Raw genomic sequence first — 121,896 nt, 5'->3', positions numbered from 1 at the left:
CCTGGGGATCACACAGGGTCACATAACCACTGGGGGACCCAGGCCAAGAGACCCCGAGTGGCAGGCAGCACCTACAATTCACCGGGGCCCTAAAGTTCACTGGAGACACTGTCATTCCAATAAATGATTTTAGCCCCAGGCTTAAAGCAGGTGCTTAGTGACATATGAATCATTTATGAAGAATGTTAGGACAGCTCCTCTTCCAACCACCTGACCAGGGTCACACCTGACGAGAGAAAAACCAGGATTCCCAGACCCTCGGAGAAGTTGAGGGACACGGGGGCAGCGCAGGACTCAGCAAAGACAACTCAGTGTTTAGTGTTCTGTGGGCCCGTTTATTTCCTTCCAAGACCATTTGCGTTCCAGCCACATCTTCCCGGAATGAACCCAACCACACAAGGTCAGTACGAGACCGCAGTCTGTTTTTAAAGTGCTACCCAGGAATACAATCACGGTCGGGTTAAATTCATCACCACGCTTGATCATCAAGCCAAACCTCTCCGCATACCTGGAAACCCTTTTGTTTTCTTCTTAAAAAAAAAAAAAAAAAAATTGTAGCTTTGATATAACACTGGGGAGGGGGGAACTATAAGCCTAAATTATAAATGGCACATTACTGGTCGTTTGGAAGCTGGGGGAATGGGGCTGTGCTGTGCTCAGTCATGTTCAACCCCTTGCAACCCCATGGACTGTAGCCTGCTAGGCTCCTCTGTCCATGGGATTTCCCAGGTGAGAACACTGGAGTGGGCTGCCATTTCCTCCTCCAGGGTGAATGCGGCAGTTGGTTGCATTTTGACTGCTTCCTCATCTGGAAGGAAGGAATGCCAAAAAAAAAAGAAGGAAGCAGAGAGGGGTGACCTGAGTTTGCTTTGTAGGACTAGCAGTGTTGATGTCCCTGGGCCGCCTGCTTTGGTCATCACGCCTTCACAGGCTTGGGGTGGTGGTGGCAGGACCTGGCAACAAGGTCTAGGCTGGTGCTGAGACCTGTTTTTCATCTGATGGAGTTAAATGTTCTGGCTTCCAACAGTCACCAATCTATATTTCAAGTTTCAAGACTGAGGGCCATGAGAACATTACTCAGAAAACATTTGAATTGAGTGGCAGCAGTGTAAATTAACCTTTCCCTTTCTGTTCAAGAAGAAAAGGTATAGCATTCTTCTATACATGTGACCAGTAAGACCAATCAAACATCTGGACAGGCACCCAGCTTGTCACTGGCTGGCAGCGGCAGGCCAGGTAGTTATCTCTAGAAATCCAGGGATGCTTGTGGACTTAAACTTGAGACCTGGTTGAAATAAAGTGCTTGGTCTAAACCTTCTTCCTCACAGCAGGTTTTCAGCCAGAATGATGAGGTGGGTACTTCTGTTGATGCTACATGAAAACAGACACACACCTGAAGGTCCATTTCATTCCTCAGGAAATAACACAGGCTCATCCTTAAACAAATCCAATAGAAGTACTGGCAACTTATTAAAACCGACATGAGCAGCTGGTTCCAGACGTACAGATACACATTACCATTAGTGTTCATGAGAAATTGCTTTCAAAGCACCACTCTGCAAGAAATTTCATCAAAACAATATCAAAAGCCCCCAAACCACTCTCACGTGTGGAAAAGGTAAAGGGAATGAAGTGATTTACAATAAGTAGGTTTTGCATTTGGTGTATAATCTTAATTGATGTTTGGTGTCAATGACATTTAACATAAATATCCTACACTATTAAAAAATACACCTGGATAAACAGCTTGGAAATGAAACATTCACAGTATCAATACAGCCCACGTTCTCACGGCACTACCCTGACCCTACCTTTCATTTTTCCTGTCTTATTCCTATGTCAGTGTCCTCTGTCACTTCAGAAAAATGCATTTTCGGGAGACTAATGTATGCGCATCTGGAGGGTAGGCTCCTGGAGTGACTTAAATGTTCAGGGTTCTTGAAGTGCATCTAGCAGACACCAGCAGACATGCATCTCGCCAGCACACACTCCCTCTTGTGTTAATCCATGTGCTTCTCCCTCACAGGTTGGACGGAAAGCCCCTGACACTTCCCCAGGACCCTGAAAAGGAGTCAGGTCTTGAGAAAGTTGAGAAGCAGAGCCCTGGATGAAGGTATGGAGCAGTGAGCAGGATGCTTGTGGGGTTGTTCAGGAATGGGAATGGCTACGACTTCTTTTAGAGTGAGAAAGTTGAAAGTAAGACTCTGACACCTTCACACTCAAGTAAGTCGAGTTCAAATCAAATAAAAAATTGCACTGACAACTTCTGATCAGTGTCTGACATTCTGACACACACAATACCCTCTTAGAATTAATTCTGAAATGTCACAGGTTCTGCCGAGCACATGAGAAAGGACAAGAATCCCTCAAGTGAAACAGAACATTAATGAGACCATTGGTTCCAAAAGACTAGTAGTGATTTCTAGTCTGTGGTGACTAACTTGGTATGAACATACTAGATTTTGGAATGTCAGGTGCTAATTTACAGTGATAACAATTGGAGTATAATCTTTAAAAGCAATGTATGCTAAAAAAGTCATTTTACAGTCAGTTGATAATTATTGGGACACCTAAGGATTTTGAATAGTGCGTTTTAAAACAAAATTCCTGGTTTTTAAGTTTTTTTGATGTGGACCATTTTTAAAGCCTTTATTGAACCCGTTTCAATATTGGTTCTGTTGTTTATACTCTAGATTTTGGCCACGAGGCATGTGGGATCTTAGCTCTCTGGCCAGGGATTGAACCCATACCCCCTATACTGGGAGGTGAAGCCTTAACCACTGGACCACGAGGGAAGTCCCTATAATAAAATTCTTAATGTTATTTTCTAATCTCATCCCAAAATGAAAAAGAGTAGGAAAGGAAAGAAGTCTATAAACTTGATTTTTATAAAGGTTTCTGCTCATCCCTGGCTCTCTTCCATGAAGTATATGTTGAAGGAGTCACAAAGGCACCTCTAGAAAGGGGCTCACCCAATTTCCTATCTGTGACAGAAGCCGAGTTTTCATAATTGCCTTTGAGTCTTACGAAGAAAAATGGATCTTATGCAAAACCTGTCATCAGGATGACAGGTGCTCCTTAATAAGCATTTCTCCTAAAAGTGCCTCATCCAGAGGAGTGAAAACCTGTGACTGGACCCCAGGGGAAGGGCTCATGGATGAGGAACATGGTTTCCCCCTGGGAAAAGGCGAATTGATGAGGAAGGTGGTTTGGAAGATCCATAGGATACTAACATCGTGTGCCAAGCTCACTGTTTTTCCCACTGGAAATTAAAACAAGGGCCTCCCAAGAGTGGCTGAGCAGCGTTCACAGTAGCATTCTGAAGAGCTCATAAAAGAAATCTGATGTGTGTTTGGCTCATTTGTTATTAAACTTCCATTCCTAAGACTCACACCTGAGACATAAAATGATTTCCTCCTTTGCCCTGATAGTACTTTGTTTCAGCTGTTGGCAATATTTGGCAAAACCTTGAACTAAAGAAAAACCACGTATGTATGGTGAACACAGCCTTGTGTTTGTGGCTTATTGCTCCTGACTTCATCTGACGGGCTGGCTGCTCTCCTGTGAGCCCGGACGGCAGACGGCAGGGAAAACATTCCGTGTGTTGACTGCTCTGTTGGTATTATTATAGCTTCTGACGCTATTCAGAAAAATGTAAAACCACCTAAGGATTTACATATCTCCTACTTGCAAATAGGCTCAAAGTAAACTTAGAAAAGTGTTCAGCATAATATGCATAGGATATATTTAGTATTTGCATAATTTTTCAAATTATATGGCTAATATCAAAGGCAAGTGTCTTCCTATATTTGTCAGTGTTTCCATTACTGCAGTGATTGCTCTGTTTGCCCGCGTCCCTCCTCTCAGTCTGCAGGGGCAGCCGCACTTTTTATTCTGAGTAGCCAATCAGGAGAGGTGACCCATCCATTCCATTCACAGTGACAGCACGGAGGAACCGTCCCCTTTGCTATGTGGTCCAGGCACCAACCAAGGTTAGAGCATGGAGGACCGAGCTCGTTTCCCCAGCTGCCCGTCCACAGCCCCTTACAGTGAGTTCCACAGCTCGCACGGGAAGTATCCTCCCATCTAACTTCAGTCCTCAGCTGTGAGCACAGACAAACGGTGGAGTCTTCGGGTCCCCTGGCTTCTGGTGGCAAATTGGGCTTTGCAGATTCTCTTCAGGGAAGCCTCCTGGATGGAGACTGTTTTTTTTTTTTTTTCCCTTTAAAAGACAAAATGGTTGGAAAAACCCCAGCTAGACGGTGGACAGGGCAGCCGTCCAGCAGCTCGCTGGCCCTCTGGCTGTATCCCGGCAGGTGGCGATGGTGGGTCCGCACCTGCAGCTTCCCTGGGGAGGGGGCACCGGCCTACGGGCAGGGGTCCGAGGGGGCGCCATTCAGGGTGCTCTGGCCCCGGTGCCTGGAGAGCAGCTTCTTGTTCAGGATCCGAGAGAGCGTCACCCCCTTCCTCCGTGACCCATCAGGCTGCTGCAGGAACACGAGGTCATTGTGTGACTGGCTCAGGCCGGGGTCTTTCTGCTGGTGCCGCCGGCGGAAGAAGAGCTTGGCACCCTTCCTTAAAATTCCTCCTGAAAGAGCAAGGCATAGGGTCAGAGGGCTGCAGCGAGAGGCTGGGACGTGTCCGGGAGGGAAGGAGAGAAGGCAGCTCCAGTGACTAACACAGGCAGCCTGTGACTGCAAGCGCAGAAAGGCAGCTGGGTCAGGCCTGTGCGCAACACAAGAGCTCCCAAGGCGTAGTGAGCAGAGCAGCTTAAAAAAGGAGAGTAGGGGCAGTGGGCTGGACTGTCCCTTGGAATCCATTCCCAGGGAAGGCACTCAGATCCCTGACTTTTAGGGGTCCCCTAGCCCTACCCACTCCTTGTCATGAGGAACAGTATAAGTAGCAGAGCAGGGCTCTAATGACCCAGAAAGGATGCTCCGATATCAAAACCAAATTAAGGACTCTGACAGAAACGATTTTCACCTTCTTAGGAAAGTTGTTGTTTAGTTCGAGTCGTGTCCGACTCTTTGTGACCCTGTCAACTGTAGACCGACAGGCTCCTCTGTCCATGGGATTTCCCAGGCAAGAATACTGGAGTGGGTTGCCATTTCCTTCTCCAGGGGAGCTTCCCGACCCAGGAATCAAACCCACAACTCCTGCACTGGCAGGTAGATTCTTTACCACTGAGCCACCTGGGAAGCCCCTTAGGAAAGTTAAATGACACTTATTCTTTTGGGGAGGAAGAGCTTTTATAACTCCAGATCCAGCATGTGTCTATTAAGCTAAGTCACATGACATGTCTGTTACTTGATCACTTTTGATCTACAAAACCTCAATTTTGCTTGTTCGGATCTATGCAAATTCGATGTAAAATGATGGAACATGAACTAGAAAAATATAGCAGCAGCAGTGATTTCAACAGCGATGGTTCCTTAAAGGTTAAAGGCCAGTTACCATAGCAACGGGACAGAGCCCACTAACCTGCTTTCACTTCCACAAACTAGTTTAACATCCTGTGAATAAGGCCCCACCAGGGTCCTTTCCAGTCAGGCTGTGAAACCCATGACCATTTTGCATGCAGGAGTTAAGGACTTTGAAAGAAGAATGGCTTGACCTTCCCAATAAGGAGCTTTATAGCTAACCTGGCAATTCATTCTTTTCATGACAGATCCAGCAAGTACTTCAAAAGCTGTGACATATGCAAAACCATCCGGCTTAATCCAAACAGGAGGCCTGAGGGCAACGCTTTGCTCTTCTAGCTGAGACAGATAATTGTGGAATCTGACCGAGCCCTGTCCACAGACCTTTGCAGGATCAGCACTGACTGTGGCGAAGGCAGCAATCCCGTGAATTTCAGAGGCCACACCCTAGACCTGAACTTAAGGATGCCCGTCCTACTTGCTCTGCCCAGAATGGATGGGTCTCCTCTCCTGATTGGCTGCTCAAATAAAACCCCTGAGGACTGAGAGGTGGGACAGAGAAACAGAGAAACCACCACAGGAACAAAAACACTATGACAAGTGTAGGAAGACATCTGCCTTTGATATTAGCCATATACCTTGAAAACTTAGAAGCTTCTGTGCGGAAGCTCAAGAGAAACGGGCTGAGTTTCATTGGGTCAAAGCTGCCCCCAAAGAATTGTTTTGGTTCTCTCTTTGGATACAATCACCTTTCAAGAAGGCTGAATAGGATATACATATATACATCAGTCAGTTCAGTTCAGTCGCTCACTCGTATCTCTTTGCGACCCCATGGATTGTAGCACGCCAGGCCTCCCTGTCCATCACCAACTCCTGGAGTTCACTCAAACTCATGTCCATTGAGTTGGTGATGCCATCCAACCATCTCATCTTGTGTGTGTGTGTGTATATATATATATATATTTACAATTATATATATTTATAGTTATATATATGTATATGTCGGAGAAGGCACTGGCAACCCACTCCAGTACTCTTCTTGCCTGGAGAATCCCATGGCTGGAAAGGCCTGGTAGGCTGCAGTACATGGGGTCGCTACGAGTTGGACACGACTGAGCGACTTCATTTTCACTTTTCACTTTCATGCATTGGAGAAGGAAATGGCAACCCACTCTAGTGTTCTTGCCTGGAGAATCCCAGGGACGGGGGAGCCTGGCGGGCTACAGTCCATGGGTCACAAGAGTCAGACACGACTTAGTGACTAAACCACCACCACCACCAGAGTTGGGAGGTGGTGTGCAGGGGCTTGAGGAAGGCTGGAAGAGGGACAAAGCAGAAAGGTGAATGTAAGTCTCCGTGGCTTTACTTCAAGTCAACGGGCCTGACTGGCTGCTCCCTGGACCTCAGAGGTCCATTCCTGGATCCATTCTAATCCCGGGAAGATGCAGCGTATCTCAAAAAAAACAGCAGGCAGGGTGCATGATGGCAGGGGTCACCACAACCCATGGGGCCTGACTCTGGAGTCTGGCCAGTGGGGTGGATACAGTGATGCCTGATGGTTAATGACCTAGGGACTCAAATGTCCCGGAGGCTCCCAACCTGGCCAGGTTCCCTTAGGTTCGGGTAGGTGGGGGATGGGAGGTGCTTAGGAGGTGTTTCTGGTCTACAGGTAGCTGCTCTGGGTTAAGCTCACAGTCACTCAGTCATGTCTGACTCTTTGCGACCCCATGGACCGCAGCACACAGGCTTCAGCCCCTCAAATAGCATGTAAATGTGGGGCTGTCACATCAGAACAGAGGAGAGGGAGGGAGGTCCGAGGGACCCATCTGGTTAACCTAGACTCTAATCCCACTTCCCATTCCCATCTCCCTGGGGTGGGGGACAGGGAATGGAAGTGTGGGGAGGGGAGCAGACCGGTCTGTTCCCCAGGCCAGCTGCAGACCTAGGGATGTGGAAGCCAGCAGTAAGAGAACCTCCCCTTGAACACTCCATCCACAAAGCCCATTTCACACGTGTCCCTGTGCTGAAATCCCATCCGGGGTTTGGAGCCAAGATCTAAGGTGTGAGTGGGGGCGGTGTCACAGTTTGAATCTTGTCCATCCAGAATTCTTATGTTGGGGTCCTAACCCCAGGTCCTCAGAATGTGACCTTACTTAGAGATATGGTCATGACATTGGCGATTCAGTTATAGCAAGGTCATTAGGACAGGTGCTAATCAAGTATGACTGGGGTCCTTATAAAAAGGGGAAGTTTGAACAGAGGCGCACTGGGAAACGCCATGTGAAGATGAAGGCAGAGCTCAAGGTGATGCACCTACAAGCCAAGAGGCAACGTGCTATGTTGTTAGCAATCCCCCCCCAAACCCCAAAGCTGGGGGAGCGGCTGGGACAGACCCTCCCTCCCAGCCTCAGGAGCAGCCAGCCCTGCCCACATCTTGATCTTGGACTTCCAGCCTCTGGAACTCAGAGACGAAATCTCTGTTGTTTAAAGTACCTCACCTATGGAGCTCTGTTTCAGCCACCCCCAGGGTCTAACACAGACGAGACAGGGAAGGGGAAGATCTGACTTAGGATGAGGATCCTGGAACGGCAGCCGTGTCCTCCTGTATCCCTGAACCCTGGATACCGTGTGGAAGATTGCGCTGCCCTCCCTGCCAGGCACACGCGTGGTTTCTGTCCTTCGTCCTCCACCCTCTGGAGCAGGGGTGCTGTGTTGTTAACTGCCTGCTCAGCATCAGTCCAGAACCAGATGCTGCCACATGTGCTCTGGTTCAGATTGACCCCTAACTTGCCACGACTTGCCACACTCTGGGGACGTCGGATTTTTGGACAGAGGATGGTCACGTGAGGGGCGAGACTGAGGTTTGCACCTCTACAAGCTGCAGCCCAGGTTACGTTTCCCAGCCTTCTCCAAGGGTGCTCTCATCTCTTGCTTACAAATAAGGAAGAAGAGACTCAGAGAGGGACATGCTCTGTCCTTCAAAGCTTGGCTCCTCTGTGCTGCTGAGGATGCATCTGAACTGGAGGTAGCTGGCGGGCATCTGGAGGGCCGGTCTGCCAAGTTGCTGCTGGGGAGTTCTCCGGAGGGTGGGACTGAGCAGTTCTCAGAGGGAGCTCAGAGCAGAGCCCTGCTGTTTGGCAGGGACTGGGATAGGCTTCCGGGCATGATGAAAGGCATGCCGGTGGCCTGGGGAGGACAGAATATTCCAGCGCTGTGAGCCCTTCTCCAGGCTCTGCAGTTTAACTCATCACACATGAAGAAGGACCAGTACAAGCCGAGGTTATTCCATTTTCATCACTAAATAAAAATGTGATCGTCTGTTTAAACTTGGTCACTCAAGCACAGTGACCTTCGGGGTAAATGACTGGGGATGGACACAGCACAGCTGCGCTTGGTGGACACCGATACAGCCGCAGCATGGCAGGTCGTAGCTCAGACGGGCAAGTGCACTCTTCTTTGCAGGGAGGCAGGGCCATTCAGAGCCACATGACCAGGACGCCGCACCCAGTGTTCTGTGCCAGCTTGCCCAGTGTGCCCAGCGACTCCATCCGGCACTGAGCTGAGTGTTGCTGGGAAGGCCCTGTCCGTGTGGTCCAGGTCTCCCACCTGTGCCTGAGCCCTAGGAGATACCCCAGGTGACGTGCATGGCCTTCATCCAATCAACTGAGAACAAAAAGGAAGGATCCCCGGGCAGAGATTCTGCCTCAAGACTGTGGCATCAGCTCCTGTCTGCCCTGTAGGTTTCAGACTCACCCACACAACCCAGATCCTTGAAATCTAGAACCAATCAATTCTGTTTCCCTGGAGAACCCTGATGACACAAGAACTCTAGTTTCGAAGGTCACACTTTCCCCGGGCCCCAGAATCTGTCACTCCTTGCTGACAGGGGAACTCACAACAATGGGGCAATGGAGAGAGGCTGTTCAGATTTAACAAGCCCACTTCATTCACCTGCCGGGCAAGAAGCAAGGCTCAGACCTCACTCCCGATCTTAAAGATGCCTGAAGGTCAAATGTGAAAATGGGTTACGTGAAACTTAAGGCAAATAACCAAAATCTTACACGGTACCAGGAAGAGAAAAAAAAAATCTTTCTCTGGTTCCAGCAAGGTTGCTGCTGCTAAGTTGCTTCAGTTGTGTCCGACTCTGTGCGACCCCACAGACGGCAGCCCACCAGGCTCCCCCGTCCCTGGGATTCTCCAGGCAAGAACACTGGAGTGGGTTGCCATTTCCTTCTCCAATGCATGAAAGTGAAAAGTGCAAGTGAGGTCGCTCAGTCGTGTCTGACTCTTAGCGACCCCATGGACTGCAGCCCACCAGGCTCCTCCATCCATGGGATTTTCCAGGCAGGAGTACTGGAGTGGGGTGCCATTGCCTTCTCCGCCAGCAAGGTTAATAAAATATATATATGTGTGTGTATATATATATAAGGCTCAAGGATAAACACATTGTTTAGTTGCTCCGTTGTGTCCAACTCTTTTGCGACCCTATGGACTGTAGCCTGCCAGGCTCCTCTGTGCATGGGATTTCCCATGCAAGAATACTGGAGTGGGTTGCCATTCCCTTCTCCAAGGGATCTTCCCAACCCAGGGATTGAACCTGTGTCTCCTACATTGGCAGGTGTATTGACAGGTGTATTCTTTACCACTGCACCGCCCCCGAGAAACCCCATAAACTCATATACGAAGGAATTAAAAATAATTATTCTATTTGATGTTGCAAATACTCCCCACTTTATTCCTGCTTGTTTCCACAGTTTAACAGACATAAATTGCTCAAGGAAAAATGTGTCCCAACATCTTACTGACAGGAGAACGGTGACCAAAAGCAAACTTGTAAGTTGCAGTTTGCTACCCAAAGGACAGCTTTAGACTTCAAGGGGAACCATGGACAGCCCATTTATAGAAATGACTACCTTTTAGAACCAAGGACAGTTATGGAGGCCGGTCCGTCTGTATTTCTTGGTGAGGTGGTGGTGCACGTGGGCTACCACCGTCCTGTCTTTCCCTGAGATGCCGGTCTCCTACCACCTGACCAGGGCACTTTGCAGGAGGGATGTGGGAAAAGTAGCATCCTGGCAAGGTCCAACTGGGAAGGGACGGGAGGGATGGGGACGTGGGGAGCTTATCTAGCTTCCAGCTCAGTTAGGGTATCTGCTTTCCTCATAGCAAGACTATTCTTAATTTAAAAAAATATATAAAACAAAAATAACTTACTGTGTAGGCAATTAACTCTGGTTGGCATAGCGATCCTCTTAAGTTAAAGGGGATGAGCAGGAGATGGAGAAAAGGAAGAAGTGAAAAGAAAAGTTTGCAACAGCAAAATCAGAATGCGAGACGGTAAGAGTTTGAAGCATTTACATCACACAACGTAGGATGCTACTGTGCAGGATGTTGGTTTGTTTCTCTTTGTCTTACTTTTGAGTGTTTCTCAAAGTCTCCACCGATGCTTTTGTTCTGACTTGTGGTAAAACAGACATAAATGTACCATCTTAGCCACTTCTACGTTTGGTTTGTCTTAAGTGCATTCGCAGTGTGGTATAAGCATACCAGGGCTTTGTTAAGCTAAAAATAAAACTAGTTTGAGAAATGCATTTCCTGTCTTGGCTGCATCATCACAATAAGTAGATTTCCAATCAGCAGAATTCCAGGGGAATTCTGACAGGCAGGCAGGTCTCAGAAAGCTAACTTCCTCCTGTGACAGGAGACACAGGTGGTTCTTAATCTGAAAACTGTTTTTAGTTTACAAAGGAGAGCTGCCTCCTTATCACCAGTTTTGGTGGGAAACAGCAACTATCTGCACAACGCAGAACCATCTAAGGTTCTGACAACAAATCTCTCAGATAACACTGAGAGATTAACACTGAGAATATAAAGCCCTTTTTTTAAGTGCTACCAAATGCGTCCCTTTAAAAAATCCTGCGTCTGTGAAGCCCTAGGAGTGAGGTGCGTCCTGGGAGCCCAGCGCCATCCTCCGGGGCTCAGGGTGGAGGACCAGCACATCTGTGGGCACCAGGTCCCCAAGAGTGAGGGTGTCACCCATCCCACCGGCCACGGGAGAGAAGCAGGGTGGCCAGGACACAGCAAGGACACACACCGCAGGGAAAGAGCTCCCTGGGAGGACCGGCAGAGGGAGCGAGGGAGGAGGGAACAGCGGTCTCCGAATGCACCTGGGTTGGCGAGGCTCAGCCTTTCAGAATGGGCTGAGGGCGGGAGGCAGGGCCAGCTTCTGTGAGAAGAGGAGACGGACGGCTGCTGGTCTGTTGGGCACAGAAGGGGCACATCCACCTGTTCCCCGTGTGTCCACCCTGCCCAGTGCCCACCTGCCTGCCTTAGGCCCAGGTGAGCCTCCTTGGGCAGCTCTGGCCCCAAGACACCGGGGGCGGAGGTCGGGGGCTGGTGCATGCCAGGCTGTGGACCAACAGCCAGGCCACCTTTTCCACAACAGAAGCCAGGAAGCCACCACAGAGCCAGTGCTCAGGTCACCACTCCCCACGCCACTCCTGGTCACCTGATGGGGCCCTGGGGATAAGGTCTCAACACTGGGCAGGGGGCAGATGGAGTCTCTTCATCTCAGGGTCTGGAACCACACCTAGGAATCCTCTCCTCTCTCTCTCCTCCTCTTCTAACTTCTGCCTCCTCCCAGATCTGTCCCCGATCTGCGGGGGTGGGTCAAGGGGGACAGACAGGAATCGAATGCGGAGGGCTCTCCAGCTCCATCCCAAGGATACCAGGGCTGTCCTGTGCCCTGAGGTGTGATGACAGGCAACCCTGGCCTCGACCTGGCTGAAGCCAGCAGCACCCCCTACTCCCAGCTATGACAATTGAAATTCTCCAGCCACGTCCGGCATCCCCTGGGGAGGGGACATGATTGCCCCAAGCAGGAACCACTGCACTGGTCCGCGGCACCAAGAACAAAGGAGCAGAAGGCAGAGCCGCTGACCACGGTTCCCGACTAGTGAGATTCCTAATGTCTACCCTCGCCGAGGAACCAGGACAGAGCTGTACCCAGGACTCCTGGATTGGCCCCAGCCCCTGCCTCGGCTCTCCTATCCCATGCTCTGCACTGGGACCTCCTATAACCGCTCGGCCGGTGGGGTTCTCGGGGAGGCGGGCACCCGCAGTAGGTATATCCCCGAACATGGAGGAGGGAGCTGAGACTCAGTGAGTCTTGAAGCCTCACATCTAGAGCTGGCCAAACCTCTGGGCTAAATTCTCTTGGCAAGTATCTTCAGGTCACCATCGTGCCAAAGCACTGTCTGGGTTAAACTGCACACTGAAGAAATGTACAGATTTAAAGCCCTGTTTTAGTGCTAATGCAAAACAGTCGCTTATTCTAATTCAATGATTACCTCACCTCCACACATGTGTTAAGTTAATTGGCTAATTTTCTAGCGAGCTCTCTCTCTGTGCGTCCTGTTAGGGCTGAGTGGGGAGGTCTGGTTTGGTTTCAGTTGGAGGGAAGAGTCTGAGAGGCATGCAAGTGCAGGGGAGCCCATCTGTGCAGCTGAGGGAACCCCAGTCTCTGCCCAGCTGGTCTCCTTGGCTCCATTGTGGTATGTGGCTCCTGGTGGCCCCTCTCCATGCTCTGGATGGTTCTACTCCCAGGAGGAGGGTGCACAGACAGAGAACAGGGTGCCTCTAGCCATGAACACCAAGTGGCCCCGAGAACACAGAGAAATGACCCGGCCACTCACACGCAGAAGGGTTCTGAACGTGTCCCCAGCCCTGCCCATGGGCTCGAAATGGGCTCAAACATTGAGTGCAGGTGTTTTTGTAGGTGTGGGGGTGCAAGGGTAGGGTGCCCTTGTAGAGGAGAAGGGAAAGAGAGCAGAGGCTGAGAACTGAATTTCAGTCTGGAAACTAGCAGGAGACCAAAGCCACAGACTGGCAGAGGGGAGCGATGGGGAGCAGGGCCGGGTGGGGAGGGGCTGGTACCTTTATGCTTCTTGGCAGCGGCTGGCTCCAACTCCGACACACTCAGGGAGCTCTCAGACAACTCGTCCCCCTCGGGGTCCTGCAGGGCCTGGCCACCCCACGCCCCAGCGGGTGGCTCTTTCTCCAAGTCCCAGGAGTCCAGCTCTATCTCCTGGGGCTCCAGGGCTGGTAGGGTCCCCACTGGGGCCTCCTCCGGTGGGGCAGAGGTCACAGCCGCCTCCGGCTGGTCCTGGGGGGCATCCTCTTGGTGGGCACCATCCATGGAGGCTGCGTAGTCCAGCATCAGGGCCGCATCACTGTCCTGAGATAGCGAGGTCTGTCCAGGGGCGAGAGACAAAGTCAGGGTGAGGAAGGTGCCAGGATACTCGGGAGGAGCAGTGAGCTGGAGAAGCCTTGGCAGCCCCACACACACAGCCGTGGGGGTGGTTTTGGCGTCCGAAGGTGCCCGGCCCTCCAAGGAGACAGCTAAGGAAGCTGAGAATCAGTGGACGCAGGTCTCCCAAGGCAGAAGGTCGGCCTGAGGTGCCAGGCTGGGGGAATCTGGGAAAAAGCACCCTCTCTGGGTGTGGAGGTGGCACATAGTCTGCTTAGTGACCACTGACAACTGCCTTTTCTGACCCAAGTCAGAAATGCCCACTGATTCAATCTGGGACAATTTGACCTTCAGTAAAAATGAGGCTTTCTTGGCGGCTCAGCAGTAAAGAATTCCCCTGCCAGTGCTGGAGATGTGAGTTCAATCCCTGAGTTGCAAACATCATCTAGAGGAAAAAACCGCAATCCACTCCAGTATTCTTGCCTGGAGAATCCCATGGACAGAGGAGCCTGGTGGGCTACAGTCCAGGGTTCGCAAAGAGTTGGACATGACTTAGCGACTAAACAACCACAACAAAAATGGTAAGTCAGCTGGACTAAATGATCTAGAATAAAACCTTAGAGAAAGAGGAGATGGAGACAGTCACAAGTCTTGTCCTTATTTGTTCTTTTTTTTTTTTAAGCCTCTGGTGCCTCAGACAGTAAAGAATCTGCCTGCAAATGCAGGAGACCTGCGTTCTCTCCGTGGGTCGGGAAGATCCCCTAGAGAAGGGAATGGCTACCCATTCCAGTGTTCTTGCCTGGAGAATCCATGCATAGAGGACCCTGGTGGGCTACAGTCCATGGGGTCACAGAGGGTCAGACACGACTGAGTGACTAACAGTTCTACTCTCATTCTTATTTTTGGTTTTTAGTTTGGTATAGTTTTGTTTTTGGTCACACTGCTTGGCATGTGGGATCTTAGTTCCCTGACCAGGGGATGGAACCCCCTGCCCCCTGCAGTGGAAACTTGAAGTCCTAACCACTGGGCCACCAGGGAAGTACATTCACTCATTTATTAATCCTAAAGAAAACCCAACTACTGAACTGAGCCGGGTGCTTCCAGAGATGCTATCGCCCCCTCCTGGCTGCTTCTGGAAGTGCATGCAGGAAACCCAGAGGCATCACCTGGCTCTTGGAAGATGGTTTCCAAGGCCACCCACACCCTGGGTACAATTGCAACATTGGTGACTCGCCCCTAGCACTTCCCACGATCTATTATGGCCCCTTTCCCAAGAGCCAGGGGCTCAGGTCTCAGCATGCCCTCCTATCCACCCTCTTATGCCCTCAAGAAATCAAGCTACCCGCCGTGTCCAAAAATTCATCTTTCTCCTTGTCCCCTCCCAACTACTAAATTTCCCACCTGCCCCTCCATCACTCACATTTTCTTTGCTCATTCTGAAAGGTTAAAAAGAGTTAGGGACTGTCACCTAGGCCCTTTCCCTGAAGGGCTAGCCTCTCCAGTAGCCTGGCCTGCCCATTGTCCACACGGGATGCCTCGAGCCTGCCATCTGCCCTGGACTAAGGTCACAAAGCAGCACAAGGAAGGCACAGGGACAGGGATGTGTTTTAAAACAAGTTTCATTTCTCTGACTGCAGGAGGCATAAAGTTTCACTGCAAAAGGAAGGGTTTGGAAATGAGTCATGTGTAAAGTGAAAGTTCCCCAAGACGGCTTGGTGATGGGGGTGGAGGTCCTGTCCTGAAGGGGAGCTGACCTCATCTCGGTCTTTCTCTTTCAGTAATTTTTCTTCAAATGATTCACCAACCTCTCAACACCCAAAGCATCCCAGGTCAGAAACCATCAAGTTCCTTCCTCAACAGGATAAGCTGCGTAAACAAAAATGCCACAAGTAATCCCTTGTTGCTGTTGCTGCTGCTGCTAAGTCACTTCAGTCGTGTCCGACTCTGTACAACCCCATAGAGGGCAGCCCACCAGGCTCCTCCGTCCATGGGATTTTCAGGGCAAGAGTACTGGAGTGGGGTGCCAAGGGATTCTCTGAATCCCTTGTTGGGGGAACACAATCTGACATTCCCCAGGTGGCGCTAGTGGTAAAGAACCTGCCTGCAATGCAGGAGACCTGAGAGATGCAGGTTTGATCCCTGGGTCAGGAAGATTGCCTGGAGGAGGACATGCAACCCACTCCAGTATTCTTCCCTGGAGAATCCCAAGGAGAGAGGAGCCTGGTGGGCTACAGTTCATGGGGTTGCAAGGAGTTGGACACGACTGAAGCCACCTAGCAAGCACGCAGGCAACCTGACATTCCAGGGGTGGAACTTTTCGGAGTTAAGTTGAGAGCCAGGGCAGGGCAAGGCGGGCGTGGGAGGAGGAGAGGCTCACCTTGGAGACCCCGGATATGATGATTGTGCTCTTCTTCCTCGGGGACTTGAGCTTCAGCTTCGAGGACTCGCTGAGCTGTCGGATGGCGACTTCAGCCACCGGGTCGGCCCCGTTCAGCACCAGCAGCTCTGCCGGGGGAAGAGCAGGGTCGGACACATTAGCAAAACCTGGAACTTCGACAGGAACTTCAAAGACTGGGCAACAGATCTGGTCGTTAAGGAGGGGTTGGCAAACATTTTCTGTAAAGGGCCAGAGAGTGACTAGCTTGGGCTTTGTGGGCAGCTGGCCTGTCACAAGTACTCCACGCTGTCTCAGAAGTGGGTAAGCAGAGACCAGATGTAAGAGTGCACACCGGGGACTTCTCCCCCGGATGTGGTCCAGTGGATAAGAAGCTGCCTGTCAATGCAGGGGACATCAGTTTGATCCTTGGTCCGGGAAGATTCCACATGCCTCGGGCCAACTGAGCTTGTGTGGCACAACTATTGAGCCCAGATTCTAGAGCCCATGCTCTGCAACAAGAGAAGTCACAGCAATAAGAAGCCTGTGCAATGCAAATACAGAACGCCCGTGCGTGGCAACGAAGACCCAGTGCAGTCAATAAAATAGAAGTAAATAATACAATAATTTAAAAAATTATGCTTTTTTTTTTACAGTGGGCATGGCAGGTTCTGGGGAAACTTCATGAGCAGGACAGGCAATGTTACTGGTCTACAGCTGATGCTCTGTGCTTACACACACTCACCAAGGTGTACGCTTCACATCGTGCACTTAAAAAATAGTAATAATTTTGTTTATTTATTTTTGGCTCTGCTACTGCTCGGGCTTCTCTCCAGGTGCGGCAAGTGGGGGCTAGTCTCCAGCACAGGCTCTAGAGCACAGCTCAGGAGCTGCAGTGCACAGGCTTAGTTGCTCTGCAGCGTGTGGCATCTTCCCAGATCAGGGATCGAATCAGCACTTCTGATTGGCAGGGGGATTCTTCACCACTGAGCCACCAGGGAGGCCCTCACATCGTGCATTTTAATGTATGGAAGTGATGCCTCAGTGGAGGTGATAACTAAGGCATGTAAGGAAACAGAAACCTCTGAGCTTTGGGGAGACGTGAATTCTGAAGGGCAGTGCAGCTACCCCCTGGCCCTCCCAAGAGGTTCGCACACACAAGCTATTGTTCAGGGTGTCAAGGGACCGTTCACGGAAGCTGCTCCCCCCCAGGATTAGCCCACACCCCGGCCAACATCCAGGGAATGCTTAACTCGGACCCAAGCCCTGCAAAGAACTCAGTGTGTGTTATTTCAGGTAAATACTCCCAAGGTCTCCGGGGGGGGGATTTTTTCAGTCTCCATTTGAGGAATGGGGAAGACAGGAGGCAGCCAGGTGGGCGGCAGGGCTGGGACCTCCCCCACTCCCCTCCCCCACCCCCCATCAACCTGGCCAGGTCTCTCCCACTCAGAGATGCTGCTGGATCTCACAGGTAATCGCTGCTGTAGGGCAATTAAAAGGACATGGGTGAAGGAGCAGGATGTCAACAGGAACTTTTTCTCACTTTGGCCTTAGTCTGTGGACCACAGATGCTCCACTTCCACGGCAGTCGTGAAGGACCAAGTGGTGGAGACCTATGTGGCCAATGACCACCCCCCACCCCCGACCCCAGGGGAAGAGCAGAGCATGGTGAGGGCTCCTGGGAGATGGCAGCGCTGCCAGTCCCAGGTCTCAGGACAGGGATGGCGGCACCGAGCCCAGAGCTTCCGTCCATCCTCAGAGATCCCAGCTGGGTGTCAGCTATGCTTGAGAAAGCTTCCAGGGTCCTTGGCTGCACAGAGCGGGCTGGGGATCCACAGCGGGGACACCCTGCTCAGGGTGAAGGTGCCCCCATGCTACAAGGCAGAGCTGAGTAAGGACTCTGGGGAGCAGCCAAAGGAGGGGTATTGCTTCCGCCGAGGATTCTGCAGTTGTTGTCGGTGGAGGGGCGGGTACCCTGCAGCTCCCATAGAACCAGGGAAACTCCCATGGGGAAGAGGCAATTTTCCACTCCTGCCAGGCTCTGAGAACACACAGCCATCCCAAGACAGCACCCATCAAAGGAGCGCTGCCTGCCCCGTGCCCACCTCTCCCATCCCATCCACAACCTTAACAAGGAAAGAAAAACAGGACTCGGTGGACGGGGGCTGGTGGGCGAGCTGGAGAGAAGCTGCCTGCTCCATCCTTCTCAAAGTGCAGGTCACATGTGATGATCAAAGGGAAGAAATTTAACCCCACATTTAGATTGTGTTTTGACTCCAACGGCAGGGACACAAGCAACCAGGAAGTGAGAACCTGCATCCAGAGCTCTGGGGACACTAACCCAGTTACAGGGGCTTCCCAGGTGGCGTTAGTGATAAAGAACCCACCTGCCAACGCAGGAGATGTAAGAGACCCAGGTTCCATCCCTGGCCGGGAAGATCCCCTGGAGGAGGGCATGGCAACCCACTCCAGTATTCTTGCCTGGAGAATCCCCATGGACAGAGGAGCATGGTGGGCTACAGTCCAAGAGGTTGCAAAGAGTTGGACACGACTGAGTGACTTAGCATGCCACCTTATTACAGAGGTTTCCAGAGACAAAAAATAGAGAAGTCTTTACAATTATATCCCTGAATCCTGCTTATTTTATGATATCCAGGTAATTGGCACACCGAACAAAAGGAAAAATCACAGCCATAAATTTTTCGCAGTGAGGCATGAGCTGGGTTTTCTGCTTCTTTTGTCCAAGTTCCCTGGAACTTAGGGCAGGGATGCCAAGGCCACTCTCAGTCCTTCACTGACTTCCACTTCCCTCGTGTTCTTTTAGCTCCTCACTTATCCTTGAAAAAAACAACTCTTCCCCAAACTCTAACAAGGAAATGCGTCTTCTCACCAGATGAGAGCTCGCAAGCAGAGCCGGAAGGAGCCGACTGGGGACCATCTCGAGTGGCCTCACGTTACCTGTGTCTGAGGAAGAGAATGTTTTGCTGACGGGGGCACCGTGGCAGGAGATGGCCTCGACCGAGATGTCCTTCTCGATGACCTTCACCTTGACAGGTGTCCTCAGGGGAGACTCTGCCGGGAGAAATCCTGGTTATAGCGGCCCTTCGAAAGCTGTCTGACTCTGCAGTCACCGGAAAGTGAAACCATGTCTCATTTCAGCTCTACTTCAAGCAGCCTGGGGGGCTTCCCTGGTGGTCCAGCGGCGAAGGCTCTACACTCCCAAAGCAGGAGGCCCGGGATCAAGCCTTGGTTAGGGAACTAGATGCCACAGACCGCAACAAAAGAGTCCCTGTGCCACAGCTAAGACCCAAGGCAGCCAAATACGTAAATATAACTAACTGTAACAACCTAGAGGGGTGGGATGGGGAGGCAGGGTCAAGAGCCAGGGGACATGTGTATATCTATGGCTGATTCGTGTTGATGTTTGGCAGAAACCAACACAATCCTGTAAAGCAATTACCCTTCAATTAAAAAATAAATAAACTTTAAAAATGTATTCCTAATTAAATATTCATGCAGCTGGAAAAGGTAAGAGGAAAACCTTAAGATATCTTTAACACACTCTTTTATTCTTTTTCGGGGGGAGGAGAGGAATGCCCCCAAAGGGGCATTGGAAACCTAGGTTTAAATAAAATTTCAGAAACCTTTGAATGAAGCCAGAATTTCACTTTCTGATTTTCATTCAAGAACTGAGCCAAGTGATTTTTTCTGGCATGATAATACTTCTGTATAGGCAGGAACACAGTACAGATTAAAAAGTAATAATATATCATACACTTCTACAGAAGTTGTCTCCAAGGCAGTGGATATGGGGACAGGTACAGAATTTGACAGATCTGAAACCACTATGCGTCCAGCCTCCGAATGAATGATTTTTAACATGAGAAAATATACTGGCTGCTCACATCTAATGTTTTAAGATAAAGTGCTGCCCCGTGTAAATGTCATGGCGTACTTAATTTAATGAGATATTTCATCTAGTATCTTGACTTTGGTATCAGAATACACTGCAGGGTTGAACCTTGATTTGTCTTGTCCTGCGTCTGACAAGATAGAAAGATAACTGTCTTGAAAAAAAAAAAAAAGCTATGCAAAAGCCTTGCCAATTACCATTCTTCCTGTGCCAGGAGATTTTTCTTAGGAATAATCATGCAGCCTACAGTGCTCTGCAGTTTATAGATGCAAGACATTTCCCAGGGAAGCGTGATTTCAGATTTTCTACGGGGAGGAGCCTCACCAGAGCCCAGCGGGGATGCCCTCCCTGCGTCGAAGCGAGGCTTGGTTCTCACGGCAGTGACAGCAGTGACCACGGTCCCGCATGGCATCACAGTGCGGTCTTTTTCTATCTTTGCGGCAGGAACAGGCGGAGGCATTTGCCAGGGTTTTACCTCACCGGGTTCTATGTAAGAAAACTGCAGAGAAGGCTGGTTACCTGCTTTGTGGTCCATGCCGACGGACACCTCGCCATGGCACACTGCCTGCCTTTGCAATAACCTCTGATATCTTTAACTGTCACTTAGTATCATAATTAATGGGTAAGAATTCTGATTTTCCCAGAATTGACATAGAAGGATGAGACTCAGGCTCAGACCCAGCCACTCAGCTTGTAAAGATAGGAACACAGGCTGGAGAACCAAACAAAATAAGATAGGCCTGTCTGAGTTAGGCCTGAGTGAAAGGACGTCACGGGCGATTATGTTGGGCAGACGATGCTGCGTAACCCCGGGCAGGAAGCATCCCACTCATGTCTAGAAACGTGTGGGAGGAACAGCAGCTCTTCTTGGATAAGGGTCTTGCTTCAAGGTGAATGAGAGCAGGAGTCTGACAGACATAAATTGTGGTGCCCTACAGCAAGGTCACAGTTGTGGAGCCCTATACCCAGGTCACAGGTGTGGCGTCCTACACCAAGCTCACAGGTGTGGAGCCCCACACCTTGGTCACAGGCGTGGAGCCCTACACCGAGGTCACAGGTATGGAGCCCTACACTGAGGTCACAGGTGTGTGCCGTACACCGAGGTTACAGGCGTAGAGCCCTACACTTTGTTCACAGGTGTGTGCCCTACACTGAGGTCACAGGCGTGGAGCCCTACATTGTGGTCACAGTTGTGGTATCCTACACCGAGGTCACAGGTGCAGAGCCCTACACCAAGGTCACAGGTGTGTGTCCTACACCGAGGTCACAGGTGTGTGCCCTACACCAAGGTCACAGGCACGGAGCCCTACACGGAGGTCACAGGTGCAGAGCCCTACACCAAGGTCACAGGTGTGTGCCCTACACCGAGGTCACAGGCACGGAGCCCTACACCGAGGTCACAGGTGCAGGGCCCTACACCGAGGTCACAGGCGTGTGCCCTACACCGAGGTCACAGGCGTGGAGCCCTACATTATGGTCACAGTTGTGGTATCCTACACCAAGGTCACAGGCATGGAGCCCTACACCAAGGTCACAGGTGTGTGCCCTACACCAAGGTCACAGGTGTGTGCCCTACACCGAGGTCACAGGTGCAGGGCCCTGCACTGAGGTCACAGGTATGTGCCCTACACCAAGGTCACAGGTGTGGAGCCCTACATTGTGGTCATATTTGTGGCGTCCTACATCGAGGCCACAGGATAAAAATTTCCAGAATTAACCAAGCCCCACAGCAACTGTTTACCGTGAACTTCTGGATCTAAACCTGCCAGTTCCCTGACATATTATGTAAAATACCCACCCTTCTACCCACTCTATAGCATCCTAACCAATCACTTAATACCACCATTCTAGCATGAATTTCCTTTGTCTTGAGGCCAATAGTTCTCGGAAGGGGTTGGCTCTCCCTTGAGCCTGTCCGCTGTTCTAAGAGTGTCTCCCACTCTAATAAATTCTATTCTCTCATTCTGCCTCATGTCTGGAAATTCTTTTTCACCTTGTGCTCAGACCATGACATCAACAAAGACGTCCCTTTGCTCAAGTGGGTGGGGCAGGACGTTGGCCTCATAGAGGACCTCATACCTCTGCCGTTACTGAACCCAACGCCGAGCTGCCCGAGGAGGCCCCGCTGGTTAGCGTAAAGCTCTGAGGCCCGGAAGGCTGCTTCTTGAACAAATCCAAGGGGACAGTCGTCATCGCCAACAGAGCTAAAGAGATAGGGGATGAGTGGGGAGAACCATGGGTGTCTGCACGGGAGCAGGATGGCCCAGAGCAGCTCCGCCAAGAAGCAACCCTGGACGCACCCCCCACCTCTCACCCCTCCCCACCCTCCTGCCTTGCTCACTGGGAAACGCTCCCATTTCAGACCATTTTAGAAAAGTTAGTGTTGTGAAAGATACAAGAGGGCTGTGGAAACGCCACAAACCAAGGGGGCTACAGAGTTATGAAGATCAGAGGCGGTATGTGATCCTATCCTGGACTAGGATCACTATACTAAGATCAAATACTGCTAGGAAGGACCTTAGGGGATCGGCTGATGGGAACTGAAAAATCTGGTGGGTAGATTAACAAAGTGAATCAGTGTAACTCAGGAAGCTGATAACGACACTGTGGACAAATAAGAGAATGCCCCTATTCTTAGGAAGCACATACTAAAGAACTTAGGAGCAAAGGGCTAGGATGCCCCATACTTAAATGTACATGGTTTACCCTGAGTGTGTGTGTGTGTGTGTGTGTGTGTGTGTGTGTGTGTGGCGAGAGAGAAAGACCAACTGACAGCAACCGCCATGCATGAGCACAAACAATGAAGGAAATGGGCAAAATGTTAAAAATATCTGAGTTTGAGTAAAGGTTATATGGTTGTTCTTTGTCCTGGTTTTTGTTTTTTCTTAAGTTAGAAATTTCACAAATCCCATCAGGCTGGACTGGAATGAAATTCCCACATGGCCAGCAGGGGTGGTGCCCTGGGCCTGGATTAGCAAACAGCAGTTCCACCCTGTGTTCAGACCACACACCCTCTCTTGGAATGTCAGTTCTTATCTCAGGAGCATCCCAGTTATCTCCAGACTACAGAACTCAGGAAACTGCCTCAAAATTATGGCTAATTAACTAGGGAGCTTGAATTGCTTTTTTCCTATGTCTTGGTAACTTTAGGAGATAAACAGATGGCTTAGTTTCACAGCTTAATTGGCCAGGCAAGGGTCACCTCTCCATTTTGTTCATAAAGATTTTAAGAAACCTAATAAATACTGAAACTATGGATTTACACACATGCATACACAGGTTCACACTCAGTCCAGGGAGTTTTACCTCTGATTATTGTTTTCTTTTATCTAAAGCATGTGCCCAATTTTGGAGAAGAGAATGGCAATCCACTCCAATATTCTTGCCTGGAGAATTCAATGGACAGAGGAGTCTGGAGGGTTACAGTCCATGGGGTCACAAAGACTCAGACACGACTGAGCCAACTAACACTTTACTTCAAAGCATGTGCTCAGTTTAAGCTGCTGGGGCTTCTTTTACAAGGAAAAGCCAGTTGTAATTCATGGAGACAGAAAGCAGAAGGGTGTGTGCCAGAGGCTATGGGAGAGGCATGGGGAGTGAGTGTAAGTTTTGTAAAATGAAGGATTGACATTGAAGCTGAGGCTCCAATACTTTGGCCATCTGATGCAAAGAGTGGACTCACTGGAAAAGACCCTGATGCTGGGAAAGATTGAGGGCAGGAGGAGAAGGGGGCGACGGAGGATGAAATGATTGGATGGTATCACTGACTCAACGGACATGAGTTTGAGCAAACTCTGGGAGATGGTGAAGGACAGGGAAGCCTGGTGTGCTGCAGTCCATGGGGTCGCAAACAGCTGGACAAGACTGAGTGAATGAACCACAACAAAGATGAATTTTGGAGATGGATAGTGGTGATGGCTGTACAACCATGTGAATGCACTTAATGCTACTGAATTTTACACTCAAAGATGGTTAAGATGGTAACATTTATATATGTTTTACCACAATTAAAAACTGAGATAAAATCTAAAAAAAGAAGGTTTATTAAGCCCAAGAAGGCTGAAAACTGCTTCTCAAGCCAAAAATTGTTGCATAAAAGATTTTGGATATTTGTTTTAAAAAATGAAAAGAACCAGTTGAATATACTCTTTCTCAGAATGTTTGACCTTGCTAATAACTAGAGTTACTGCTGACAAAGGTCCATATAGTTAAAGCTATGGTTTTTCCAGTAGTCATGTATGGATGTGAGAGTCGGATCATAAGGAAGGCTAAGCACCGAAAAGTTCATGCTTTCGAACTGTGGTGCTGGAGAAGACTCTTAAGAGTCCCTTGGACTGCAAGGAGATCAAACCAATCAACCCTAAAGGAACTCTTTAGGATTTCCATCAGGCCACCTGATGGAAAGAGTTGACTCACTGGAAAAGACCCTGATGCTGGGAAAGATTGATCAGGAGGATAAAGGGGCGACAGAGGATGAGATGGTGGGATGTCATCATCGACTCGAGGGACATGAGTTTGAGCAAACTCCAGGGGATAGTGGAGGACAGAGGAGCCTGGTGTGCTGTGGTCCATGGGGTCGCAAAGAGTGGGACAGGACTTAGTGACTTAACAACAACAACAATAATTGGAATGGACTTTTGACTAAACATTCCATTGGGAAAACCTGGAGTGGCTTAGTGGGCAGGACCAATTCTTCTGCTGAATCTCCCACCCTCCCTGCTCCAAGGCCCTGGCCAGGGCTGCTGTATGACCCTCCCAGAGAGCAGGCCTCCTTCTGTCTGCTGAACACCCACCTTCTGAGGACTGCCCGTCATCTGAAATCTGCAGGTGCAACTCCCTCGACTTGGCATTCAACTCACTGTGGAAAGAAGGGCTGTGAGTCCTTAAAAATGCTTTAATATTTTCTTGAAATAGTATTTTGTTTTCTGATTTGACAGAAAGGAATGCAAATCACCATCAATATTTAAGAAACTACAGAGACATATAAGCCAAGAAAATACAAAGATTATCAGCAACTTCACTATCCGGAAATAGTTAATATTTGGTGACTAGTCTTCTAGGATTAGGATTCCCAGGTGACTCAGTGGTAAAGAATTCACTTGCCAATGCAAGAGATGCAGGTTCAGCCCCTGGATAGGGCATATTCCCTGGAGTAGGAAATGGCAACCCACTCCAGTAGTCTTGCCTGGAAAATCCCATGCACAGAGGAGCCTGGTGGGCTACAGTCCATGGGGTTGCAGAATCAGACATGACTTAGCGACTGAGCCCACATGCACATTCCTAGGATTATCCAATGGAACTTAATGAATGATGATGGAAAGGTTCTATAGAACTGCCATCCAGTTTGGTGGCCACCAGCTACATTTGGCTATTGAGAAATTTATTTTCTTTTTGGCTGTACTGGGTCTTCATTGTTGCGCATGGACTTTCTCTAGTTGCAAAGAGTGGAGGCTACTCTTTGTTGTGGTGAGCAGGCTTCCCATGGCAGTGGCTTCTCTCGTTGCAGAGCATGGGTTCTAGGCACGCGGGCTCAGGCACACAGGCTCAGTGGTTGTGGCTCACGGCTAAGCAGCTCTATGGGAGGTAGAATTTTCCTGGACCAGGGATCGAACCTGTGTTCCCTTGCATTGCAAGGCAAATTCTTAACCACTGGACCACCAGGGAATCCCAGCTATTGAGAACTTTAAATGTGGCCAGTGTAAACTGAGGAACTGGGTTTCATTTTGTTGATTTTAATTAATTGAAATTTAAAGAGCTACATGTGGTTAGTAGTTCCTGTATTAAAAGGCAGAGCTGTATAACTACTTGAAAACAAATATAGAACATAATATACCTCCCCACTCCTTTATAATCTGTTGTTTTCACTTAAGATTTCATGCACATCTTCCCATGTTAATAGCTATAGAGCACCATCGTTTTTCATAGGCATCTAGCACTCCACTCTCTGGGCCTCTGAGATTTTATTCAGCCAACTCCTTAATAACCAAGCCTTAATAATGTTTTGCCACCAATATTTCATAATTATAAACAAGCTGGGATCAACATCCTCATATGTATATCTTTGCACACATGTGTGATTATTTCCTTAGAAAAAGAGCAATTGCCAATCAAAAGGTATATGCATATAAAAGATTTTGGTTTTTTATATATATTGATGACTTTCAGAATAATTATTCCAATATATCTATATATGCACTGGCAACTTTCAGTTTTTCTCTACCCACTTGTAAGGGGAAAAATAATCTTTGCTTAAGTTTGCATTACTTAAGCTATTTCTGAGACTAAGTATCTTTTCAGATGTTTCTAGCTGTCTATAATTCTTACCTTTTTATTTCTAGTTGAGATGTTTTGCCCAATTTTCTATGAGAATCTCATCTTTGTATTAATAATTTATAAAAAGCCTTTATATTATACATGGGCCACCTTCTTCCATTACCTTTCTAATTATTTACTATTCAACACCAGAAAGCGCTTTCTATATTTTTGTAGTCAGCTGCTTTACCAACATATAACTTATATTGATTTTTGTATTATTGTTTCTATCCTTTATCCATTATTTCTAATAGTTTCAATTGATTTTCTTGAGAAGTCTGTGTGTGCTGGTTGCTTAGTTGTGTCCAATTCTTTGCAACCTCATGGACTGTAGCCCGCCAGGCTCCTCTGTCCATGGCATTCTCCAGGCAAGAATACTGAAGTGGGTTGCCATTTCCTTCTCCAGGGGATCTTCCTGACCCAGGGATCAAACCCTGGCCTCCTGCATTGCAGGCAGATTCTTTACTGCCTGAGCCACCAGGGAAACCCTGAGTAGACTAAATATCCAATAATATCATCTCCAAGTAATGATTGGTTTTGCCTCTTCCTCTCTGCTGCTGCTACTGCTAAGTCGCTTCAGTCGTGTCCAACTCTGTGCGACCCTATAGATGGCAGCCCACCAGGCTCCCCCCGTCCCTGGGATTCTCCAGGCAAGAACACTGGAGTGGGGTGCCATTTCCTTCTCCTTGCATACTATTTCTTTTTCTTATCTAATTGCATTAACCAGTACTTCTAGAACAAAACAATGGGGCTACTTCTCTTGACTTAGTGGGACTGCTTCTAATACTCATCACTAATGTGATTTTTTTTTAATCTTTTGAAAAAGAAGTGAATATAAATCTTGTTCTAATTAAGTGTTAAAAATTAGAAATGGGTATTAAATGTCACTGACTGTCTTTTGGGCCTATATAGAGATAATTACTTTGTGTTCTCCTTTGATCTCCTGACGCAATGGATTTCATTAATAGATCTCACATTAAACCATACTTGCACTTTTGGTATGAACTCAGCCTCAGTGGATTCTTCTTTTTTTTTTTTAATTCAGTAGTTGCAGTACGAGGCTCCGTAGTTGTGGCTCACAGGCTTAGCTGCTCCATGGCATGTGGAACCTTCCCAGACCAGGGATGAACCCATGTCCCTGTATTTGCAGGAGGACTTCCACCCACTGCACCACCAGGAAAGTCCTTGGTATATTATTCTTAATGTGCTACTGGATTCTATTTGATAATATATTAGTTCCTACATCATAATTTATAAGTGGTCTACACGTTTCCCTTTTTCCATTCTCTTTGTCAGATTTTGGTATTGAAAGAGTTAATTCTTGGGTGGGTTGATAAGGAGTCTGGGGTCCTCAAGGAGGAAGTGGTCTGGAGCCCTCAAGGAGGAGAAAAGGACATTTTTTTTTCCTACATTGCTTTGTCTTAGTCAAGTAAGAGGTTATTTTCTTTAAGCCAATGATGAGGCAACAAAACTCATCTTGCTCAAGGATATGTTTTTCCTTAAGTTCTGTACTAATGATTATATATCATCAATGTATCTTGCTCGAGGACATGTTTCTTCTTCTTAACAAGAACATTCTGACTAATCTTGTTATCTTAAGATGTATGTTGTAAGAGTGGGTCTGGTAAGACCTCTCAGTTGTTAGTTCTAATCTTGTTAATTTAAGATTTATGTTGTCCCTTTTCTTATTTTAATAAAACTCTGCTACACAAAAGCTCTTGAGTGATCAAGCCTGGTCTCTGGTCCCAAAGCTAAACCTTCTTCTTTGGAGATCACGAATCCAACATTGTTCACTGTAAGCGATCAGTATCAACCAGAAGTTTCCTTCCATTCTGCTCTGGGTGGTGTGTGTTTCTAAAGCAAGTGGAAGGCCCAACACGTCTCTCTTGTCAGAGCGGGGCAGGGGAGTAGGTGAGGTGTGACCGATACTAAGCGCTGCCTTCAAAAGGAAATCCGTGTCCGACTTAAAGCCACCCTTGCTCTTTTCCTTTCCTTCCTTCCTTCCTTTTGTGCTACAGGATGGTTTCAGAATTTGGCAGCATCGAGTAGGTGAGGCCATGGAAACCCAAGTCCATGACAGCCAGCTGTACTCACAAGGTGAATTCTTCTTCCCAAGTGAGGGCAGTAGTGTTTCTTGAGAGGGTGCTGGAGAACTTCTGTACAGGATCATTCAGCCGAACTATACACACTGGGTTAACATTGCCTGTAATCAGACAGAAGGCCACTGTATTAGCCTTTATTTCTCTCTTCTAGTTGGATCAAGACGTTTTGCATATAAGAGAAAGGCTGAATTCAATGTTTGTGGTCTTGGCTCTCCTACTTCTGAGTGTCCATCTACAACCTCTCAAAGCACATACTCTGGGGTGACAGATTCTGTACTTGCTGGATGTCCACAGCTCTAGACTGCCTCCAAGTCACACTCCTCCCCCCTCAGCTCTGACTGCAGGCACTGCGCCCCAGGGCGGTGCCCTCCCTGGGGTGACACTACAGCAGAGATGTGGGCCCCACTTTGGAAAAGACTAACTGCTTGGAAAAGTCAGGGCATCTGGGGTAACTGCTAAATTTGGGGGTACCTCACATAGAACCTGCTTCCCTTTTACAAAAATGTATGTTTTTACAGTTGACTCAGCTTAGCCAAAAATTTTTGAGGTTTTGATGCAGGTAACAGGACATTTCACTAGTGAAGACTTGTGTCTGCTTCAAGGCTGTGCTTGCCCTATGGCATAAAGCTGTGACTATATCGTGTGATCAGTCATCAGTGGTAGAGCTTCCTTGGTGGCTCACTGGTAAAGAATCTGCTTGTCAACGCAGGGGACGCAGGTTTGATCCCTGGTCTGGGAAGAGTCCACGTGCCACAGAGCCACAAAGCTCACGCGCCAAGAACTAGTGAGCCCTGCTCTACAGCCCGCAGGTTGTCGCTGCTGAGCCTGGACACCCCAGAGCCCGCGCACCACAACAAGAGAAGCCAGTGCACACCACGGCTGGAGGGCAGCCCCCGGTGCCTGCAACCAGAGAAAAGCCTGCACAGCAACAGCCCAGCACAGCCAAAATCAAACCGAGTCATCCGTGCATATAAACAATCCATGGTGAAGGGCCGGACCGCGCTGACCCTTTACCAGGTGGTGCTGTGTTCCATGCACATCACCTTACTAATTACCACAATCACCTCCAAGAGGAGACTCACACCCAGCTGGGGACCTACTGGCGGAGGTGAGAAACGGGGCCCCCAGTCCTGGCCAAATGGGTCCCGGGCAGCCCCTCCCACCTGCTAAGTGGTGTGGCCTCCAGAGGCGACCTTTGAATTCCCAGCTTCACAGAGCCTTGGCTTTCAAATGTGCTCTGCCCATACTTCTGGAACTGGATGAATCTCCTCACAAATAAATACAAGTAACCCCTGATGTTCTCAGACAATAAAAAAGGACTCATTGCTATTCTTGGCAAAAACCACATCACAGTGGAAAGATGTGTCCAGTCCCAGGCTCCTTGGCATCTGGAGTCTCGGCAGTGATTCAGAGTCACCCGCTCTGCAGTGTTTCTGTCCTCCTTCATGGCAGCCTCTCCTGGCAACACAGGGGCCCCCAGGGGCCTGACACCTTCGTGACACCCATAATCCCGTGTGGCGCCTCCTCTCCCAGGAAGAAAGGAGTGCGCTGATCAGGGATGCTTAACATGTATTTATAGCGTCACTAGGAAAAGATAAAAATAGAAAGGTGGCTTCCAGGCTAGAGAAAAGGACAAAGCAAAAAAAGTATCCTCCTTCTTCCTTTAGCCTCATGTGTGCAAAATCAGGACTGTGTTTTCACCATCTTGCATCATTACCACAGTGTTCAGGAGCTGCTCTCTGCTGAAAGGCAGAGATCACACTGTACACCCAATTGCCGGGAGCCACAGAAGGAAGCAAAGACCACAGACAACCCATGAGGCATCCCGGCCCCTCTGCTCATACTGCAGACAGTCACATCCACAGCCAGCCGGCACCCTGCCCTCACCAGGGTGCTTTCTGCAGCCCCATCACCCACCTGAAGCACCAGGATGGCTCAGGAGCGAGACTCGGATGTTCTTCACCAACAGTTTGAGCTCATGAGCCCTTGGAGGTTTGGGAGGGCAGGATTCCTGAGTGGATGAAGTGCGCTGCAGATGCTACAGAAAGGAAAATGGAGAGCAGTGACTCCTGGGGAAGAGGCAGTGGCCATCGGGCACCTGTTCCAGGGAAGGGATCTTCAAGAAGACCTGTAGAGGGAGCCTGGCCCTCACGCCAGCTCTGGAACAATGTTCCCTTCTCAGGAGGGTGGAAGGTACCAGCCACTCACAGCCGCTTCCCATAGAAAGCAAGTGGAGGAGCAAAGTGTTCACCCAGAGACGGCGCCCCAGAGGCCCACTGTGGGTGAAAATGGGGTCAAGCCCGAGCCAGCCAGGAGCTAAACACAGAATGGGACATGCTCCGTGGGCTGCAGGCGCCCACTGCCCACCAGCAGCGAGCGGGACACCAACCAGGACACGAAAGGCTGCTTCCCACCTCGGGGCAGACCCGCCATCCACGTGGGGAGGAGCTAAGTGTCGTCAGGGTGTCACGCTGGGGACAAAGCAGAGGCAGGTGCCCCTGGGGCAGCTTTGTCACCTCATCCTCAAATCAGCATCGAGGTATTTTCAATGGAGAGCCTCCCAGAGCCTGGGGGACCCCACCTTCAGACCAGCCTTTCCAAGCTAACTTCCGCCTCCCACTTACAGCTCTGAGTGTTCTTTAAGAGGGGCTCTAGACACAAATGTTTGGGAGTCCTGAGAGGCTTCTCAGAGACATCATGGGCCTCTGCACAGTGAGGTCTTCCAGGAAGGATCCTTAAAGCTGACTTGACCTCACAGTGCTTTCCGGGGGGAAACTTACTAACATCTCAAGGACTGTAGTCTCCTTTAGGTCACTACCTAGAAAACACTATTGCCGACTGTGAGCTGAAGGGGCGGGGTGGCCAAGAAGTCATCACAGAATCCTTAAGATCCAGGGCCCTGAGTTCTGGGGACAGAGTAACCCACATGTCTGGGGTGGAGATGCAATGTTTTCTCAATTCTGTGTGTGTGATGGCTAATTTTATGTGTCAACCTGACTGGACCATGGGTTGCCCAGGCGTGTAGCCCATGACTAAGCAAATAAGCATGCATACACATTATGCAATTATATGTATATGATTGGCTCACACAATTACAGAGACTCTCACGTATGTAAATATATGCACACACACATCCCTTAGTTCTGTTTCTCTACAGAACCCTAATATAGTATGTATGCTATTTTGATACATAAACTCTGCAAATGTATTTAAAAGCATTATAGAATGCATTACAGAAGCAGGCAAGAATACTAGAGGGGGTTGTCTTTCCCTTCTCCAGAGGATCTTCCTGATCCAGGGATCAAACCTGGGTCTCCCGCATTGCAGGCCAATTCTTTACCCTCTGAGCCACCAGGGAAGCATTGTATAGTCATATTCCAAACAGGCAGCTTTGATGAACTGGGAACCCTGCACAAACACCCACAAAACCCTCACTCTGCCTGTCTGCTTACTCAGCGGCTCCGTCTGCTTCGTCAGGAGGGTGAAGCCTACTTCTTATATTCTGATAACCCTCAGTGCCCAGAGGGAATTACACAACACGGTGACCCACTGGTACGTGTCCAGGGAATCAGAGAGATTTTGTCTCCAGACTCTACACACTCACAGCTGGTGATGCCCTAAGAGGAACCAGAGTCCAAGAGCCTGCATCAAAGTCAAATTAAGGTTATACTATCACACTGCCTTTTTTTTTTTTTTTTTTTTTAATACAGTTCATGGGGTTCTCACAGCAAGAATACTGCAGTGGCTTGCCATTCCCTCCTCCTTCAGCATTCCCTCCTGCTGCTGAAGCTGAAGCTCCAATACTTTGGCCACCTGATGTGAAGAGCTGACTCACTGGAAAAGACCCTAATGCTGGGAAAGATTGAAGGCAGGAGGAGAAGGGAATGACAGAGGATGTTTGGATCACTGATTCAATGGAGATGAACTGGGCAAACTCCAGGAGATGGTGAGGGACAGGGAGGCCTGGTGTGCTGCTGTCCACAGAGTCGAAAAGAGTCGGACATGACTAGGACCGAATAACTTCGTCACACCATATAATAATGGTGGCTATTCTACCATGCCACATAAAAATACTGGAAACACGAATGAAAAATCACTTTAGGGACTGTATGTGCCTATTTTGCATAACCATCGTAAGAAGATCTGCTCATAAATGGAAGAATTAATTCATCCCAAGCAAAGGTTTTTAGATGTGCTGCCAATAAAGATGTGAGAGGCCAAGCCCAGGGGCTGGCCTGGATAAATGTCGTGAATGTAAATTTAGCCAAAGAGTTATTAGCACCTAATCAGGCAGTGGTGAGGGTCCCAGACCGGGGAGGGAGGGCAGGCAGCATGGGGAGGGAACCACAGACAGCAGACAGCCTCGTGTGTCTGCACTACCCAAGGGGGGCAGACCTCCGAGAGGTGGTGCTGTTGGAGGCAGGGCCTGGCCATCAGGCTGTCCCTGGCCTGGTCGAAAAGTCTGTGGCTACAGTGTGCTGCTCTGTCTCTCAGGGCAAGTTCCCAGGTACCTCGATCCTGGAAGGATAAGGTCTCAGACAATGGGCTCTGGGTGGACAGTGAAAAGTCACGTACTGGTCCCTGAAAATGATGGTTTCTGGGCTACTTAGACGTGGACTATGCTGAGTGGTCCAGACACCTCCTCCTTCCCTCCCACGGGGCCTTGGACCCCCGTGCCCTGAACTCAAAGCTTCGCCCCAGACTGCAGTCATCACCCACCAGCAGTCGTGCAATCTTGCTCTACCTGGGGCGGGGCAGAGGGATAGGAGGTGCCACTGACTGTCCAAGAGAGGATGACCACAGTCCGTCACAGGGCTGCAAAGCACCCGCACGCTGAGAGCCCGTTTACCTGAACTTCTCTCAGGTCCGCAGGCGTGGTGCTCAGCACCACCGATGGGGAGGCAGAGCTAACCAGGTGCTTCAGAATGTCCTTGAGGCTCTCAGAGACTGCCTCTGTCCCAGCTACCGGGTCCTGTCGAAAGAGGAGGTTGTCACCAGATCATCTCCGAACCGGGCAGAGGGCAGAGGGCACAGGGCACAGGGCAGGCCAACACACGGCTTTCCTGATGCCCTCGACACGAAACAGAAGGTTCAGGCCAGAAAAGACTCACTCGTTCTCATCTTTACTGACCTCAGAAGTCACTCATGCTCCTTATTCTTTAAAGTGGTTAAGAATAATACAGACGCAACATACAAATATGTCAGCATTTCTGTGTATGTTCTTTCAGTCTCTTTCCTCAAATACATAGATGTGTGTTTTTTTCTTTCTTGACTGACATCTGATTTTTTTTTTTTTAATTAAAAAGTATTCAAGGGACTTCCCTGGAAGTCCAGCAGTTATGACTCTGTGCTTCCACTGCAGAGGATATAGGTTTCATCCCCGGTTGGGGAACTAGGATCCCACACACTACATGTGGCCAGAAAAAAAAAAAAAGGATGGAAATCACGTGTTCACAATATTGGAACAAAAAAGATTAGGGTCTTGGATCCCAGATGATACAGAGGAACCACTGTACAAGCCCTGATCTCTCTGCTTCTGAGAAATTAACTTTTGTATTAAAAAAATAATTTAAAAAATCCAAAAAGTTGAAAAGCCCAAGAATGAAGAGAAGTTTGCAGAAGAACAGAAAGCAGGATGATGTGCACCACCAGATGCCAAGCTCTATAAGATTACAATAATTAATACCCAAAAGAAATGTGTCTATATGTTCTAGAATGTTCACACAAACTTAAAATGGAACTACCAGAGACCAAACCCATGCTCCCTGCATTGGAAGTTCGGAGTCTTAACCACTGGACCGCTGGGGAAGTCCCTGGAAGAATTTTTAAATACACATATTTCAGCTGTGCTGATAGTTTTGTAACAGAATAAGAGTCTGAAATAGAGTGAAATTTCAAGAAAATATCATAAAAGCCACTGCAAAGGAGTAACGTGACGACCTCAGCCTTCGGTGTATGTGATTTTGCATGATCTTTCCAGCAATTAAAAGTGACGGCACCCACATGACTTAGCAGCCTGCCCCACTCCCAGTCCCGCTTCCAAAGTCACTTCCTCACACACCCAAGGCCATGGGAGCAGGGAGATGACCTTCAGATTGGAGACGCAGCTTTGAAAGAGCTGGGAGAGAAGGGAGGTGGTGGCCTTGGGAGCCAGGTCTTGGACCCAGCCCGAGACGGAGGTGAGTGACGTGCCTTCACAGGGAAGGAGGGCAACTGAGGGGTGGGTGTCACAGAAGGTCGAGGAAAACCTAGATGCTACCACCGCAGTGGCTCTCAGCCTCCACTGCACAGGAGGGCTTTAAAAGCTTTCCGGTGCAATCAAACCTGCCTGGGGAGGTGGGGCAGTCTTTGGGAATTTTTAAAAACTGCTAGGTGATTACAGGTGCAGCCCAGGTGAGAGCCTGGCATTAAATCCACGGAAGCTACCCCCCCACCCACCATGCTGCCCTGCCTCTGCCCTGCCTGCCATCCCCCAGGATCACACACCAGGGACCCCACTGATCAGAGGCTCCATCCCCCAGAGCTGGTAGTCACAACGTGCCCACGTTCACATATTCATGATGGGGGAAATCACAGAACCTCACAAACTGACCTCCCCTGGGACTTTGGGCTGGACTGTGATGGCCATCTCTGGGGCGCTGATGAAGGACCACTTGATCTGAATGTCTTCCCTCTTCTCCTTCATGTGGAGCTCCAGCTGTTTAAAAAAAAAAATGAAAAAAAGACTATTGGAGGGCTGCTTTCTCCACCGGAGCCTCAATGTATGTCTGTGTGTTCATTTCTTTTCTTAGACAGTGGTTTATCCCCTGCCTTGGCATCCTGTGTGCTTTCAAAATCACAAGGAGGGTCCCCAGTCCCTGACTGCCCCTCCCCTGTCGTGTAGCCTACCCCATCCCCATCAGCACCTTCCTCTGCCTCAACCAACCACTCAGAGAGGAACATCAGGGTCGGGGCTGAACACCAGATCTCATGAAAACCTGCAACCTCTGCTGTGCAGCTCTCTTCTGAGAGCATCACCAAGACATACTGGAGCCGGAGGCACAGAGAAGGGAGCTGGGATGCCTCGTCCACTCCCACACACTCACACGGCCCCCTCCCCTCACCCCACCCTGATTGTATGCAGGGGCGCATCAGCACTCTTAGCCTCTCTTGCCTGGGCCACTGCACAGCCTCCACACGGACTCCAATCTCTCCCAGGGCCCCATTCAGCCCTGCTTGTAAGTCATGGCAGAACGACGCACCCCACCCCAACCCACCCCCCCCCCCCCGCCCCGGCAAAGACAAGCACGCTCCTTGGAACCTGTGAATAGATTTCCTCAAATGGCAAAAGGGACTCTGCACGTGTGATTAGGGTAAGGACACTGAGGTGCGGAAACAATCCTACATGATTCCAGTGAGCCCACAGAGGTATAGGAGCCCTGAAAGATGGAAGAGGAAGACAGAAGAGCATGCAGGGAGAGGTGACTTGAAGACAGAGGAGGATGCCAGAAGCCCGGGGGTACGGTTGCCTCTAGAAGCTGGGACCTGCCCTCAGCTGACAGCCAGCCAGAGATTGGACCCTCAGTCCAACAACTCCAATAAGGAGCTGAATTCTGCCAACAATGGGTGAGCAAGGAAACAGATTCCCTCCAGAGCTCCCAGAAAGGAAGGCAGCCACCAGCACCAGGATTTTAGCCCGTGTTGGACATCACACCTCCAGAATGGTGATTGATAAATGTGTGCCATTTTCAGCTAAGATGTGGTGATTTGCTTCAGCAGCCACAGCAAGCTAAGCTACCATCCCTCCTTCTTCAGCAGGAGGCTCCTTCTACAGCCAAAGTTTTGACCCTTCCAATCTCCATGCTTCCTGCCACCACCCAGGGAAAGGGAAGGAAAGCATGGCTGTAGAATTGTTTTCTCAATACTGGGTACGCCCCCTCATGCTAGCAACCACGTAAAACAAAGGATGCTCCTGTTGCCCTGTAATTCTGGGCGACTCTAGCAAAATCGCACTTTAATTTCATTGCCACAGTCCCTGAGTTGTTCCACCACGTTGGGGAGAGGGCGTAGCTGCTGGTCTCTATGCAGTTTTTATCTGAAGAACAGAGGAGGGAATGCCTCCTGCCAAGAACATTAATAATTCACCAACCTCTAGCAGCTGCTTCTGCTTTGAGAGGTAACCCACAGGCTGCCTTTAAACTGTGTTAAGAGATCAAAGACACAATTGAATTACCTGTGTCTGAGCTGTATAAAATGGCACATCAACAGCATCTCAGGAAACATGTTTCCTTGGTGAATGTTTGTGGTCCTTGCTGAACTCACCCCATCCTGAACACATCCCAGACTTTAAAATTATCTTCTAACCACATTGTCCAAAAAACTAGGGGAAGCAGGAGGGCTTTAACATCTGACAAGTCCATGAGGTCAACTTAACTTCCCTGACTCTTGAAAATGGATAGGGGTATAGAGGATGGGTTTCATAAAAAAAGCCATTTAGGTAGCCAGAAATTTTTGCTTGTCCTGGTTGTTTAAACCCATGTCTTTTAAGGAAACCAAATGGAATACAATCTCTTCTTATGGTTGAGAATCTTGAAAGATTTGGGATCACCCTCCAAATTAGCAGCCAAGCACAAGTTGAATTGGCAGTGACCCCTAAAACAGACCCAGAAATTCACAATTTCTACATGTCAGCTAAATAAGAACATAAGTGAACTTCTGCTCCATGTGTGACATTCACAGTTATCTGATGGGTTAGTCAACCAGAAGCTTCACTAAGTCTATTATAATTATTATCTCTACTTATAATTGTTCAATGTATAAAAATATATCAGTTATAAAAGTTATATACTATGTGTCTATTACAATTATTATAATAATGTTGACTATTCAAAAATAATGGTGATACTCATTTTCTAACATAAAAATAATGAGCCTTTTAAGTTGATTTTTTCAAACACTGAAAGGAAGAATGCTAAGTCCAGACCTTGAGCTGTGTTTCCAAGATGGAGGGGACTTTTGAGGTGCAGCATCTGATTCTAAATTATTAACAGAACCACCTTCCTCATCTCAGATGCCATCATCCTCAATCCAACAGTCAACAACATCTTGGACATGTGCTTTGAAAAATACCATATGTCCCATATTTGATAGATGGAAACTCTGAACTCATTATATATGTGTATACATCAGATCAGATCAGATCAGTCGCTCAGTCGTGTCCGACTCTTTGCGACCCCATGAATCGCAGCACGCCAGGCCTCCCTGTCCATCACCAACTCCCAGAGTTCACTCAGACTCACATCCATAGAGTCGGTGATGCCATCCAGCCATCTCATCCTCTGTCATCCCCTTCTCCTCCTACCCCCAATCCCTCCCAGCATCAGAGTCTTTTCCAATGAGTCAACTCTTCGCATGAGGTGGCCAAAGTACTGGAGTTTCAGCTTTAGCATCATTCCTTCCAAAGAAATCCCAGGGCTGATCTCCTTCAGAATGGACTGGTTGGATCTCCTTACAGTCCAAGAGACTCTCAAGAGTCTTCTCCAACACCACAGTTCAAAAGCATCAATTCTTCGGCGCTCAGCCTTCTTCACAGTCCAACTCTCACATCCATACATGACCACAGGAAAAACCATAGCCTTGACTAGATGGACCTTTGTTGGCAAAGTAATGTCTCTGCTTTTGAATATGCTATCCAGGTTGGTCATAACTTTCCTTCCAAGGAGTAAGCGTCTTCTAATTTCATGGCTGCAGTCACCATCTGCAGTGATTTTGGAGCCCAGAAAAATAAAGTCTGACACTGTTTCCACTGTTTCCCCATCTATTTCCCATGAAGTGATGGGACCGGATGCCATGATCTTCGTTTTCTGAATGTTGAGCTTTAAGCCAACTTTTTCACTCTCCATTTTCACTTTCATCAAGAGGCTTTTGAGTTCCTCTTCACTTTCTGCCATAAGGGTGGTGTCATCTGCATATCTGAGGTTATTGATATTTCTCCCGGCAATCTTGATTCCAGCTTGTGTTTCTTCCAGTCCAGCGTTTCTCATGATGTACTCTGCATATAAGTTAAATAAACAGGGTGACAATATACAGCCTTGATGAACTCCTTTTCCTATTTGGAACCAGTCTGTTGTTCCATGTCCAGTTCGAATTGTTGCTTCCTGACCTGCATACAGATTTCTCAAGAGGCAGATCAGGTGGTCTGGTATTCTCATCTCTTTCAGAATTTTCCACAGTTTATTGTGATGCACACAGTCAAAGGCTTTGGTATAGTCATTAAAGCAGAAATAGATGTTTTTCTGGAACTCTCCTGCTTTTTCCATGATCCAGCAGAGGTTGGCAATTTGATCTCTGGTTTTTCTGCCTTTTCTAAAACCAGCTTGAGCATCAGGAAGTTCACGGTTTACATATTGCTGAAGCCTGGCTTGGAGAATTTTGAGCATTACTTATGTGTGTACATATGGTGGCTTTGGTGGTTTAGTCACTAAGTCATGTCCGAGTCTTGCAACCCCATGGACTGTAGTCCGCCAGGCTCCTCTGTCCATGGCGATTCTCCAGGCGAAAATAGTGAAGTGGATTGCCATTTCCTTCTCTAGGTGTGTATATATGTGTGTGTGCATACACCTGTGTGTGTGTCCATGTGTATATATGTGTGTACATACACCTGTGTGTGTATATACAGTGTGTATTTATTTATTTATTTGGAGTGGATAGCCTTTCTGTTCTCCAGGGGAACTTCCCCACCCAGGGATCAAACCCAGGTCTCCCACATTGCAGGTGGATTCTCTACCAGGTGAGCCACAAGGGAAGCCCAAGAACACTGGAGTGGGTAGCCTATCCCTTCTCCAGTGGATCTTCCCGACCCAGGAATCGAACCAGGGTCTCCTGCATTGCAGGCAGATTCTTTACCAACTGAGCTATCAGAGAAGCCTGTGTGTATTTATACATAAACCCATTACATGCACACTTTTGTATTTCCCACAAAGACAATATAATATGAAGGTAACAGTCTGAAACCAATGAACAGTAGTTAATGAAAACAGGAGCATGCGCGTCTGTGACAGCGCCCCACGCACCCTACAGATTTACGAAAACTGTTTTCCTAGGACAGACTCAGTCTCCCAATCTTACCTGTAGATGGAGCGGAGAGAGCCGCACGCCATACAGCGAGCGCCCTGCGTCCTCAGGTGAGGGTGGCCCCGCGCTGACCAGGAACTGGATGGTCTCGCCCACCGCATGGCAGAATACCACCTGCAGGGGGGACCAGAGAACACGCGAGTGTTACACCGGAGAGAGGACAGCGTCCGCCTTACCCATCTGCATCTCACGGAACAAAATAGCCTGGACTCCACAGATGAGCAAGAATGAGAACTCAGTTTCAAATGTGGGTGCATATCTAGATGCATATCTTTTCTATTACACCAGAGCTTAAAAACTAGAAACAATATTTCCAATCTTTTATCCCTGATGTATTCTCAGTTCAGTTCAGTCGTTCAGTCGCTCAGTCGTGTCCGACTCTTTGGGACCCCATGAATTGCAGCACGCCAGGCCTCCCTGTCCATCACCAACTCCCAGAGTTCACCCAGACTCACATCCATCGAGTCAGTGATGCCAGCCATCTCATCCTCTGTCGTCCCCTTCTCCTTCTGCCCCCAATACCTCCCAGCATCAGAGTCTTTTCCAGGACTTGCCCAAATCTAGTCAGAATCTTTCCACACAATTTTTTTTTCCTTTAAATATTTCTTTTTTCTATTTCTTCATGCAGCTGATTTTTAAATTTCCTGGGCAATTTATTCATATGGAGTGAAAGCCATTAGCCATCATCTCTCACTAAAAAAATGAGCCTTAAAAAGAAAATTAGTTATGGATGTTTACAGGTAAAAATTTTTAAAAAGTACCCAGAACATAAGAAATTGTTTCTATTTAAATATATTGTAACCTATTGGGGTTTAAAAAGATGTGGGGATAATTCAAAGAACTGTGAAATATTGAACGGTTACAAAATGATACAGTCTTAACAAAAATAGAGTTGTTAAAATGAGCTCATTTAAAAACCTATGAGACAAAGCAATTACATCAGGAACAAACCAGACCATATTCCTGACATAAATCACAAAGCACTTTAGAGAGAGGACTGTGAATGCTGTTACTGCAAAGGGAAGCATTCAGTCTCTGCCAGCGAATCCCTTACAGGAGCAGACCTTCCAGAAGGAGGGACTGGCCACCCTCCTGGCAGGATGCCAAGCGAGCCCAGCACAGGCTGACTATGAGGCCAGGTACCAGGTGTGCCTGGTAGAGGGGTGCTGGGGAGGACGAGGGGTGCCTGGCAGGGGGCCAGCGTGTCTGGCCAAGGCCAAGGCATCAGAGGCTGAGAGGAAGGCAAGATGGACCCCTACACTCCCAAGGGAACAGCTGACCCCCACATCGGATGGTGTCACTTGGGAAGGAAGGAAAAATTCTTTAATTCTCTGGTGGATTTAGAACCTAAAATACCAAGTAGAAAGATTAACAAAATAATTACTTTGTCGGGGCAACTGCTATTTCACAAAGTTCAGGCTGAAAACATGTCTCCCTCCCCTCTCCTGATCCCTGGCTTACTGGCCCCCTCACAGGCATAGCTCCACTCAGAGCCCACCTGCCCATCCAAAAATGACCTGACCTGTACTACACAGGGAGCCCCCAGCAAGGGGTCCATTTCCAGGGTCCACTATAAAAGCTTTTGGCAGCACAGGGTTAGAAAAAGAAAACCCTGCCTTTTCTAAATACTGGCAGAAAAGTGCAGAACCCTCGTTTCATCCACTGTTGTAAAGGCCCTCTCTGAGGACTGACTTATGAGGATTAGTTACGTCTTTATCACGTTACTGCATCTCCAGAGTTCATCAAAGGCTGGAACAAAAAAATGTTTGTATAAGAAATGTCGCCCATTCACTTTAAAAATAAATGCTCTGTAAACAGTCCTTGTAGGAGGAATGTATTTTGGTGCCGGATGAGGTACACACACACAAGTGACATGATAGAAAATTCTGTCCTTTGTCTCAAGAGCGGAGGTCATTTTACTCTTTAAAGTAAAAAAAAAAAAAAAAAAAAAACAGTGATTGGTTGACTTCTGTTATTTCTATGGAACTTTCTATATGAAGCTAATTAGAACGTCACTGAGAACCTTGACAGATTCATTAGCGCCCTAACTCAAGGAAGAGTTTGGTTTCTGTTTGTATTCAGTTCTACAAAAAGCTGGACCCCTCTGCTGATCCAGTGGTTAAGAATCCCCGGGGGCAGCCTAGATGGGGGTGAGTTTGGGGGAGAATGGAGATATATATATATATACATACACACATATGGCAGAGTTCCTTCACTGTTCACGTGAAACTATAACAATATTGTTAATTGATGGAAAACTCAGCAGTGGCCACAGGACTGGAAAAGGTCAATTTTCATTCCAATCCCGAAGAAAGGCAATGCCAAAGAATGCTCAAACTACTGCACAATTGCACTCATCTCACATGCTAGTAAAGTAATGCTCAAAATTCTCCAAGCCAGGCTTCAGCAATACGCGAACCATGAACTTCCTGATGTTCAAGCTGGTTTTAGAAAAGGCAGAGAAACCAGAGATCAAATTGCCAACATCTGCTGGATCATGGAAAAAGCAAGACAGCTCCAGAAAAACATCTATTTCTGCTTTAATGACTATACCAAAGCCTTTGACTGTGTGCATCACAATAAACTGTGGAAAATTCTGAAAGAAATGGGAATACCAGAACACCTGACCTGCCTCTTGAGAAACCTGTATGCAGGTCAGGAAGCAACAGTTAGAACTGGACATAGAACAACAGACTGGTTCCAAATAGGAAAAGGAGTTCGTCAAGGCTGTATATTGTCACCCTGTTTATTTAACTTATATGCAGAGTACATCATGAGAAACGCTGGACTGGAAGAAACACAAGCTGGAATCAAGATTGCCGGGAGAAATATCAATAACCTCAGATATGCAGATGACACCACCATTATGGCAGAAAGTGAAGAGGAACTCAAAAGCCTCTTGATGAAAGTGAAAGTGGAGAGTGAAAAAGTTGGCTTAAAGCTCAACATTCAGAAAACGAAGATCATGGCATCCGGTCCCATCACTTCATGGGAAATAGATGGGGAAACAGTGGAAACAGTGTCAGACTTTATTTTTCTGGGCTCCAAAATCACTGCAGATGGTGACTGCAGCCATGAAATTAGAAGACGCTTACTCCTTGGAAGGAAAGTTATGACCAACCTAGATAGCATATTCAAAAGCAGAGACATTACTTTGCCAACAAAGGTTCATCTAGTCAAGGCTATGGTTTTTCCTGTGGTCATGTATGGATGTGAGAGTTGGACTGTGAAGAAGGCTGAGTGCCGAAGAATTGATTCTTTTGAACTGTGGTGTTGGAGAAGACTCTTGAGAGTCTCTTGGACTGCAAGGAGATCCAACCAGTCCATTCTGAAGGAGATCAGCCCTGGGATTTCTTTGGAAGGAATGATGCTAAAGCTGAAACTCCAGTACTTTGGCCACCTCATGCGAAGAGTTGACTCATTGGAAAAGACTCTGATGCTGGGAGGGATTGGGGGCAAGAGGAGAAGGGGACGACAGAGGATGAGATGGCTGGATGGCATCACTGACTCGATAGACGTGAGTCTGAGTGAACTCTGGGAGTTGGTGATGGACAGGGAGGCCTGGCGTGCTGCGATTCATGGGGTCGCAAAGAGTCGGACACGACTGAGCGACTGATCTGATCTGATCTGATCTGATACACCAATACAAAGTTAAAAGTAACTATAAGAAAAGAAAAGAATCTGCCTGTCAATGCAGGGGACACGGGTTCCACCCCTGGTCAGGGAAGATTCCAGATGCCTCAGGGCAACTAAGCTCGCGTGCACCACAGCTGCTGAGCCCATGCTCTGCAACAAGAGGAGCCACTGCTAAGAGAAACTGCAAACCACAAGCAGAGAAAGCCTGCATGCTGCACTGCAATCAAAAATAAATCCATTAATTAATTTTAAAAAAGAATGAAAAAAAATTTTTAAAAAGCTACCCCACTGCTTTGTTTCTGATACATGGATAGCTGAAGCACCTGGCTAAAAGCAATTAAACCAATAATCCAGCATAGATTTTAAGAGTTTAAAACTTCTAGAATGCAAACCTCAAAGGTCACAATTACCATTCATGTCACATCTGGAAACTAGATGCAATCATTGACAACGGGACACCTTTTGCAGAGATCCCTGGAAGGTCTTCCCGGCCATACGCCAATGCTCTCAGTAACACCTGTTATACGGACCAATCGTTTCTTGGCCTCTCTTCAGTGTTCAGCTGAAAAACCTAATTAAAACAACTATCTGATCAGTTTCAAGATGGGCAAACAAAATGCCCCCACCATTCCTACGGGTCCAGTTGGGAGGGATAATGACCAGGGCCAGCCTCTGCTCCTCCACCCTGAGAGTAAAAGTCCCATTTGTCAAATGGACCAGAACAAAATGGAAAAGAGATTTTAAATATAAGTAATCTTCTTTCAGGGCATTATGGTGTTTTATACACAATGGGGATTAAATGATCTCAACCCAGGCAAATATTGGCTGGGCCGTCCCTGTAACCAAGGGGTCCCCTCTTGGAATGGCAGAAGGCAGGATCACCCAATGCAAGGTCAAGCAGACCCTTCCAACCAGGGCCAGAGTGACCAGGGTTGATGTCTATTAAATACAGACAAACAGGTAGAGACCCCGATCTTGACCCTAGAGTCTTCCTACCCCAAACACAGACCTGTTCATAAGGCTCCCTTCTGAAGTTTATACATTGGGTCCTCAGAGCATCCCAATTATACCGAGCTGTTTGATATGGCTCGGGCTTCCAGGTGCATGTGTGCCAAGTTACTTTACTCACGTCTGATTCTCTGTTGTTGTTTAGTCACTAAGTCGTGTCTGACTCTTTTGCGACCCTATGGACTATAGCCCGCCAGGCTCCTCTGTCCATGAGATTCTCCAGGCAAGAATACTGGAGTGGGTTGCCATGCCGTCCTCCAGGAGATCTTCCCAACCCAGGGACTGAACCCGTGGTAAAGAATCTGCCTGCCAATGCAGGAGATGCAGGAAACATGGGTTTGATCTGTGGGGCCATAAAGAAGGGTGAAAGATGAAGAACTGATGCTAAGTTGTGGTACTGGAGAAGACTCTTGAGAGTCCCTTGGACTGCAAGGAGATCAAACCAGTCAATCCTAAAGGAAATCAAGCCTGAAGACTCATTGAAGGACTGATGCTAAAGCTGAAGCTCCAATACTTTGGCCTGATGTGAAGAGCCAACTCATTGGAAAAGACCTTGATGCTGGGAAATACTGAAGGCAAAAGGAGAAGAGGGCAGTAGAGGATGAGATGGTTAGACAGCATCATTGACTCAATGGATATGAGTCTCCCAGCAAACTTCGGGAGATGGTGAAGGACAGGGAAGCCTGACATGCTGCAGTCCATGGGGTCTCAAAGAGTCAAACACGACTGAGTGACCGAACAACAACACTACCAGGAGGTACTGTTACTACATACTGCAGCTTAATGTGGGCTTTCCTTGGCTTAAAAATCTGAGAATGCATTATCCTCCATGGTCTCTATGCATTAAAAGACACATATAAGACACTGCCTTTAAAATGAGGGCAGGGGAGAGCTGGGTCTTTTCCAGGCTGGCTGTTAGTGTTCTACTCAGTCATATCTTCACCATTAGCCACTGCCTTGTGTTCCAACTCACAAGCAAACCCCCAGCTTGCCTGAGGGTCCTTTCAGCAGTCTACACCAGGCAAAGTACCTGAGGGCTGATTCAGCCTAGATTCCATCTGCCTGCCTCCAAACAAATAGGTGGCCCTCCCAGAAGCTCTGCCCCTATTCCGGCCCCAAAGGGTGGGGCCCCCAGGGAGGAATCTCTCACCTGCCTTTAGAAAGACCCGGCTTCAAAACAGTTTCACAAGTTGTTAGAACTTTAGCATAAATACCAGGCTAATAGGGTACCTGGAATTTCAAGTCATGCAAAACCAAAAAAAAAAAAAAAGTCAATTAGTTCCATGGTGGCTCAGTGGTAAAGAATCTGCCTGTCAATGCAGGGGACACCAATCCCATTCCTGGGTGGAGAAGATCCTACATGCTACAGGGCAACTAAGCCCGTGCACCGACCTACTGAGCCTGCGCTTTAGAGCCCAGGAGCTGCAACTACGGAAGCCCGTGTGCCTACAGCCCATGCTCTGCAACAAGAGAAGCCGCTATGAGAAGAAGCTGTTGCATCACGACTAGAGAGTAGTCCCCGCTACAACTAGATAAAAGTCCCTGCACAGCAATGAAGACCCAGCACAACCATAAGTAAATAAATAAATATTCACTTATCCAGAAAAAAAAAGTCAACCAAATTTCCTATTTGCAACTACAACTTTGTGTTCCACTACCCTGGCAAAGGAGAAGGGGACGGCAGAGGATAAGATGGTTGGATGGACATGAACTTGGGCAAACTCTGGGAGATGGTGAGGGACAGGGAGGACTGGTGTGCTGCAGTCCATGGGGTTGCAAAGTCAGACATGACTCAGTGACTGAACAACAACACACTTGCAAAGCAAGGGGTTCACCAAGGTTTGGAGAGAGCAGAGGAGACCCAGGAATCTCTCAGAGTATATTTTAGTGTATAAATGTATAACAGACAGCCTTTAGATCGAAAAAGTCCATGTGCTCAGAATACACAATTCATACCCAGGGAGGGTTGCGGGGTTCCCCGACATATCAAGTGGAATAAGATTCTGGGGGAAATTCCAAGCAAATGCCTCAATCTGTTTGTTGCTATGGTTTCATGGAAGCAAAGGTTGGTTAGTGCCTTTCAGTTCCCCTTTTCCCATCTTCCCTCTTTCCTGGGGAGGGTGGGAGCTTAAGTGAAATGATAAACGTAAAATGATAATAATAAAAAAGGAAAGATAATAGTAACAGCACCATTTACAGTGTATCACAGTCAGAGCCTGTTTCTGGAGGCTGATTCGGGTTCAATTAAGCCTCTGCTTATTCAGTGGTTCCTGGTTCCCTCACTAGCCTCTCTATACCTTGGCTTCCCCCTCTATGCAAAGGTCACGATGCTTCCTTGGGTGGAGGAGAGCTGTGGGTGCTAAGGAGAACAGACAGAGCCTGTATAGCCCAACGACATCAGGAGCAGGTCCCTGCAGGAACTGCACAGGCTGGGGCCAGGCAGGGGTTCACCTTTACAGACACAGCCCGTGGCTCAGAGGGAGAAGGAAATACCCGACAAGCTTGGTGCCAGCCTGGATCTCTCTGACTTCTAGATCTTACTCCAGTCTGCGTGGATTTCTGTTTATTTAAAACTTTAACCTGAAGCTGATCGATGCACCATTAGAAGCCTCTATTTATTTACAAATGACACAGACAACAAAGCTAATTCATACTTCAGGGGTAGGGCCACCCACCAAGGTAAACATCACTGCAGTCCCTCAGCACCAATGACTGTCGCTTTCCCTGGTGAGCCTTCAACATACGAATCCTGTTTACAGGGACACTCACCACGCTTGCTAAGGAAACGTGTGGCCTTTGCAGCAGGTGCCCGTCCTGCACAATCTGTCTGACCCTGGTTCATGTTCAGGGAGCTCAAATGCTGCCCGTGTAGACCTCATGCCTCCACAGGTGCATCAGGAGGGGCCACTGCTGCCACCTGAGGACGAAGAGCTGCTCTCGGGCCACTTGCAACACAGAAATTAAGTCTCCATCTTCTGGGTCAAACATTCTGGAGCAAAGCTCTTCCAGGACATGAGCAAAGAGAATGCAGCTGAAACTTGTTGCTCTTGTGTAAGAGTGTAATTACAGTCTGGGAGAGAGAAATGTGCTTGGGGCGTGTTGGGACTGGAAGGGACGACACAGAGAGCCCTGCAGAGAAGTTGAAGGGTGATGCCTTGCTCCATGAGTGCTGTAGACAGGGGTGCTTCCAGTCGCCACCTGAAAAGATGCCCTTCCAGAGGAACGCAGGTGCCCTGTCCCAGGAGCACTCCCTTAGAGAAATGCCCCAGCCGCTGGTAGGCTTGTCTCTTGGGATAAATATTTGGTGCTGTCCTCAGATCATGGCACACAGCTTCTAAAACCCTTGGAATCTCCGGAGTGATAAGAATGTCTTTTGGATGCTAAGGAGATGACTGGTGGCTGGGGACCTAGATAACAACAGGAGGCAGGGAGGAGGTCAGCACAATCAAGGCGTGATGAGAGGGGAGAAGCTTTGCCACCTGGAGCTCAGGGGAATGAATAGGGACTAGAGATGGGATCACAGACCCATGGCCTGTGGTTTAATCAGACGTTCTCTGTAATGGAACCTCCATAAAACCCTTTATCAATGGGGTTCAGAGAGCATCTGGTCCTGGAAGGGTGGCACATATAGAGGGCATGGAAGTTCCCGTCCCTTCTCCCTTCCCTGCTCCAGACACCTTTGCCATTTGGCTGTCCCTGAGCTGTGTTCTTTATAAGACACTGGTAATGGCTCAGAGGGTAAAGCGTCTGCCTACAACGTGGGAGACCCGGGTTCAATCCCTGGGTCAGGAAGATCCCCTGGAGAAGGAAATGGCAACCCCCTCCAGTACTCTTCCCTAGAAAATCCCATGGACTGAGAAGCCTGGTAGGCTACAGTCCATGAGGTCACAAAGAGTCGGACACGACTTCAATTTCACTTTCAATAGTAAGGAAGGGCTTTCCAGGTGGCTCAGTGGTAAAGAATCCTCCTGCAGTCTAGGAGACCCAGGTTTGATCCTTTTGCAGGGAGGATCCCTTGGATGGCTACACACTCCAGTATTCTTGCCTGGGAAATCCCATGGACAGGGGAGCCTGTGGGCTACGGTCCATGAGGTCACAACAAGTCAGACACGACTGAGCAAGTAAACAACAATAGTAAGGAAACTGCTTTCCCAAGTTCTGTGAGCTGTTCTAGCATAAGGAGGGGCTGTGGGAACCTTCAACCTTATAGCCAGTTGGTGGGTACAGGAAGGTCAGACCTAGGGTTGGCCCTTGACCTGAGGGGTCTGCACTGTACTTAGTGCCAGAATTGAATTGAATTGTAGGACACCCAGTTGGTGTTCAGAGGATTGGAGGACTGCTTGTTGGGTGAAAGAAAAAATGCACACATTTGGTGTCAAGAGTCACAAGTAAACCACTGAGAGGTCCCCATTCAGCCCTGGCTGCAGGGTGTGGAATGTGTAGCTCCCGTGGGTCCTGGCTGCAGGGTGCAGAATGTGTAGCTCCCATGGGTCCTGCAAGACGACTCTGATGCTCTGACCTATGCAAGACCCCACTCTCTGTGCAGGACCGGGGCAGGGGGCTTGCTGATGAACAGATATTTGTAACGGTGGTTACTTTGGCGCACAGGGGTCTTCAGGGGCTGCAGGAGAAAGTCAGAGCACAGAGCACTTGGAGGGCGGGGGAGGCCCAGTTCTGTTCTGGGGGGGTCCTGCAGGGAGACTCGTTCAAACCCAAGTTGAAAAGATACCCACAAAGGGAGACCAGCACCCCATTCTCATCTGACCCAAGCCCCATTCAAGTCTTGATCCAAGACGTGACTATATACCAGCCCCCTTGTCCAGGCAGATTCCTCCTCTTCGTTACCTCAAATACCATCCACACGTCCCTTGTCAGGGCTGAGACAGGAGGATGAGAAACACGGACCCTGATGCTCTGAGGGGAGCAGAGAAAGGACAGGGCGGGGGGGTGGCGGTGGTGGTGGATGTCCTAGAATCTCCTGTCTGTATTCCTTGGACACGTTCTGTTTGTATCGTGAGGTTCTGCTGTGGATTTTCCCTTCTCAGGAATTACACTGCACCGAGAAAACATGTGACGGTGCTGGTACAGGATTCAGTCTAAGTTTGGAGACCCTGGGGGTGGCTCAGACCCTGAAAGGAGGAAGGCACTGTCATCAGCTCCTGGGATGATGTCTGTCCTTCATTTAACTTGTGGATATTTGGGAACCTCCCATGGGGACACGTTACAAGAGAAATTGACTAGTCAGGCTCGACTGCTTTGCAAGCGGGTACCCTGAAATGGGCTGTGATCAGCCAAGATGCATGTCCAAGAGAGGAAGAGGTTGCATACAGGATCCAAGCACCTGGGGGTATCCTGCTCCCCACTTCCCAGGGGCCAGGTGGATCCCCACAGGGCGCCTGAGCTGGTTCCCTGGGACCACGACCCTCAACCCACTTTCCTGCATTGCTCAGGGGGCTGAGTTCCTGCCCAAGAGGAGGGCCCTGATGCCAGCACAAAGGTACTGGCAGGCGCCCAGGTCCTCTCTGGCCAAGAAAACATAGGAGTCAAGAACTATGAAGAAACTTGTAAAAGAAAACAAAATCGTGTTCACTTTCCAGTAGTTTACTAGGTGAAAAGCTTCCTAGAACAGTGTGGACAGCTGCCCGTGGTCCCATCTGCAGGGAGCAAAGGAAGGAGGGCTGAGAGCAAGGAGGAAGAGGGCAGACTTAAAAAACTTGATGCTGGGCTTCCCTGGTGGTCCCATGGTTAAGAATCCACCTTGCAATACAAGGAACACCTGTTTGATCCCTGGTTTGGGAAGATCCCCCGTGCTGGGGAGCAACTAAGCCCATCCACCACAACTACTGAGCCCATGGGCCGCAACTAGCGAAGCCCGTGCACCTAGAGCCCGTGATCTGCAACAGGAGAAGCCCACCACAGTGAGAAGCCCACACACCGCAACAAAGTGTAGCCTCCCACTTGCCCCAGCTAGAGAAAGCCTGAGGGCAGCAACAAAGACCCAATACAACCAAAATAAAAAATTAATTAATTAAATGTTTAAAAAAGAGTTAATGACAGGCTTAAAAAAAAAAAAAAAGCCTGTGCAACTTCTATACATTGTTTTCAACTTTTTGATGGGTGTGCAATATTTCTGCCATGGTATTAAAACAAACACAGTTTAACCATTCACTTTCCAAACGTTGCGTTTCTGGTACTATCTATATATCAAGACCTTTAAAAATGGTCTATGGCCATTTCTCATCCCTGCTCCCTCCCCAGCACCTCCAAGCCAGTCTCTGAGCTCTGTTCTCTTAATACTGACAGTGTCAGAAATCAGGGAACAGAAACCATCCATCACAAAGGGACTTGAGGCTTATTTGTCAATAATAGGGCACTCAATCTGGAGAAGGCAATGGCACCCCACTCCACTACTCTTACCTGGAAAATCCCCTGGACAGAGGAGCCTGGTAGGCTGCAGTCCATGGAGTCGCTAAGAGTCGGACACAGCTAAGCGACTTCACTTTCACTTTCACTTTTCACTTTCATGCATCGGAGAAGGAAATGGCAACCCACTCCAGTGTTCTTGCCTGGAGAATCCCAGGGACGGGGGAGCCTGGTGGGCTGCCATCTGTGGGGTCGCGCAGAGTCAGACACGACTGAAGTGATTTAGCAGCAGCAGCAGCAGCAGGGCACTCAATCAATGCACAGGGGCACATCCCAAGCAGGGGACTCAGGTAGGCCAGGCCTACAGCAAGCTGCCCCCAGACCCCTAGCTTTTGAAACCTGGGCACTGCACCATCTGCTCACAGGGCCCCTTCCAGCTCTCACGGGCTGTGCTGGTGCCAGCATCCTGCCTTATTGCCACCAGTTTTCTCCCAACATCTCCCAGGGATTTCCCATGCTTCCTGCAGGGGTTATGGAGCTCTGAGACTCCAGGATCCACCAGGGCATGGGGAGAGAGAGCCCTTTTGCATTGCCAGGGCAAAGGACGCTGGGTCAGTGCCTGGGTGACCAATTCTGGAGTCCATGGTGGAGCTGATTGTGTGTACCTACAACCCAGGAACCCCACACCAGCCCCAGAGATACTCCCAGGCTTGAGTCTGAGGACTCAGGAGACAGTTCAGGGCAGCCTTGCTGCACTTGTGAAAAAGAGAAAACCATCTCATTGTCCATCTGCGGAAGGTGGACAAAGCTGCCTGTGCCCACCCAGAGTCGTGAACTGCAGTTCCAGCTAAATGAACTAGAGCCCCAAAAACCAACCTGGGTGAACATTCAAACTGCCATGTTCTTATAAAGAGAAAGCTTGTTGGGAAAACGTACACACAAAACAATAAACATTTGAAATGCACAAATGATGTTCAGCTGACCCAGGGTGGGGGTGGGCGGGGATACACAAGGATGGGGTTCCAGGGGCCGGGTGGGAGCTCCTTCTGGGCCCAGGGGCCAGCCAGGTATCTCCTCCTCACAGTCTGCTAAACGGTATGCATTTAACTTGACAATAAAACATCAAGATCCAAGAGGAAGCTTACACTTGAGAGTCTCTCAGCACTTCACAGAGACTTTTTATTACAAAAAATTCTTCCCATTTTTTGTGGTAGTTGACCAGTGTAATAAATAATTTCAGCCTGTGAACTGTTAGCAACTATAAAATAAACTCTGTGTAATAGCTAAATGGCTAAAATCTATATACCATGCTACAGAATTATTCACATATTATTTATAACTGTACCTATATAAATCTAGAGCTTCCCTGGTGGCACAGTGGTAAGGAACCCGCCTGCCAATACAGGAAACATGAGTTCCATCCCCGGGTCGGGAAGATCCGCTGGAGAAGGAAATGGCAACCCACTCTAGTATTCTTGCCTGGGAAATTCCTTGGACAGGGGAGCCTGGCAGGTTCCAGTCCTTGGGGTCACAAAGAGTCGGAAATGACTTAGCAACTAAACAACATTTTATAAATTATAAAATGTATGTTTATAATTTAATAAAATTTATAGATCAGTCCTGGGTGTTCATTGGAAGGACTGATGTTGAAGCTGAAACTCCAGTACTTTGGCCACCTCATGCGAAGAGTTGACTTATTGGAAAAAACTCTGATGCTGGGAGGGATTGAGGGCGAGAGGAGAAGGGGACGACAGAGGATGAGATGGTTGGATAGCATCACCGACTCAATGGACATGGGTTTGGGTGGACTCTGGGAGTTGGTGATGGTCAGGGAGGCCTGGCATGCTGCAGTTCATGGGGTCGCAAAGAGTCAGACATGACTGAGCGACTGAACTGAGCTGATATGTATATAAATTTACATATAATCCAATCATTTAAACTATACAATCAAATGGCTTTTAAATATACTAAATATTTGTTAAATACATTTCACATTGTTGTACGAGCATCACCAGCACCACCTTTAGAACGTTTCATCACCCCTTAAAATCCCATCCCCATTAGCAGTCACTGTTCACAGCCCACTCCCAGGCCCTGGACACTACTTGTCTACTTTCTGTCTCTATTGATTTATCTATTCTAAATATTTCATATGAATGGAATCTCATAATATGTGTCATGTCTGGCTTCTTCCGCTTAGTGGAATGTCTTCAAGGCTCATCCATGTGGGAGCATGTGTCAGAATCGCATTCCTTCATGAGGCCAAATAATACTCCATCATGTGGGAATGCCATATTTCATTTATCCATTCATCAGTGATGGGCCATATTTTATTTATTTTTTTGGTGTAAGATGTCTGGCATTTTCAATAATTCTAAGAATAAATTCCCCCACCCCAGTTAAAAAAAAAAGAAAACCGAAATATAGTTGATTACAATGTTGTGTCAATCTCTGGTGTATAGTAAAGTGACCCAGTTATACATCCCAGTTTTAAATTGGCTTCCTGGGTGAGGAAAGGCCTCCAGCAGGTGACGGCGCCTGGCTCACCTTCTCCTGGGCCGACTGGGCCACGCTGGAGACTTGCTGCACAGTCAGCTCTAGGGGTGGCTGCAGCAGGTCCTCCTGGAAGCAGAGGAGCAGCGGGCCCTGGAACAGAAGAGCAGAGTGAGGAGACGGTGCCCTGGGAGGGTGGGGGGGCGGGGGGAGCTACTTTCTAAAGGAGATGACGTACTTGCTGCAAAGCTCTGCAGCTCTGCAGCTCTAAGAAGATGTGATATGACTTCATTTAGTTCAATGTGTGCTTCTGAAGAGCAGCCATGGACAAATATCAGTAAGAAACTCAGAGACAAAATAAAAAATGTGGCAATGAAGACGGCAGAGGGGGTTTTGAGAGCTCAGGTTCACAGTGAGAGTGGAGAAGCCCAGGCTCCCAGGAGGGTGGGTGCGCGGCTGGCCTGCAGGTGGGGCACAGCAGGTACATGGGCTGTGTTCTCCCCTTTCTCTAGGAAACCTCTCTCTAGTTTCAGAGAATCACCTCTCCCTGCCCCAAGGGGGTGCAGGCACTCTCCTTAGGTTACCCTCTTCTCCCGATGCCCAAGTGGTAGGTGGGCAGGAACCCGTGGGGAGCAGACAGGTGCTTCTCCGTGGAATTTAGGATTCCTAGCCTGGAAATGAGCCAGCCGGCAGTATTGCTCAAGGATGAGATTCCTGAGTCCCTGCTTTGAGGATCCCCAGAGCTGCCAGGCTCCTGCCCTCCATGGTCTCCTGGTTTAACTCCACCTTCAGCTCTCCACATCCTCTCATACCCTCCCAGAAATGTCCTCCACAGCTTGTCACTCTGGCAGGTGACAAGTTCTTGCAATTAAAATCTTGCGTTAAAATTCTGCATTAAGTTTTGGTCCTTACAATTAAAATCTTCAATGTAAGACATGCAAATCAATTAATATGACCACAAGGCAACAAGACTAATGCTTTATGAAAGAATAAATCAGGACTTGGATTACCAACCAGGTCTTGGTTTTTTAAAAAATAAGTTCTCTTGTAAGGCTGAACACATATGCCAACAATATGACCCTGGAACGAAACTCTCCTTCAACTCTCTTCCTGATATGCTCCAGAAAGCCCATCATCATCAAATGAGTTCTGATCACGTATTTAAAAAACAGACTCAGCCCCACAGCTCCCCACCACATCTCATCTATTTCCAAGACTCCTGGCTGTGATGAGCTGGTTCCAACTGCAAGGCAAGATCAAGGGTGGGGGATAGAAAAGGTACAAATGGCAGGAAAGCTCTCCTGGCAAGTGCAGTGGGGATGAGCAAGAATGAAGTCAGCCCAGGGCTGTTTCTTAAGAATCCCCAGTGATGCAGCGTACACCTACAGGCACAGAACACTGTCACTGACGTTCTTCTAACCTCATCTTGTCTTAGCGACATCAATCTCACCTCTACAAACCATCAGGGGAGAATTAAATCTACTTCGTGAGAGTGATGAGGTCATGGTTCGGGGGCTGCTCTGCGGATGTTCTCCATGGCTAGAGCTTGCTTTGGTGCGACCTGCTGGCCAGTGGCTTGGGGATGACATCGCCCTGTGTGCCAGGCCTCCTGGTTGAAAGAGCAGCCCCAGCACAGAATGCAGCGCTAGGCAGGAGACTGACCCCTCACAGGAGTCATTACAGCTGCTAGACCACCACCAACTCTTTGTGACCCCATGGACTATAGCCCACCAGACTCCTCTGTCCATGGGATTCTCCAGGCAAGAATACTGGAGTGGGTTGCATTTCCTCCTCCAGGGGATCTTCCCCACCCAGGGCTAGAACCCATGCCTCTTGTGTCTCCTGCACTGCAGGAGGATTCTTTATCACTGCACCATCTGGGAAGCCCCACAGCTCCTGGGGACTGCATGTGAAACAATGTACCTTCTACCCCAGCCTGAAGAGACCACGTAGACTTAAGCTGCCTGGATGTCACCTCCTGCCCCCTGCCCACCAGGAGGTGCCATCTACACCCTCTTACCCATGGCACCTTCTGAATGAAAACCCTGTAGATATTCTGCTAGGAAAGTTAATGTCAAGAGGCAGGCTCACAAAGAAAATACATGATTCAGTTAAAATGAGGACCCAAAAGTTCCCCTTCCCTTTCTGATTGATCCTGGAGTTTCAGAGAGCCCAGCCTGTGTGCAGCAAAATCCCTGTATCTCTGCACTCTGTCCGTGGGCAGGCAGCCTTGTTCCAGACTCAATCCCACTCAGACCAAAGAAAGACTTTACATCTACAAGGAAAAGCAACAGGCAGGAATTGCCAGGAGAACAACTGAAAAAGAAACACAAGACACCAGCTCTCCGGGACATTAAGACACACTACAGAACCTCTGTGGGCTTCGCAGGTGGCACAGTGATAAAGAATCTGCCTGCAGTGCAGGAGATGGAAGAGATGTGGGATTGATCCCTGGGTCGGGAAGATCCCCTGGAGTAGGAAATGGAAACCCACTCCAGTATTCTTGCCTGGATAATGCCATGGACAGAGGAGCCTGGTGGGTTACAGTCCATAGGGTCACACAGAGTCAGACACAACTGAAGTGACTTAGCATGCATGCATGTACAGAACCTCAAGGATTCCAGGCGTGTGGTACCAGCCCACGAACACACAGATGACCAGTGGGGCCAACACCGGGCATTCAGAATAGACCCCAACGTGTATGGAAACAGTCAGTGACAAGAGTGGCATCCCAAATCACTGGCTAAAGATGGAGCTGTGAAAAATCGGGATGTGGGAGGAGCCCCAGATAGAACACAAACGTAACCGCACAGGGAAAGGACACAACCGCCAGAAGCGGCAGGAGACAGAGTGAACCTGAGAAACAGGAAAACAGGGTCCTGGCTGCACATAAACGCGAGAATCTAGGCAGGAAATGTGCTTCTCACGGGGGTACAGGTCAGCAATCCAGAAAGGACGTTATATGTACGCTGGAGTTGACCAAATAAGTACGTTACAGACACTGAGTCCCAGATGCCTCGCTCTTGGAGGAGGAAGTTAGAGATAAGGAAAGGGGAAGATGAAAATGAACTCTGTGCCATTGACCTGGAATCTTGGTGATCAGTATTTGTTGCTCAGTGGCTCAGTCATGTCCGACTTCTTGTGACCCCATGGCCTGTAGCACGCCAGGCTTCCCTGTCCTTCATCATTTCCCAGAGTTTGCTCACACTCATGTCCATTAAGTCGGTGATGCCATCCAACCATCTCATCCTCTCTTGCCCCTTTCTCCTCCCGCCTTCAGTCCTTCCCAGGATCAAGGTCTTTTCCAACGAGGTGGCTCTTGGCATCAGGTGGCCAAAGTATTGGAGCTTCAGCTTCAGCATCAGTCCTTCCAATGAATATTCAGGGTTGATTTCCTTTAGGATTGACTGGTTTGATCTCCTTGCCATCCAAGGGACTTTCAAGGGTCTTTTCCAGCACCACAATTTGAAAGCATCAATTCTTTGCTCAGCCTTCGTTATGGTCCAACTCTCATATACATACACGACTACTGGAAAATCCATAGCTTTGACTATATGGGCCTTTGTCAGCAAGGTGATATCTCTGCTTTTTTAACACATTGTCTAGTTCTGTCATAGCTTTCCTTCCAAGGAGCAAGTGTCTTTTAATTTCATGGCTGCAGTCATCATCTGCAGTGATTTTGTAGTCCAAGATAATAAAATCTGTCCCTGTTTCCATTTTTCCCTCATCTATTTGCCATGAAGTGATGGGACAAGGTGCCATGGTCTTAGTTTTTTGAGTGTTGAGTTTTAAGCCAGGATACTTGGAATGGTTTGCCATTCCTTTCTCCAACAGCATGAAAGGGGTGTGAGCATAGTCATGATTTTGAAGATAGAGGCAGAGAGACGCGTTACATGAATCTGTGCCATCCATATGTATCTTTCCTAGGTCTGTTCACTAAGAGGGTCTAGAAGCAATGAGACCCCAGCAGTAATAAGCACCCCTGATGCCCAGATCTTGTATTCTAAATAATTCTTTAGTAAAAGGAATCAGAGCTGCTTGGAGAAGTGGTCAAATCCAGGGCCAGAGAAGAAGAAAATACAAGATGAGTCTACAACAAACATCTTGCAGAACCATCAAGGAAATGCTAATATATATATATTAACATATATATATATAAAAATATATATATATATAAATGCTATATATATATATATGTGGAAGAACACAAAAGAGCTTCTAGTGGCCAAAACAACAACAGTTTAAACAACAGAACAAATAGTGACGGTACTGGATTATAGGGGCTTCCCAAGGGGCACAGCGGGCAAGAATCCGCCTGCCAATGCAGGAGAGGCAACAGACTCAAGAGACGAAGTTTCGATCCCTGGGTTGGCAAGATTCCCTGGAGTAGGAATCGGCATTCCACACCAGTATTCTTGCCTGGAAAATTCTATGGACTAGGAGCCTGGCAGGCTATAGCCTCTGGGGCTGCAAAGAGTTGGACATGACTGAGCACATGCATGCTGGGTTGTAACCCACGGAATAAAGCAAATATCCATGAATACACACTTATGTAAATACTCAAAAAAATGTATAGATGGAAGAGAAGTGTCAGCTCTCTCTTGCAACAGAATTCCAATGAATAAATGCAGAAGGAAAGACAGAAAAAGAGAAAATCATCATTAGGCAAACTCCACAGAAGTGTTGCAGACTAGATACGTGGATGCCAAAATCAGTGTGCGAAAGTGTGAGGAGTAACAGGATTTGTGCAGTCTCAAAGTATCTCCCCAAGATATTTGTTAACTATAGGGAGAGAGGATAAGGGAGACGTAAGATACAAGAAGAGAAATGGGTGGAAATCACCTTAACACAGGGATCAAGGCCACAGTCCCCATTGGTAAGCCACGCTGACGTCATAAACCCATGAAACAGTACACTCAAAGGGGCACATCCCTTCTGTGGTTTGTGGAACTGCAGCCCAATTGTGCAAAATGCCGAACTGAGGGATATTTGGCAAAACAGCAATCAATACTCTTCAGAGTTGTCAAGGTCATGAAAAAACAAGGGAAGACTAGGAAACTCTTACAGACTGCTGGAGACAAGCACAAAGCAACAACTCAACAAATGTAGGACCTGAACGGGACCCTGGAACAAGAAAAGGACACTGGTGGAAAACAAGGGAAACCAAGCAGAGTCTGCAGTTTATTAAAATGTTTTGTTAATTTCTTATATTGTTACAATGCTAGTATCATTGTACCATGAAATATAGTAACACTGTGCCAACGTTAATTTCTTATATTAGAATAACATTAATATCATTGTGCAGGTCAGGAAGCAACAATTAGAACTGGACATGGAACAACGGACTGATTCCAAATAGGAAAGGGAGTACGTCAAGGCTGTACATTGTCACCCTGCTTATTTAACTTATATGCAGAGTACATCGTGAGAAATGCTGGACTGGAAGAAGCACAAGCTGGAATCAAGAATGCCGGGAGAAATATCAATAACCTCAGATATGCAGATGACACCACCCTTATGGCAGAAAGTGAAGAGGAACTAAAAAGCCTCTTGATGAAAGTGAAAGAGGACAGTGAAAAAGTTGGCTTAAAGTTCAACATTCAGAAAACTAAGATTATGGCATCTGGTCCCATCACTTCATGGGAAATAGATGGGGAGACAGTGGAAACAGTGTCAGACTTTATTTTCTGGATCTCCAAAATCACTGCAGATGGTGACTGCAGCCACGAAATTAAAAGACGCTTACTCCTTGGAAGGAAAGTTATGACCAACCTAGACAGCATATTCAAAAGCAGAGACATTACTTTGCCAACAAAGGTCCATCTAGTCAAGGCTATGGTTTTTCTAGTAGTCATCTATGGATGTGAGAGTTGGACTGTGAAGAAAGCTGAGTGCCGAAGAACTGATGCTTTTGAACTGTGGTGTTGGAAAAGACTCTTGAGAGTCCCTGGGACTGCAAGGAGATCTAACCAGTCCATTCTAAAGGCGATCAGTCCTGGGTGTTCTTTGAAAGAAATGATGCTAAAGCTGAAACTCCAATACTTTGGCCACATCATGAGAAGAGTTGACTCATTGGAAAACACTCTGATGCTGGGAGGGATTGGGGGCAGGAGGAGAAAGGGACAACAGAGGATGAGATGGCTGGATGGCATCACCGACTCGATGGACGTGAGTTTGAGTGAACTCCGGGAGTTGGTGATGGACAGGGAGGCCTGGTGTGCTATGATTCATAGGATCTCAAAGAGTCGGACACGACTGAAAAACTGAACTGAATATCATTGTACTATGAATTGGCACTGTGGTAAAGAATCCACCTAACCAATGCAGCAGACACAGGTTTGATCCCTAATCCGAGAAGATTCCACATGCCTCGAAGCAACTAAGCCCGTGTGCCACAACTACTGAGGCTGTTCTCCAGAGCTCGGAAACCTCAACTACTGAGCCCACTCACTGCAACTACTGAAGCCCGTGCGCCCTGGAGCCCATGCTCTGCAACTAGAGGGTAGCCCCAGCTCTCTTCAACTAGAGAAAAGCCCAGCCCAGGGCAGCCAAAAATAAAAATAAATTTAAAAAGTTTTATAGTAACACTGTACCAATGTTAATTTTTTATACTGTTACAATGTTAATATCATTATGTTATGAATTATACTAATATTGTACCAATGTTAATTTCTTATACTGTTACAATTTTAATGTTGTACTATGAACTATAGTAACACTGTATCAATGTTAATTTTTATACTGTTACAATGTTAATATCATTGTACTATGAATTATAGTAACATTGTACCAATGTAATTTCTTGTTTCTGATTATTGCGGCCCTGTATGGTTATGTAGGCTGGATAAGGAAAGGATAGAGACTCTGAATTGTTTTCACAACTTTTCTCTAAATCTAAAAGCAGTAAAAAATTTTAAAGTTTTTTTTAAGGGGATGTTACAAGAAAGCAGCCCATCTTGACCCTATTGGCTAACGGCTTCACACAGATGTCATCTCATCTGGACTAGCTGCCGTTTCCCAGACTGAACCCCAAGTTATCCTCTTCCAGAGATGAAGCACAGAGAGGTCAGGGCTTGCCCAAGGTCACACAGCCCCAGAGCTGCCTGCCAACCTAAGCAGAGAAGACACAGCTCTTCCAAGCAGCTCAAGAGGTCCCCTCCCTACTCAACAAGCCGGGGGGCTGGCGGGAGTGGAAGTTAGCTTTGGCTGCATTTTAGTTGACATTAACACTACGCCCACTCTTCCTTCCCCTGAATCCCCATCTTGCTGAGAGAATGGGTGAGCGCAAAGAACAACCTGAACTGGCATCTCTTCCTCGTTTCTACTGACAATCTGCAGAGTCATCAGTGAGCCTCCTTTAGGTTGATGCTTTACAAGTGAAAAACAAAGCACATTAAACAGCTTGCTTGGCCCAGGCTTGGCCAGCTCCCAAGCAGGGGAGGCCTGAGTCCAGACAGGCTGAGGTACATCACCACCGTTTCTCCCCTTCAGTGACAAGTTTCTAACAGGGGCTGTTATTCATGCCCTGAGACAGCTGAGCACTCGGCACCGGGTGGGCTGCGCCTGGATGGACAGAGCTCTGGCCTCCCTCACAATCCTGGGAGCTGATGAGGGCACCAGTGACCCCACAGTGCTGCTGGGGTGGGAGTGGGGCAGCATTCACCAAAAAATGGGGAGGAGGGATTTTTGTTCTGAGACCTGAAATACTGCTGTTGTTTTTCAGTCGCTCATTCACATCCGACTCTTTGCAACCCCATGGACTGCAGCACACCAGGCTCCCCTGTCCTTCAACGTCTCCCAGAGTCTGCTCAAATCCAAGTACATGGAGTCAGCAATGCTATCTAACTATCTCATCCTCTGCCACCCCCTTCTCCTATTGTCTTCAGTCTTTCCTAGCATCAGGGTCTTTTCCAGTGAGTCGGTTCTTTGCATCACATGGCCAAAGTATTGGAGCTTCAGCTTCAGCATCAGTCCTTTCAATGAATATTCAGGGTTGATTTCCTTTAGGATTGACTGCTCTGATCTCCTTGCAGCCCAAGGAACTCTCAAGAGTCTTCTCCAGCACCACAGTTCGAAAGCGTCAAGACAAAGGCTGAATAAGTGTTGGGGATAGAAGGAATGCCCTGTGGGAAGACCCCACACAGGAAAGAACCCAATGTTTGAGCAACAGAAAGGAGAGTAATTCGACGGTCAAGTGAAGGGTGACTTGACTCAAGGTCACCTTCCCATTTTTACCAGCTGACCACTTATACTGTGGCCACCATCGGTGCTCAAGGACCTTGAATTTTTGTGAGCAGCACTTGAAGGAAGCTCATTACAGAACAAGAAACCTCCAAGTCAGGTCACTTTGTTTACTCCTCAAATTGCTGCAGCTCATATACAAGGCAGAGCTATTAATACCATGTTTTAAGTTCACACGGCATTTTCCGTTTTTTTTTTTTTTTTTTTCTTTTTTTTTTATGAAGACCACAAATTGTCCTACAGTCTTGGTCATCTACATTTAGAACATTCCTCTGAAAAGAATCCTGGGGCAAAGGACTAAAGAAACAAACAGCTTCATGACTCTCCCCACCAGGGCCTGGGCCTACTCAAGCAACCCATTCCCAGACAAGTCCAGAACATGGTGCTTGCTCTCAGACCACTGCTCCCCACATGTAGTCCCAACAGCATCAGCCTTGGGAGGGAGGCTCTGTCCAGCCTGTGGGTAGGGGTTCTCAAGACCATGGGCTCTGGCTTTCAGAGCTGGTGACCTGCTGTGGAAAGAGCAGCCCCAGAGTCAGCGGTGGGTGTCAAGGGTGTGGACTGCTGCTGGGGTGATGTCACCCCAAACCACTTTGTAAATATTCACGGAAATGCAAAGTGAAAACCTCTACTGTTGCCCTCAGATAACAGGCAGGGCATTAGTTCCCAGGTTGGTGACTGAACCAATCCTGGGATCTTCCCGTTCTCATGGACCGAGCCGCGATCAGAGCAGCTGATGTCAGGTGTTTGCAATGCCAGTGTGGAGAGGTGTTGCTGGATGGGGGGACTTTAACTGACTGAATGCTGGCTGGCGTATGGACACTGTGTGTGTCCAGCAGCTTCTCTCTAGTGAAGAGCTAGCCTCGGGAACTTGTGAAACATACAGTAGCCTCCCTGTACCCTGCTGACTCCCTGGGTCTGAAGTGGGGGAGGTGGCAGGCATGCATATTCTTTCAAAGGTCTCTAGGCAATTTGCCAGTGTTCCCCAAATACCAGGCATGTGCTGCCAGAGCAGCCACGCTCTCTTCATCTGTCTCTCCAACTCAGCATCCTGTCTAATCATAAGGAGTAAGGGTCAAAACCCTGCAGGACCCCCTGATACAAGGAGCCTGCCCTGCCTCAGTCACTGGTCATCCAGGGTCAAAGGAGACTCCACAAGTTACTAACCATCTTTAACTCCCTGGAGACACGAGCCCCATTGTTGGGGATGATGTGTTAAACAATCGTACCCTTTGATCCTTTCTTGCTGGACTGAAGGAAATATTTGAGTCTCAAAGTCAAATTTGCTGCCCATGGGGGACCATGGACCCTTGCAGATGTAGATGAACCATGAAGACCCCTGGCCCTTTGTTCTAGCTCAACACTGGCAAGTCTCTCCAGTTCATAGTCCTCTGTCTCCCCTTTTGGAGAAGGAAGAGGTGCTGCTAGAAGGGTTTAGGGTTCCTTGCAGTCCTAAGATACGAGCTGGGGTAAAACAGGATGAGAGGAGTTGCTCCACTCCGGAGAGAACTCCACCTTGCACAGAAGATGCTAGAGACGACTGAGTTACTGCCAGTCCCCCAGCGACAGGAGTGCTCTCCTCTTGGGCCAGGGCATGGCGTGGGGGCAGGAGGGGCCTCTAAGCTGGCTCGCTGAGCCGAACGCGGACTTGGAGTTGTCAACCCTAATCGGGGATTAGTGGGAATCGAGCTGAAGGGAGGACAGAGGGAGAGTCCCGCAGGGCTGGCTGCCAGGTCAGGACACCCACTAAAAACAGCAGGGCCTGCTCACCCACACTGCCACTAGTGCTGCGATCGGATGGCCCAGGACAGGGGAGGGGGCGTGCCAAGGCCATAGTAGCAGTTACCCAGATCCTATCTGATGGGCTGCCATCTATGGGGTCGTACAGAGACGGACACGACTGAAGTGACTTAGCAGCAGCAGCAGCAGATCCTATCAGCCTGCAGAACCTTCCATTTGAATTCAAATCAAGCAACACGTCCAGGTACCAGAGAGAGCAGAGTCACACACACACACACACACACACCACACACACAGCCCCCCCCCACACACACACACACTGAGCCACCTGATATCACACTCAGACCCAACTGCTGTCAGAGAAGACTTAGAGCTGCCTTGAGCTTATACTCAGTATATCATTGTCCCTTCCAGGCAGGAGTTCTGGAAAAACTAGTGTCTAAGATTCTGCAGTGCATGGTGAATAGCAGAGGACAGGCAAATAAGCCAAACCTCCCCCAACTCAAGCCCCCAGCCGAGGCCTCCGCCCACACAGATGCAAGCGAGCAGGAAGAAAGGTCTTCATTCGAAAACTTCAGGTATTTTCTCCAGTTACTCGAAGGGCTGCCCGCAAATTCCAGGGCAGAGATTTCCTCCTTTCTCAGCCCTCCAGGCACACAGGTAATCTGGAAGCTTCCAATCAAGGCAATTGCAGGTTCTGAGCCAATCAGGAAATGTCAGGGAGCCAGGCAGAATGGTTTAAGCAGGACTGTCCCAGACTTACAGGAGGGAGGGTTGTGCCTCTGCCTGACTCTCTCAAGGGCCCCAGCGTGACAACAGGGCCCTACAGATCAGCTCCAAAAAGGCTAAGAAGCAGAATCAGTGGCCCACATCATGCCCCTGTCTCTTCCAGCTGAGACAAGACTTTCACCCGCTCACAACTCCAGCCTGCAGTGTACTCAGCCCTAGTGCCCAAGCCCAGGATACCCGGTCAAGCAGGGGTCAATGACAGCAGCTTTGAGGGGAAACAAATTTGTGTTTGCTTGTCCAGGTGAGGTCACGGGGCTTCAGGGCTCCCACAAGAAATGGGGTGGTTCCTCTGAAGAGCTGTCCGGTTCTGGCAGCAGGGGTCACAGACTCCAGGCACCAGGGCAATCGGAAGTCAAATGACCTTGAAGGCTTTTTGCACCCAAAAGGCATGGTAATTTTTTCCCAGAGTTCAGAACACGGTGTTTTGTTGGATTTACACTCATTCGCACTCAAAGCTTTTCTGTTTTTTAAGTCCATGGCTACATGAGTCAAGGCCATGGCACAAGGACCAGACAGAGGGCTCGCCATGGAGTATTCTGAAGGCTGATAGTTTAGACACACAGCATTTGCTGTTTCCAAAGCAAAAGGCCATGGGCTTCTCCACTAAGTTCCCAAGCAGGTGGAGGGGCGTGTACATCTGAGAGCAAGGAGGACTGGCAAAGACTTAGTGCCCCAGACCCACCAGGCCTTCATTCCTCCTACGGAATATTTAGAAACAGCAGACAAGAGGAGCGCATCATTAAACCAAGATGCCTTAAGAGTAACAATAAGCCACCCAGTCATTAACTAGACCAGGAACACAACCACAGGTGCCCAAGGCAACAGAGTTCAGACTAAGCCCCTGAGTTTTCATTTCAAGCTTCATTTCAAGGCAATCACAGGTTCTGAGCCAATCAGGAAATGTCAGGGAGCCAGGCAGAATGGTTTAAGGAGGACTATCCCAACCAGCAGGTAGCTGGGTTCAAATCCTAGCTCTGCCACCCACGGGCTGTGTGACCCTAGGCAGGCTACTTAACCTCTCCAGGCCTCAGTTTCCCCCACCTCTAAAATGTTGAGGACGCCTTTGCTCCAGGAACTGTGAGGATTCAGAGACGATTCCATGTACCTGAAGCCCCAGCACACGTCTGGCCAGTAGCTGCCCTCGATGGTCACTAATTATAAGTGCTAACCTTTGGGTAATATATTCTGGGTAAAATTCAGCTCCATAGACGGAAGCATATTTGGTTCAGAGTGATTCATAAATCAGGTGCAAAAGCGGTCCAGTGTCCAGGCGAATACGGGAAACCACCTGGGATGCCGGCCAGGAAGGGCAGGTAAGAGCCAGAGGGGAAGTGGCCCCTGGACAAATCCCTCCAACAGCCAGGCTGTCCCTCTGGCACGCTTCACGTCAGGGTAATAAAACCTAATCACTCCGCCTTCATTCCCCATCGACGGTCCTCCGTCTCCAGGTCTTTCTAACTTTCAAGGATGCTTTGCCCCTTGAGGCAGTCAAGGGCTGTGGAGAGGCTCCAGGGAAGAAGAGCCTGAAGACACCCCGAGATCACCGCGCCCGACCCCGCAGCACGGCCGTTCTCACAGAAACTTACCCCCTTCCGTTTGGCCTCATCGTTCAGGGCGGTCACCCAGGCGGCCTGCCACTGGCTCCTCCAGCTGTTCAGAGTCAGGATCCAGGCGAGCAGCGCATCCGACTCTGGGCGCTGGCAGTCGCCAGGCTCCGCCGCCCGCCTTCGGGAGCGGGGTCGCGCCCTGGCCAGCGCCCACTGCGCCAGGTACAGGCCCACCGTGCCCAGGGCCACGACGAAGAGAGCCACCAAGACCAGCCACAGGACCTCATCGAGCCACGAGCCCAGGCGGGACATGGTGATGGCGCATACCCGGCACGCCTCGCCCCAACTTCCCAGGAAGCCCCCGGCCGGGCGCACAGCCCGCGGGCGGCAAGCTCAGGACATCAGCTCGCCGCCGGCAGGGACTCGCGGGGGGCGGGAAGGGGGCGCGGCGGGCCGATCAGGGCAGCTGGCGGTGCGGGCCCCGGGCGCTGAGAGGCCGGGCGGACGGGGTGAGCGGGAGGAAAAGCCGGCCGGCGCGCGACGGCCACGGCCCAGGACTGCGCCTCCAACCCCGCGCACCTGGCAGATAGAGACGCGGCCGGCGTTCCCGACTCGGGCGTCTGGGCTGTTCCCGGGCCGCGGCCGGCCGCGCTTCCTCCTGCGCGCGCCGCCCCAGGCGTCCCGCCCGCGGCCCAGTGGCGGCCGGAGAAGGCTTGGGCCGCGGGGCGGGGGAGGGGGCGCGGCCTGTGGGGCGGGGCCGGGCCGGGGTCGGGGCGGGGCCTGTGCCTCCCTTGTGCCTGGGTCGTCGCGTCCGTCCCCGCCCACGCCGCCCGCCCGCACGCCCTCTTAAAGGCCCGGCGTCCGGCTCCGCTGTCGGCCCCGCCCCCGCCGCGGCCTCCGGCCGGCCGGCCACGTGCGCGCGCCGCCCGCCCGCTTCAGGGCCTTCCCAGGGCGGCGGCGGCGCGGCGTCTTCCGAACCTGACCTGTCCACAGCGTGGCGACGCGAAAGCGCGGGACTTTCCAATTAGCCCGACGCCGAGGCTGCAGTGGGGCAGTCTGGCTGGATTTCCATGAGCATCTGTGCACACATGTGTGCACGTGTGTGTGTGCATATTTGTGTGCGTGCGTATGGAAGGGTGATTTCTAGGGTTGCCGTCTGCCCGCCAGCAGAATACTGAATCTGGTTTTCACATCCTTGGAAAGTCCCTGGAAACCCACCATTCGCACTCTGAAGTCTGGACCCTCCCTTGCAGAGCTGCCGTGGTATCTCCCAGGAGCGTCAGAAAGAAGGCTCATTAAGAAGTTTGTGCCCATGGAAGCGTGTGACACCTCCTGGCGCCCCTCACCTTGCAGAGTGAGCCCCCATCATTAGGAAATGCCTCAAGGCACTAGCCTGAGATTCTGACAAACCTGAACCCTAAGTTAGTGATTTGCTTGTCCTTCTGCAGCTGTATGAAGGGGATTTGACCTTGAATTGGGTTGACTGAACCTGGGCACAGAGGTGTCTCTCTGGCTGGGTCTGATGGTGCCAACCAGGGTCTGCCTGTCTGATACCATCAGTATGGGTCCTGGCCCCACCACTGCAGCAGAGGGTCCTCAATGATTCCTCCCCAACCCTTCCTTTCCAACCTGGCTCAGGGAGAGACTGATAAGACGGACTAGTGTCTGGCCAATGGACATTAGGATCTAGATCTGGCTGGGAGGTTGGTGGCATTTATTGACAACTATTATGCACAAATCCTGGAAACAGTAGAGCAAAGAGAACCACAGAAAGATGCTATGACAGATCTGCCCTGGATGCCAAATATTAGAGACAAGGCTGAGGTGCAGGCTGGAAAGGGCGAGCTTGGTGTAAGGGTATTTGAAGAAGTGTGTGTGTGCAAAGGCCCTGAGGCCTGCATGTGGCTCAGTACCCCAAGGCATAGAATGTGAGTGGGATGTTGTGAGGGTTGCAGTGGGGTAGGAGGTGGGGCAGAGGCTGTACCTGGAGCACCTGAGTTATGGATAATAGATTGTGCCACAGAAAAGGAGAAGCAACAACCTGTCTTAAGCAGAGTGGAAAAATTGAATTTTACAAAGATCACACCTAGCAACACATGGGACTAGATTGGAAGAAAGTGGGAGAGGGCAGAGAGACCAACTAGAAGGGGATCTCAAGGGTCCACAAGAAGGGTTTAACACAGGCCTGGTGCATGGCATGGGGCAGAATGGGCCGCCACAGAAGAGGACATTTCTGGCTTAGAGACTGAAGGCAAGGAGATGAGGGTGGATGAGGTTTTTTTGTTTTTTGTTTTAATTTTACTGAAGTATGGACTTCCTAGGTGGCTCAGTGGTAAAGAACCCACCTACCAATGCAGGAGACACAGGAGACCTAAGTTTGATCCCTGGGTAGGGAAGATCCCCTGGAGGAGGAAATGGCAACCCACTCTAATAATTCGTTCCTGGAGAATCCCGTAGTCAGATCCTGTAGCCTGGTCGGCTACAGTCCATGGGATTACAAAGAGTCTGACGTGACTTAGCAACTCAACAACAACAACAAAATTGAAGTATAGTTGATCTACAATGTTGTGTTAATGTCTGCTGTACAACAAAGTGACTCAGATCTATATATACATTCTTTTTCATATCCTTTTCCATTGCAGTATTTCAGGATCATGAATATAGATCCCTGTGCTATAGAGTAGAACCTTGTTGTTTATAGAGTAAGTTTGATATGGTGAGAGCAGCCAAGGAGTTTACACTCAAGGGCCTGATTTTCTTCGAGAGTGAAGTCACTCAGTCGAGTCCAACTCTTTGTGACCCCATGGACTATAGCCTGCCAGGCTCCTCCATCCGTGGGTTTTCCAGGCAAGAATACTGGAGTGGGTTGCCATTTCCTTCTCCAGATCTTCCCCACCCAGGGATCAAACCCGGGTCTCCCACACTGCAGGCAGACTCTTTACCGTCTGAGCCATCAGGGAAGCCCCTTTATCTGAGAAGGAGGTAGGAATTGGGAGGTAGGTGGACTGAGAGCCCTAGTGGGAGACAGGACTGGAAGCTGGCAGGTAGGAGAATTCATCAAATGGCCCAGGTGAGCGGGAGCCAAGGAGAACCAGCCCTTCCCCGGTAGGTCTGATATCAGGTCTGACCTTCTAAAAGCGGAAGTGCTGTGATCCTATCAGTTTCCAGCAAGTTACCAATCCCTTAAACCGTAGCTCACCCCTCAGCACCCACACCGGAAAGGGTTGAGAATTGCTTTTCTTTTCTCAGAAATCTCTTCTTCTAATTACTTTCTGATCTGTAGCCAGACCTATGCAGTTCAATAATCCAAGTCAGGCTGGCCTCCTTGCCAGAATAACTGGGACAACTGGGTACCCCAGGCTCTCCGTCTCCCTGTTCCATGATGAGTACAGGTGTGCACTTGTGCACTGGCTGGGTGGCAGGTGGGAGACGGCCGTCCGCACCCCGTGTGACTGGTGGAACCAGTCTCATTCCTCTGCTGCCGTATCTCTGGGGCACGCTACCCGCACTGGCTCATTTAGAGGCTTGTCACACACTGTAAACTAACAACCACCCCAGTCTGGAATTCGTCACGTGCTCTAAGTTTTTTCAAAGGGAAGATAAACATATAAGTATTGAATTGTTTCTGTGTAGAAGCAAAGTGAAGGAAAAGGAGGGATGTCACGGGCTCACAGGAACACACAGCTGGCCAAAATGTGCAATAGGAACTAAAACTCTTCTTGTAAACCGAGGAAAAAGAGCAGACTGCCTTCACTTCTGCTCTGTCACCTGGTCCCGTCCGTCCGGTGTGTGGAGGATACTGGACGGCTCAGTCTCTAGGGAGAGCAGCATTCCCCTGACGTGTGATGACAGTCCTTAACCCTGTAGCCCTTCAACCCAAGGGACCAGGCCATGATTCTACCCAGGAAGGAACTTTGCTGTCACCCCCTAAAACCTCCCGGTGGGTCAGGGACCATAACACTCTGCAGCAGTGGCTTGCTGCTGTTAACCCCACCTCAAAGGAAACCACTGTGCTTTGAATCCTCTGAGCCCCGGAACTGAGCTTCTGTGAGCAGGCAGGGTGGGGGTCTAGGGGTCTGGGTGCAGGGGAGGGGCTCATAGGTACTTGCTGGCCATTGTCCCCAAGCCTGTAGGCCCAAGGAAAACCATCTACACCTCAACCTACTGGGCCGCCAGAGGCAGCCACCTGCCTGGAATTCTCCAGGAAGGCCTGACTCTGAACCTTGGACCATGTGGGTCCCAGAGCAGCAGAGAGGAAACAGCAGACACTGTGTTTCGAAGGCCTCCTCAGACAATGCTCTGCAGCAACTGGCTGTGAGCGCACAAGAAGCAGGGGAGAGGCTTCTTGTCCCATTTGGTGGCTCATCTGTTTCCATGCTGCTGTTCTATTGTCTCCCTCTACCAAGCCCAGGAGGCTCTGTGAGGATGATGTTACTTTTTAAAATAGTATGTCTAGGATCATATATGTTTCATAACTACATACAAAGTTATTAACACTAGAAAGTACTCATTACCATTGAACCAGATATTCTTATGGTCTTTTAAAAACACTTAACAAAAAAGTGGGATTAAGTACTTACTAAAAATGTCACTAAATTTCCACCGAATTATCTTAAGTTTCCAGAAGAGGAAAGGGACAAATTTAGTAAGCCTCTAGTTTGTCTCTGACTTGGTGGGGACTCTTCTTCACACTGTAGCAGTTTGCTTGAGGGTGACGAGGAGGACAGCTTAAAGTATAAACTTGTGCCCGCGTTGCCCGATGGACAGACGTACTGACGGATGGGCAGCCTGGGCCCCAGCGGGGCTGTGATGGGCCACTTGGAAATGCAAACGCGCAGCTTCTTCCTCTGTGTTTGACAGAAGACATTCCGAGAATTCCTTCTTAGCGAAATGCCTTTTAAGACTTGGCTCTATGCCCTTAGCTGTGGGGGTCCGCGGGGACATTTGACCCCATCTCTTCGGCTGCATCGGCAGGACTTAGTCACTTCCACAGTCGGAGGCTGGGGGCTGGGGGCCGTTTCCTGTCGTGCCTACTGCAGGGGGTGGGGGTGGGCAGGGATGCAGGGAGCCTGCGGCCGGTGGTATTAGAGGCCTCGGATCCTCCTGCTGGTAATGTTCGTGGTTTTATGATGCCATCCCTGGGAGAAAGGCTGCATCTCTGTATAACTGCCTAAATCCCAAGTACCAGTGTCAGGACGGCCGTGAGAAAATGTCTGAAGCTGAAGATCAGACCACACGCAGGTCGTCCCTGGCTGCGTGAGATGGAGATCCCGTCTGTCCTGCATGCCCCGTCCTGGAGGCCACCCCTGCACCTGGGGTTGGGCCCCCACAAAGGCACCTGGCATGGGTGGGTGACTGCAGGTGCTCACAGCGGGCACAGCTGGGTGCTGGCAACATTGAGGTGCCCCTGCCCTTGAGGGACTCACTTAATTTTCATGGCACTGTGACAGATTTCACCATCCAGTGTTAAAGGTGTGGAAGCTGAGTTCAGAGAGACTGGGTCACTGGCCCAAGGCCACACAGTGAGAAAATGGCTGAGCCGGAGTCGGCCCCCAGGTGGTGTCAACCCCCAAGCCCCTGTTCCTTCCGTCAACTATCATAAAGTAAACACATTCTGCTAAAATTAGAAACCTGTTCAAAGCTGGAAATGAAGGGGTCCCGTTCCTCCTGTGCTCCCCTGAAGATCTGTCAACCCAAGATGAATTGCCTTTTGTGTTCTCAAGTCCAGGAGAGGCGGATTCCTTCAGACCCAGAGGGGAAGGAAGTTCATTCAGGGGTCATTCATACAAGAGGGGCTTGTGTGGTGCTTCTGCTGGGACCCAAGCCCATTCCTGGGAGGACTGCGGGGCAGTCAGACAGCCCTGGGGCAGGCGCACAGCGAGGAGCACCGAGCCCCACCCCCCGCACCCCTGCAGGGTGCCCAGGCTGTCCACCTCTCACCCAGAGCCAGCAGTCACCAGGATGTGCCCTCATTCCCCGGCAATGGCCGCTGAGGAGCCTGAGTCACTGGTGCTGCAGGGCCAGAGCCAGGGCCTGGCAGCCTGCTGCAGGCCAGCCAGCCAGCCTAGAGCCCGCCTGGGCCACCCCGATGACACAGTTCCTGTGCACAGCGCCCACAGTGGGTGGTGAGGGACAGAGGGGAAGCAGAGGAATGGAATCCAGTCCGGCCAGGTGGCTCGTTTCAGCCTCCCGTGTGTGACTGCCCAACAGCAGGGGGCTGGGCAAGCTCACTGGCACCCGAGGCTAGGATCTACCATATGAATAAATATTTGAGCTCGTATGTTTTCATACTGCTAAACTGTCCTGAGGAGGCAGTTGCCTACACCCTATGCTCTCAGAAGAATGCGGCCCCGCACCTGTCTACTGGTGTCTGAAGTCACGCTGTCGGAGAGTCAGATGTGTCCGCCAGGTAGAGGTCACATTGGTAGGGTGGCCGTGGCAGCCTGGCGCAAGTGCACGCCGAGGAAGAGAGAGACGAAGGCGCTGAAGACAGCTGTCGTCCCTCCCTCACCTTGTTGGGACTTTGCTTGGCTACACCAGAGGCTCCAAGGGGGGCCGCTGTGTGGCCACCACGGGACCTTCTTGCTGGATGCAGACTCCTGGGCACGGGGGGGCACAGCCCCTTCTTTCTTAGAATCCTTGAGATCTGCCTCTGGCTTCCCCCTGACCTGACCATTCCTGGTGCTGACTTCAGAATAACACAGGTTTGATGCATGGGATGATGCAGCCGCACAAGGTACAAACTGGAGGGAGGGCCATGCTTAGCCCACCTGTGGCCTCGGAAAGCTTCTCCCATCCCCCATCAAGGTACAGGCCATATAATTTATATTTTGCTTTTATTCTGGCCCCAAATTTTCCTTTGTGCTATGTGTTTTTCTGAAAAAGCCTTGCTGGGCACAAGGTTAGAATCAACTAAATATCTGGAGGAATATTTAGTCTCTTTGAGAGTTAAAATAAAGTACTATTAAACAGTTTTAAAAACAATTCAAATACACCTCAAAAAACAAAACAAAACAAAACAAAGGCACCTGTTTACCTACAGAGAATGAATGTAGTAATTACAAATGGTTATTATCTATTGCTTCCCTGGTGGCTCAGTGGTAAAGAACATGCCTGCAAAGGCAGGAGATGCAGGAGACTCAGGTTTGATTCCTAGGTTGGGAAGATCCCCTGGAGGAGGAAAGGGCAACCCACTCCCAGTGTTCTTGCCTGGAAGATTCCATGGACAGAGGAGCCTGGTGGTCTACAGTCCACGAGGTTGCCAAGAGTTGGACACAACTGAGGGACTGGACACAATTATCTTGCAGTGGCAAGTGGAGCAGTCCAGTAAGACAAGTGAACAATTTCGCTGATCTGGAAAAGTCTGGAGTCTGGAAACAACTGATCTAGTGCTTAAAAGAGGGAAACATGAATGCCTGCTGTTTGCCTGGCACTCTGCAGTGATCCCCACAACAGGTAGCTCAGCAGGGACCACGTGGCTTGAGTGGATCTAGACCCGGAATCCGGGTGCTCTCTGTGGGACCCTTCTTGCTGCGCCTGTGGACCATCCCTTTGCAACTGATGAGCGATTCTTCACAATGACTTACCACAGAGTCTCATTTTTCACTGACTGTGATGGAGTTGTCATCTCCCCATGCCACTCAAGTGGGAAGTTCGACTCTACCTGTGAACACCTGAGGTCGTAACACCTGAGGTCGTCACACCTGAGGTCATCACGTGCATCTTCTGGTGCATCATTTCTGGCAGAATCACCTTTTAGAAAGTCTGCCAGCTCCCTCTCAGGGGCTCCGCTGAGCCCAGGGACCAGGGAGGCAGCAGACCATGGGAGAGGGACACCCCTGTGCCTCCAGCTTCCCTCCCTGCCCAAACAGGCCTGGCTCTCCTTGAGTTAAGGGGGGGTTAACAAGGATGAAGCAGAAACTCCAGCGAGGGAAGCAACTGAGCCCTCACTCTCCAGGCTCTTCCCCAGGTGACAGGAAGAAGGCAGCTGATGATCCCAGTAGGAGAAAAAGGTCCCGCCTTGGTCTCACCCTTTCTGTTTGTGCAAATATAATAATCCTGCCTGGGGTCTGTTAGCAGTACAGCAACTCCTGATTATTCAATAGAATATTATTCAATACATATTCTGTTTTTTTTTTTAATATTTCTTTAAATTTTTTAAAATTTTATATTGGAGTATAGGGGCTTCCCAGGTGGTACAGTGGTAAAGAATCTACCTGCCAATGCTGGAGATGCAGGTGTGATCCCTGGGTCAGGAATATATGGCAGCCAGCTCCAGTATTCTTGCCTGGAAAATTCCATGGACAGAGGAGCTTGGTGGGCTACAGTCCATGGGGTTGAAAAGAGTCGGACACAACAGTGCCACCACCCATAGCTGATGAACAATGTTGTGATAGCTTCAGGTGGACAGCAAAGGGACTCAGCCATACATACGCATGCATCCATTCTCCCGCAAACACCCCTCCCATCCAGGCTGCCACCCAACGTTGAGCAGAGTTCCCTGTGCTGTACAGTAGGACCTTGTTTGTCATCCACTTTATTTTTTTGAATGTTACTCAGCCAGGAATAGAATGAAATAGTGACATTTGCAGCAGTGTGATTGATTGCTCCAAGTAGATCTAGGGATTACCATACTAAGTGAAGTAAGCCAGAAAGAGAAAGACAAATATAACATGCCATCGTTTATATGTGGAATCTAAAATAGGACACAAATGAGCCTGTCTACAAAACAGAAACCGGCTCACAGACATAGAGAACAGGCTTGCGGTTGCTATGGAGGAGAGGAGGATGGGGAGGGGTGCACTGGAAATTTGGGATTAGCAGATGCAAACTAGCATATGTATAGGATGGATAAACAACGAGGTCCTCCTGTGTAGTACAGGGCACTGTATTCAATGTCCATATTCCATTATGGAAAAGAATATGACAAAGAATATATATATATATATACACACACACATATAACTGAATCACTTTGCTGTACAGCAGAAATTAATATAACACTATAAATCAACTATATTCAGGAAAATGTTTAAAAATTCAAAAATTAAAACCAGGCTAAAAAGTCATTCATTTTAAATATAACAGTGAGCACATGTCCATCCAAACTCCTTAACTATCCCTTCCCCCGTCTTTACCCCCTGGTAACATTATTTCATTCTCTGTGAGTCTGTTTCTTTTTATAAATAAGTTCATTTTGTTGTTGTTTGCTTGTTTTAACTTTAAAGTTTCTGTTTTGTATTGGGCTATAGCCAGTTAACAATGCTGTGACAGTTTCAGGTGAACAGCGAAGAGACTCAGGCATGATATTCATGCATCCACTCTCCCCCAGACCCCCTCCCATTCAGGAGGCCACATAACATTGAGCAGAGTTCCATGTGCTGTACAATGGGTCTTTGTTGGTTATCCATTTTAAATATAGCAGTGTGTACATGACCTTCCCAAAGTCCCTAACTATCCCTTCCCCCTGGCAACCGTAAGTTCATTTTCTAAGTCTGTGAGTCTTTTTCTGTTTTGTAAGTTCATTTGTATCATTTCTTTTTAGATTCCACATATATGGGATGTCATATGATATCTCTCTTTCTCTGTCTGACTTACTTTACTCAGTATGACAATCTCTAGGTCCATCCGTTTGATGGAGATGATATTATTCCATTCTTTTTAGGCTGAGTAGTACTCCATTGTGTATACATACCACATTTTCTTTACCCATTCCTCTGCTGATGGACATTTAGGTTGCTTCCATGTTTTGTACTGTAAATAGTGCTGCTGTGACTATAGGGGTGCACGTTTTTTTTAATTAGAGTTCTCAACTTTTCCATATGTATGCCCAAGAGAGGGATTGTTGGATCATAAGGTTACTCTATTTCTAGTTCTTTAAGGAATCTCCACACTGTTCTCCATAGTGGTTGCACCGGTTTGTGTTCCCATCAACAGTGTAGGAGGGTTCCCTTTTCTACACACCCTCTCAAAACAGCGTTTACTGTTCGTAGCCTTTTTAATGATGGCCATTCTGACTGGTGTGAAGTGATACTTCATTGTCCTTTTGATTTGCATTTCTCTAATAATTAGCGATATTGAACATCTTTTGATATATCTGTTGGCCATCTTCATATATAACCTGGGTTTTAGCTCCATGCTTCTGTGTCCAGCAAGATGGGGGGAGGGGCAAGACACCTTGAGAATCATCCTGCCCCCACACAAGGAGGAATCCTTTGGGGAGTGACACCAGCAGCCTTTCACATGCATTATTGAGTTTGACTGGAAAACAGCCTGGACTTCAAGGCCTCCCCGGAGGAAAAGAAAGAAGCCAGGGCAGTTTCCCATGCAACAGGACAGAGCAGGCAGGGAAAGCTCAATGGTCTTCGTCACCAAGGAGCTGGGGGTTTAAGAACACTAGGAAGCAGATGAATAAGAGCAGGTGGAAGTGAGACCCCCCCTCTCAAGTTGAACAGACCCCTTGGAAGGAAAAACAATTTTCTGGGAGAAAAGAATGATGTCAAGGAAGATAGTTTACATTTATATTAATTGAGCAATCTGAGAAATACATGCAAATATTTATATAAAAGGGAACGCCCAGGGTCCCTGCAGAAGTCCCTCTGGAGAGTAATGTCTTTCATCGTGACTCTGAAGACCCTCGGCTTAACTGCTTCATGCCAAGTTACAAAATCTTTGGGGAAAGTTGGCAGCTGAAACCACCTAGAATCTTAGCCAATACGATCGAGCATAGACTAACCCAGAGTAAAAATGATCAGAGATTCTTTAAAGGGAGTTGAAAACATGAACGAGGAATAAGACATGGTTTGATTTTATCACAGTGCTCTGATGTGGACATCCCTGTTTTGTGGCAGGAGCCTGCAGTCGAGAGAGTCTGCATTTACTACCGACACAGCTGAGGGGTCATGGGTGTGTCCAGGGCACTGCTGCTCCCATGCCCTCCCCCTGATCACTGAGAACAGCCTTGGGGAAGAGAAGGGACCAGGGGCCGCGAACCTTACTCCCAACACATCGCCCTCCACCCTGGATGAGCCCTTGGGACCTCTCAGTCTTTAGCTCAAGCCATTACAAAGGGCCGGTTGGCATTATTTGCTCCAGTAATAAGGCCCTGAATATCCTTTAAGGAAATATCATCAAAGCTGCCCTCACGTGAGAAAGTGCACAGGCGTCAGTGGGCAGGCTGCCGATGATGGAATTGTGCATCACTGTTCAAATGCAGTAACCCACCTTGACTGTGGATTGTTTTTTTTTTTTTTTTTAAGTTTCTCTGAGAAGTTATGCAAAATTGAAAGAATAGAAAAAAAAATTGTGGTCTATGCCAAGTTCTGTCACTGCCAGAGGTGTGTTTAGTGTGGAACCGTGCCCCTCTGAGGGGCAGACTATGAGGGGCTATCAGGCTCTGTGGTCCAGAAATGATGGGCGAGAGCCACCCAGATACATGTCAGCAAACATGCTGACCAAAGTTTCACCTCCCTCCCAGGATGAGGTAGGGAATAAATGATGGAAACTGCTTCCTGATGGTGGTTGTGTAGGATGTAAAGATTCTGGCACGAGCTGGAACCTCTCTGTTGGGGAGAGCCGGACTGGCCATGAGTGGATGTGGTTAGTGAGAGTCCTGGACCAGGGGGTATGTTCAAGAAGGCCATTAGAGGAATTGTCCTCATGCACGAGGCCAAGGGGCAGAGCTGGTCCATCCATCGTATTGAAGAGCTCTGTCCTGAGAAGACCAAGGGAAGAGGGAGCCAGCGGGGAGAGATGGTGCCAGATGAGCCCCGAGGCAGCCTATCCTCATTCTGTGGCTCTGGGATCAGCCTCAGGGAAGCCAGGGCTTGAGTCAGCAGAAATGAGCATGGAGACTCAGATGTCCATTGACAGATGAGTGATCCACCGAGCGCACCACTTGGCTTCGTTCACAAGGACAATTCCTCTAATGGCCTTCTTGGATGTCCCCCTGGTCCAGGGCTCTCACTAACCGCATTCACTCATGGCCAGTCCAGCTGTCCTCAACAAAAAAGGATGTTCCTTGTGTCACCACTTCTCACAAGTCTGCCCCTCAGAGGGGCTCAGTTCCACACTAAACACACCTCTGGCAACGGTAGAGCTTCACGTGGACCACGTCTGCTTTCTCCTCTTTTCCTGTTTCTTTTCATTCCATACTGTGGAATAGTTGAGCCATGAAAAGGAACACAGTAGTGACCCAGGCTACAGCGTGGATGAACGTCGACCCACGATGCCAAGCGAAAGAAGCCAGAAATGAAAGGCCATGTAGAGTGTGACCGAATTTATATCAACTGTCCAGACAGGTGAAAGGATTGCAGAGAGAAAGCGGATTTCCATGCATGCCAGGGACTGGGGGTGGGGAGGGATGGAGACTGGCTCCCAGTTGTTATGGGTTTCCTTTTGCAACCATCACGACATCCTGAAATTAGTTAGGGTGATGGTTGCACAAAATTGTGCTGCTGCTGCCGCTGCTAAGTCCCTTCAGTCGTGTCTGACTCTGTGCGACCCCATAGACGGCAGCCCACCAGGCTCCACAATGTTGTAAATAATGCTAAATGGCACCAAATTGTTCATTGTAAAATGGTGACTTTGGCGTCATGGAATTTTACCTTTATTAAAGTAAGATTATAGTGAATGAATCAAAAGAGGACATAATCTCTCATCCAAGGTGGTGATGCTCTCCCTTAAACACAATCAAAGAAAGTGCAAAGGGAAGAGCTGCTCATTCATTCATGTAACTCATGCTTACTCAGCGCTTCATTGGAGCGGCAACAGACAAACACAGTTTAAATGTTTTTGCAACAACAGAAATATTCCTGCCTCCCCACTTCTCTCTCTCTGTCCCAGTGGAATCATTTTCTTTCACAAACGCACCCAAATCATCTTTACCTGCCTTGTGTCTCCAACTCTGGTCCCATCCCCTCTGATGGATCGGAACCCCAATCCTGTCCTTCTCAGTCTAAATGCAGTTTCTTGCTTCCTTCCTCCCAGGTCCTGTCTGCAGGGCTCTCCCCTCAGTCCTCGCGTGACTGGGTTGCTTTCTCCTCCAGGCCACCTGCTCCCAACTTCGGACCACTAGGGTGGGTGGCTCCTCCCCCTCAGTCCTGTACCTTTCAGGCGGAGTGACCCTGATACTCACCTGACTTTCCTCAAGCTCACCTCCTCTCACAAAACGGGCACAAGAACGCTGAGCTCACCTGGCCACTGGGCGGCCTGGCGACTGCAGCAGCTGTTGAGCTCTTGCACAGTACACAGTGCTCTTGCACTGTTGAGCTCTTGCACAGCACCAGGTGCAAGTTGAGAGGGTCTGGCGTCGCCCATGGCTCCCCAGTGCTCCCAGGATTACTTCCTGGCACCGAGGCTCCCCCCAACCTCAGTTGCCTCCATGCACACGCTCAGCCACCCTCCACTGCCCATTCCCCTGACCGGTGCTCCCCCAGGTTACAGCACTAGGCCTGTGGTCCCTACCATGGCTTCTCTGCAGGCCCCCTCACCGCCCCCTCCCCACAACCTGAGCCTGCACGCCCTCCGCTGTCACATCTCCTATACTGTGCGGACGTCAGGGGGATCTTCACAGGTATTTCTGTGTGTGTGTGTGTGCACGCATGCACACATGTGCACATGCCTGTGACCTCACTGGACTCTGGGTTCCTTCAGGACTGAGATTTTAGTCCTTTGGATTCTCTGCAAGAATTTTCAGGCTTTCAGGAACTGTCTGTTGGTCTGGAGTAGAGGTCTATAGCTCGAGTCCCAGAGGCCAGTCTGGTGTAGGGCTGCAGTCTGCACCTCAGCCCAGGTGTGCACAGGTGCTGCTCTGGCCGTGCCCTCTGGGGCTGGGCTGGGTCTGCTCTGGGGGACCAGAGGCCCTGCACCCACCTCAGGCTTGGTCCTTCCCACCGCGGCCAGGGGTGTCTTTCTGTGATGCAGACAGGAGTACGGAGCTGCTCCCCCTCAGCCTGGAAGCAATCAGTGTCAAACGGTCCCTTTCTCACTATCCCTCTGGGCCTCTCCCTCCCCCTTCCTCCCCTCCCCTTCCTCACTCCCCTCCCCCTCCCTCTCCTTCCACTTTCCTCCCTTCCTCCCTTACCCCTCCCTCCCCCTCCAGCTGCAAACGGCTCTCCTACCTCCAGGATCAGGTCAAAGTCGCCCCCTAACAGGAACTGTCACGTGGGAGTTATGACCTCAGGCTCCAGGTCAGACCCCCTGGGTTCAAATTTGGGCCCTTGTGACTTAAGGCAAGTCCTCTCATTGCTCCGAGCCTCAGTTTCCTCATCTGTAAAATGAAGTTATTTTTCTCATCTCCAAGAGGACTGGACAGGCTAATGCATACGTGTAAGAGCACAGTGCTGGCAGCGGCCCAGTTCCCAGGCCCTCTTAACACCTCTCCGGTGGTGTGCAGATGTGGCAATCCCATTTTCTGTGTCTCTTTCCCTCAAAAGGCCGGGAATTCCTGTTCTCTGCTGTGCTCTAAGCTGCATGCCCACATGGAACAGGAGACAGGTCAGAGGGCATGGACTCGACGGGTGGTTGCTGGTGGTTGCACTCTGACTGTGTCGACTGAAAGAAAATGCACAGCCTGAAAGCTGAGAGTTGTTTTATCTGGCGGACAAAACTGAGGACATGAGCCTGGGACACAGCATCTCTGAGGTCAGCGGGGAGCCAGGATATATAGGAGTTTTTGCAACAAAGATCAGGTAGTTGGAACATTAACTGTTAATTAAAGAAACCCAGACACGGCAGGTTAAGGAATTTGGCACCCCTGTGCCCACCGCATAAATAGCTTGACTATGTATCTTCTGGCGAGGCCCTTCTCCCCAGCCCCCAAGAATCACTTCCAAAAGTGAACCACCAGGGGGCAGGCTCTTACCCCTGGGGAAGCCTGGTGATGGCCTGCACAAGGGGTTCCGGGTCTACAGCGATGGAGAAAGCCACCCCTGAAACCATTAGTTACAGAACAGTGTGCCTGGGGGACACAGGAGAAGCATACCCAGGCTGCTAGGGGCGGCCGTGGATGTGAGAACGTCTGAGCTGGGTCTTTTATGCCAGCAGAAATCAACAAGCCGGGGGAGGAAGTGGTGGTGGGAGGGCCAGGCACAGAGAGGAGGGGCAGAGCAGGTTCAAAGGCCAGGAAGTGAGAGTAGTGCTGGGGTGAGGCTGGGGGTGAGGCTGGGGGTGAAGGCAGGGCCTGGCCACACGTGGCCGTGCGGAGAGTCGGGCTGTGGGCCTAAAGGGATGGGGGACCAGCCAAGGCCTGAGCAGGGAAGACTGTGTGCAGGAGGCCCCCAGAACCTCACCGTGCAGAGCGTGGCCTGGGCCCCCCGCTGCAGCAGTGTCACCTGGGAGCCTGTAGGTAACCAGACTCTCAGGCCCCGCCCCTGTAAGAAGAGCCCGGGAGTTTCACTTTAAAATTTGAGAAGTCCCATCCCAGGAGGCTCTTGGTGGGGCGGGTAGGGTCGGCACCCCATCCTGTGGGGAGGTGGGGGGATAGACGGTCAGGGGCACCTACTGAGGAAACTGGGGGGTGAGGCAGAGGCAGCGACTCTCGTCCACGGGTGGGCTGAAATCCTCCGTGAAGCTGAGGGGCTGAGAGCAGGTTGAGAGAAGAGGGAGGTAGCTGGTGGGCTCCGTGTAGGGGATGTTACCTGTTAGGCGTCTGTGGCTGCGGGTCCAGAACTTAGAAACCAGAGACATGCACTGGGAGCGGTGGTAGCAACCCGGCTGGTTTTGAGTCCCTCCTGTCTGCTCAATGATCCATCTGACATGCTGTCAGGGATCACTGCCAACACGGACAGACTGAAATTTCTGGGAGCTGCCTTGAAAAAACCGGGACATTTCCACTCCCCCTTCCTTGCACCTTATAGTAGAATCTCTGAATGCGGTCCCTCCAAAGTTAGCAGCTCGCTTCCTCACTGAGGTTCTAAATAAGCTAGACCAGTTAACAAGGAGGGAGACTGGCATCATTGGTGCTGGTGAGCCCAATGGGCACTTGACTGGGTGTCTTAGCTGAGCCCCCGTATCAGCTAGATGCAGGTGCCCGGGCACTGGGAGGGCTGGGCACACCTGTGCCCTGCAGGCAGCTTGGGTAGTGTGTCCAAGAACTGCAGGAGGGGGGGGGTCACATGAAGGGGATTCCTGGGAGGTTGGGGTGCCCCCCCAGTACACCTGTCTCTGCTCACCCAGTTCCAAGGACAGGGATCCTACAGTCACATCTGCAACTGGGTGTCCTTGTGTTGACCTGCCTGGGCCTGAGGACCGATCCAAACAGTCTCCTTCTCTGGCTGCAACACCCACCCAGACCAGCTGATGGTGTTCAGATTGGGGACGGCTGTGGTGGGTGAGGGGTCAGAGGAAATCAGAACAGACTGAGGGCCCCTGTGGTGGAGGGGTAGGGGGTTCCCGAGCTGCCAGCCTCGCCTCACTCAGGGTCACTCAGGAGGACTCAACTTTTGCCTCCAGCTGGTGTCCAGGGCGCTGTCATAGTGGGCACTCTGTGAAGCCTCCCTCGAGATGAAGGGGCATCTCTGGGGCCCTTGTTTTCCTTCCCCACCTGCACAGTGCCCTCCCTGAGCCTCCTCTCAGCCCGGAATGTGCCTCCTGCCTTTGGCCAGTTAAAATCATTGTTGAAAGTAGCTTCCGAAATCCCTTAAGCCAACTTTCTCATTTGGAGAAAAACAGATAATTCTAAGGAAATTCTCCCCATCCAGTGAAGCAATTGGGAACTTGATGGGTGTTTCCCAAACCTGCCTAAGAACCATGGTGCTTGTTTAAAATGCAGGGCCTCGGGCGCCACAGGCCCAGACACACAGTGCACTTGTGCTCCTGGGTGGTGCTGGGTCAGGCAGCCTTGACCCCACTGGGGTTGTTCTAACACAAGCAGGAATGCAGAGTCCTGGGCTGCCTGGGCCTGGGTGAGCAGGAGCTGCAGTTAATGAGGTGCCAGGCCCGTTGACGCCTGGGAGGCCCTGCACTCGGTGCCTACATTAGAGTCTATCGGGGCTGTTGGAGGGTGGGTATGCCTGCCTCAGGCCTGGGGCTCCCTGCCTCCCCGGCCCTCTGGTTGGCCTGCAGTGGGCCTGGCACCGTGCCCCGTCCAGGTACGTTGTGAGCGTTCACTGCAGTGTATCGTATCTCAAGAAGCGCACGCGCCTGCTAGCTCTGCGAGTTGTCACTGATGGGCTGTCCCCACGTAACGCAGGGGAGGAATCTAAATGGGACCAGCACCTGGGGCCCTGCGCACAGACAGATGGATTCCCTCCCGGTCACGCCCCCTCACCACCTCCAGAGATAACCTGGTAATTGTGCTGCCAGCCCAGGGTCACGGCTGTGGTTCTTCCAGAAGCTGCCATGGGAAGCTAAGCTGCTTCATTGTTAGCCTGCGCACAAGCCCATCATGAAGACTCGATGCTCCATCCACGCTACCCTCGCCTTGGGGGGCACCGGTCACCTGCTGTTTGGACTGCTGTGGATGAGGCACCCGTTTCTCTTCACAGTTACCGTGCTGACTTCAGTGCAGAACCAGGGCAGAGCCACGGGCCCACACAATGCTTCGTTCCCTCTGGCACCTCTGCCAGACAAGGCCCACCCAGCCCCCAGCCCCTCCGTCTTCAGTGCCCACTGAATGGCACTGGCAGAGGCCCTCTCTATCTTTCGTCCAGCTGCCCTAGGATAACAAATGGCCATTTCCAAGAGCCTCTGTGTTCCTCCAGGACAGCGGGAGCTGTGATAAATTTTCAAGTCCAACCTTACTTTCTTCAAGTCAGGAGCTCTGATGAACAACAATGTGACCTATACCCACAACCACGAGTCTTCAAGTGTCCAGCCAGGGAGAAGGCGGAAGCTCCATCTCTGCCCGCTCTCTCTGCTCCTGGTGGGTAGATGGCTCGAGGTGCCAGGGCAAGTGTAAGGTGAGGAAGGCACTTGTCTGCGTGCAAAATTTAAGGAGACTCAACCCCTCAGAAATCAAGATAATCACCATTTTTATGCAATATTTTAAAAAAATCAAGATGAATGCATAAAATCCATGATGAACAAATTACCAACATTTTAAACAAAGGCCAGTGCTGAGCTGAACCATACTGGATCACCAGCAAAACAATGTACGCCCTACATACACGGTCTTCCCCTTCATGGATCACAGCCTTGTCATGGTGAAGGGGCTTGTGTAATTCAATGAAGCTATGGGCCATGCTGTGCAGGGTCATCCAAGATGGACGGGTCATAGTAAAGAGTTCTGACAAAATGTGGTCCACTGGAGAAAGGAATGGCAAGCCACTCCAGTATTCTTTCTATGAAAACCCCATGAACAGTATGAAAAAGCAAAAAAATAACGACACTGGATAAGAGCCCCCAGGTCAGAAGGTAAAATATGCTACTGGGGAAGAGTAGAGAACAATTACTAATAGCTCCAGAAAGAATGAGGCAGCTGGGCCAAAGCAGAAACAACTCTCAGCTATGGCTGTTTCTGATGGTTAAAGTCCAATGATTTACAAAGAATAATATTGCATAGGAACCTGGAGTGTTAGGTCTATGAATCAAGGTAAATTGGAGCGGTCAAGCAAGAGATGGCAAGTGTGAATATCGACATCTTAGGAATCCATGAACCAAACTGGACTGGAATTGGCCAATTTAATTCAGACAACCATTATATCTCTAGCCTGGTTGGGTCTGTGGGACCTGGAGAAGGACATGCGCTCATCTTCTCCTGTGAGAATGCCAAAACTGCAACTATCCGCAGAACAACCATCAACAGGAGAATGTTGGATCTCACCAAAAAAATATACCCTATGCCCAAGGGCAAAGGAGAAGTCCAAACAAGATGGAGGGGGGCGGTGCAAAATCACATTTAAATCAAACACCATGCCCACCAGAGAGGCTCAGAGGGCACAAATAAAACCTTGTGTGCACCAAGACCCAGGAATCCCACAACAGACTGAGCCAGACCTGCCTTTAAGTGTTTGGGTGTCTCCTGTGGAGGCACAGGTCAGCAGTGGCCTGCCACAGGGACAGGGGCTCCGGCTGCAGCAGACCTGGGAGCTAAGCCATGTGAGCCCCACCACAGAGCCACCCAGCAGACAACCCACAGAATGGAGAACAATTATACCAAAGAAGTTCTTGCACTGCTGCGAAAGTTCTAGGGCCCACAACAGATTTCCCAAGCTGGGGATCTGGCAAGGGACTGAGAACCCCCAGGGAATTTGACTGTGAAGGCCAGTGGGATTTGATTACAGAACTTCCAAGGACTGGGGAAACAGACTCTTGGAGGGCACAAGCAAAACCTTGTACATAGGACCCAGGAGAAAGGAGCAGTGACCCCACAAGAGACTGGGCCAGACTTGCCTATGAGTGTCCAGGAGTCTCTGGCAGAGGCATGGGTCGACAGTGGCCTGCTGTGGGATCAGGGGCACTGAATACAACAGTCCTGGCATAAGTCCTTTTGAAGGAGGTCTCCATTACCGCCATTACCCCTACCACAGTTTGGCCTCAGGTCAAACTACAGGGAGAGAACACAGCCCCACCCATCAACAGAAAACTGGGTTTACTGAGCATGGCCCTTTTCGTACTGTTCATGGGGTTCTCAAGGCAGGAATACTGAAGTGGTTTGTCATTCCCTTCTCTGGATTTAGAAAAGGCGGAGGAGCCAGAGATCAAATTGCCAACATTCATTGGATCATAGAAAAAGCAAAAGAATTCCAGAAAAACATCTATGTCTGCTTTATTGATTACGCCAAAGCCTTTGACTGTGTGGATCACAACAAACTGTGGAAAATTCTGAAAGAGATAGGGATACCAGACCATCTTACTTGCCTCCTGACAAATCTGTATGCAGGTCAAGAAGCAACAGTTAGAACTGAACATAGAACAAAGGACTGGTTCCAAATTGGGAAAGGAGTACGCCAAGGCTATATATTGTCACCCTACTTATTTAACTTCTATGCAGAGTACACCATGCGAAATGCTGGACTGGAAGAAGCACAAGCTGGAATCAAGACTGCTGGGAGAAATATCAATCACCTCAGATATGCAGATGACACTACCCTTATAGCAGAAAGCAAAGAAGAACTAAAGAGTCTCTTGATGAAAGTGAAAGAGGAGAGTCAAAAAGCTGCCTTAAAACTCAACATTCAAAAAACTAAGATCATGGCATCTAGTCCCATCACTTCATGGCAAACAGATGGGTAAAAAATGGAAACAGTGACAGAGTTTATTTTCGTAGGCTCCAAAATCACTGCAGACATTGACTGCAACCATGAAATTAAGACTTGCTCCCTGGAAGGAAAGCTATGACAAACCTAGACAGTGTATTAAAAAGCAGAGACATCACTTTGCTGATGAAGGTCTGTATAGTCAAAGCTATGGTTTTTCCATTAGTCATGTACAGATGTGAAAGCTGGACCATAAAGAAGGTTGAGCACCAAAGAATTGATGCTTTTAAATTGTGGTGCTGGAAACGACACTTGAAACTCCCTTGGAAGCTAGAAGGTCAAACCAGTCAATCCTAAAGGAAATCAACCCTGAATATTCATTGGAAGGAATGATGCTGAAGCTGAAGCTCCAATACTCTGGCCACCCGATGCGAAGAGTTAACTCCCTGGAAAAGACCCTGATGCTGGGAAAGATTAAGGGCAGGAGGAGAAGGGGGCAACAGAGGATGAGATGGTTGGAAGGCACCATCAACACAATGGACGTGAGTTTGTGCAAACTCTGTGAAACAGTGAAGGACAGGGAGGCCTGGTGTGCTGTAGTCCATGGGGTCACAGAGTCGGACTTGACTTAGCGACTGAACAAGTTGGGTATTAGATGTTACAAACTCAAAAAAATAACCTCACATGTTACAAACTATTCAATAACCCATCTGCTGTCTTTGATTTTGTGAACAGAAAGGGGTTCTTGATAAGCTCTTTGAGTTCAACTTGGAGACCCAAGTTTAATGCCTGTGAGCACCTACTTTTCTTCACTGAGATCATTAGAACTAAGTCCCTGCTTCTACCAAACTTCCATTTTGAAAGGAACAAAGTAAGGTTTCATCCTGATGTGTTTGTGCTTCCCTGGTGGTGCAGTGGTAAAGAATCTACCTGCCAATGTGGGAGACATAGAAGATGCAGTCCGCCCCTGGGTCAGGAAGATCCCCTGGAGGAGGAAATGGCAATGCACTCCAGTATTCTTGCCTGGAGAATCCCACGGACAGAGGAGTCTGGTGGACTACAGCCCATGGGATCTCAAAAAGCCAGACATGGTTTAGTGACTAAACAACAGCAAACAAGAACAACCTGATGCGTTTATCAAATGAGGGAGAAAAATAGGTTTGGCGAGCCTGCCATTGTAACCACTTATCATCTCTGCCATCGAAACACCAAGTATCAAAGGTGACGGCTCTTCACGCAGTAGCAAGTCACAGGGCCCCTAGCTACCTTCTGGAGGACACCCTTGCCACCCAGTTATTCACATACCCGGGCAGGATAAATTGTCTGTGTGGGCTGTGACCCATTACCAGATCAGGAAATTCATGTAATGGGTTATGATTGAGGTATTGTTTGTTTGTTTTAATAGTAAATGAATAAAACAAAGGCAGATCTACTGTGCAGCTAATGAAGCTAGGCGCCAGGATCCCTCACCTGTGCAGGCCACTTCATAAATTATCCAACTGTGGCGACTTGTATCACAGAGTGACCAGGCACATACTGAACATGAGAGAGAGGTCTGTCTGTTTCCATACTGCATCCCCCCTGCCATCACTTCCTTCATGATGGTTGGTGTGGAGGTGAACATAGGCTTTGTGAGGTCTGCCTAAGGATAAGCTGGGGAGGGGACAAGTCTAGTTTGGGTTTAGTGAGATGTGATTTTCTGCTCAAGTCAGGGAAAATCCTTATTGAATTCTTTCATTTATGAGTTGCTTGGAATTTGCAGGAATCCTCCATAGGCAGGTTTTTGGTGTAGCATCTACAGATGCACAGTGTTAGATGTGTTAGGACATGTTTGCTGACCTACTGATAATAAAATAACTAGTCTCAGTTCCCCTTTTGACCAAGATGCAGTAGTAGGGACTACATTCACCATCCTTCTTGAGACAACTGAATCCCAGACAACACATATGAAAGGATGATGTTTAAAACAATGAACACCCAGGCAATGAGGAACAGTGACCACTGAGGGGTGAGAAAGAAATGAAGTAGAGCAGCATCTCCATGACTGAGGACTAGAGCAGGGAGTCCAGGGAAGACACGGTGGCTGGGATTCTGAGGGGACCAGAGAGGAGAATGCTGCACAGAGAGGACTTGACTCTTCAGCCCCATCCTAATCAACACGTGCAAGTGAGGAAGCCTCTGAGGCCAAGAAAAGAACCGCCAGAGTGAGTCAGAAGGAAAACCCTGGAACTCACACTGCTTTACATAACTCATGGGACACTGGATAGGGGTGTATTTGCCTCAGCAGTGGAGCAAAATTAGTCCAGATAAAATGCTTCTGGAATCTCACTTAACATGGCTTGAAAACAAAACCTAAAAGGCTAGAGCTGTTTCCAAGTAAGTTAATTATGTCCCCCAAACAAAGCTCTAGAATATTTATAGAAATACAAAAATACCCAGCACCCAACAACATAAAATCCACAATGTCTACCATCCAACAAAAAATTACCAGATATGCCAAGAGGCAGATGTTACCCAGGATGAGAAGAGAAAGAAGCAAATTGAAACCAACCTAGAAATGGAACAGATGATAGAATTAGTATACAGGGACATTACAAAGTAATTATAACTGTATTCCATATGTTCAAGAAGCTAGAGGAAAGATCAAACATGTTAAGTAGAGACACACAAGATAAATATAAGATCCAAATCAAATTTCTAGAGATGAAAACTATACCAGATGGTTAATGGCAGATTATACACTGCAGGAAAAAAAAAAAGAAGAAGATTAGTAAACTGGAAGCACAGCAAAAGAAACCATCCAGAATGAAACAGAAAGAAAAAAAGGGAAAATTTTAATAAAGCAACAGTGATCTCTGGGACAATTTCAAGTGGCCTGATAAATGTGTAATTAGAATGTTGAAGGAGAGAGGAGAGAGGGCAGAAAAGCAAAAAATATCTGAAGAAATATGGGTACAAACCTTCCAAATCTGGTAAGAACTATAAACTCAAATATTTAAGAAAGTAAATGAGCCCAAGTGTACATGGGCACACGCGCACATACATACACCCCCCCCCCCTAAGAGTATATCATAGTATGTTGTAATCAGATTGCATAATATTTGTGATAAAGAGAAACATTTAAAGGAAAATTGGTATATTATGTATAGGGGGACAAAGATAAGGAGAGCAGATTTCTCACTGGAAATAATTCAAGATAGAAAAAGTAAAGCAATATCTTTAAAGTACTGAAAAAAAACAAAACAAAACAAAACAAAACTATTCATTCAAGAATTCTATACCCAGCAAAACTGTCATTCAAAATTGGCAAAATAAAACCCATAATGGAAAAGAATAACAAAACAATATAGACATATACACATATATGTATAATATATATGTATATAATTATATAACAGAATCACTTTGCTGTACACCTGAAACTAACACAACATTGTAAACCAAATATATTTCAATAAAAAGTAAACAAAATTGGCAAAAAAAAAAGACTTTTCTGAACATACACAGCTGAAATAATTCAGCACTAGTAGGCCTTCTCTGTAAGAAATGTTAAAAAAAAAAAAAGAAAGAAATGTTAATGTGCTTCAGGCAGAAGGATAATGACATCATATGAAAACCTGGATCTGCAGGTGAAATGAAGGGATCCAGAAATGGAAATTTCTATGGGTAAATATAAAGACTTTATTTTTTATTAATTAAATTCCCTTTAAAATTTAATTATTTAAAGCAAAAATAAAATCCTTCTTTCCTTTGTTAAAAGCCAATAGATAGATCCTCACGTGGACAGCAGTCAGCCTGAGTGTGGAAGGGAGACCCAAGGGGGCTGAAGATGCAGGGAGCTAAGTTCCTTACCACTGGAGAGGAGAGATTCAAACCTGGAGAGAGGCAGTCAGAGAATAAATCGTGTGGTGTTGGACTATAGTTGAAGCTGTGTGTGTGAACTCATAGATTTCTGAGTATGTCAATAGGTCTAGAAGATTCAGAAGTAAATTCAAGTGTGTGTGTCTGCTTCCCCTTTAAGCCTGTCCACAGAAGGGTCTGGGAGCACCTACACTTTGGTCACAATCGGTAAGCATGCTTAACACCCAGATCCTGGTCTCCAAACACCACTCTCCACTAAAAGGAACCAGATTCTTCAGGGAAATGGGTTATTTCAGGGCTATAGCAGAGAAGAAATAAGACGGGTCTGGAACATCTTGCTGTGTCAGCAAGCAAGAAAATACTCAAGGAATAAAGGGGCCATGCCAAAGGTCAGAGAAGACAGGGTGATGGCCCCACTGGCCAAATCTAGGGTAATCTGAGCATGAAAACAAACAAACAAAAAATGATGGCAACTGATTGTAATCCATTGAATAGAACATGAATCCACGAATCTGCAACACATAAATAAGTAAATGAACAAATTAATGGGAGAAACAGAACACTTTTTCCTTGCAGTAGAAAACCCACAGATTAACGAAGGAAGAATGAAGGTTTGAGAAAATCTCCACTTGGCAACAACTATACAAATAATTCGGGCAAGACACAGAAATATCAACAGTTGCTACAATTAGTGAGTAAAACTGAGATGAAGAAGGTAATTTTATGTAGTCTCAGAATGTCTCCCTGCTAAGTATTTACTGACACCAAAGGGGGAGAAACCTAATGAGGAAACACGGCAGAAAAGATCTCAGTCAAATGATTAAAATTAATACCCTCAGTAATAGGACACACAGGCATCGTGTGCCACCCATTGGCTGAAATGAACACAGACTCTGTGACATCCTGGTACAAAAAATGCATGACATGGCCTCATCATGGGAAAACACTGGAGAAACTCCAGCTGAGGGAATCTGCTAGATGGCTGGCCCGCAGTCTTCATAATCATCAAGGCCATAAAAGTCAAAGACAGACTGAGGAATGTTCCAGATTGAAGGAGAACAGAGAGCACTGGGCTATCTGAGAAGGGGCTGGGGGTGCGAGGGTCAGGAAGGGAAAGTCAAAAGTAATATGTGAGGAAAACAAGCCCTGCTGTTGCTGTTTTACAAACTCTCAGACACGCATGCGTCTTGCTTCACACACGGTGAGCACAACATTGTTAGGGGAAGCATGCTGACTGAAACCACCCACCCTGACCAGGCACCATAGTAACCATTTGGGTGAGCTATTTTATGACTACTTACTGGGTCTGGAAAGGAACATGGAGCAAGCCACCACCAACTGGAAGACTTTGAGAAAGGTCAAAAGGAGATATCACGTGTCCTACCACCTCCAAGAATCCTTCTCACTGGCATCCTGTCTGAGCAATGCGTGCGCCACCAGGAAGGACCCTGAGTCAGAATGATTGGCTAGAGACAACCCATTGGCTAGAAACTAATCCCATCACCATAAAACCTGAGACTGCCAGACACGTGGCAGAGCAGTTCTCCAGGGTTTCCTTACACTACTGCTCTCTGCCCGGGCACCCCTTCCCAATAAAGTCTCTTGCTTTGTCAGCACACGTGTCTCCTTAGACAATTCTTTTCTGAGTGTTAGACAGGAGCCCATTATCAGGCCCTGTAAGGGGTCCCCCTTTCTGTAACAACACTAGGAACCGCTATCAACTAGCTAGTGCTACTCTTGGGTTTAATGATGAGTTTATCTGGGCAATTGGCCACACTGGTATTGACCAATTGGGCCCTTTGGCAGTGCCAGGACGCATGCAGAATTGTTAGCAGTGCAAGAGTGATGCATGTATACAGTTGAAGGGGCTCATCAACCTAAGACTTGTTACTTGAGCATTTCCATTCCTCCTTAGGCTAACTGAGAACAACAGGAAAATGAAAATACATTCTGGGTCTCTCGGGCTTCCCAGCTGGCACTAGTGGTAAAGAACCAGCCTGCCAATGCAGTAGACGTAAGAGAATCGGGTTCAACTCCTGGATCAGGAAGATCCCCTGGAGGAGGGCAAGACAACCCACTCTAGTATTCTTGCCTGGAGAATCCCATGGACAGAGGAGCCTGGTGGGATACAGTCCCTATGGTTGCACAGAGTTGGACACAACAGAAGTGACTCAGCACACACACATGCATGCTGGGTCTCTTATTGAGTAGTTGAATCAAAATTGGGGAAATATATGCAGAGGTACGGAGAAGGCAATGGCACCCACTCCAGTACTCTTGCCTGGAAAATCCCATGGACGGAGAAGCCTGGTGGGCTGCAGTCCATGGGGTCGCTAAGAGTCGGACACGACTGAGCGACTTCACTTTCACTTTTCACTTTCGTGCATTGGAGAAGGAAATGGCAACCCACTCCAGTGTTCTTGCCTGGAAAATCCCAGGGACAGCGGAACCTGGTGGGCTGCCGTCTCTGGGGTTGCAGAGTCGGACACGACTGAAGCAACTTAGCAGCAGCAGAAGCATGCAGAGGTATTCAGGAAGTTTCCTTCCAATATTAGCTGAAAACCAATGGTCTGGTTGTCTCTCATCTTGGGCAAGATTTTTTGCTGTATTTATCAAATAGTTAACCCTTCCCTTGCCTGGCTCCGGAAACAGAGATGGGTAATAACAGCCCCCACCCTTGGGCCTTTCCTGAGGAACCATACCTGGTGAGACAGAGGTGTTAGAGGGATGGCAGGGTCATGTCAGAGTTTTATGAGAATACGTTGGAGGACAGCCGCTTTGGGTTAGAGTGGGAGGAGTGGCCGGACAGAGGAAGGGAAGTACTTCCTGGAGGAAATGTTGTCAACCACAATAAGTAGGATCTGAAACATTCAGCTGGGTGAAAAGCAAGTTTACATTGCTGAAACCATTTACCTCAGATTGGGACTTGAACCCACGTGCTGGGGCTTGAACCCAGCCAAAACTCAGTTTGGGACTCAAACCCACATGGCCAGGACTCCAATCTGGCCAAAACCCTTCTTGGGACTTGAACTCACATGACTGGGACTCAATCCCAGCCAAAACCCATGGTCTCCCAACTGAGATCACAAATCTGGTTTCAGGACCTAATGAAGCTCAGGTTCTTGATGTCTCATCACAGAAAGAATTCAGTGAGAGACAAAGTGATAGGTAAAAAGTGGATTTATTCAGAGAGAAACACACTCCACAGATAGATTGTGGCTCACCACAGTGAGTGCAGTGGTTTGAAATGTGGCATGGTTAGTTTTTATGGGCTGGGTAATTTCATAGGATTATTCCAAGTATTTTGGGGAGTTCAGTTGCTCAGTCATGTCTGACTCCATGGACTGCAGCATGCCAGGCTTCCCTGTCCATCACCAACTTCCAGAGCTTGCTCAAACTCTTGTCCATCAAGTCAGTGATGCCATCCAACCATCTCAGCCTCTGTTGCCCCTTCTCCTCCTGCCTTCAATCTTCCCAGCATCAAGGTCTTTTCCAACTAGTCAGTTCTTCCCACCCTGTGGTCAAAGTATTGGAGCTTCAGCTTCAGCATCAGTCCTTCCAGTGATTATTCAGGATTGATTTCCTTTAGGATTGACTGGTTTGATCTCCTTGCAGTCCAAGGGACTCTCAAGTCTTCTCCAACACCACAGTTCAAAAGCATCAATTCTTTGGCACTCAGCTTTCCTTATGGTCTTTATTTTGGGGAAGGTGTGGAGATTTCCAAGAGTTGGGCCACTGCCCACTTTTTGGTCTTTACCTTGGGACTGTCATGGTGCCTCTGGGTGTGTCATTTAGCTTGCAGATGGAGGATCAAGGTCTAGTGGAAGTTGACTTGTCTGCCATCTTGGGCCCATTTGATTCTAATGGGTTTATGTTGTGTCCTTGGGGTATGTCATTCTTTTGAAAGTTGTGCCCTCCCCCCTTCCCTCCTGTTTCATTACATCAACAAAGGGGCCCAGGGACTCTACCCTAAGGTGGAGGGCTGATGGTGGCTTGTGATAGCCAAGTTCATGCTACAGCAGGCTTTCTATTTAAAGTGCTTCTGTGACAACACGGGGAATCATTTTCTCCAGACAAGTGCCTTGTAGGAGGTATACCTGCCACTCCACTTCCATGGTTCACAGAGACAAGATTTGGGCCTCTAGCCAGCAAAGTGTTACATGTTGGAGACATGTAATGTCATGGTTTTGCCACCACAAGCGTCTGTTGAGTGTGTGCCCAAGATAAAGGATGCAACAGGAGTGTCACTGTGCCAACCTCAGGAAGCCTGTGATTACTAAGAACAAAGGGCAAACCTAAGTTGTTTTTTTTTTTTAGGAAACAATATTCGGAGGCAAATTGAACAGCAGGGCTAAAGTGGATTAAAATAAAGATTAAACCACTTACACCTGGTGTAGTGTGTTCATAACTTTTAGGCAGAGGATCCCTAGAAAAGCTAGGCTAGGGTATCAGGCAGGGAAAACGAAACCTTGAGAAGAGGTGAGGGCAAGCCCAGGTGAAGGGAACTGGCCTTGATCATCCCAGCTCTTCACTTCGGCTAACATCTCAGAGTGAGCACACCTTGGGTGTTCTGGAAGAGCCTGATTAGAATGACAAAAGATGCTATGTGGAATCCCTTAAAATGTGAAACAAAACTAGGGTGCTAAACATGTCCTTTTTTATGCATTTATCCCCACAATCACATTAAAAACTACCCATCTGGACAGCAAAGAAAAAGGTGGACAGGCAAAGACTTCTGCTTATGGGGTTTTATTATGCATCTGTGGTGCCTGAATAACTTAAGCTTTACAAGCCACCTGGAGCAGTGGGGAGACGAAATTTCTCTCTTATGTGGGTGGCTACTCACACTCCCCTGGAGAAGGCCATGGCACCCCACTCCAGTACTCTTGCCTGGAAAATCCCATGGATGGAGGAGCCTGGTGGGCTGCAGTCCATGGGGTTGCGAAGAGTCGGACACGACTGAGCGACTTCACTTTCACTTTTCACTTTCATGCATTGGAGAAGGAAATGCCAACCCACTCCAGTGTTCTTGCCTGGAGAATCCCACGGACAGGGAAGCCTGATGGGCTGCCGTCTATGGGGTTGCACAGAGTCGGACACGACTGAAGCGACTTAGCAGCAGCAGCAGCAGCACTCACACTCCCCAAGCAGAAGGAAAGGCTTTATCTCAGCTTCCATAAACTATTGTATCATTCAAGTCCAAAACATACCAATGAGACCACAACTCAAAACAAAATACAGTACAAATTTATTGACTCCACTCAATCTTAGTTGAGATTTAAGCAAAGTAAACAGACAACTGGATACAAAGAAGCGATGGCTTAACATTAGGTAGAATCCTATTTTACTATGAGTTTTCAGTCCAAAAAAGCTTATTCCTAAATAAAATTGAACAATGATTTCTCCGCAGAGGCATATGAAACAAAATACACACAGTTATAAAACCACATTTGTTGTTCTTTTAGCAATAAGCATTTATTCAATGAAAATTTTGAAACAGTCTTGGATTAATGTCAAGAAGAAATTATCACTTTCGTAAATTAACCAAGTATAACTTTGTGGAAAATCTGGACAGCACGAATAAATGACTAAAGAGCACTGAATTCAATGATTTTAAAGATGTACAGTAAAATACTTTGGTTCCCAAATGACTGCCTCTAAATGGAATTTTTTAAAAACCTGACATTGACTCATTTTTTCTCCTCCAGAATCTAAAGACAGACCATGAATTTTCTCCAGTCACGTGGCAACGTGACGCCCTGGCGCATACCCGGGAAGCACACCAAAAACTATGCAAACGCCAAACTCCTTAAAGTGCTAAAGCCACAAGAAAAAAAACTATGTGTAAAACTTAAAAAAAGCCAGTGTTAAAGAACTTATTAAAGAATATGTGCTAGCATTATTGAAATCAATAATGCTTTTCACAATTATTGCAAAAAACATCAAAGAGACTTCAGAAATTGATAAATTGACTTGTAACATTCCAATATTAATTAGTGCAATTTATAAAGAAACCTGTTACAAATGACATGTAATTATTTTTGCAGTAAGAAATGAAAACAATTTTACTTTCTGAAGTTCCAGATTATGGTTGTACACACACACACACACACACACACACACACACACACACACACACAGAGTTTGAGGGAACAAAGGCCGACTTGGACCAGTGCATTCCTGTCACTCCCTCATCCAACCACAGGGTTGGCCTGAACACACCTCTTTTCTCCACCAAAGGGCACATTTAATTCCGGTCTCAGTTACTACTCTTAGCACCCATGGGTGCTGTGTGTGGACCAGATGATCACCAATTAAGTGCTGGGGTTATATTTTTTAAGAGAAGGCTGGGATGATCTGTTCCCAAACAGAAAACCAGGAACCACATCCATCTCACTACAGATGCAGACATCACTGTCAAACCGTTGGTTGTATATTTTGACAAAGTTATAAACGCATATTAACCATAACCAGTTCTAAAAGTGAATAGTCTCTTATTCTTTAAATATTTTTACTATAAAAAATGTACAAGATTTGTTACCTCCATTACTTATTTTGATAAAAATCCCCTTTTTGTGGTGTTCCTCCCTCCCCCCAAATGAAGAAAATGATCAGATAACAAGTTTTCAGATTAACAAAGAATATATTAAAACATCTGACATTCTTTCCACAATTGCATAAAAAAGGCAGGCATCCTGAATACGTACAAAGGAGTAAGGACCTTTCTACACTTCCCAAAATTAATTACAATCAGAAAAAAAAAGATTTTCAAGAATATCTTTCCTAGCTAACGCATTTCAGTATGAAAAGACCAACTTGCCTTATACCAAGTATTTGCCTACTGGCTGAGTTAAACATTCTTAAAAAAACACTTTACTGCATAAAGCAATTTATCTGTCTTTCATTATTTTACATCTTAACATTTAAAATAGTCAAATGAGAGGAAGCCTATTTTTCTGACCACCAAAATAAACTCTTCCAAGCCTAATGCTTTTAAGGTACAGTATAAAAAGTAATAGAAAAACCAGAACTGCATTATAAATGTTTTTGGTTCAAAATTTTATTTGAAAACTTATGTTCCTTGCCTAGACAAAAATGTGGACAAGACAAAACACTGGCAATTTTTAAAATCTAACAGATATGCAGAGCCTATATTAGATCAAAAATATTTTTTTTTTTACTAATTAATGTTATTAAAAAATCTTCAAAAATGTAGCATAAAGATTCAAGTCCTGGGATACTGAGTTTACAATGCCAAGATCCCATGTATCAGGGAATTATCCACCCAGCCTCCAGCAGCCATAAATAAGCATTACTCTGAAGGGAACTGTCTTCTTTTGAAGTGATAGCTACCAGGGTGTTCTGAGTAAGAAATACCACATTATGCAGGGAATGAATTCAACAAACAATAAACCTATCCTAATGTTTCACAGAAAACCACATGCTCTTGCTGTCTTTACAACGCATAGGTTTGTTCAAGGAAATCTAAAGATGGCGATAATCAATAATGGCAACTTAATTTTATTTTCTCCATCAAATTTAAGAACAAAAATAGGAAGTAACCATATTTGGGGACTTTTGATAGTTTCCAAATGAAAAAATAAAAGGCAAAATTTCACATGTAGTTTCTACAGTGTACAAAGTCAATTAGAACTTTATAAAAATGCTTGTGTTTCCATAAAAAAGAAAGAATCTCTTTCCTACTATTGGTATGGAATGCAGGTTATGAGACTATGAACAGACTTCTGCCAGAGGACCAGTTTAAGTATTCGGTAGAGTATTTCTCAGTCACAGTAGTTGATTTTCTTATCTGAAAGAAAAGCTTGCAAAAAAATTAATAAACTTGGAGGCTTTACCATCAAGGTCCATCATTACTTTGAAAGAATTTAAGGGTTTCGACAATATTTCTACTTCTATGTATCTCAGTTCCCCACCCCTGCCAATGAAATAAAAATTCTTTTCCTTTTTAAACATCCCAATGAACTCTGGACTATACCAACTCAAAGGCTTTAAATTACAACTTACACAAAATAGGAAAACAAAAAAAGAAGCCCAAGTGCTATGGGCCAAAATAAGTAGCAGAAACTAACTGTGGACCCTTGAGAGTACTTTCATACATATTTATGAAATATTCAGCAGTGCCTTAAAGAAGGATGGTTTCATTATGGACATTTTACCACTGTAAACTCCAAAAAATCTTAACAGAAATCACAATACAAAGAGGCAGGAAAACTGATGACTGTACAGGTTGTTCTTGAAAAGGGTGTGGAGACTGCGGTGTGGCTCCTCCCTCTGCTTCAAGTCTCTGAAAGTGAACAGTAATTCGGGATTTAGAGCAGCTGCACTCACTCTGGGGGGTGCTGTATAAGTACATGTCCTGACCTTACATGTTATACTAATGTTAAGTTCAAAATTTGTGCTGTATGCTAACTGTCCCCATTACACACAGTTTCAATCTGTGATGGCACAAACCAGGGGAAGCAAACCTGCACAGCCCCTCGATGCTGGTCTGAATTCAGGGCCCTGGTGGGTGCTCTGACCACCACGCCCACCACCACCAAAGCTTTGGAAACCAAGGTGGAGGGCTTTCAGAAATCCCCATGCTTTCCTTTCCTGAGTCTTCCATCACTAATTACATGAAATGACCTAAGAGCAAGTTTTTTGTTATTTTATATAAACCTAAGTATTACTATTGCTGATTTAAATCTCACGATTTTCATACAAAAAAGGTTCTAAATAACCACAAAATACCAAATATTTATTTTTATCAAGTGTCAGGATATCTTATTAAAGTTGAGGTTTATCTTTTTTTTTTTAATTTTATTGCTGAAGTACTCTAGGATCTTAATACTGCAAACTACTCCACTTTGTTCTGATATGTTTGGACTTGAGAACATGGCTAAGATGTACGAACTTAGGTTTCTTCATAGAATCTAAAGAAGAAATACTTTCATAGTGCTTCAATAACTGAAAATCAGTAAGAAAAAACCAAACCACCTCAAGTAGATTATACTGACACCATGGGATGAGGAACCATGCAAACAACCAAGAACAAACTTCCACATTAATAAAGGCATTACTGAAGGTCCAGAAGCACAGGGCTTTTGGGAGTTTTCCTAGGTTGAGTAAGGACATTTCTCATTAATATCAGTTCACCTCAAACTTATATTCAAGCATAATGATTTGCAACCTTTATTATTCTTTTTTTAAAAATATTTTGTTTCTTATGACACAGTTCACGATTCGGGCTGAAGTCTGGAGACCGGAACTTGTCTCCAGGGCTGAGAAGTCTTTTAGTTGTGGGTCTGCTCGTGGCTCCAGAGGCTGAAGGCCGTTTTGAATGTCCTGTGGCAGAGCTTACACATGAACTGTCTTTTAAAAGTGATGGCGGAGAGGGGGGGCGCGTGGTAGAACAGCGTGTCTGACTCTCGGGGCGCGAACAGCTTGTCGGCCGTGGGAGTGGGGGTTTCGGGCAGGCCTGTGGGGCTGTCGGGCTCCAGGGGCTGGATCTTGGGCAGCGGTGGGGGCAGCGGGGGCGGCGACGGGGAGCCGGCGGGGCCCGGGCCAGCCTCAGGTTCCCGGTGCGCAGGGTCCTCAGAGGCCTGGGCCATGTGGGACTGAAAGTGGCTCCAGAGCCGGAAGTTGGTGCGGAAAGCCTTGTTGCAGACGTGGCAGATGAAGGGCTTCACGGAGCACAGCAGCTCCTGGTGCCGCTCCAGCTGCTTAGGTGCCGGGAATGTCTTGCCGCACTTCTCGCAGGGCCACAGGTCCTTGGGGGCCGCGCCGGCTTCGGGCACCTCCTCCTCGGCCTCCTCCGGCGGCTCCTCTTTGACCTGGATCTTCAGCGGCTTGGAGAGGCTGAGGTCCTCGGGGAGGCAGGTGGAGTCTTCGGAGTCAAAGTTCACAGGCTCAGGGCCGCGGCCGCCCCCCGCGGGGTCGTCTTTGGCGGCAGTGGCCGCGGGGTCGGCTCGACCAGGCTCGGGCGGGACAGGGGGCCGGGCAGGGCCGGTGGCCTCGCCGTTGAGGTCAGGCCGGGGTGGGGAGGTGCCAGCGGCCGGGGCCATGCTGTTCTGATTGTGTACTTCCACCTGGTGCCGCCAGATGCTGAAGGCCGACTTGAAGGTGCGCATGCACTCCAGGCACGTGAGCTTGCGGAACTCGCACTTGCCCTCGTGCTCGCGCTTGAGCTCGGGCGAGAAGAACCTGAGGCTGCAGTAGGGGCACACCGTAGCAGTGCGGCACAGGCGCTCGTGGTTGCCTTGCTCTAGGAGAGAAGAGAGCTTGGCGTTACAGAGGCGGCACAGATAGAGCTCCGGGCCGCCCGCTGCGCCCCCGGGGGCCGCGCGCTCCCTGGGCCGCGCGGCCCTGGGAGCCCCAAGGGCCTTCTCCCCCGGGTGCATCTTCACGTGCTGCTTGAGCTGGGAGAGGAAGCGATAGGCCTTCCCGCAGGCCGTGCACACATACGCGCCCTTGGCCCGGGAGCGCAGGCCCCGTTTGAGGACCTGCGCTGGGGAGCCGCCAGGGCCCTGGAAGCCCGGCCGGCCGCGCCGCAGCTTCAGGATCAGCGCTTTCTTGATCTCCCGCTCTCGCACAATATCAATGAGCTTCCTCTGGAACTTCTCGTCCAGGACAGCATGGGAGCTGGCGGCCGGAGCCGGATTTTTCACCACACCGTGCTGCGTTTGGCAGTGCGTCCACACTTTGAAGTTGGTGTGAAAGCGCTTGTGGCAGATGTCGCAGGCGTACGGCTTCTCGGGGTTGTGGTACATGTTCACGTGCCGGTGCAGGCCCGCCGTGGATCTAAAGATTTTAAGGCAATGTTTGCATTTAAACTTTTTGTTTGGTCTCGTGCCCTCCAACTCACCGAATTCGTCTTTGTTTAAGTCAGAGCCTGGGAAGTCGGCCCGGAGGGCAGATGGGCTCGAGCCCTCCTCGCGGGGGTCTCCCGAGCCCGGGGAGCCTGGGCTCTCAGCCTTGGGCTGCTTGGCCGGCAGCCTCCTGTCGGTCTGGAACCGCCTCTTGGCCGGGAGTCTGCTGGGGTCTTTCCGGTCGTCTTCTGTCTGTAGCGCCAGGTCTCTCGTGGCGGCCGCGGCATCCCCCACGGTGACGCGAATGATGTCGCATGGCTCCGGGGGGCTGCGCGGCTCGGCCTTGACCCGCACCTCCGGCCCCTGGGGCGCCCCCGGCCGCTCAGCCGGCTGAGAAGCGCTGAAGGACCTGAGGCGGTGAGGCTGCGGGGCAGGGGTCCGGGTGTCGGGGGCCACCGTCTCGCCCCCGTCCTTCGAGGGCGGCCTCTGAGAAGAGAAGGCGCAGAGCACACTGCCAGCCACATCGCCCGAGCCCGCGCCTGGGGGAGCCTGCAGCTCAGCAGTGGGCGTGTACACGGGGACTTGGCTGTCCATGGACAGCGACCGGCGCAAGAGGCTCTTGACGAGTGGGCCGCTGCGGTCCACACCCTGGGTCCCGGGCGCCGGCGCCCCGGCTGGGATGACCAGCCCCAGCCTAGAGTAATACAGCAGGTTCCGGTCCTCACCCGGCCCGCTGCCCCGGCCCGCCTCCTTCAGCAGGAAGGGCGTCTCGGGAGAGCCCCGCAGGGACAGGACAGGCGGCCGCGGGCTCCGCAACGCCAACTCCACGGCCACGCCTTTGGGGAGCAGGGCGCTGGCGCCTGGCCTTTCGTCCACGGCCGCCCGGTCCAGCGGGGGCTTCGAAGGTGGTGCCACGGCCCGCTTGGCCAAGCCGCCCCGGCTTGGCTCCTCTAAAGGCCCGGCGAGCTCGGGCGGCCTCGCCAGAACCGCGGGGCCATCTTTCGGCCAGCTTTTTTCAGCTGGCGCCACGTGGTGTGGGGGCTCTGTGGGTTTTGGGCCGGGGGGCTTACTGGCATTTGCCTTGACCGCGATGCTGGCGGAGGGCCGGGGAGGGTGGCTCAGCTCAGGGGTGTTCTGACTCCCGGCTTTCCCGGAGGCTTCGTTCCTGCTCTGACAAACGATGACGCTTCTCTTTTGAGAACTGTTCTCCTCGTCCTCGGTGAAAGTCTTCTTTCTGTTGGGACACGTGGGAAAGGGGGCCTGGGGCGTCTTGGAGGCGATGTTGGTCAGGAAGGAGATGCCCAGGCTATAGCCGAGCTCCTGCACGGCAGCCAGGCTGCTCTTCTCCACGAACAGAGACGAAGAATAGATGTAGTTCAGCACATTGTCGAAAGCATCTGGCTCACAGAAGTCCAGCTGGAATACAGTCTGTGCCTCGTTCTCCTTGTTGGTGAACAAGCTCTGGAAGTATTCACTGCTGGCAGCCAGGACGTTTTTATGAGCTCGGAACTTCTGGTCACCCACGATCAGGAGCGCGTCACACAGCTGCCCTTTGAGCCGCTCCTCATTGAGGGCGCTGAGGAGAGAGATGGCATGTGCTGGGTTGATGTAGTGCAGCAGCCCCTCCATGCTCAGCCTTATCTGAAAGACAGATAAAGTCACTGTGAACAAGGCCGTGCGATGCGCCCCCAGGTAAGGGCTCCTCAAGGGCAGGGAACAGCAGCTGTCTTCTCACCAGCAGACTGTGGCCTGACAAAAACTTTCTGGATGAACAATCTTATTTAAATAACACAGAAAATACAAAGAAACAAGTATCACAGCTTAAGTAGGTCATCCATCATTAAAACTGATGAACTTGAGAAACTAAGTCTCTGTAACAAGCATTTCACACCATCAAAAAGGCACCTAGAACTTGGCAGGTATGTAGAGAAGCAATATTTGAAAACAAGGTTTATTATTTAGGGCCCTTATGCATTTGATGCTTAATTCTATTCCTTATTAGATCAGAGTAAGTATGTAGTACCAAACCCTATAAAGTCCACAATTCTTAAAGGAAACAGTTTTATTACTGGATATGATTAAACACAATGTGAATTAACAATAGGCTGTAGAGGTTGCAAAAAACAGATAAGAATTTAGAAAGAGAGAAATCATTTAACTACTATCGCATCAAAGTGTTTTTAAAAAGTTAGAAACATTATATAGAAAAGTTTCTTTACTTTCTTATGCTGAACACCATGTAATCCTAATACTAATTCTTACCAAATTACACTTTCAACAGTAACACAATGGAAAGTTTAGCCTGGAGCTAAACTTAATTATACTAATTCTAAACCTAAGGGGTCTGACTTGAGATTTCACCAAGACTCTTCGAGTCTGTAGGTGAGATCTCAGGGCCTAGTGGCTGGGCGCTGGCTCCGCCCTTGTGGTCAACTAGTACCTGGGATCATCAGGTTCCTCACATGAGGCGGTAACAATTGTGCCCTCCTTTAGGGCTGCTCTGAAAATTAAATGAGCCTGTATCTCATACCTGGTAAGGACTTGACAAACGTGCCATTAATTTTCACAAATTGCAGGGTTACTAGACATTTAATTCAGAATAAAAGTGTCTAGATTAACTCCTGATGAAGATGAAGCCATTTCACACAGAGACGATGCTTGACTCTCCAAATCTTTCTCTCATGCAGCTGCTGCCGTAACATCTCATCTCTTTGGGCTGGTTTTACAATGCCATCTCTTCTTTAAAATACTTAAGACATGTATTTTTAATATAAAATGGATTCAGAGTAACTAAGATTGTTCAGAGAGTCTTACCATTCTCTAGAGGACAAACTATCCATACACAGACATGGCACCCAGCACACCTGCAGGTTCTCCTCCAGCTTCAAAGGATCAGCTTTTGCTGGCTACCCAGCCTCTGGTCAACAGTTGGCCAACAGCCTCTTAGTATCCCTCTAGAGACACCAAGGGAACATTTCATGCAAAGATGGGCTCAATAAAGGACAGAAATGTATGGACCTAACAGAAGTTGAAGCTATTAAGAAGAGATGGCAAAAATACACAGAAGAACTACACAAAAAAGATCTTCATGACCCAGATAACTACAGTGGTGTGATCACTCACCTAGAGCCAGACATCCTAGAATGCGAAGTTAAGTGGGCCTTAGAAAGCATCATTAAGAATAAAGCTAGTGGAGGTGATGGAATTCCAGATGAGCTATTTCAGATCCTTAAACATGATGCTGTTAAAGCGCTGCACTCAATATGCCAGCAAATTTGGAAAACTCAGCAGTGGCTACAGGACTGGAAAAGGTTAGTTTTCATTCCCATCCCAAAGAAAGGCAATTGCCAAAGAATGCTCAAACTACCACACAATTGCACTCATCTCACATGGCTAGCAAAGTAATGCTCAAAATTCTCCAAGCCAGGCTTCAACAGTTCGTGAACAGAGGACTTCCAGATGTTCAAGCTGGATTTAGAAAAGGCAGAGGAACCAGATATCAAATTGCCAACATCCACTGGATCATCGAAAAAGCAAGGGAGTTCCAAAAAAAAAATCTACTTCTGCTTTATTGACTACGCCAAAGCCTTTGACTGTGAGGATCACAACAGACTGTGGAAAATTCTGCAAGAAATGGGAATAACAGACCACCATACCTGCCTCTTGAGAAACCTATATGCAGGTCAGGAAGCAACAGTTAGAACTGGACATGGAACAACAGACTGGTTCCAAATAGGAAAAGGAGTACATCAAGGCTGTATATTGTCACCCTGCTTATTTGACTTATATGCAGAGTACATCATGAGAAATGCTGGGCTGGATGAAGCACAAGCTGGAATCAAGATTGCGGGCAGGAATATCAATAATCTCAGATATGCAGATGACACCACCCTTATGGCAGAAAGCAAAGAAGAACCAAAGAGCCTCTTGATGAAAGTGAAAGAGGAGAGTGACAAAGTTGCTTAAAGCTCAACATTCAAAAAACTAAGATCATAACATCTGGTCCCATCACTTCATGGGAAATAGATGGGGAAACAATGGAAACAGTGACAAACTTTATTTTCTTGGGCTCCAAAATCACTGCAGGTGGTGACTGCAGTCATAAAATTAAAAGACATTTGCTCCTTGGAAGAAAAGCTATGACAAACCTAGACAGAGTATTAAAAAGCAGAGACATTACTTTGCCCACAAAGGTCCATCTAGTCAAAGCTATGGTTTTTCCAGTAGTCATGTACAGATGTAAGAGTTGGACTATAAAGAAAGCTGAGCACTGAAGAACTGATGCTTTTGAACTGTGGTGTTGGAGATGACTCTTAAGAGTCCCTTGGACTGCAAGGAAATCAAACCAGTCAATCCTAAAGGAAATCAGTCCTGAATATTCATTGGAAGTACTGAAGCTAAAACTCCAATACTTTGGCCTCCTGATGTGCAGAAGTGACTCACTGGAAAAGACCCTGATGCTGGGAAAGACTGAAGGCAGGAGGAGGGGAAGGGGACGACAGAGGATGAGATTGTTGAATGGCATCACCGACTTGATGGACATGAGTTTGAGCAAGATCCAGGAGTTAGTGATGGGACAGGGAAGCCTGGTGTGCTGTTGTGCATGGGGGTCGCAAAGTGTCGGACGCAATTAAGTAACCAAATTGACAGCCTCTGTGGTCTTCGGCAGAAGCCACAGAGGCTGCCACCTGGAGTGACCAGTGTCTGGTGGCCCCAGGTCTCCCTCCCTGCTGCCCTGGCTCCCTGCTGTGGTGCTGACTCGACCTGACTGACAGAGGCAAGGCTCTGCTTCCAGGGACGAAGCTCGGAGCCTGTAGCTTGTACACAGACAACTGCCTCGGTCAACCTGCACTGAGTTGCTGTTCAGTTTTGCCTGGCATCGTTTCATCTTGATGGTGAATGCCCGAGAGACACGTTTTTCCCTTCTTTTTTGTGACAGCCATTTTAATTTCTTCCTTAATCTTACTACACTGTACTCACGCATCTAATTATGTGCAAAGAAATCTGCCATCATTTACAGAGGTCAGCAGAGAAAAAAAAAAATAAGCTTATAAATACCACACTCATAACTCAGCTGCATTCTAAGCACTATTTTTAGTGCAAATAATTTTTGAGACAGCTAGTTCAGATCTTGCCCCAGGGACAGAGAGGCTCAGGAGATGCAAAATCAAAAGTCTGGACAAGTACTTTCCAAAAGGGTTTCTTAAAATCAATTTAAAATTGATGTAGTCGTCCCTCAGTATCCACAGAGGACTGGTTCCAGGCCCTACAGACACCAAAAACCCACAGACACTCAAGTTCCTATAAAAATGGTGCAGTATTTGCATATAACCTATGCACATCCCCCCACTTTAAATCATCTCTGGATGCTTACATCAATGATACGTAACATGATGTAAATGATACTTACATAGTTGCTGGTGAGCAGCAAACTCAAGTTTTGCTGGATTTTTTCCTTTTTGAATATTTTCCATCGGTAGTTGATAGAGTCCATGGATATGGAGGACTGACTGTACAATACACTCCTTCCTGTGGCTCAGAGTTAATACAGTTTAAATGTCAGTGCTCTAGATCCCCTAGAGGAGGGCATGGCAACTTACTCCAGTGTTCCTGCCTGGAGAATCTCCATGGACAGGGGAGCCTGGTGGCTACAGTCCATGAGGTTGCAAAGAGAGTTGGTCATGACTGAGCAACTAAGCACAGCACAGCTCTAGGCTAATGCTCTAGAGCTTTCTGAGCCTCAGTTTTCCCACCTAAAGTAACAATAGTATTAATAATGTTACTGTGAGAATTAAAGGAGAAAACCGTAATTGCTACAATTTATTCAGGTCTTATAACACACTACAGACAGCACCAGGAACTTCACATATCATTCACTTATTCACTCCCTCAACAAAACAGCATTTGAGGAGGCCTGGAAGACACACGGATGGGCCATGAGGATCACCAAGGGCCAAGCACACTGGCAGAGGGAAGACAAGGTGACAGCAGGGCTGGAGCAGAGCTGAGGGGGCTGTGGACGAGGATGCTGAAGGAGCATGGGGAGGCATCGTGCAGGGCTGGGTGGACCACTGGAAGGACTGCACTTTTTACTAGGGCAGCTGCTGGAAGATTCTGAGCAGAGGAATGACAACCATCTGAATTTTGTTTCAAAAAGATTCCACTGGTTATGCTGCAAAGTATGGAGCACAGGAGAGGCTGCAAGCTGGGAAGCCAGCTGGGAGTCCACTGCAGGGATATGTGCCAGACAGGATGGTGCCTGGACTGGGGTGGCAGGAGTGGACGTAAAGATACCATTAGAACTTCTGAAGGACTGACTGCAGGGGTAGGGAAGGGAGGAGATAAAGATGCCGCCAGAACTGGAAGGATGTCCTTACCTGAGATGAAGTTGGACAGAAAAATTGGTGCAGAATTTTTTTTGGAATTCATTTAGATATTCTAAACATGCACAGGAACCTGGTCATTTAACGGACCCTTCTGGGCACCCTTTCCTGCTCCACTTTCCCTACAACCCTTCCTGTGCTTTCTGCGATCACTTCCCAGATAAACATCTACATCTGAGTCCATGTCTCAGGGTCTGCTTCTGGGGGAACCCAAACGAAGAAATCAAGGGACTGTGTGAAGACGAAACCAAGTGAAATGTTCTGTGTCCCTGGACAGGAAGCAGTGCTGACCCACACACCATCTGCTTCCTACTCCTACATTTTCTCACTTTTAATTGTTCAGAAAAGTTTCCTTCTTTCTCTCCCTTCCAATTATCATGACCTGTATTTCTGTTCTAAGTAACTGCTTCTAATCCCTAAACCACAGGCTTCTATACTCCTTGGATGAAACAGGGAATTAGGGAAAAGTAAGTCACTGAGAGCTGGGTTGTTAAGAGGAATAGTCACTGTCCAGGAAAATTATTTGGAATTGAAATCTATTCATTTAACTCTGCTGCTACTGCTGCTGCTAAGTCACTTCCTGTGTCCAACTCTGTGCGACCCCATAGACGGCAGCCCACCAGGCTCCCCCGTCCCTGGGATTCTCCAGGCATGAACACTGGAGTGGGTTGCCATTTCCTTCTCCAATGCATGAAAGTGAAAGTGAAGTTGCTCAGTCGTGTCCGACTCTTCGCAACCCCATGGACTGCAGCCTACCAGGCTCCTCCGTCCATGGGATTTTCTAGGCAAAAGCAGCTAAATGTGTCCAAACCTGACAACTACAGCAGAACTCCTCCAGGTGCTGGTTTTCCACTCCATTCCCTAGACACTGATCAGACATGAATGACAGCTGATATCTGAGGGTTTACTCTGCTGTAAATATACTACTATAAACATCTTTTGCGTTTACATTATTAAACTCATTATTTACACCAACCCGAGGAGGTTGTACTATTTGATCACCATTTTACAGCTGAGAAAACCAAGGCACACGAGGTTAGGTATCTTGCTCAAGTCTGCACAGACAGTGAGGAGCAGAGCAGAACTCTTACCAGATGACCTGGCTCCAGAGGCCATCTCCACCCACATACCACCCTACCTCTAGTTCCCTCTTAGTTCTCACATAAACATCTGAAATAGGCACTGCCATCATCCCTGTCTCACCAATCAGGGAACCCAGACACTAAGAGTCGGGGGCAGTGTGCCGAAGGTCACCCACTCAGCTGACAGTGGGGCTGGGAGCCTGGCCCCAGGGCCTGCACTCTTAGTCATCATGCTGCACGCTCCTCATGGCCGGCCGCCTGTCTAGTGTGTGCTAGAACTGGCCTGACAGGGAGGCTGCCAGTCTGACAAGCATGGTCCTGCCTTCCTCTCAGCCTTGCGTGGGAACAGGACAAGTCGATCCCTCACACACTCCGGTGTGTAGGCACAGGCGGCAGGGTGCAGAGGTGCAGATGGGAGCAGAGGTGAGGCACTGGGTCCAGGTTGAGAGGAAGGTCGGGGAGGCATTCCACAACAGAAGTTTCCTGGAGAAGCTGAAGTCAGAAAACGTGGGAGGCAGGAAGGATGGGTGGAGGACATGTCAAGGACAAGAGCAGTGTCCAATATACAAAGACAAGACCAAGTCCCTGAGGGAGCAAAAGACACATGTAGGGGACTGCAGGTGATGAGGCTGCGGAGGGGGTGGAGGCATGAGGCCCTGGGAGCATCAGTAAGGCCCCTCCAGGGTCACTGGAGGACAGTGACCCCTCCCATCTTCTTCAGGAGACAGACCAAGGGTTCTGGGTCCTGGGGGTGAGAGGGGCACGCAGGCACAGCAGCGCAGACTCCTCACCGTCTTGCAGAAGCCCTTGCTGTCACCTTTCCATTCAATCATCAAAGCTTAACCATGGAGCCCCTTCCTGGTCTAGCGGCAAACAATGATCACTGTAGACTTTAGTGCTTTCATGACATGGTAGATATACTTATTGAGCCTAAGAACTTTATTAAAAATATAAAATGCTACACTAAGAATGCAGGCAGCAACAGGGATCATGACTACTGAGTGTCATGAGATAATCAAGATTAGGGTGATAATCACACCCTCAGTGGCTGGTGGATATGCAGGCTGAACTCTCAAAACCACCTGCCCTTTCAGCTCTTTGGCCTCAGATAAGGCTAGTTTTGGTGCCAGAGGTACTTCCTCCTTCATAACCCTGCTGACTTATCAAGCCCTAACCTCAGTATGTTTTAACTGTGGACACACAGGGCATCCTGAGTCTGATGGCTCTGATGTGGACACGCGCTGTGACTCGGCCCCTCCCTCCCACTGCTCGTCTCCGGAGTCCCCAGTGCAGAGCGCCCACCACTGCTGCAGTCACAGTGGAAACCTTGGCACTCTTACAGGAAAAGTGGGTGAAACAGGGAAGAAAAGGTCCCTTCCCTATGGAAAAAGCTGGGAGGAAATCCCCCAGGAAAACCAGGGGCTGGCTTGCTTACCACTCGGATCCTTGAACAGAAATCTTCCCAAACTCTGCCTGAATTGTTTCTATTTCATGTTGTTTCCTGATATTTCAAAATGAGGGAATCTTTACAGTTAACACTCCATGGCAGTCACTACAGCTCCATGGGAAAGACTTTCATAGTCATCTACTTGTCTCAAATCCTGGCTTTGCCACCTATTAGGTATCTAACCTTGTAAAGATCACTCGACCTGAGTACAAGTTTCCTTAACTCGTTCAATGAGACTAACGGCTGCCCACCCTATGGGATTCTTATGAAGGTCAACAAACGCAGTATATCTACAAGTTTCCGGTACATACAGTATTTCCTGTCTGCAAGCTGGCACTTGACTTCATCCTTCTCTTCCTTTCCTGAAAGTTTCCACAGTAGGAAAGACACATAAGGATACAAAAAGTGCTATGAGAAGAATGATTTCAGCAAGCAGTTGACTTGGCCCAGGGGTGGGAGGGTCCATGAGTGAATGCTGGGGATGTGAGTACAGATGGGGGCTCCGTGCTCACTGGATGGTTATGTTACCACAGACTCCGCTCTTCACTGATTGTAGACATTTCCCAGAAACATGCATCTAACAGTGCCAGGGCTTCAAAACCCCAGAAGCCCCTGGGCTGAAGTTCCAATTCCCTAGAAGAGCTTCAGCGCTCCTCACAACTGGATTCCAGAAAACTACTTCATACCATCACCTCAAAGTCCTCAGGGACCGTGTGCTAAGACAGAGAATCCATATCTTAATATAAGTTAATTCAACGCAAATAATTCCCTCTTTATACCAACTGCAGGAAGCTAAGATTTTTAAGGAGATGGAGAAAGGGTAGGCACTTTTGGACTATAGAACATTCTGGGGCTATAAACAAAAGAAAGCAAAGCAGAGCTAACACTCGGATATAAGGAAACTGGGAGGTGGATGAGGGCCGGGAGATGAGGAGGGGCCACATAACCTCACACCAACCAGCTTCCAAGTCCTGGAGACTAACACCCAAACTGACATCAGAGCTAAAGGTGCACTGCACATCGAATTTGCTCCTAGACCAGCCCGTAAAAGCCTTGCTACCAGTTCTGTAGGGAAATCTCTCTTTACATCCAAAACATTAATGTGAAACTGAACTCTGGGCACACGATGCTTTGGAATATTGGATATTTCTTATATCGTTCTCCAAAGCAAACAGAAAAACAAAGCACCTACATTTGACTCTGGAATATAAACACACACACTGTTCACCCCCACAGCCTTACCTCTGGGTTCAGCCCTGACTCTCCTTGATTTCACTGTGAGATGGTGACAGGAAGTTGGCTCTGAGGTGAGGTCTAATCATGGCTCACTAGGAGATAACGCAGACATCCAGACACCATCGACAGCTCCTCGGATTTCAAAGCGGGCCTGGCTGATCTGACCCTTGGAGAGCAATGATGTCACTGCCTTGGGTCCCATTTCCCACATGCTCAGTCTCCCTAGAGAGGGTCTGATCTGGTCTAAGGGTGTGTGCTTGGCCACGACCAAAAGGCACCTCGGCTTGGTGCTGGCCGCTGGGCAGCCAGTCTTCCTTGCGCTGGAGCGCGCCATCCTGAGTGGTCTGTCGGGCCTCACTCAGGGCTGGCCAAGCCTGGTAGGAAACTCTCTTTTGAAAAATGGGCTCAGAACAACAAAAGCAGAACTGAGCGGAGCCGGTGCATCTCAGTCACAGCCTGAAAATGCAGCCCACAGTGCCCATGATCCAGACTCCTGCAGTTACCCTGGTTTTCATCCTTCCTGGCCCCATTCTTCGTTTTTTCCTTCACTCTCAAGAGCAACCCTCCACTTTTAAAGTCAATTTCTTTTTCTATTTAAGCTGATCTGTCAGTTTCTGCTCTTGTTACAAAAGGACCCTAACATATTTTCAAGTGGTATTAGGTTCTTCCTATCATGCCCTCCAAATCCACCTTTTATTAATACTGCTGCCAGACTGGCTTCTTAAAACAAAGCTCTGATCATTCCCTGGATGTGCGCATTAAGCATTACTATCATTAATTCAGCTTATTTACTGAGCTCCTGTTATGTGCAAGGTGCAATTCGACATTAGGAATACAGAGGTGCATAAGACAGACAAGGCCCCCACTTTCTTGTGGGATAAATCAGACAGTGAGCAAGGAAACAAAGAAGGTAACTCTGACTTTGTTAGGAGCTACAAGGAAATAAACAGGGTGCTAGGACTTGGGGGAGAAACCAAGGTTCGCAGAACATGGTCGGGAAATGCCCTGACGTCACGGCTTAGCTGACACCTAAGACCTCGGTAAAAAAATAAAATGATGAAAACAATGGCTCTCCATAGGTTAAAACGCAAAATTTTAAAAACATGGACTTCAGGGTTCTATCAATCTGGTTTCAAACTACTTTTTCAATTCTCTTTGCTTTAGTTATTGCCTTGTGATAACTTCCTGCTTCAGATACTTTGTCTCTGAGACAGACCTGCAGGTCTCACCTCTTCTGTTACCCAACTTGCAATGTCCCAGGCCTCCTCTAACCCCTCCCCCAACACTGCTCAGCTGAAGCTCACTCACTCTTCCAAGCTCAGCTCAAGGCCTCCATTAAGCCTTTAGTCATGGGCTGGACTGTCCCACAAGGTCTAACCCCAGCACCTCAAAATGTAAGTGGATATAGGGACAGGGTCCCCTAAGACATCAGAAGTTACAACGAACCCTTAAGGGTGGGCCCTAAGGTCCCCCAAATGAGGTGGTGTTTCTGTAAGAGGTGGGGATAAGGACACAGACACAGAGAGACACTTTGTAAATACAGAGAAGACGACCATCCACAAGCTGAGCAGAGAGGCCTCAGGAGAAATCGACCCTGCCAAAGCCTTCATCTTGGACTTCGTGGCTCCAGAATGGTGTTCAACGCCCCTGGTCCGTGGTGCTCTGTTATGGCCGCCCTAGATCACTACACTATACACACCTTCCTGGACCACTGCCATCTGCATCGAGCAAACACCTTTCAACTCCAGTATTATTCCAGTGTTTCTTCAGTGCCACACACTGTTAGCTGTCTGTTCCCCCAGCAGAACTGGAAACTATTTAAGGGCTAAGACTCTATAATGTCTTCTGACACTCTTCACAATGCCCAACACGGTATCTTACACAACAATAAATATTTGTTGATTTTTCTGGACTCTGACACTCTAATTGGATGCAGGAGTGGAACCTGTGCCTTTTGCTTGTTTCCCTAAAGCAGAGCTAGCCCCGTCAGCGCCCTTTAGAACACTGCATCGATTTTTCTATTGCTCCCTAGATAAAACCCAACCAAACTCTCCAAACTGGCACACAAGAGTCTGCATACTGTGATCACAGTCCACCTCCCCACCCCTACTGGACAGCATGCAGGTGAGCATTTACCCTACCCACCGTCTTTCTTACCTTTCCTTCAGTGGTAGAACTCCTACAGAAAGATCCAAATGTCATTGCCTCTGCAGAGCTCCACAGATGGCTCCTGGCTAGGAGCTCAGCCACCTAAGCCACCACAGCACCTCATCTCTTCTTCAGTACCATTGCTATTTTAAGTTACCTGCCTCTACATCTACCCTCTCATGGGAGTCCATGAAAGGAAGAACCCTTGTTTTTAGCTGTGTATTCCTAACACTTCATGCAGGTCCAACAAGTGCCTCCTGGACAAAGAGCGAAACCATCAGGAAGGCTTGAGACCTGGGCTGGGCCGAGAGAGTTGCAGGTGGCAGCTGTCTTTGCTTTTGGGATGAGTGGTTGTGGCCCTAAATCCCACTGGCCAATGACTCCCAACTCTGTTCTCCTGCTTAGACTTCTCAGGGCTCTTCCGTTACAGGATACGCCCCTTGTCCAGTGCCGTACCTATGATCCTGACTGACCCCCACATCTGCTGCTCTTCACATACTCCATTTAGTTTGGTATGCTGCCAACCAGTAGGTCTCTCAAACTAGAAACCTCTTCTCTTTCCTTTCTAGTCAGTGACCCAGCCTGTCAAGCCCTGGTCATAAACAGCTCGAGTCTGCTCTCCTCAACCCCACTGACATTGGGGCCAACTGAAATGGTTCCTCAGTCATCTCCCGCTAACCCAGACACTCTCTCAATAACTTGGCCCCTCTTCTGTTAAACACCTAATATGCCCTGCCGTAAACTATCTTAAGTTCCTCAAAGGTGGGGGTCATAGTCTTTCCAACTTCTATTTCCACAGAATGAAGCACATTAAACGCGGGATGGTGTTAACAGGAAGAATGAATTAAACTTCAAGTTATTTTTAAGTAAACTAGTGCCCCAAATTTCTACTTTATTTTTTAACATCGATATTTAGCGATTCTCAAATTCAATGTAACGACTATTACTCCTTAAAGTGGATGAAGGATTTAACTCCAAGCATCAGAGGGTAAAAGGTCTCAAAAATAACCATCAAGGAGAAATCTAAAATGGATTAACCCACTTTCTTCCAAACAAGGAACCAGTACACAACGCAGGCTCCGTCCGGATGACTCAGGGTCAGCGTTATGAACACTCATGGACTCTGCTGAACATGCTGGTGCCCTCAGATGCTAGTCGTGAGCCGCTCCTGACCTTCGGCACCAAGACCCCTAGGCTGCTAGACCGTGCGGGGTCTGGTTAACGCTTCCCCCACCTCCCACTGCCAGGCCATCCCGCCGGAGAACCTGTCTCTAAAATCACCCTGCCCGCTAACGTGCTGCTCGAGGGGCTTCTTCCAGAAGCAGGGCAGTGCTGCGGGCTGAGTGCGCACCAACCGGAGTGAAGGGCCAGGACCGCGGAGCGTTCCTGCGGTCAAGGGAATGCTCTTCTGTAGTGGGTCAGTGAACTTGCTCCAAGTGAGGGGTCTGGGCGATGAGAGAAAATATGTCCGGGACGCCGGCAGAGGAGATCTCTGGGGCGGGGTCTCCAGCGCGACAGTCGGGAGTCAACTCCCCCTTCCCCACCCCAACCCCGCAAGTTGCGGACCAGAGTTTTCTCGACTGGGGGCGACGGGGATCCGCATTTCAGCAGGGACGCTCGCGACCAGCGGTGGAAAGTCGGGGAACCGTGTCCTCCCGGAGGGGTCGGTCGGGGGACGGGGCAGAGAGAGCAGTCTGCTTGGGTCAGTGGTTGGATGTGCCGCTGGCCGCCAGGCGGGGCTCGAGGGGGCGGTGGCGCGGAGGTGCGGGCCGCGGCAGGTGCGGGTTCCCCCGCACCCAAGCTTCCGCGTACGCTCGCGCACCCTGGCGAACACCGGCCGGCTTCCACGCCTGCCCGGCATGGAGCACGCGCCCTCGGCCGGAAGGTACCCCAACCGCCCGGCGGAGGGGAACCCGGCCCGGCGAGGGAAGCCCAGTGAGGGATGGAGCGTGCGCAGTGGCGAGGGCGAGGCCAAGTGCGGGCAAAGAGCATGCGCAGTGTGAAGGCACAATCGGCTACGTGGGAGCCTGGGGCATGCTCGGTGAGAGCCGAACCCGGCGCACGCGCAGAAGCGCTCAGAACCCGCAACCCGCTGGCGGAGAGAAAAAGGAGGAGAGAGATCACCTCAGAGTTACGTCAGGAAAGGCCGCGTTTTGCGGGGAGGCTATGGCCTCCCACGGGCCCCGCAGTTCCCCTGGGGCGAGGGGCGTGACAGTTACTCACCGGTCTTCAGCCCCGAGGCAGACGCCAGGCCCCTTTCCGCTCACACTCGGCTCGCGCGCGCCGCAGCCGCCGCTGCCGCTGTGATTCCATCCATCTTGAATTTGACGTCATCCCACACCAGAGATGAGGTCATCGCAGGCAGCGCTCGTCACGTGCGCGGCGCTATGATTGGCCACCGGGCCGCGGGGGGGGGCGGGGCGAGGGAGGTGCGCAGCGCCGGGGGCTGGGCGAGGGCGGGCCTGACGGCAGCCGGGTCACCGCCACCGCTGCTGCCGCTGCCGCGTCCTCCCGCGCGCGCCTTCCGCTCGAGGTTCTTCCTCCTCCCGCGCCGCCCGCGCCCGCGTCCTCTCCCGACCCTAGGCGGGGTGCGCGTGCCCCACGGGCGGCCCTGAGGGGAGGCGGCAGCGAAGGCTACAGGGGCGCGCATCGCGAGGGCGCACAAGAGGCGGCCCCGGTGGGCTTGGCGCCGCCGGGTCACGCGTCGGTGGGCTCGCCGGCTGGTGCCCCCGGCCCGGCGCGCTGCGCCGGCGCCTCCACTCGCCTCCTCGGAGGACGGTTCTCCGACGGCCGCGGCATGGTACCCCAGGTACCTCCAGGTCCAGGTGCCTCCGGTCTCGCAGATGCCTGTGGAGGCACGCGGGCTGCGACCTGCCGAGAAGAATCGACCTGGGCGGTCCGGTCGTGGGTACCACTCAGGGCTGACTTGGGGTGGACGGGCCTCCAGGTTCCTTCCACTTGAACAGGTGGGGGTGGCTTCTCTCGCGGCATCCGCTTGTCAGCTGCGCGTTCCCAAACGCCTTCATTTTTATAGTCATTGATTTAAAGATCACTGGGCAGCTAATTTTTCCCCCCTCTCTTATTCTCATTTGCTGTCTGGTAGACTGTCGTTTTCTTGTATGAATGTTACAAGCTCGTCAATTAGAAAACTCACTTCACTCATTCAAAACCGGAAAATTAGTGTGACAGAAATGCCGAACTGTAAACACTAAAGAAAGGTTCTGTTGGGCAAGATACACATACATCTAGATGTGTTCCCCAAAGCCAGAACAGATCAGATTGGAAGGGCGAGGAGACTGCGTTATGTTTGTTTTGAGTAGGACATGCCAGATTTTAGTTCCCCTACCAGGGGTCCAGTCTGTTCCCCCTGTGGTGGAAAGTCAGAGTCCTAACCGCTGGACCCTCAGGGAGTTCTGGAGACTGCCTTTTAAAGCGATATTTTCTAGGACTGATGTTTTAATTCCTGGATTTTAAACCCATGTTGTTTAACACTTTTCAAATGTCTTAATTTTCAGATAAAATATTTTTTAAAGTTGAATTTATGCACATGACCTAAGATAAAATAATTTATGAAATGTTTGAAGAATACGTGTAAGAAATAATCTTGTCTTAGGTTGACTAAAATGAAAAACGTGTCCCAAGTGAACAGCTCTGTTGTGAATTGTTTTCATTCCTCTCGTTTTAAGAGGACTCAGTCTCAAAGGAAGAATCTTGTGCTTCAAAGCCTTTGCTGCAACTATTTTAAAACTTTATAAAAGTTTTTTTGTATTTTGAACTGAATCGTGGTCGAGCAAAAAGTGGCTTTGAACGTAAAAGAACAGTGATTGTAAATCTTTCAAAGGGCCTTGAGTTTTACGGTTCTGTGTGGTTAGGCTGGGTGAGTGTGCTTTACAGGTAAGAAAACCTATACCAGCTGTGTAGCTAGAGCTAGAAGCTCAGTTGTCTGGTTTTTAGTGTACTGCACCAGATGCCAGAGCAGTTCTCTGCCTGCATCCCTTCCAGTTGCCTCAGGAGGATCCACCTTGGTGTCTCCTGTTTAAGAACGTTTCAAGGAAAGGGGTCTGAGTGATAGGACTGGTGCTGTGGGTGAGAATCTGCCTGTCAGTTCAGGGGCACCTGGGTTTGATCCCTGGTTCTGGAAGATTCCACGTGCCCCTGAGCAGTTAAGCCAGTGCACCACAACTGCTGAGCCTTCGTGCTGCAGCTGCTGAACCCTGTGCGCCTAAAGCTTGTGCTCTGCTACAAGAGACGCCATCGCAGTGAGAAGCATGTGCACCACGATGAAGGTAGCCCCCACTTGCTGCCACTAGAGAAAGCCCCAGCAAAGGGACAAAGACCCACCTCAGCCAAAAATAGAACATAAATAAATGGAAATAACAATTACCAATAAAAATCAGGCTTCTCTGATGGCTCAGACAATAAAGAATCTGCCTGCAGTGTGGGAGACCTGGGTTCACTCTCTGGGTTGGAAAGATCCCCTGGAGGAGGGAATGGCAACCCACTCCAGTATTCTGGCCTGGAGAATTCCATGAACAGAGGAGCCTGGCAGGCTGCAGTCCATGGGTTTGCAAAGAGGCGGACACAACTGAGTGACTTTCAGACAGACCAATATAAACGGGGGCACTGACTGCTAAATCCAGCAGAATCTTTCAGTCTGTTCAGCTGGCCCCGTTGGTTTGTGGTTCTACCAATTTCATCTTGAAACCTACTTGTTTCAGTGAAGCCTCATTCCCCTGGATTTTCTTTTTCTTCTTTGGGCCGTGCCACATGACTTGCAGGATCTTAGCTCTCCAACCAAGGATTGAACCTGGGCCCTCAGCATTGGAAGTGTGGTGTCCTAACCACTGGAGGACCAGGGAATCCTCTGCTCTGGATTTTCTACCTACTTGTTTCAGTGGTGCCTCCTCCCCCTGAATTTCCTACCCGCTAATCTGACCTTTGGCTCTCAGCCTTCCCTGTCAGCTCCTCTGCCCAGACCCTGCTCACACTTTGGGTCTCCTGATGTTCTGACCTTGGCCCTCTTGTTCCGCTCACCCCATGCAGTCCTGTCCATCCCTGGGACACGAGCCCAACAGCCTGAGCCAGAGGCTCTCCCTCATTGCCAGTGTTCGGCCCATCACCAAGTCCACGCCAATCACCTCCTGACTGTTCCTCTGATAACGTAACCACGGCCAGTCCAGGAACTTTCTAACTGTCCCCCCAGCTGCCAAGATGTATCCTTTAAACCCACAGTCATTCTACAGTCCACATGATCTTTTTTAAAAGCCAGAAGTATCACACTGCCCCCTCGCTCAAGTTGTTGATGACTGTCCACTGCTTTAAGGATAACTTTCAAATTTCACAGCGTGGCTGACCGGCCTAGTGACAGCCCACTTCTAATTAATCCTGTGTCCCTGGCACCCACATGGACGCACACTTTCTCTGAACAAGTCACGTTCTGTCTCTTGCCTCTGAGTGTCCCCGTGTGTGTGTGCTTTTCCCTGAGAAGTTCCTCCCCCAGCCCTGTGCACATTCAGTCTCCCCTCCGTAATTTTATCTTCCTGGTTCACATTCCCCCTTCCTCCCCTGTCATCACTCAGCCTCATTCTGGGTTTGGTGCTCCTGCCTCGTGCTCCCATGGTTGCTAGAGAAGATTGTTCTACACTCACGCACCTGCTATTGGATTTGCCTGCCAGTAACCTCTCCCCCTCAGTAGGCTTCCTGTCCCCCTCTGCCTGCCTAGTGCCCAGCAGGGTGCTGATGCTGCAATTCTTTGGCCACCTGATGCAAAGAGCTGAATCATTGGAAAAGACCATGATGCTGAGAAAGACTGAAGGCAAAAGGAGAAGGGTGGCAGAGGATGAGATGGTTAGATAGCCTTACCGACTCAATGGACATAAATCTGAGGAAACTCTGGGAGATAGTGAAGGACAGGGAAGCCTGGTGTGCTGCAGTCCATGGGGTGGTGAAGAATTGGACACAATGGATCGACTGAACAACAGGAACTACCAGGTCATAGTTGCAGCATGTAGAATCTTTACCTGTGGCACTCGAACTCTTAATTATAGCATGTGAGATCTAGTTCCCTGACCTGGGATTGAACCTAGCCCCCCTGCATTGGGAGCACAGAGTCTTAGGCACTGGGCCACCAGGAAAGTCCCCTAACATCTTTTTATTACATGTTATCCATACACAGATGCCTCCCAGTGGGATTTCTAGCTCCATATAATTATATATTTATTTAGACACAGTGCAGTTCAGTTCAATCACTCAGTCATGTCTGACTCTTTGTGACCACATGGACTGCAGCACTCCAGGCTTTCCTATCCATCACTAACTCCCGTAGCTTGCTCAAACTCATGTCCATTGAGTCGCTGATGCCATCCAACCATTTCATCCTCTGTCGTCCCCTTCTCCTCTTGCCTTCAATCTTTCCCACCATCAGGGTCTTTTTCAATGAGTCAGTTCTTCGCATCAGGTGGCCCAAGTATTGGAGCTTCAGCTTCAGCATCAGTCCTTCCAAGGAATATTCAGGACTGATTTCCTTAAAGAGTCGCCGGTTTGATCTCCTTGCAGTCCAAAGGACCCTCAAGAGTCTTCTCCAACACCACAGTTCAAAATCATTGATTATTTGGACACGGTTCAAAAGCATCAATTATTTAGACACAGTTAACATCATTTATCTGGCCAACTTCTTGTTAGACATCACCATTCAGATAACCTACAGCTCTGTGCTCAGCAGGCTCATAGTTTAGCTTCCTAGGTGCTTTCTCTCTTCCCTTAAACCTGTTCCTCCACCCCTAAGCCCGTCCTACTAAGTGGGGCTGCCCTGTAATCCTGGCCAGAAACCTGATGGTAATTTTAGACTCTCCTCTCTCAGTGTCTGCATTCAGCCATCACCCAGGCCTATTAGCATACCTCTGAACACCCGATCTGTCCTCAGCTGCCCTCCTGCTGTTGCTCCCTGCCTCCAGGGCCTCTGGCCAGTCATTGTAGCCACTCAACCAAGTTCCTGCTCTGGGTTTGCATCTTCCTTTCCCAGTCCAGTTCATTTTCAGTCCGATATGAGTGTAAATCTGATGTTGTCTGCACCCTCAGTGCTGGCGAGGCCTGCAAAGTGGAGTGGAGGTGTCCCCAATAGCTCCAGCATATGCAGCTGGGACAGACACTGCCCAGATCCCGTTTTCTTATTCAATCTGTTGGCAGACCCCATTTCTCCTCTAGTCATCAGCTCAGGCCTCCTGTCCCTGTGCTGTACTTGCTCTGCTGTGACACCTGTCCATCCATTACTGGCTGCTCACGGGCCAGCTACTCCACTAGCTTGTGGGCTCTTGGTGCAGACACTGTGCCCATTAACCTGTGTGCCCCCAGCTGCCGGCCTGTGGCTAGCATCCTGGGCCATCTGCCTTTGATGACCAGTTTTCCCTCAGAAACTGTCACTGTGATGTCCGAGTCTGAGTCAGTAATTTTATAAGTTGACTTGTTTGCGTTTCTTGTACTAAACACCTCTTTCATTAATTGGGGTTTAAATATATAAGCCTCTTCATTCTTGGAAGTGGGAAGTTTTTTTTTTTAATTTTTATTTATTTATTTTGTGCTGGGTCTTCATTGCTGCACACAGGCTTTCTCTAGTTCAGGTGAGCAGGTGCTTGGGCTTCTCATTCGGGTGGCTTCTTTTGTTGTGGAGCACAAGCTCTAGGGCGCGAGGACTCAACAGTTTCAGTGCAAGGGCTTAGTTGCTCTGACACATGCAGAATCTTCCTGGACCAGGGGTTAACCCACGTCTGCTGCATTGGCAGATGAGTTCTTAACCACTGGACCACCAGGAAAGTCCTGGAAGTGGGAAGGTTTAACCAGCTGTGATTTTCCATTTCATTTTGAACTTGCATCTAGATGTGCAAATTTTCCCAACCCGTAGGTTGAGGGGTTGTCCCTTTAAACACTAACGTTAGGGTAGAGGGTGGTGGTTTTATTTTCTGTGGCTTTTTTAAACAAATTACCACAGTCTGAGTGACTTAAAACAACAGAGATGTATTCTTTCATGGTTCCAGAGGTCAGAAATCTGAAATGAGTGTCACTGGACTGAAATGAGGGTGCCGGCAGGATCATTCTCCTCGAGGATGTGGGGAGGATGCTGGGGGCCTATGAGCTTCTGTCTGCTGGCATTCCTTGGCTTTCGGTCTCTCTTATCAGGACCCTTGGGATGGCATTTAGGCATCACCTGAGTAATTGAGGATGATCATCTCGGCAGGAAGAGAAGGGGATGACAGAGGACTAGATGGTTGGATGACATCACCGACTCAATGGACATGAGTTTGAGCAAGCTCCGGGAGATGGTGGAGGACAGGGAAGCCTGGTGTGCTGCAGTCCATGGGGTTGCAAAGAGTCAGACGTGACTGAGCAACTGAACAACAGCAACAATCTCTCCATCTCAAGACCTTTAACTTAATCACATCATATATGGAAAAGACCTCTTTTCCATATACGATCACATCATAGTTCCAGAGATTCAGTTCAGTTCAGTCTCTCAGTCATGTCCGACTCTTTGCCATCCCATGAATCGCAGCACGCCAGGCCTCCCTGTCCATCACCAACTCCCGGAGTTCACTCAGACTCACGTCCATCCAGTCAGTGATGCCATCCAGCCATCTCATCCTCTGTCGTCCCCTTCTCCTCCTACCCCCAATCCCTCCCAGCATCAGAGTCTTTTCCAATGAGTCAGCTCTTCGCATGAGGTGGCCAAAGTACTGGAGTTTCAGCTTTAGCATCATTCCTTCCAAAGAAATTCCAGGGCAGATCTCCTTCAGAATGGACTGGTTGGATCTCCTTGCAGTCCCAGGGACTCTCAAGAGTCTTCTCCAACACCACAGTTCAAAAGCATCAGTTCTTCAGCACTCAGCCTTCTTCACAGGCCAACTCTCACATCCATACATGACCACAGGAAAAACCATAGCCTTGACCAGATGGACCTTTGTTGGCAAGGTAATGTCTCTGCTTTTGAATATGCTATCTAGGTTGGTCATAACTTTTCTCCCAAGGAGTAAGCGTCTTTTAATTTCATGGCTGCACTCACCATCTGCAGTGATTTTGGAGCCCCCCAAAATAAAATCTGACACTGTTCCCACTGTTTCTCCATCTATTTCCCATGAAGTGATGGGACCAGATGCCATGATCTTCGTTTTCTGAATGTTGAGCTTTAAGCCAACTTTTTCACTGTCCTCTTTCACTTTCATCAAGAGGCTTTTTAGTTCCTCTTCACTTTCTGCCATAAGGGTGGTGTCATCTGCATATCTGAGGTTATTGATATTTCTCCTGGCAATCTTGATTCCAGCTTGTGCTTCTTCCAGCCCAGCGTTTCTCATGATGCACTCGCATATAAGTTCCAGAGATTAGGACCTGATATCTTTTTTTAAACTTTTTTTTTTTATTGTGGTACAAGTTACATAATATAAAGCATACTATTTTAACCATATATAACTGTAGAGTTCAGTAGCACTAAGTACATGGATATTGTTG

General features: G+C 48.7%; 2 protein-coding genes across 5 annotated transcripts; both read right to left on the bottom strand.

Moving 5' to 3' along the window:
- Window positions 1-314: 314 nt before the first annotated feature.
- Window positions 315-65,995, bottom strand: C2CD2 (C2 calcium dependent domain containing 2). Its single transcript, XM_086315786.1, has 14 exons — window positions 65,338-65,995; window positions 53,036-53,134; window positions 39,476-39,595; window positions 34,962-35,066; window positions 33,219-33,341; window positions 30,287-30,407; window positions 28,362-28,470; window positions 24,749-24,813; window positions 22,035-22,159; window positions 20,280-20,454; window positions 19,001-19,114; window positions 16,046-16,173; window positions 13,356-13,671; window positions 315-4,588 (listed from the first exon to the last, which is right to left on the bottom strand). Exons 1-14 carry the CDS (start codon window positions 65,608-65,610, stop codon window positions 4,368-4,370), a joined length of 2,094 nt encoding a protein of 697 aa, XP_086171912.1. The 5' UTR covers window positions 65,611-65,995; the 3' UTR covers window positions 315-4,367.
- A 28,527-nt stretch (window positions 65,996-94,522) lies between these two features.
- Window positions 94,523-114,918, bottom strand: ZBTB21 (zinc finger and BTB domain containing 21). 4 transcript variants are annotated; one of them, XM_086315754.1, is made up of 3 exons: window positions 114,625-114,760; window positions 100,162-101,746; window positions 94,523-99,561 (listed from the first exon to the last, which is right to left on the bottom strand). In XM_086315754.1, the coding sequence occupies exons 2-3, from the start codon at window positions 101,732-101,734 to the stop codon at window positions 98,591-98,593; spliced, it is 2,544 nt and encodes an 847-aa protein (XP_086171880.1). In that variant the 5' UTR covers window positions 101,735-101,746; window positions 114,625-114,760; the 3' UTR covers window positions 94,523-98,590. The 4 variants fall into 4 exon arrangements, with proteins under 4 accessions (XP_086171880.1, XP_086171871.1, XP_086171863.1 ...); XM_086315745.1 differs by lacking the exon at window positions 114,625-114,760 and adding an exon at window positions 112,411-112,710; XM_086315737.1 differs by having other exon boundaries at window positions 94,523-101,746; window positions 114,625-114,918.
- Window positions 114,919-121,896: the final 6,978 nt, after the last annotated feature.

This window comes from Bos grunniens, chromosome 1, assembly GCF_055505025.1.
Source record: "Bos grunniens cultivar Pamir isolate PY7600 chromosome 1, Bosgru_T2T1.0, whole genome shotgun sequence".
Lineage (NCBI taxonomy): Eukaryota > Metazoa > Chordata > Mammalia > Artiodactyla > Bovidae > Bos > Bos grunniens.
The sequence above is the reverse complement of the archived record's forward strand: the minus strand, read 5'-3'. Positions and strand labels throughout refer to the sequence as shown.

What these genes read in the sequence shown, in the direction of transcription:
- C2CD2 (XM_086315786.1), bottom strand. Translation starts at nt 65,610, where the DNA reads ATGTCCCGCCTGGGCTCGTGGCTCGATGAGGTCCTGTGGCTGGTCTTG. An exon ending in TGACGGGCAGTCCTCAGAAG is followed by an intron (nt 22,160 to 24,748) that starts GTGGGTGTTCAG and finishes CTATCTCTTTAG; the next exon opens with CTCTGTTGGCGATGACGACT. An exon ending in ATTCTCTTCCTCAGACACAG is followed by an intron (nt 16,174 to 19,000) that starts GTAACGTGAGGC and finishes TTCCCCCGGCAG; the next exon opens with AGCTGCTGGTGCTGAACGGG.
- ZBTB21 (XM_086315727.1), bottom strand. Translation starts at nt 112,455, where the DNA reads ATGACATTTGGATCTTTCTGTAGGAGTTCTACCACTGAAGGAAAG. An exon ending in GTTCTACCACTGAAGGAAAG is followed by an intron (nt 101,747 to 112,410) that starts GTAAGAAAGACG and finishes TCTGTCTTTCAG; the next exon opens with ATAAGGCTGAGCATGGAGGG.